Raw genomic sequence first — 144,179 nt, 5'->3', positions numbered from 1 at the left:
GATCATTACTGTTACATGTATGTGCAAATACGTAACCATATAAACAGTTAGTATAAAGGGGAAATTGGGACAATAAGATGGGGGCTGTAATTGGGAAGCAGAAGGGAAATTAATACAGAAGCGGAAGGGAGGAGGGACAAGTAACAGCAGGAATGTTTGCTAAAGCCTCAAAGAATCACATTGTTTTATCTTTATCCAACATTATACACAATGCATAAAAGTGTGTGTGTGTGTGTGTGTGTGTGTATGAGAGAGAGAGAGAGAGAGAGAGAGAGAGAGAGAGAGAGAGAGAGAGAGAGAGAGGAGGGGAGGGAGGGAGGAAGGGAGGGAGGGAAGGGAGGAACATTGATGTATATCCATGAACTTTTGTCATTTGGTCTGACAAGAACCCCCAGAGGGGGCATGAGAAACCCACATTCAAGTCACGGCTAGGGTAGTCCAAATGACTCCTCAAGCAATATAGGCTATTGCTCTTGCCTTGGTCATTTCTACTATAGAAGACTTCACATACCTTGGACACAGGACTCAGGCTATCCTAGCTAGATTGTACTTTTAAATATTTATATACATATGTTGTTATTAATAGAGAATTTCACTGGTTGTCTGCTACTGGGGATGAACTGGACTGGACCACCATTACGACTTGTTCTTCTGAAGGGCAATTAACCACTCACAGGAGATCAGCAGCCAGCAGCCAGAACATGAAGCAATGACACCAGGGTGACTGCTTTATCTTATGCTGTTGGGGACAGCAGAGAAGTCACTGGTTAGACTTGGTAGAGCAATCTCTAATGGAAATTCCTGACTTTGCACGCTAGACTGAATAGCTTAAACTCAGAAAGGCAGAGTGAGGTAAGGCTACCGTGACAAGTGGGGTTGAGACTCAGAACCAGAGTGTTTTTGTGATTGAAAACTGAATTTTAGATGTAAGAACAGTACTTTTCCTGTCAATCTGTTTTGGGAAAGCATTATCTTTGGAAAGGGAATATAGACAGTGTTGGCTTCTTAGATATAGAGAAAAGAACAAATTCCTTTTGCTTAGAAAATTAGTTTAAAACATAGAAGTCATCCTTTACCTATCACAGAAGGGTGTTGCTATTTAGTTATATAGCACGTGCATATATTCAGGGAATGCTGTGCAGTCAGCCTGGGCCTTTGTGAATGCTGCGTAAGCACTCTTCAACAGAGATGTAGCCTCAGGCCTTTGTTTTTGGAGATACAGTCTTGGGATAAAGCCCATGCCACTCCTGAACTCAAGATCCTTCTGTGTCAGCCTCATCAGTGCTAGGATTACAGACATGTGACACCGTGCCTAGAAGATGCTATTTTTTTAATCTGAAATGTTTTTTGTTTGTCAGATATAAGGATGATTTTGTGATATAAGTTATAACACTGAGGTTATGGTTTATTGCCCCCCTAGAACACCCAATACACTTTGTATCTAATCAAGGAATCATATTACTCCATTAAGTGCCATTTAAGTTTTCAACTCAAATCCATCTTTAAATTATCAGTGTGTGTTAGTTCTCTAAGTCTGGTGTAATAGCATATCTCATAGCGGGTGGTTTAAACAATGGAAATGTATTCACACAGTTAGTTCAGGAACGTTCAGGTCAATACCAAAGTCTTGGCAAGGGTTTTTTTCTCCTGAAGCTGATCATGCCCTTGACGTGTGGATGGCTGCTGTCTTGCTACATCTTGACTTGATCTTGCTTCTGTGTGCATACTCCTGGCCTCTCTGTGGGTTCTAATTTCTTCTTATAGGGACCCAAGTCATACTGGGCTATGGCACACCATAAGGACCTTGTCTTATCTTAATCATGTTCTAAAGATGGCTAAGGGAGGAGGCACTGGGTTATGACTTCAATATGTGACTTTTGAGAGAATGCCAACGAACACAGCACACTCCTGCCTCCTAAAGTTCTACAAACAACTTAGTAATTATCTCTTGGAAACTATTTCAGTTGATGAACAATCCTATATTTTTCTACCTTTCAATAATTGAATTTTTGTTCTCCTATTTATTAAATATGAGTTTTTTTACAGACGGTTCAGCTCTCCATTTCTTTACACAAAGATTATATATATGTTATTTTTCCACTTTAGACAAGAAGATTCCAAGGTACCCATGCAAATAAATTTCTTGTAGAACTCTTATACCAGTTTGTCAATCATTTGGACTCCCTCTTAACCTCATACCCCAATATAGTTGCTCAAAGCCTCTCAGAGGAGACAATATTAGCTCCATAAAATCTACATGGAGCCACTTAACGAAGGAATCCATGGCCCCACAATTTAAATCAAAATCTTGTTATTCCAAATCCTATTTCTCTTTCTACAAAACTATTAACAAAGGCTTGGACATCACCCCCAAGTGATCAGCTGCCACCTGTCTGCAATGCTGGCAGAGATTGCCTGTCTCCCAGCCTCCTCTGTGTGCTGGCTTTGATCAAGACAAAGCAGGCTCTGAGTAAAGTGTTATCCTGTCAGTGAAACTCAACACTGGAAAAAAATCAAGCCCAAAGACATAGGAGTCACAGAAAACCCTATTTGAATCCCACCTTTGCCACGTGAATACGTTTCTTAAATTCCCCAAGCCTCTGAGGCTGGATTGCCTGGTTTAATATAACACTTTCCAGATGTACACATTTTCCTCCAAACCCCATTTTTTCTTAACAATAAATAGTGTGTGTGTGTGTGTGTGTGTGTGTGTGTGTGTGTGTGTGTAATGTTTCCATTATTTGCTTATTGTTGATAGGCCTTCACAATGGTTCTATTTTCTTGTCATTGTGGATCATACAGAAATAAACACATATGTGCAAGTATTTCCATGGATACAAAGTCCTTTCAGTAGTATAGCTAGGATTATGGTAGTTCTGTTTTCAATTTTTAATTAATTAATCAATTAGTTTTAAATTTTTATTTATTTTTATTTTTGTTAATGTATGAGTGCTCTATCTGCATGTACACCACCTGCAGGTCAGAAGAGGGCATCAGATTGTATTAGAGATGGTCATGAGCCACCGTGTGGTTGCTGGGAATTGAACTCAGGACCTCTTAAAGAGCAGACAGGGCTCACAACTGCTGAGCCATCTCTCCAGCCTCTAGTTAACTTTTAAAAAACTTATTATAGTTTTTTCAAATTACATCCTGATTGTTATCTCCTTGCTTCTATCTTCCTGTTCCCACCGTCTCTCCCTCTTTACCCTATTCCTCTCCCCTAGAGCTCTGACAGAAGGGGACCTCCTCCCCCACCATCTGACCACAACTTATCAGGTCTCATCCAGATAGCTTGCTTCCCCTTCCTTTGTGTTCTCACCCGGCCTCCCCGCCAAGGGGATGTGATCAAATCAGGGGTGCCAGAGTTCATGTCAGAGGCGGTCCTCCACTCTCCCCACAACCATGGAGAGTGAGCTGTCCATTGGCTAGATCTGAACAGGGGGTCTAGGTTTACTGCATGCGTTGTCTTTGGTTGGTGCAACAGTTTGTGCAGGCTTCCTGGGTCCAAATCCACTAGCTTTGACGGTCTCTTTGTGGGGCTCCTGAACCCTCTGGATGCTTCCATCTCCCCGTTCTTCCATACCACTCTCAGCACTCTACTAGGAGTCCAGCAGCAAGTTGCAGCATCTGTCCAGATTCCCTGTTGGGTCGAATCTCTCAGAGGATGTCTATGTTGGGCTAATATCCATTTATAAGTGAGTATATACCATGTGTGTCTTTCTGGGTCTGGGTTACCTCATCAGGATGATAATTTCTAGTTCCATCCATTTGCCAAAAAATTTCAACTTTCCTTGTTTTTAATACCTTAGTATTCCATTGTGTAAATGTACCACTGTTTCTTCACCCATTCTTTTGGAAGGGACATCTAGGTTGTTTCCAGATTCTGGCTATCATGAATAAAGCTGCTATGAACATAATTGAGTAAATGTCCTTGTTGTATGGTGGAGCATCTTTTGGATATATGCCCCAGGAGTGATATTGCTGGGTCTTGAGGTAGAACTATTCCCAATTTTCTGATTTCCAAAGTGGTTGTACAAGTTTGCACTCCCGCCAGCAATGGAGGAGTGTTCCCCTTTCTCCACATCCTTGCCAGCATGTGCTGTCACTTGAGTTTTTGATCTTAGTCATTACGGTAGGTGTAGTATGGAATCTAGGAATCATTTTGATTTAAATTTCCCTGATAACTAAGGACATTGAACATTTCTTTAGGTGTTTCTTGGCCATTCAGTGTTCCTCTGTTTAGCTCTGTGCCCCATTTTTAGTTGGATTATTTGGTTTGGTGGTATTTAATTTCCTGAGTTCTTTAAATATTTTGGATAATTGCCCTTTGTCAGATGTAGGGTTGGTAAAGATCTTCTCCTAGTCTGTAGGCTCTTGTTTTGTTCTGTTGACAGTGTCTTCTGCTTTACAGAAGTTTGTCAGTTTCATGAGGTCCCTGAAACAATTCTTTACAGACTTTTAAAGATCAATTCTCAACTTTATATAGAAAAAAACCTGAGAATAGCTAAAAATAGTCCTGTACAATGAAAGATCTTCCTGAGGAATCTCCATCCCTGACCTCAAGCTGTACTATAGAGCAACAGTAATAAAAACAGTACTGGCAGAGAAATAGGATGCTTGGTCAATGGGATAAAACTGAAGAACCTGAAATAAACCCACACACCTATGGACATGATTTTTGACAAAGAAGCCAAATCCATGCAATGGGAAAAAAAAAAAAGATAGCATCTTCAACAAATGGTGCTGGTCTAACTGGATGTCTACATGTAGAAAAATGAAAATAGGTCCATATTTGTTACCCTGCATAAAACTAAAGTCCAAGTGGATTAAAGACCTCAACATAAAACAGGACACACTAAATCTGTTAGAAGAAAAAGTGGGGAAGATCCTTGAATTCAGAGACAACTTCCTGAATTAATTAGTTTTTAATGAGTGCTCTATCTGCATGTACATCAGCATGCCGGGAGAGGGAGTCATATCCTGTTATAGATGGTTGTGAGCCACCGTGTGGTTGCTGGGAATTGATCTCAGGACTTCTCAAAGAGCTGACAGCAGTGCGGTCTCCTTTCAGCCTAATTTTTAATTGTTTGATAAATCTCCAGACTAATTTCCATAATAGTTGTTCCTGTTCACACTCTGACTAGCAGTGAATAAGGGCTTCTTTTTTTCCTACATTCTCACAAGCATTTGTTGTCAATTCTCTTGACGATAGCCATTATGGCTAGAGCAAAATAGAATCTCAAAATGATTTTCATTTGCATTTCCCTGATGGCTGAGGATGCTGAATACTTGTGAAAATACTTATTAGCTATTTATGTTTTTTCTTTTGAGAATTTTGTCTTTACTGCATTAGCCTATTTGTTGATTGGTAATTTAGATTTTTGGTGTTTATTTTTCTTTAAATGTAGACCCTAGTTTATAATGATTGTCTGTATATAGCTTTGAGTGTAGATATAGATAAAAAAGTTAGAAAAGAGAAAGGAATGATATTATGAGAAAGTGAAGGGGACAATAGGTCATATGTGACAAAAATACCAAAATCATTTTACATGTATGTTTTAAAATTCTTTTCCTAAAATGTAACACACTTTCTCTTAAGTGGCTTTTTATAAAAAACTGATTAATTAATTATAATATTTGGAAAATGTTAGATAATGCATTGTGGATAGTTCAACATATTAGGTAAATCACCTTCAACTTATCTTCTTTTTCACGAATACAAGCATATGTCATGCTTCCATAGTTCAAGAGGTCACCACTATTTGCAGCTAGATGAATTTTGGAAACAGCACACGCGTGGCACCACACTGGGCTGCAGGGCAGCGGGGTTCTGGAAATAAGACATAGATGTGCTTCCTCAAACACGAGTTAGAATCTCGGCGGGATTTGTGCTATCTGGAGTGCGTTGAAAATGATAGAGGATTATACCTCTTTATTCCAAGCCAATAACTACAACAAACAAATAATGAGAGACACTCATTTCAAAAGATTGCTTTTAAATTCTGTAATTAACGCCCTTGCTCTCCATACTGCTGAGAAATAGAATGAGCGCTGTCAGCCATTTCCCCCATAATTAGTTATTACATTTTGCACAGAGCTACAATTGAAGGCTTTACCAAGGTATGCTCTTCCCCCATCCAAGAAAGTAACTGGACAAACATTTCAACCAGAAGGCTAAGCAAATTCAAAGGCCCACACAGGTCACAAATGTACTGTGGTGGTATAAAGAGAAACAAAGTCATGTGGACTGAATGCAGGGAGCAAGGGCCAGTACGAGATGAAGCTGAGAACGTACCAAGGCATAATGACATACAGGTGTGAAGCTCCGCACTGAAACACATTGTGTAGTGTGCTAACCTGAAAAGACTAACTAAAACTCATTTTTAAAGGCACACCGAGGCATCTTACTCCATTTTATGCTCCTGTAACAGAATACTTCAGACGGGATAGTGTATAGTAAGCAGAAACGCATTGTTCATAGTTGAGAGGTTAGAAAGTCCTAGATCAAGGGAGCAGCATTTGGAAAGGCTTTTTTGGGGTTTCACCCATGACAGTGTGAGAAGAGAAGGTAAAAGTAAATGAGGGGAGAAAGAGAGGCCAAATTCATCAATTTGTAACAACCAACTTCTACAGGGATGGAGGGCAGAATCGGCGAGTCAGGGCACACTCCTCATCACCCCATCAGGTCTTAAAGGACCATCTTAATACCATTATGATGGTGGTGGGATTTCAACTTGGGTCTGGAAAAGCCAAATGTTTAAACAATAACCCAGTAACTGACATTGCACGCCTCCTTGAAGATGAAGTAAATTGTCTTAAACATGACGGGAATGTCCGTGACTGATATTGGACAAAGGTCTGGCATTGTTTGTGTTGTAAGAATTCCAGATATATGGAGAATGGATTATAGGTTTGCAAGACAGAACATAGCTGTGAAAGTGACAGGAGAGCTGCTGGCAACCGGAACAAGAGTAATAGTTTGTTGGCTTGATGGAGGAATTAACACTCATTGGTTGTTGGACCAATAAGAACATATCCACACCTAATGAAAGAAGGAAACCTGAGAGGCAGAAAATTGAAAGTGTCCTAAAGGCTAGAGTCATGAAATCTGAAATGGATTGAGATAGACACTACTCTGGACCCACTAAGGCAGAAGCCACAAAAATGTACACAATTCCAGGAGTCTGTGAAGGAGACAAACCTAGAACCATTAAAAAAAAAAAACAAGAAAAATGGAAATTGCTTATTCTAATAAGTAGGTGGTAAATCAGAAGAATAAAATGCACAAGGGGACAAAAGGAATGGGGAGATCACCTTAAATACGTTTAGACCAGTCAACAGAGTGGTAACTTTCATTTAAAAACAAACCTCGTCTCTCCAGCAGGTGAAGACCACAGCAGTATAAGCCAGGAATGTCACGGTGACCTTGGAAATACGATGTTATTTGTTGTCTTGACTTTCTTTACCATAGCATCATATTACATGTCAGCTGACATCAAGATTGTCATCTGTGCCCATTCTCTTCCATGAAACATTAATTCTTTCATGTTTAGATTAGTGTTTCATTCATTTTAGATGCTCCAAATTTTCTAGCCACTTAACCACTCTTATATGAGCAAGCAAGAGATATTTGGTGACTTAATGGACACAATCTATAAATCATTCACTCATCTTTAAATTCTTAATGTATCTCTTTTCTCTCATTAAAGTACAAGAAGACTATGTGTTTCCTGTTTCCCTATGGACCTATAGCTCTAGTCACTCTCTAAAGACCGTTGAGTGTTGTTGCAGACTTAGGCTACATTTAGCCTGGTTTGAATGGCCAAAACTGTTTGTTAAAGAGAATACTATAAGGGAACATACAGTTATAAGGTTCATAGATGGTGGGCAGATCTGTTCTCCTAAAGCACTTATGAGAAAATAAGTAAAATATCAACCTTACCCAGGAAACCAAAATTACTGTCACACCAGGAATCAAAAAAATAACTGGATATCCTAAACTCATATATTAAAATTATGAGCGTACAGAGTTGCTGTAGAAATCTGAGTTTAGCCCATTTGCATTTATGACTACCAGTGAGACAAAGGAGTGCAGGGAGTGCTCAGAAGTCTGCCTGTCACTACTCAGGAGTGCTAAGTGACAAATAGAAAACTAAAGTGATAACACATGATAATTATCAACCCCATGAAGTTCAGAAACATGTATACTGAATGGAGGTGGCTACCCAAATATTGTCTGAAAACTCAAGCCAGTTAAAAGCCTTGAACCTCCAAAGAAGCTGTTTGTTCCCTCAGTATCCACACACCTCTGTCAAAGGGCCATGCCTCCCTTGAGAATTTTTCCATGATCAATCAGGGAAGAACCCACCTCTTCCTCTTGGTAGACATAGCCTCAGTTGAAGAAGTTGCTGTGTGGTTATTGTTTTTCCTCCTAGACTCAGCGATGACCAGGGGCTCATGTGAAAATCAGCCCAACAGTAAACTTGGTTTTCTAGTCACAAATCCGACACAAGATAGTTAGTTAGGCAGCATCTGCCTACCATGCTATAACTCATGTTTCGGTCAGCAGGAGTTTGGTTTAAAGTTCCCCACTTCTGCACACCAGGAAGTTTCTCCCCACATAAAACAAAACTGTCAGAAAGTTTATCCTAATAATTAGTTTGAATTTATTGCTCTAAAGCACTTCACCTTTCCCCTTCAGAGGCCCTGCACGCTTTCGAGGCTTCGTGTGTTCTTGCCCTCATCCTTCTTGAGCCATGGACAGACTTGAATTTCTCATGAGTCACATCGTTCCTGCTTCTGCACATGTTCTCCATCGCCTCCTGCATTTCTGCTGCATCGAAGACTCCCCAGCATCGCTCTTAGAACCCTGATACAGCACCTCATTAACGTCCCCCATCTCCCCCTAAAGCTCACGTACTTTATCAGATGTTGACAGAATTTCCATCTAATGTAATTTATGGATGGTTTCTATGACCCAGATTTCCTGGTTGATAACTGCGTGGAATGGAAATCTGTTGTACTATTTTGCTCTTAAAATTAAATTTGAGATTTACCCATTTACTTTCCTTTACAACTCGGCCACATTCAACTCTCAGTGATATTTATGGCTTTTTCTTGACCAATGTAATTTGGTGCACTTTGGTTTGTTCTCTCTGTCTCTCTGACTCTCTCTGTCTCTGTCTGTCTGTCTGTCTGTCTGTCTGTCTGTCTGTCTGTCTCTCTCTCTCTCTCTCTCCCCTCTCCCTCTCTCCCTCCCTCCTTCTCTCCCTCTCTTTCCTAGGGTGAGGGTGAGGCACACATGGTGGGGTATGCATGCGTACATATGTGAACACATGTAAGAAGGTCCAAGGTTGCTTTTGAAAGTGTTGCGTTACTCTCCACTTTATTTACTGAATCTGGGTCTCTCACAGAACCCAGTTCTGAGTAGCATAGATAGCTAGCTTTCCCAAGGAGCTGCTGGTTCTGCTTCCTGAGTATAGGATTTGCAGGAGATGGCCATGCCTGTGGGGTATTGAAGATCCAAATTCCAATCTTCTTACTACCGTGGCAAGTGCTTTTTCCACTGAGCCATCTCCCCAGGCTCGACGTTCATTCTATGACCTAATTTCAGGTTGTGTCGACAGACAAAGCCAAGTCGTATATCATCCTCAAACAAGACAAAGATACACTGGATGGGACAGATGGGACAGAACTGATCAATATCTTGGGATTCTACCACCGACTTTTCCCACCCAGAGCTCAGTTTTTACTGCTTGTGGCTCATTCAGATGATTGGCAGCATGCCCCACTGGGGCATTATCTCTTCCTTTTGCTTTGCTTGGCAGAAGCTCTCACATTGTGCGACACCACATGAGTACTAATTTAAAAATTACAGTCAGAGATGACACAGGGGGATTGAATTCTGTAGCAATGACTACAGCCATGAGCTTAGATCTCAGTTTGTTTCTCTTGGAACGTAACATGTTCTAAATCTTCTGACCAAAAACTTAAAAACAAAGAAAAAAATGTTCTCTGTTGACTTCTGTGCCTACCCACAGATAAATCTTTAAAGTGTACATTGAATAATGGTAACCAAGCCAACAGTGCAGTGCAATGTAAACACTTCAAAGAAAATAAAATTCAAGTATGGCCAGCTTGTTATTTGACACTGTGAGAACCTAGGCTGTGCCAAATACGGGCTCTCACTAAACCTCACCACATACCTGACATCAGAATAAGTCACTCAGAAAGAGTGTAGCCAACACCATGACTTTCTCTAAACATTTTCCCCAAGTGTCCTTTAGTGGAAGTTTGAATTTCACTTCTTCAGGCTAAAATGAAATTCCTTAAATCTTTCCTTGCATGACTTGTTTTGAAACAGAATAAGCTTTCTCCTTGATTGACCAAAATAATTATGCCTGTGTGCAGTTTCCAAGATTTAAATTGGGAATAAATCTTAGCAGGATAAAAAAAAAATCTGGCACTGTGCTTTGCTGGGTATAAAGAAATGGGGGCAGGGTATTCCCCCTTTGAAAGTTTTAAAGAGAACGCAGTGTTTTTACACGCTAACTGCAGTACAACCTTCTGAACATGTCTTATTACCACTCATTCCAGATCCCCAAAAATGTGGGCAACACCTGAGCATGCCTGGGCTCCAGCCATTGGGGACATCTCATTGCTCTTGGCCTCATAAAGTCTTTTCTATTCTCTAAGTTTCCATGTTTTCATCTAAGTTTTTAAGTTACACTTTTTAAAATGATAACTTTTCAATGTATTTAAAATTTACCTTAAAAAGATTTACCTTTATTATTTTTAATGTGTATGTATGTATGTTTGTATGTATGTGTAGTTCTGTACACATGAATTCAGGTGCCCTCAGAGGCCAGAGGAGACAGATCCTCTGGAACTGTAGTGGTAATAGGCCATTGTAACCTGCCAAACGTAGGTGCTGGGAAGCAAACCCGGGTCCTGTGCAAGAGCAGCATGCACTCTTAGCTGCTGAGCCTTCTCTCCAGTTTTATTTGGTCTTCGGCCATAAGGCAAGAATCTAAATGTTTTTCCTGAAACAGTCACATTTAACCATCATTCTACTTCTGTTGAAAGATGCTTTGCTTTATATACGTCAAAAGGTAAAAACAAAAACAAAACAAAACGAAAAAACAAAAACAAAAAACAACCAATCAACCAAACAAACAAACCAACAAACAAACAAGCAGTAGTGAGATCATCAGAAACCCATGTGGCCTGCTAATAGTGTCACTCATTGCCTTCACTAATAAGACCAAACCACCGTATTGGTATAAAGCTGGTTGAATGAAAAGTTGCCAATAATTGTTATATGTCAAGAAAATGTCATTAAAGACAGGAAAGTCCCACTCACCACTACACTCCATTAAATATATATACCTATCACCCCATACCTGTAACTCTCTACCCCTAGGCCTCCCACCCTTTGTTTTCCACACCTTGAAAGGCCTCCGCACTCCCCTGCAGTGTCTGCGAGAGTTGGTGGCTACTAAGATTCCCCTAGATGGGTATGTACTTGATGCCATTTTAACTTCCTAGACACGTAACAGAAACAGATGGCTCTAACGTGGACAAACTGTGGTTCCAACCCTGGCCTGATTACCCAGTTCCTGGTTGCTTTGGATAAAGAATATCACTGTTCTGGATGTCTCTTTCCGTGTCTGCCAACGGAAGACCTCTGAGACACGGAGGCACTGATGTAAACACCCCGCTCTATTTCAGAAACCCATGATTATTTGTGTTGTGAGGTTTTGTTGAAATACACAGGCAGCAGATCCCAGAGACAGGCTGGCAAGAGAGCTAAAGGCTGACAGAGAGGCATTTCTTAGACACTTGGCCTTGGAAATGGAGCTAGTTTGGGCTTGTTCGTCTCTGAAGAGAAGAGACATGTGCTTTGCTTGTTTATTGCCAAAGACTGAGGTATAGGAATACATCTGCGGACACTAGGGTCACCAAGGGCATGGAGCATAGATACACTTAGGCTTTCACAAAGCCGTTACCCCACATCTTCATCCTAGAGAGGCTCATCTACAGCTCTCATGGATCATGATGGCCTGTGCTGCTCTGGATGAAAACTAAGCAAGGAAACCAAATTAGGCTGCTCTGTAGAACTTGAATCTTAAGCTTATCAACAAAAGGCAGAAGCTTCTGAGCACTGTCCACCCGGAAGCCAGGGTTCTGGGAAGCTACTCACCATTCCCTCCTCGGATGTCCAGAGCTGGCCTGGTTTCTGCTCCCCTAAGCCTACTGTTCCAGCTTTCCCCTGATTCGTGGACTGCACCGCGTTCTCTCCGTGAGGGCCTATTCTCATCCGCTGCTATCATTTTCCACTTGTGATCAGAAGAAGGTAAACAAATGGGACCCTTCCCTTATTGAGGCAGCCAATGCTCCAGACACCAAGTACCTCGAGCTAAGCTTCAAAGCGATGTAAGCACAACAGGAAACCAGATGCTGGTTTTTGGATTTGTTTGTTTGTTTGTTTGTTTGTTTTGTTTTTTTTAAAGGACTAGCTTCCTTCCATATCTGGCACATGCCACTTTTTGTCACCTGAGATATGTATCTTTCAGGATAATGCCTTAGTGTCAAGGTTTAGGGGGAGAGAAACAGTGACATCAGCAGCACATGGGGAGCAAATGGTATTGATTAAAGGATTCTCTCTGAGACAACCTTTCTGTCGGCACACAGGGCATCCTATTTGTTATCTCTGTGTGATTTCCATACGCTTTATGTTTGACTTGTAGTCATACAGAGTTTTCTTCTAGCTTAAGACATGTTTCTGAAGCCTGAGAGCAAAAGCCACAGAGCCAAGTAAGGAAAAGTTACGGTCACTTTCGTACCTGTCCATCAAAACCCATGGCTAAGGAGGCCACAGGTCCTTGGGGGAGGATGTATTAATGTTTTCCTAAGTGGTCATGTTGTCAGAGGGCCTTCCCTTAACACCGTGTTCTCGCCAACTGAGTTAACAATTGCTTCTTTTACACTGTCTTCTCAATACTCACATTTGTATTCTCGGGTTTGTGCTGCTCCTAAACTTGGTAAAAAAAAAAAAAGCTTCATATTGAAGTGTGCGGTGGTTAACGCAGAGGCATGTAAGTATTCAAAGTACTGGAAATCAGAAATTGTGAGGAGGCTGTGGATGGGAGAGAACAGAAATGGGGGTGAGGGTTGTGTCTCAGGGATGGGAGAGGCTCTCTGGGGTCTATGAGGGTGACCATAAGTGAGACTTCTGGCAGCAGGGGATATGGAACCAGAAGTTGCCACCTCCTATAGCTAGGTGAGACTTCTAGTGGAAGGAAAAGGCATCAACCCACCTACAAAACCTTCAACCTAAAATGTGTCCTACCTACAAAAAGTGTAGGGATAAAGTTAGAGCAGAGATTGAGGGAATGACAAACCAATGACTGGCCACCCACCCCATGGGAGAGAGCCAACCCCTGACACTATTAATGGTACTCTGCTATGACTGCATAGCTGAGAGGCTTCATCCAGAAGCTGATAGAAACAGATGCAGCAACCCTCAGCCAAACAATAGTCCTAACTCAGGGAGCCTTGTGGAAAAGTGTGAGGAAGGATTGAGGGAGCCAGAAGGGTCAAGGATACCAGAAGAAGACCTACAGAGTAAACTAACCAACAACCAAAGAGCATGCGTGGGCTGGACTTAGGGCCCCTGCGCATATGTAGCCGATGTGCAGCTTGGTCTTCATGTGGGTCCCCTAACAATTGCAGTGGGTGCTGTCTTTGACTCTGTTGCCTGCCTCTGGGTCCCTTTCCCATAGCTGCGTGCCTTGTCTGAACTCAGTGGGAAAGGACGCGCTTAGTCCTGCTGTGGCTTGATGTACCAGGGCGGGTTGGTACCCATGGGGGGGGGGTCTCCCCTTTTCTGAGGGAAGGGAAAGGGAGAATAGAGGAAAGGGGATGTGAGGGTGGGGCTGGGAGGACATGAAGGAGGGGGCTTTAACCTGTCTGTAAATATATTAAATTAATTAGTAAAAAAACCAAATTAAATTTAAAAAGAAGAACACGAAGTTGAGAAGAAATGCTGGGGCGGAGCCTGAGTGGATCCTGAAAGGGACAGTGGGGAGGGTGATGGGTCCAACGAACACATTGTATACATGCTGAAATGTTCAAAGAACACACAATATTCTTTTAAAATGAGACCACTGCCTCTCAGAGCAAGTTCTGTCCATTCTACCAACCCAGTTCCTTCTCTTCATGAGTTGCTCCCTATGCTTGAAAGGAACCTCGCCCGTCCTGTTCTGCCCACTGCAGTTGCTTGCGCAGGGCACCCTTCAACTCCCCTCTGTCTCCATCTCTGGTAGCTGCTTTAAGCTGCTGTTTCTCCTATTGTTTAAAGCAAGGCCACAACTCCGAAGTGGCTGGTGTCCTCCAGCTAGTGGTGTGTCTGGAATCGGTTCCTGTGACTCTCCTGAGATAGAGCTCTAGTTTCGCTTTCTCCAGGAGAATTACAATTGTTCCTGCTGCAATGTGTTAAACAATTTCTCTCTTCCCCAGTCATTTTCTGTGCTCCGTATATCGTGCATCAAAATACCATGGTAGCGTGAGCATTCTATTTTGTTGTATCAACAGTCCATCCCTACGCCGCACTTTCTAGCTCTGAAGTAGTTTTACAGCCTTCATGGCTTGAGCACAAACCTTTTCTTCCACTCTGGCTCTTCAGAAATGAATTGCATGCTCTTTTATCTTTGCTGTCTAGTGGTCTACATACATTTTAGAGTCAACTTTGAAAAGATGTCAAAATTAATCTTTTGGCGTTGATAATATCAACCTATTTCATCTATACATAAAATTCATATGGGTAAAATGTAAATCTATATATTGCATTATGTACATATAAAGAGCTGCATTTACTAAAAATAATTACTACAAAATTTAGTATCTGAGTTATTTCATTAGGAGCATTCTAGTGGTTTAAATTCTGCCACCATTCATGACTCACTACTTAGGATGGTGTTTTAGATATCAAATCATTTTTTAATTTTATTTAATGAATACACTCAGATTACATCTCAATTGTTATCCCCTCACTTGTATCTTCCCGTCCCCCCTCCCTCTCTCTTTGACCCTATTCCCCTCCCCTAGGCCTGTGGCAGAAGGGGACCTCCTCCCCCACCATATGATCACAGCCTATCAGGCCTCATCCTGGTAGCCTGCTTACCCTTCCTCTGAGTGCCACCAGGCCTCCCACCGAGGGGGAAGTGGTCAAATAGGGGGCATCAGAGTTCTTGTCAGAGTCAGTCCCTACTCTACACAGCATTTTATAAACATGTTCTCTCCTCTACCAAACATTATATCATGAGAAAATTTAACTGTTCACATATACAAAAATAGAAAGAGTAATAAAGTGCGTCGTAGGTACTGAAGCTGTAGATGGGACAGCTGCCCATCCGCCTCAAGGCAGGTTGCAGAAATCATAACCACAACTGAAAATAAAACTCCCCTGTGTTTTACCTGTTTTTAACAACATATAACCACAGAATTGTCCTTGCTGAAGAGAAAATTTAATCTAAATCCTTTGGGTATGATCAGCCTACATTTAAATATCTCCCAATTGTCTACCAACTATCTCTTTGCTTTTTATTTTCTTGAACAAACCTCCAATTAAAGTGTCCCTACTGTGCTGGTTGTTAAATCTTTTTAGTCTCTCATAATTGAGAACAGTTTCCATATCTTTTTTTTCTTTTTAATAACACTGACATCTTAGGATGACCAGGCCAAACTCATAGAGTTCCTGCAACCTGAATTCACTCGACTGATTGCTTCCATGTGGTTGGCCTTCTCCTTGTTGCTTTTATCTTCTATCCCTATAAGCCGGGAGTTTGGTATAAAGAAATAATTAGCTTCAGGTCAAAGATGTGAATATGGAGGCTTTATTGAGGATGCAATGCATTTTGGGCTGTGTCACATTGTGAGGCACAAAAAGTCAGACTGTCTTGTTTTAGATGATGCAGTTTACGCACTTATTGAGATAGTAAGAATCAGATATTTCCACTGTAATGTTTTCTTTTTAAAAAGTCAGATAGTTAGAAAGTAAACTGTGGCTTCATATGAATATAAGGATTTTAATTATTATTTCACATAAATATTTGTAGATTTTGGTAACATGGCAAACTCAATAAATTTTATCACAGAGAAAACAGTAGTGATTTTATTGAGTTATAATTGCTGTGTTTATTAGTGTGTGAAGAAAATGCTATTTATTCAATGCGAAAGAAAATATGATCCCTCTTCTCAAATGGGTACATATCCACCCTTTACACTTGTTTACCTGTTTCACAACACATTCTTATACAGCAATCACTTCTAACGGTATTTGGCCCATGAAACCCCTGCATTCTGACACACCCCTCTTACACTTTGAATACTTACTTCCTGCCATTGAAAAGAGTGGTCCAAGGTAACAAATCATTTTTCCAAACCAGGATCCTCAGCCGACCACTTTTAAAAATTATTCTGGTTGTGCTAGTGAGGAATTCTAGCCGAAATAAATCCTGGGTACCAAGTCCTTTGCTGTTACTATGGAGGCTTTCCTGAAGTCAGCAGACGTGAGCCCAACTAGGAAATACAGCCTAAAATAGGACGGATGAGATTTAGGTTTTTTGCCAAAGTCAACTAACAGGGACCAGATTTACCATCTTGCTGGAAACAATCAAAAACACATTGAAGAATCTATACGGAACAATTTTCAAGGCTTTGGACGTAAGACAACAAGGGATAGTGTTTCTCACAACGCGGGAAACTAACAGGCTGTGGATGCTCAAAGTTTGTTCTCTTAAGGGAGTTTCCAGACCCCGATTCAGAAGCAGAATCCCAGGCAGCATCCAGGCCGTTCCTGCAAATACAGAGATGAAACTTCAGAGAAACACAGCAGGCAGAGTGCTCAGGTCAATTGACTAAGCTGTACAGGGGTGGAAACTGCACCTCGGCCCTCAGATCTGGAGCCATATATGCGCCACAGGTACTCAATGCTAGGAAAGATCTATTCAAAGAGCTAACAGCCCATGATACATATAAAGGGCTAAAAATAATGCCTAGTCTCACCAAGCAGAATAGAAAATATCCTAATTTGGGGTCACTGAATAAGGTACACAGAAAAGACTTGTCTCGCTCAGTCCTAGGAAATGGTGCTTCTCCAACCCCATCTAATTCATATGAAAAACAACACTCCATAGATGTAAACTATTTCCTATAATTCAACCGTATTTCAGAATAAACTCCAAGACTGTTTACAGGAAGTAAAATGTCTAGCACTCAACCATCTGGAATATAATAATTTTTAAAACTACATGTACACAAAGAATGAAGAATACATAACTTTAAAGAAGGGACATCTCTACCAACTGAAAAGACACATTAAAATTACTAAAAAAGGACAAGAAAACAGTTTTTATACTAACTGTTAACCAAAAGTACAATAAAGACATTAATAAAACTTCTAGAAGTGGAAACTAGTTTCATATGAAAATACACTGGGTATGATAAGACACAATAAAGATGAAACACAATAGGAGAAAAATAACAGTAACCTTAAAAGTATAACAATAAAAATCCCAAAACAAACTACAAGGGAAATAATTACAAAATTCAAGGCCACCAGTGCATTGTGGGGAAAACATTAAGGGACCTATGTATATATAATTGAAATATTATTTAAATGTGTCATAAAATACATTTAAAGGAACAGTTGCTAATAAGTTTTTCTTAAGATTTATTTATTTATTATCATGTATATAGTGTTCTGCCTGTACATACACCTGCATGCCAGAAGAGGGCATCAGATCACATTATACATGGTTGTGAGCCACCATGTGGTGCATGGGAATTGAACTCAGGACCTCTGGAGGAGCAGTCAGAGCCAGTAACCTCTGAGCCATCTCTCCAGCCCTGCTAACAAGTTTTTGAATTTGAGAAAGACTGAGGACCCACAGACTGTAGAACATCATAATTATACAGATGTACATGTGAATCCATTTGTTCAAAACTGGTGATGCAGTGAATGGCATTAAGGCATTCAAAGATAGAAGGAATGTTATAAATGAGTATCAGGTAAGCATGGCCAGAGCTCTCAGGAGCAGTGTGTGTGTGTGTGTGTGTGTGTGTGTGTGTGTGTGTGTGTGTGTGTGCATGCTCAGTGTGTATGTGTGTGTTGCACAGTTCAACAACAGTACCATGAGAAAACGCTGTCACACTAGAATGTTGCATGTAGTAAAATCATTGGCTCCCAAGATCCAAGGACATCTCTTTATAGCAAGAAAGAAATCCTTAGCCACGCAAAAGCTGGAGAAACTACACTACAGAAAAAGGTTGAAGGTCCTCCTTCAGACAGAAAGAAAATGACACAAAATGGAAGCATATATCCCCCCAAAAGAAGGAATGAAGTGTTTTATAAAGTAGTGGCAGTGTAGACAAACCTGGAATTGTTTCTTCTTTCTAATTCTCCTGAGATAATTTTAATAAAAATTATTATTATTATTATTATTGTTGTTGTTGTTGTTGTTGTTGTTATTATTATTATTAAGATAATAATGGATTTCAGGGCTTATGCCATCTGTGGAAGTAAAATGTGTTACAATGTCAAGAAGAGAAACAGATATAAAGAAAAATACTATGATATTGTCTTTACAGTATCTATGCAGTGATAAGGACATTTCCAAGTTGGCTATAACCACATGTGTTCTACACACCACAAAGCTGCTCCTAGGACCAAAAGTAAAACTGAAGCAAATAAAACAACAAAACACATATCCCTGAAAACACCAGAAGACAGTAAACAGGGACAAAGGGGACAATGAACAGAGTAGACACATAGAGATGCTTCAGCAGAAACTGGGAGGCTGACATCCTTTCTCTGAATTGATCATGCAGCCTTGTTCTCCAAATAGCTCCCTTCTTCCCAAAGCCTGTTCTGCACACAATCTAACTCCTTTCCCTTTCCGTCTGACATCCAGCCCTCTACCCCACAGTTCTTCCAGTGATATCACCCCCCTAGGATTTCTCACTGAAGAGGCCATTCAGATAGCCTTAATGATGTTGGCTATGATCTACTCTCGCAAGGGCCTCACTGTATTATCTTCTTTTCTGCTCAGTTTCTTTAAGCTTCCTCATTGATTTAGGACCTATATTCATCAATTGAACTATATATCACCAGTATTTCCTTCTTATGTTTAAGTCCTAGGCTATGAGTGATGGAAATTCCCTCCAGTTCCATCGCTCAGCAGAATGTGTGCACAGGTTCAGTTTTAGGTGACTATCCTTGCCTACAGGATTCTTCCTGTCTTCCTTGCTCTTTCCCATTCTTCACAACTGTGAAGAAAGACGTGGTGGCTCCCTACCCCACAGCAGCTGTTTTACCAAGGGCAGCGTCGTATCCTTGTTGCACATTTTGGTGATCACGGACTTACCTCTTCTCTCCTTTGGCGTTAATGTGAATTTGAACATCTGTGCTATCCCTGCTCTTAAAAACCTTATTTCCCTAGATGCCTTAACAAAGCACTTGCCTCCGTCCCTCCCATCTGCTTCTTGGGCTCTTTTCTTCCTTCTGATTCAGCATACTGTCAAATGTTGACTTCTTTCTATAAACACTTTCCCTACATAATTTCTCTTTTCTAAAAGTCCCTGCCTTTCATAATTTCACTTTTCATTCATTATACTAATTATTTTCAAAATGTTTTTTCTAAACTTCTTGGTCAAACCCCAAAGCAGACACCCAACTGCCTATGGGACATTTTTCATTTTTTATTCTAAAGATGTTTCAAAGCCATTATCTCCAAAACTAAATCCATTACTGCCCTTAATAATCCTATTCATCCTCTTAAGCTTGTGTGATAATGATTGGTTACCAACCATTATGTTAGCCAATCCTTAAATCTAGTGACCATACCAGCTTCTTCTCAGTGTCCTTACTCTTTTCCTACCATGACATCTGTTGACAGCCTGTTTATTATAATTAGCGTTATCGTTTCCTTAGACCAAGTCTTGTCATCTCTCATATTATTTCACAGGATTTTATCTTCCCAAGCACAATTTCCTATAGCCAACCAAGAATGCAGACAGCAGAGTAAATATTCTGAACCATAACTTAATTATTTCTCTCAATTCAATAAAATGACTCAGAATTGCTTTAGGACAATGTCTAAATTTTTAAACATGGCTTACAAAGTCAAAGCCCATAATTTATCTTCTCTCTACAAACTCAGGCTTGTCTTCCTACTACTCTTCTACCTTAAAGTCCACATTTGTCCTACTGAATTTTGTACAGTGTTGATAACCAACCCCAGATCTCTATTCATACCATCCTTCTTTTCATATAATTAATCCTGATTATCTTGGCTCTTCCTTCTTCACTGAGACCATCCATGGTCCCTTCCTGTTTCAGGATGGAGACAGGGCTTCTCTCTTTGGTTCCATGATACTTGACACACTTACCTCTCATAGAAAGTATAAGTCTATGAAGATGTACTGATATGGTAACTGTAATTTTTGTTTACATGTCTGTATTCTCTGTTATAGGAGACATTCAAGAGAGATGCGGTCACTGACTTATCATGAGCATAAACCTGACATATAACAGAAACTTACTGAGCAGCTATTGGCCTAAGTCCACAAGTATCAACGCAAACAAGTCGCTTATATTGCATACTTTCTGTGGGTACTTAAACTTGTCTATTAATAATTCTTTTTTTATGAATCAAATATTCCAAGATTGCATGATTCCAAGGCTTGTAAGATAAAATTAATAAAACCCCAAAGTTGTCTTTATTATCTTAGGATTTTTAAAGATCCCTTAAAGTAATAAATATGCATTATTTACAAATGAAGGTGGAACTGGTTGTTCTCCTGTGGAGTGGATAATAATCAGTTATTATTATTGTCACTCACTCTGTGCCCAGCAGTGTGGTGAGAACTCTCTGTGTGCTGTTACTGCTGCTGAGATTGCTAGTATCCCATTTCGTGATAAAGTTCAATCTCTTCCTCAGAGCTACATAACCAGGAAGCAGCACTGAGCTTTAGCGCTAACAGCCTAGTAGCAGAATTCTCTTAACTACTGTGGTTGGCTACCCTTTAGTTGTCTTAACACGAACGCCTTTGTCTGTAAATGTTTCTGCCACCCTCCCTTGAGCTGATTTCATTTCTTATTGTATTTACACGCGAGTATGAAATCAAGACCATTTATATTCTACAAAACCAACTCAGAGTTAACTTTATCCGTTGACACAAATCCCAAATGCGCATGTGCCTAGATTTGAGCAAGAATAACGTACAGAATTGAACTGCTTCCCAAATCTCAGGACTGACTAGCTGGTTTTTAGAGTCCAGTGCAAAGTGGAAATGCAAGACCCCTTGTCTCAAAAAATAAAAAAATAAAGTGGAGATCAGTGTAAAAAAAGACATCTGAGGTTATTCTCTGGTCTCCACATACATGAGTACATACATGCATATGTAATATATACCAAAACATATATATATGTATACAAGCACACATGCACACACACACACACACACACACAAAGTATTTGGGTGTTTTAGCCATTATGATGTCTACCGTTCTGTGCCATAGCAATAATTGATTCTATTTACCAAGGAATAAACAGATGGAGGACTGTTATGTGACCTTCATAAAACCACTTAGCCAGGAAATTGAGGAGCTACTAGTTAAGCCCAGAGCCACCTGCTGCCAAACACCATGGTTTTTCCATTGTGCCACATCGCCCCTTTTATAGAAATGGAAAAACCACAATCAGTCACGGACCAATAAGTAGAACTGTAAGACATTTAATTTTGGCTTTAAAGAATTTAAAGCTTGGTCTTGCTTCTTCTGTACCTTCCCTGTGTATCTCTGTTTCTCCAAACCTGGGCAAAAGACAATTCATGATTTTTTTAAGGAATGGAGCATAATCTGTGCCTGGGTCCCCACTGGGGATGCTGTCATGGTCATTCTCAAATATCAGGGCAGATGCAGTCTATTAGGCATTACAACACCAGCTGTTGTTTTATATCATTAGACTTGTAACCAACTGGGAAAAATCTACTTCTGCCAAGAGGCGAGTCTCCAGGCTTTGCAACAAATATCAGTTCCAATTTGGTTGAAGTGATGCAGGATCATTTTTCCTCTCTCTCTCTCTCTCTTTCGTGGCTTCAGAAGTGATTCTCTGTATGTTGGTTGGAGCCCAATCTGAACTATGTCACATTTTCCACTTAGACTTAAGAAGATGATCACTTACATGGACCCCCTAAAACAGAGCTGGGCACATATTTTCCACTAAGACTGAAGACGCTGGGCATTGTCCAGCTTCTTCTCTGCCCTCGTCCTCCCTGGATCTGAGCATAAAACTTGCCTGGGACTGTGAGCTGAGATTCGTATGTGATTTGCAGAACCAATCCTCTTGCCTTGGAAAGGGAGAAGAAACGGTACAATTTGCAGCTCTCCCTGGTGAGCAGTTACAGTGTTCAGTCAAAGTTATTACCACGCCAGAAATTCACAAGTGTCTCTCCTTGGCAACTTGATCTTGAGTCTGACAGCCATCTGATGATTTCATAGCATTTTAGAATCATGAAGTGGTGGCCTTGGATGGGACTTGGGATTGTGTCATCTCAGTGCCTGGTTCACATAGATGTTCAGGGATGTTCCAGGTGGCAGAAGTCATTAAGTTGGCAAACAAGCTGGTCCTGGGTCTGGGTTACTGATCGTAATCTATTTCTCTTTCCATGACTCCATTCCTGTCTTCTAATATGGTTCATGCAAACCCCATTTGTCCTTGCTCTGCACACAGATTCATTTCAACATGGAAGCTCTTTGAATAGGAAAACATAAATGAATACAATTTTAACTGGCATATGTTTTCCTTAAAGATACTCAATAAAACACCCAGCATGATGCTGTCTGCATAGGGAGCCTTAAGGTTGTTCTTGCATCCATAAATTAACAAAAGTTTATCGACCACTGATAAAACATAATTGATTTTATAAGGATAAGACTCATTGTTTATTTCTATTGGAATATAATCCTGAGCCTGAAGGAGATTAAAATCTGGAGGCATAGATATACAAAAATTATTATTATTATTATTATTATTATTATTATTATTATTATTATTATTATTATTATTGGTTTTTCAAGACAAAATTTCTCTGTGTAACAGCCCTGGCTATCCTGGACTTGCTTTGTAGACCAGGCTGGCCTCGAACTCACAGAGACCAGCCTGCTTCTGCCTCCTTGAGTGCTGGGATTAAAGGCATGTGCCACCATGCCCAGCTCAAAAAATAATTTTAATAATTGTTCAATTTACATTTGTATGCAGATGTAATTGTTGTTAATCTGAATTTTCAGCTTGACCTGGTCCAGAATAATCTAGGAGACAAACCTCTTGGCAACTCTGTGTCAGAGTTTCTAGAACGGACTGAGGTGGGGAGTCTTACCCAAGTGTGAACAGCTTTGTCCTAGAGGCTGAGACCTCAAACCGTATAAAGATGAGGCAAGCTGGGAACAACATCTATCCTTTTATTTCTGCTTCTTTAACATGGATGCAATGTGGCCAGTTACCACTCATTCCTGCCTCCGATTCCATCACACACTGTGTTCTCAGACTGTGAGCCACGAAGATGCTTCCTCCCTGAAGTTACTTTTCACCAGTATTTTATCACATGAATGAGAAAAATAATAAATAAATATACACACCGTAAAACCAACCCGGGGATGGAAACAACATTTGGCAGAAGGCTTTATAAACGCGTTGCATGTACCATTAAGCAGTGTTACTGATAGGCTGGTTTTCACATCCGTTCCGTTGTGAGGGACAGCATCCCAGGCAGAGGCAGGAAGTGGAGCCCACAAGAATGAAATCCCTGAGGATGGGTTGCACAGCAGTCAAGCGGAATAAAGAGGTAGGAGGGCACAACAGTGTGTCAGATCTTAGAGGCTACTAAGCAGTAGAATGTCACCATGTACGCCATTGAAATATCTGGCACGATTGAACCTGTATGATCTAAAATGAAGCAAAAATTGTACTGGGGACTCAAGAGAACAATAACCATTAAATAAGTGTAAAGTTATTTCTCGGCAGGAGGGTTGGCTCAGCCATTAAAGCACTTGCTGCTCTTCCAGAGAACCTGGGTTTGGTTCCCAGAATTCTCATGTTGGCTCACTATTACTCAGTCCCAAGGGATCCAGTGCCCTCATCTGACCTATGCAGGCACCAGGTACACACGTGATACACACATACGTACATACAAACACACATACATACTACACATAATAAATACATCGTGAAGACAAAAGGCCCGAACACTTAAAATAATAAAATAGATTTTTTAAAATTCTAATTTATTTTTTAATCCCTAGTGTCATTTAAAAGAGAAATGTCCCCCATATGTTCACAAATTTCCGCACTTGGAGTCTGTTGTGGTGCTGTTTGGCGAGCTGGGGGAACCTTTAGGAGGTACAGCTTGCTGGAGAAGTACATTGCTCAGGATGAGTTTTGAGAATTTATAACTTCACTCTGTTTCCTGCTTGCTCTCTCTGTTTCCTATGTGTTGAGGAAACTGTGATCAACCTGCTTCCTGCTCCTGCCATCATTTCCTGCCTCATTGGTCAATATGGCTTCCCTTCTGAACTGTAAGACAAAATAAACTATCTTCCTGTGTTAGTCAGCAACACCGTTCTTCCATTTGCCAGGACTCAAAATGTTTGAGTTCTTTTTTTTTTTTTTTTTGGTTTTTCGAGACAGGGTTTCTCTGTGTAGCATTGCTGTCCTGGACTCACTTTGTAGACCAGGCTGGCCTCAAACTCACAGCAATTCACCTGCCTCTGCCTCCCGAGTGCTGAGATTAAAGGCATATGCCACCACACCCGGCTCATGCCTCTTTCTTTGTCTTTTATGTCAGAGAGAGAGAGAGACACAGAGAGAGAGGAGACAGGAGAGACAAGAGACGAGAGAGGAAAGAGTAGAGAGAGGAGAGGAGAGGAGAGGAGAGGAGAGGAGAGGAGAAAGGAAGGAAGGAAGGAAGGAAGAAGTGAAAAAGAAGGAGGGATGCTTATGAAGAGGAAGCAAAGAAGAAATACTAAGAAGCAGGGAAAAGAAAACAATGGAATTCTTACATGAAGGCAGAGAGTGATCAATGGATACAGAAAAAGGTAGTGGGAAAAGGATGAATTATGATAAAGTGTAATGACACATCTGTATGAAAATGTAATAAAATCCTCAACTTTGTATCTTATCTTACAAATTAAAAAGTAATTTCAAATGGGAAAGACAACTAACTCTGCCCTGCTCCTGGTAGAGTGCTTTAGGGGTTATCAGCTGTCCTCCAGCACACTCACTGTGTTCCAGATACTTGGCCTCCTTTCCTTGCTGCCCCTTGAACTAGGTGTCTCAGTGCCATCAGAGGTCTGTCCCCTAACTGGGCACTCCAAATCCATTTCACTAAGTCTCTTGACTGATTGCAATCTTGTCTATTTTTTTTTTTTTTGGTGATAATTAAAAATTGTCCAACCATGGTTTTTGACTCTTCTTATTCTGTTTTCTGTCTTTGAGAGTCATTATTAACTTCTACTCTACTCTAAACTTCCCTTGGTTAGGTACACTATCTTACTGTCTGTCCATTTGCTCAGCAGTTTATCTGGGTATTGTGCCCACACAGCACAGACTTAACAGACATTTTGACTGAATAATGGTAGTTTATTGAAGGCAAAATTCTCATAGAAAAAAATGGATATTTTGATATAAACAAATATAGCCATTTTAATAAGAATCGTGTCTATGCTGACCCCTGTTCCTAGATGAAGAAAAAGTTTAAGAGACTTGTTTAAAGTTCGTATTTAGTAGACATGGGAGCCAAGACTCACAGGTGGCAAAACAACGAATAAACAAGGCTAGAAAAATTCTAATCTGAAAGAATATAGACGAGAGTGAAAGAAATTAGAGTAAGAGACGAAACACCTTGCATTTGAAGAAAACCACAAAGCTGGCTGAATGTTAAATGAACTGTCCTTATTTAACCGATGAGAATATTGAAAATTAGGAGTCAAGTCCATGTGATCACAGAGGCTCTTACTGAGCAATATAATACTGGGTTCAGTCCTCAGAAATGAACACATTCACACCTGTGTGTGTGTGTGTGTGTGTGTGTGTGTGTGTGTGTGTGTGTGTGTGTGTGAATGGAAGGAACCAGGTCATACTATTGTAAACTAAAGCTCACTTTATTATATCCGTATCTCCCTCATCTCTCTACAGAAAATGGAGAGACTCCACAAATAAAATTGATTGTTGTGTTTGATTTAATGTAAGTGTGAAGAGTGTGACTATTCAAAATAATAAGCTATAATCAACAGAGATTTTTCAAATTTACATGAGAAAAAAAACCTAACTTTTGAAAGTATGGTTAAATGTTGATGCTTTGACACATCTTCTTTAATTGGAAGACTGCTTTTAATGTGTGCTGTTGATAGAAAAATAGGCAAGTCAGAAATTGATTGGGTAGAAACATTCTTTTTAAAATATCTGGAAATTATGTTGCCTCTTTAATTTTTATGTATTTTCACAGGCAGTGATTCACAGCTTTAATCTAGCAGACAAATATTTATTTATGTGCTTAGGAGTATCATATATGCCACATATACACATATTTATGAATGCGTTTGGTCCTTTTCCCTGGGCCTGCCAGAGACAGGTACTCACATCCAGATTGCGAATCTAGTTTAGCCATATGCATCCAGAGGCATCAGAAATAGGTGGCCCTCCAAGCCTGAGAGAGAAACTGTCCACAGTCCCAGATCCTCCTCTGTTTTCCATGATGAACTCACCTGTAGCACGTGGGATTCCATCTGACTGTGTGACAGCCATGACGGCTACAAAATGAAGTAGAGACCCGTTTGTAAAGCACAGACATATAAACTGTACTCCCCAAACCTTGGCCTGGAGCTGTCCTTGGGATTAATTTATAAAGGGGCAATTAAGAAATTTGAGTGCCTTCACCTAAAGTTCAATACAGTAAATCAGAAAATGCTTTCTTAAAGAGTTTAAAAATTAAAACATTGCTGCATCAGGACAAGTTGCACTTGTGTTACAGTTACAAGGAAGGTCCCCTGATCCCAAACTGAGAAGTCTAGACTCTCTGCCTTCCTGAAACAGAGCATCTAGCATTCATATCAGGCAACATGGCTAAAATTAGGTCTCGCTTGGAATTGTAGCAGTGTAGTGATGCTTAGCTTTTTCTAAACTTTTTGTCTCCCTGCTCATGGCTTCCACAGTGTCTCTCAATCATGTATGAAAATCTCCAGTTATACTGATAAATCTCCTCTGCACACACACAGCCAGCACTGTATGTCTTGAGTTTTTCCTCCATGTAACTTCTTTGTATGATAGTCCCCACCTCACCACCCACATAGGTGTCGAAGCAATGGGGACAGTTCATTTAGCTGCAGTCACTGCTGTCCATGGTCCACGGTACTGTGTTCCAAAATTCTGTTGTCCTCGGGATTCCAGCACTGTGTTCTAAGCATGCACAACCCATCTTGTTTGTTTGTTTGTTTGTTTGTTTGTTTACAAGCCTAACAGGTGGTACCCAAAGTCTCCTTACGTGGAAAGGTTATTTTGCTCAGTAAAAATACTCTAATTAACAGTCTAAGGTTGGAAGTAAGAATTTGCAGGTGTGAATGTGACCAGGGCAATCACATGGATAAGTTCTTATGCGTGAGATTGCTTTGCTTGGAGAAGGAGGGAAAGAAAGGGTGGCATGGATAAGGTAGCCAGCAGGTGGAACAGGCTCAGTTTATGTGGCCCAAGGGACCAATGGAAGCTTCCCAAACATGAAAATATATTAGAATGGAAAAAGCCGAAGATGTGATTAGACGTTTTCAATTCTGTGGTGCAATGCTTTCTTCTATCTCTTGCTCATTAGCTACAAATAAACTTACCTACTAAAGTTATTCATAAACACTGTGAGAATATAAGCCTAGGGAGGGAAGAAGCTGAATGTAATATTTGGGACAATGTGCCATAAAACAGAGGTAATTGAGTAATAGTCTAATTCTCTGTTCTTCCCCCACCAACATATTCACAGACATTGTGGAGACAGCTTTTGCATTCCTTTGGTCCACACAATGGGTAAAGGAGTTTAAATGGTTAAACTATCATAGGGACAAGCTTCATTGCTTGTGTAGTTCCCACCCCATTGGGAACACCTCTGACCCTGGGTCTCCCTAAATCTTATGAAAACTCATCTGCCTACTTTGTTTCTGCCTAGTTTACCGCCCCCCCCCCAAACTCGAAGTAACCTTGTCAGGGTTACCAGGACCGGAAAAAAAAGTAAGGAAGATAATAAAGTCAAAGGATGGACAAAGGGTTCTCAGCAGAAGTGTATTAAAGAGAGCAAATTCTCCTAGAACAAGAATTTCCAGTCTCAACATGATTGACATCTGGGGTCAGGGTCCTCGTACTCCTGGGCCAGCTGTGCATTATGTTTGCAGTATCCTTGACCTCTAGACACCAAATGCCAGCAATTGGCCCCTAATTGTGACAACCAAAATACATTGCCAAATATTTCTTGAAGGGCAAAATCGTCCTCAGCTCAGAGTGTCTGAGACAAGAGGGGAAAAAGATGAACTATCACTAAAAGGTAATTGGGGGAAGACAAAAGAAATATTGACACACAATTGCCTTTGTTGTCATTTTAGACTTTATTTGGGGAAAATGGGAACAAGATGTGTTAAAATGTACTCCTGATCACCCTTGCTGGGCTGTCACTTCTCAGAATCTTTTCTTTCTGCTGCACCATGTGTATTTTTCCTGGGTATTTGCTCGGGATCATGGCTCTCATCTCCCTTTTATATACTGTTTTACGATCTCGCTGTATCAACTCCATTCGGTAATAATCAAAGCTGACTTTGTCTATCCCAACGCAGCCACTCCATTTTACTTTTCCCAACAAATCTCCATAGTGATTTTTGCAGCATTCATCTGTCTACTTTTAGTCTATTTAAAATTCTTCAGGCATAGCTTCTTATAGATCGTCTTGCCTTTGAAGGCAACTCAGAGCCAAAGATTGCCTTGAGCTGCAGTCCCCCTGTTTTAGGATTCCCACGTGCTAGAACTGCAGGCTGTGGTGCCAGGCTGTGCCGCTGGTTTTAACTTACCTTGCAGAGGCCTTCCCTCAACAAAAGATAATAGGATCTTCTGCGTTGGAATGTGATTCTAATGTACCGTGTATCCCAGATAACATGAATAAAAATAATAATTATTAATGTGAGTAAAGCATTTCACTGCTTTCAGAGAATTTTCATATGGTCTCCCTGTATTGTTTCTATATTATCTGTATTATCAGTGTACCTGGCTAGCATCTTACACTTTACCTTCATAATCATCAGACCTTGTGGAATTTAAAAATATTGCTACAATTTAATTCTTTTAAACACTGGAAGGACCATGTTCTAGGTTCTCAGTCAGAGCCATTGAATAATGGGTCTGTGATACCAAATGCATGACTTCAAAGCACTTTAGAAACAGACTTTATAATAAGAATTATAAAACTCTGTTTCATAGACAAGGAATGAAAGAGTAAATAAGCCTAAGAATTTTGGAAGTAAAACAGGGGACGACCAAAGAGTAAGATGATGAAGTGACAGGTCGAGGAAATCATTTTCATATCACAATGCTAGGAGCATAGTGATTGAGCTATACAGTAATGCACTAGAAGAGAACTGAGAGGCAGGCACGTAGTTAATAATTCCAGAAGCACAGGAATTGAACTGTGCAGCAACACAGTATGGGAGAGAGGTAGGCTAGAACAATTGTGCAGCCCAATGCAAGGAGTATATCCCTGAAGAGTTACAGGAAATGAATTAAGACAAAGGACAAAGTAAAGTATTAAAAGAGAAAGCATTTTAATACTTACTTAAAAAAAGTGTTAGTGTAGATCTAGCAAAATAGCAATATGTAGAAGATTCTTTTCTAAGGTCCATGACCTCCCCCGTCTCAGAGGGTGTCAGAATACTACTCCAATGAATATATTAAAAAAAAAAAACACCGTAGCTTTAAAGTGAAAACTACAAACAGACATTTGCTGTATCTATATAACACTAAATAGAAGGCAAGCACCGGCTCTTCCACATACAGGAGGCGCTCTTCAACCGGAAGCTTCTTTTTCTTGCAGTGACTCCTCAAAGTGATTGTGCTTACTCTATTTTTTAGGTTAGGAAAGTAAGTCTCAAAATTCTGGAAACTGTTTCTAATATGCAGAAAATATTCTCTTACTGACATCGCCTGTATTGGTGTTTCATACAATGCCTTGGAAAAAGGAGCTACAGGAAGAAGTCTCTCCTTAGATGTTTCAGGCTCCATGCAATTCTTTCCAGATCCACCATGTGGTATTGTTGTGCAATTAAAAATAGCTGCTTCCCTTAGCGATCTGCCCTCACCCAGTACTAATCTCAAGAGAATCTTTTCTGACCTGTATTGTGTTGATACCATAGTCATTGCTCACCTATCCTTGGCTTAATTGGGTCCTTTTCTGCATCTCAAATTTCTCCAGAAGCTGAGAGAAATGGCTATCCAAATACATTTGCTTAAACGAGCCAGTAGGGTACCTTTTCCTGTGATTCATGGAAGAAGGACAGTTTTGTATTTGTTGGCTGGCTACCTTCTATCGTGGGAAAGCAAAGTTGAGTCATGGGTACCCTTCAGGAGGGACACAATGTCCTGCACAAGCGCGTTTCTTTGACGCTCCCCGGTTCTTTATCATGACAGCCACATGAAAGCACATTAAAAAATTAGGTATCAATGTTGTAACTCCCTAAGAAAGATCTGTGGCAAGGGAGGCCAATGCAAGAGAAGTAGCACACAGTGTGGAAATTTGCATCCAAGTTCTGGAATCTTCTCTCAAATTTCTGGAAAGTTTCAGCCCTCAGATATTTATTTCATCTATGCTTTAAAAGTTTACCTTTGTCATCATCCAAAGGGATTATTAAGCTTTTATTGATTTTTCACTGCTTTACTCTTACATCTGGACACTCTGTATGACAATCCACAGATACCAGCTAAGATTGAGGCAACCATTCAAATCAAATATAAATACATCCATAAGACAAATTGTAACACTTCTAAACATTTTTGTGCTTAGGCATTTGCTGCATTATCTGATTTATGTTCCCAGTTCTGAAAGACACGTGTAATAGGGCAAGGCAGTGCAGAGGTTCTTCCATCTTGTATTTTTACTGAGGCCATTTCAGGTTTAATTAGAATTTGGTCTTGATGGGGAATCCCATGGGAAATTAATCAACTGTAGTCTAGAAACCCAAGATCAAGAGGTTCCCAGCTAACTTAGCTTCTGTTGTACTGTTTGATTATGTGAGGCCTCCTCCCCACCTCTCTCCTATTTCCAAGCTGCCCAGTGAGATGCCAGGACTGGTTTCTTCCTGTACACCCAGGATTCAAATACTTAAGTGTAGTCCCAGATGGCTTGGATAAAGACTTTCGATTGGCTATAAAATGGAAGCCCAAAGTAGCCACCTCCTGTAGCCAAGTGGGACTTCTAGTGGAGGGAAGGGGACACAAATCCACCTACAAAACCTTTGACCCAAAATTTGCCCTGCTTACAAGAAGTGTAGGGATAAAGACAGAGCAGAGATTGAGGGAATGTCAAACCAATGACTGGCTCAACCTGAGAGCCACTCCATGGAAGACAGCCAATGATATTCTTCTATGCTTGCAGACAGGAGGAGCCTAGAATAACTATTTTCTGACAGGCTTCATCCAGCTGCTGATGGAAACAGATGCAGACACTTAGCCAGATAATAGGCCTAACTCAGGGAGTCTTGCGGAAGAGCGAGAGGAAGAATTGAGGGAGCAGGAAGGACCCAGGACACTACAAGACTTACAGAGCAAACTAATCTGGGCCTAGGGGCCTCACAGAGACTGAACAAACAACCAAAGCACATGCACATTCTGGACCTAGACACCCTATACATATGTAGCAGCTGTGCAGCTTGGTCAACATATGGATCCCCTAACAGTGGCAGTATGGGCTGTCACTGACTGTTGCCTGCCTCTGGATCCCTTTCCCCTAGCTGGGCTACCTTGTCAGGCCTCAGTGTGAGAGGATTCCTTAAGTCCTGCTGCGACTTGAGATGCCAGAGTGGGTTGGTACCCTTTGGGGGCATCCCCTTCTCTGAGAAGTAGGAGGGGGAAACTGAGGGGAGGGGGCATGAGAGTGGAACTAGAAGGGCGGGAGAGAGGGGCTGAGATCAGGTTCTAAAGTATAAAGAAAAATAAAATAAAATAAGAAAAAATTAAAAAATGTATTTTAATGGTTATCTCTGGTGGGCTTCCCCTAACAAGTATTGCTAGTTATAAATCAACCCAAGCCTTGGAGAGGTAAAATGGTTTTCCTCATTTTTGCAAGGTGCCCTCAGTTTCTACTGTCTCTCAGTTAAGCAAGCTGAGTATCAAAATACCACAACTAAATACATGCCCAGTAAATGCAGTTTGGGATGAATGACAATGGCATGGCAGAGTCATGCCATTGTCACTAAGGAAAGGAATGACTTCCACAGATTGGATGGAATTTCCATGATCAGCATGTGGCACTTGCTTTGAACTCTCCTTAGGTAGCCTTCTTATAAAACAGCCTAGCATGCAGCCAGAACATTGATTCCATGGCTTAAAATAAAAGCCCCTCTCATCAGCTAATGTTTGTCATGGTGTCTTTCATTTGAAAATGTGCTTCGCACATGTGAACGCCTAATGAACGCTAGTTGATAATGACAATGAGGACTGACGAACCAAAATCGCCTTTGGCATTGAAGTTGTCAGCTTACTCATGAATAGCACAGGATGAAGAATGCTGGGTCCCATTAGCAGCTTTCTGAGCACTCAGGTCTATAAAAGTCACTTTTGAACCCACTGTGATGGTGGGGGCGGGGGGTGGGGTCTGAAGGCTGATAGTACAAGGCCATGTACACACACTGCCAATCATCCCAATGCAAACTGAAAAATTCAGTCAATCATGGGGATTTATCCGCATGACACCAAACATCTGGATAACTGAGTGTTTCCAGTTCTCACTAGGATGGTGTTGTGTAGGTTCATACATCTTCTTTTTAAAATGAGCAACATGGCATGGTACACTTCTACATAGCATGCTGAAAAAGGGAACACAAGAGCCCATTTCATTGATTTCTTCTCTGGGTGACATTTGTAAAAGGAAGTGCACGTGACTAGTTATTCTTTTCACACAAGAGACCAAACATATATAAAGAACTCAAGCAGCCTAGTGGGAAAAGTAAAGCAGGTTATGATAAGAGCCCAAACAAGAGGGCAAAGGAATTCAATGCAAAGATGGACTCTGAGAGTTTACAAAGCTTCAAAGATAAGGTGGCATTTAACCAACACGCCATATTTAAATGGAGGAAGAGTAGATGTTCTCAGTGGAAAGGGAAGCCAGAGGCTGTGGTTTATGTAAAGACAAAGAGATGCTCCAAGACACTCCAAAAGTAAAAGGAGAAATTGGGAGGGAACAACACAAGTGCATTGGCAGTGAGTGCCTGTTTGGAGTTTGTTACCTGATTTTATAGCATATCAATATTTAAATAGGGTAAGTAGGCTCCCATTGGTGCTCTTGGTGGGGTTCTGTAAATGTTGGAGGGGCACTGGTCAGAATGGAGTGAGAGATTGGAATGCGACTCTGTAGGGTCTCACATGGCTTGGCAGATACAGTCCCGAAATAGACACACGACCTCTCTGACAGCTCAAGTACTTCCTTTTTCCACTTTCCCAGCTGTTCTGGCCTTAGAGAGACCTTCCTTTTCAAAATTACTGTCCTACTTAGAGCCCACTGTATGAAATTGGACTCATGTGTGGACTAGATCTAATTACTTAAGAATAATGACTATAGCCCTCAATCTAATAAGCTCTAATGTTAGCTAACAAAATATCTACTTTTGTTTTTGTTTGTTTGTTTTATCTTCTGTATTTGTCTTAGGTAGTGTTTGGGTAAAATTTTTCCTAACAGATTTTTAATGATTCATTGTAAAGGAGCTCTTGGGGGAAGAGAGAGAGAGAGAGAGAGAGAGAGAGAGAGAGAGAGAGAGAGAGAGAGAGAGAGAGAGAGAGAGAATTCTTCAGTGTCACCACTGAACCATACTTGTTGCCAGCCTTTCATATTCCTGTAGCCCCTCAGGATTGGCTATACAATTTGAAAAACATGATGAAAAGTGAAAATGTGGAACCACTTGTTCAAAACTTATTTAAAATTTCAAGAAAGTAACAGCTGAGCATTAAAGCAAGCCTGGGGCCCTCTGAGCTTGGGGCCATGTGTGGCTGCACAGGTCTGCTTGCCTTCACACATCCAAGGCAAGATGCCTTTCCTCCAGGCTGAGTTAGTGAACTCAATGCAAAGAGCCTTTTTACAATTTCCAAAAGTGTGGGCCAGCAGTAAATGGCATGATGCTAGGTGGCACGCAGATGGACGTTTGTTTGGTGTCATAGTTATGTACCAATGTGTTATGATATATGTAATAGTTATGTAAATGTGCCTTAGGGAAATATAATTTGCACATCAATCAATAATTTCATGTTTATTATTGTTTTGGGCAAGGCTAAGTTACAAAATAGGCCAAATTAAAAAAAAATATTAAGTAAATAAGAGCCCAGGTGGTAGGCAGATGTTGCACAGAGTACAAAATGGTACTTAAATGACTGAAGTTTGGAAACACTGGAAATATGGGATGGTTAGAGTGTCCTGATGACACTGAGTATTTGGTAGCATTCTAGGGCACACTTGACCTCTCATTTTCTGCTCTAGCTGATCCCCTCTTCATGTTTTGCCACTTAATAAGTAGGACTTTGATTTGAACAAAAAAGGCCTCCAGATCTGGAGCCCAGTTTAAAACAGACCTGGAAACTCTCTCAGGTCTAAAACGGCATGCTTTCTTCCATGCACACTCTCCTGACCCTGTTCAGTAGACTAGAGAGACTCGTTAGCCTACAGAGGGCTGGGCGCTTGTAACTAAGCACAAGCCACTCCCAAGAGATCTTAGTGGACTGCTAACATTCGTTATGCTCTTTATTGTTGTAGGTAGCTAACAGTGCTTGTTTGATAAATAGTACTTACCATTTACCCCAATTACTGTTCTTCTCAAAATTACATATGGACACGCAAACTTTAGTAAATATTATTTATGATTCTTCTCTGGATCAGTGTGGCTTATTTATTGACTCTATCAAGTGGTGTAAATGGCATAGAGTTAACCTTAATTTGATCTTACTAGCAATGCTGTTAATTGTTAATAATTCCACTTTGTAAGAGTCTCAGGAGCCCAGGTAGCTTCGTCAAGATCACACAGGAGGCCTATCTCTAACTCCTCTGATTTCTAAGTTCAAAATGTTTTCCCCCTTTTTACTTGTGCACTGACCGTCCAGGTCCTGGTGTTACTTTCTAGAATGGTGTTTCTCCCTGAATTCACACAGGACTAACTAGTGCTGCTTCAAATGGAAAGGTGTGATCTTAGGGATTCAGAGAACAAGACATCATAACTCTTGGGAACTCTCATCTCTTGAGTTACTCTGAAGGTACTTATGACCTTCTGCATACTCTTGGTTCATTATTATAGATGTCTAAATGGTGTAAGTACTATCAAATATTTGCTTAGTAAAGTCATTAAAAATAGTGTAAATAGTAAATGTGGTGTTGTTTAAAAAAAACCTGTCTCATATAGCTAATGTGTAAACACTAGAAAACACCAGAGAACATTATTTTTTAGTATATTGAAAGGGTGATGGTCACGTCATCTAACATGAGTGACAACAGGGCTGATAAATCACATGCTGGTATGAACAATTTAAGGATGATCATTTCTGCTTCCAAACTCCATTATTTCTTGACACACTACTCAAGAACATGACACAATGTGAGATTAAGCTTATTAGTATTTAATTTCTTACAAGACTGACTCATTATGAGCTGCACATGGAGCCACGGACACCCATGGAACAATGGTAGCAGCTACAGGCAGGGCTGTCACCGTGATCCTCACTTTACACCCCCCAGTCCAGGTAGCTAATGTGCCAGTCTCAAACTCTCCCATGTCATCACTTCCTGAGACTCCTCTAACTTGGCAACTTCCCTCTACTAAGTGTAATTCTCTCAGAAGATTTTGCTTGGGGTTCAAAATTAGAAAAAAGAAAAGATCAGAATAACATTTTTTTTTCTATTCTGGAATGAAGAGCCCACAGGGAAACATTATCTAAAATGACAGCACTGTGGGCTCATGGGCATGTGGGTGGAACAGTTAGGTCAAATTCTTTGTGTTCCAAGAAAGAGGAAGGCAAAAATTAAATAAGGTTCTGAAAAGCACTCCCTTCTTTTCCAACTACAGAACACCTTAAAGCTTGTACTAGATAATGAGCATTTTACATGGAATTAAAATTCACCCTGACCCTGGAAAGAATTATTCCTAGGAGTTCATTGCAAGTTGCTTGTTTAGACTTCCTGTGGCTGTCAGGTTATTGCTGAGAGGAGGCCTCATAAACAAGAAGGAAGCTTCCTAATGTGTCCTCGCCGGACCAAATGGACATGTGTTTCCCATTTAAACATTTCATTGCCCCAACTGAAAACAAATCAGCTGTGTCCTTGGGATCTTAAGGGGAGAAGGTTGGGATTTATTCCTGGACAAGCCTGAGGAAAACATTACCCTAATGGATGAAATATGTTTCTTAAAAGTGTTGAACTAGCCTTCCTCAGCTTGAGCCCCTGTGCCTTGAAAAGAGTATAAATTGAGAGGAGTCCATTGGTGTTAGGCTAGCTTTGTCTTTACAGGAGGAAGGACGTTTATGTCTTGCTGTGGTTTATATATGCGTCAAAAGGAGTCACTGTCTCCTGGGGTTACACCCACATACCTTCAGCAGGGTGGCCTAGTGAAGCCAGCCTTTCTTGACTGTATATAGCAACTGAAGCCCACTTCCTGTTCTCTCAGGCCAAACCCCTCAATTCAATTTTATTTCCTTAAGAAAGGTTTCCCTGATTTCCCAATGCTCAACGTGGTCAGCAAGAACATTGGTTCTAGAACGATGGTTTGCCTTTCTACATTGAAAATAATGGTCTCCTTAGGTCTGCGAGCCTACTGTGGAAGAATTTTGGCTTCTTTTTTTAGTGGTTTTTTACCCCGACAGAGCACAGGAAGTAGGAAAATAGATTTATTTTCCTTGGCAAAATCGGGGGATGCTTGGTTTAGCAATCTGAAGGATTTTAAGAGTTCAAGCCGGGCAGCACAACATGAAGCCACTCTCAGGACTATAGGTCAGATTCTGCAGTGTAACTAGCAAAGTCATCCCCACTAATATTCTAACTCTTGGTTCTGTGTGATGGACTCTCCCACAAGCAGGGTGGTGACCTTGCCTTTTCTCTTCTTCTTCTTCTTCTTCTTCTTCTTCTTCTTCTTCTTCTTCTTCTTCTTCTTCTTCTTCTTCTTCTTCTTCTACTTCTTCTTCTTCTTCTTCTTCTTCTTCTACTTCTTCTTCTTCTTCTTCTTCTTCTACTTCTTCTTCTTCTTCTTCTTCTTCTTCTTCTTCTTCTTCTTCTTCTTCTTCTTCTTTTCAAGTTTGACCTTTCCATGAAAAGATTTAGCAATTTAAAGAAATTTGAGAGTTGCCAAGTCCACAGTGTCCCCACAGGGCAACACCTTAAAGATGACAGGAAGCTGGTGACCTGCTCACGCTGGCCTGAGGTCTCCCTGTCTTTGAAGAAATAAAAGACTAGTATAAGGAGGAGGTTGGAAATTTATCCTCCTACAGGTGATTGGCTCAAATTCAAATGAAATGTAGATGTCACCATTTTGTCACTCAGATTTGCGAGATGCCATCCACCTGGAGAGGGCCCAATGTGTAATTCTTACTTTAGCTTTTGCCCTATTTTAGTAGAATCATTTGAGGTCAGTCTGTGGTTTTATCCTCTGGCTTTCATATTTCATAGTATGAGGTCTAATTTTTTAACTTTTTAATCCTTTTGAGCAACTTCAGGCTTCCTCATAATGGTCATCTTGGAAAGCAGCATGAGATCTTATTTGACAAGATAATTCACATTGATGTGAAATATAAACACAGTGTGTCATACTGGGAAATCATTGCTTTTTATAACTTATACCAGCATTATTGGCACCTAATAAGAGATTGTGTTTAGCTTTTAAGAAATACCGAAATGAACATAAAAACAAAATCACCAAGACAAACAGAAGTACGTATCAATGATCATCCTTGCTCTTTTCAGACTCTAGACAATATCCTTTAGGCCTTGAGGTCAATTCTACCTATAGGCTAGTCTCAGAAGACAGATAGATTTTACTTTTAATTTTGATAAGGATTTCCAGTTAAATGGACTAACCAACACATGCCAACAGCTAATCCTTTGATGCTTAAAAATGACTTTCTACTATCAATATTTACAAAAACAACACTTTTTAAAATTTATTCACTTTTCATCCAGACTGTAGGCCCTCCCTTGCTCTTTCCCCTATCTCCTCTTCCTTACTCCTCAGACAAGGGGAGCCCTCCCCACCAACCCACAGCAGCAAACCAAGTTGCATCAGGACTGAGTGCCTCTTCTTAGCCTGTGTGTGGCCTGGTGAGGAAGCCATGCCATGGGTAAGTGACAGAAAATTAGGCAAACGAGTCCATGTCTCTGTAGCCCTGTGTGGCTTTTCTAGGGGAACCACATGAAGGTCAAGCTACCCATCAGCTACATCTGTATGGGAGGCCTAGGTTGAGTCCATGCATGGCCCTTGGTTGGTGCATCAGTCTCCATAAGCCTCCATAGGCCGAGGTTAGTTGGTTCTGTTGGTCTTCTTGTGAAGCTCCTGTCCCCTCTGGGTCCTTCTATTCTTCCCCTTATTCTTCCACAAGACTCCTTGACCTCCTACCAATGTTTGGCTATGGGTCTCCACAGTTGTTTGGATCTACTTCTCTGTGGAGCCTCTCAGGGGACAACTATGCTAGGCTCTGTCTGCAAGTATCGCTGAGTGTCATTAATAGAGTCAGGAGTTGACTCTCTCCCAATGGGTGGGTCTCAGGTTGGGCCAGGCACTGGTTGGACATTCCCTCAATCTCTGCTCTATCTTTATTATCCCTGCACATCTTAGAGGTAGGGAAAATTTTGGGTTGAAGTTTTTTCAGGGGGGTTGATGCTCCCCTACCTCCACTAGGAAGTCATGTTTAGTTAGAGGGTGTCCTCTTCAGTCTCCATGACCACTGATACTAGGAGTTTCTGCTAGAGTCATCCCCATATCCTCTCAGGAGCTTACCCTGTAATAAGTCTAGCTTGTCACACAGAGGCCCCTGACCGTGATTTCTCTTCTCTCTGCAGGTCCTCGTCCTCTGTCACACCCCCTCACCTCTTCTGATCTCTATCCTCATTTCTCTCCACACTCACTCCCCTATCCCATTCTCTTCAACTGCTTCCGCTGTCTACTCTATTTTCCCTTCTGAGTGAGAATTAAGTATCCTCTCTTGGTCCCCTTAATAGTCTTTTTAAACTTTCCTTTAAACAAAAATTAATTTTCTTGCATGGTGATTCACTTAGACACTAGTAATAGAGTTATTTCTTTATGTTAGTAACAATACTTTGTCATAGTGGCTCTTCAAAAACATAACATAGTGCCACACAAGGCTTTGGGCAAATCTGTATGCTTAATCGTCATTGTCAGTATGGCTGGATTTAGAATCACCTAGGCGATAAACATCTGGGTATGGTTGTGAGGGTGTTTCCAGAGATGCTTAACTGAGGAGAGAAGATGCACCTGATTATGGGATGTAGCATTCCTTGAGCTAGGATCTAGAACTAAGTAGCAGGGGTGGGGGCGTAGAGAGGTAGAGAAAAAGAAAAGAGAGGAGTAGAGACTTAGATTCATCTTCACAATTGTGGGTACAAAGTGTGCAAGTCACCTCAGCCCCCCATACACCATGCCTTTCCCACCACGATGGGATATACCTTCAGACTATGAGCCCAAATAAACCCTTCCTCAGACTCTGGGAAGTTTCTGTTTTAGAAAGAAACTCCAAAGAAGAAGAACAAAACCATCTGCTTTGCCTTCTAATGTCACCAGTGCCACACTTTGCACCAAAAGTGAGCCTGTGCATACAAGCATGACAGTCATGCCCATCTGCACAACCATGTCCTTTAGTGACCTTCCCAGCTGTCAATCACTGGGATCAAAAGGAGAAGCCTATGCAGTCCCTGAAAGTGGGCTTGGGAGGATTTGGGGGCCAGGGAATTTCAAACTTGATATGCCTATAGCTTCCCTGTGAGCAGCTTCAGGTAGCTCTGCAGAAGCTTTGTTTGTTCACATCTCCCTATGAATAGGGTCATGCAGCCACATCTCATTAAATTTCGGTTCTACATATGAGAGATGTGAGATATATATTCCATATTGGGTCATCTGAGGAGAATTTTGAGTGCTTGTGAGAACACGCCAAGAAAACAAGATAAGGGCCTTATGACCTCAATTTCTTCAAAACACAGAATTGTTCTTAGGATGTTTTTTTTTTCCCTGTTTTCAGATGTAACAGATAGGAGTTAGTTTACTTCAGATTACTTATGATTTCTTGCTGTTGTCGTTTAATTAAATGTTTACATTATTCTTTATATGCCTCTATGGGCATTTTTACATTATCCTTTATGTGCCTCTATGGAAAAAACATGAGTTTGCTACATGAAGCTTGTCCTTGTGGCTGTCAGCAGCTTGAACTCATGAGAACTTCACTCAGGTGACCATTCTTAACCCTCAGGGTATAAGCTGTCTGGGGCTCTGGATGAATCTGACTATTGCAGAACTGTGGTCTGCTCCGTTCTCACAGGTCCCACCGCCTCTAGAGTGGTGACACATAAGAGAAAACACGCAAGACTATTTTGTTCAAAATGGTCTCCAGCTCCACCTAGTTTCCTACAAATGACATAATTTCATCCTTCATTGTAGATGAGAACTCCACTATGTACATATTACATCTTTCAAACTCATCCATCTATTGGTGAGCATCCAGGATAATTCCATGTCCTGGTTACTACAAATTATACGTTTACTGTAGTTGATATGGAAGTTTTCTTTTTAGGTTTTTGAGGAGACTCCATATTGATTTCCACCCTCCCCACCAAGGCTTCTCGTCAGCAGTTGTTGCTTGTTTTCTTGTCACTGACAGGAGATGGTGCCTCCATGTAGTTTTCATGTGTTTTCCTGATGGTCAAGGATTAAACCATGCCTTGTCTTAACTCTCAGATAATAAACAGGTTTTGATTTCCCTCAAACAGATTCCTAGAATTAGACCTCCGTAGACCTCTTCTGGACTGTAGCAGTTCTTTAAAGCACAATACTTATCCCTGTGTTGAAACTACTTCCAAAAGCCATTCATCAAAATGAATTATTTACTGCAGGCCAAGTTCCTCATCTTGAAAACCTTGTTCATATTTGTACACCCAATTGTCATTTTAAACATCTGGCTACCCCCCCCCCCGACCTTTACAGTGAGTCCCACTTTCAGTCCTTGCTCACTGGGAGCTTCCATTCGGAGTTGCTAGTTTATCAGTATAACTAAGACTGCAGTCATCTTTCTCAGTGACTGGACCTCACCTTTTTTTTTTTTTTAATTTTTATGAGTTTTTAATCAATGACTTGCTGAGTCATCAGGATTCAGTCACCGTTGTCTTCAACTCTTTTCTTGCTAGGGAACCTTAGTGACTCTCTCCTTGGAAGACTCTCCTTCTTTATAATCTGTTTTTAAATCTTCATATGTCACCTCTATGTTCCTCATATATCTTTTCCCTTTTGCAAGAAGTGTCCTGACAAAATGGCAAGTCCCGCACTCTGCCTATTTCAAACCCTTTTATGGATCTCTATGGCCTGAAGAAAAGGGTTTTTTTGTTTTTGTTTTTTGTTTGTTTGTTTTTCAAGACAGAGTTTTTCCATCTTAGGCTTGGCTTTACTGGACTTGCTTTGTAGACCAGGCTGGCCTCAAATCCACAGTGATCCACCTGCCTCTGTCTCTGGGATTCAAGGCGTGTGCCACCATGCCTGGCTGAAGAAAGGTTTTTATCTTTCATCTGAAAACTGAAGGTCAATATCAAATGCCAGTCTTTTTTCTACTTAGTTTTAAGATAAACTCTCCATTCTACCCATGAAAACCCATCTTCCCGTGAATCCAAATTCCTTATGTCTGTTACCTCATTTCTTCTTCTCTCCCATAGCGGCCTCTTCTTCCTCTCTCCCTGACATTGTTTCTTCAAACCAAAATCCTCTTGTCCCACTCTAGCTCAGTGTTTTCTTTCTTCCTCTCCTTGAGTTATTCTATCTGCTCTATTTGTTTAATAACTATTAATTGATTTTCTTGAATTGTTGCATAAACTTGTAGACGTTTCCTTTTTAACCAGATATTAATTGGCACAAAAACAACTTATTTCTCATAATGTGGTCTTTCTTTTCTCTTTATTGTTACACACCCACGGCATGCACAATGGTTGCTTAAAATGCTTCATTTTGGTATTATTAAAATAAAAGGTTGTGCCTTACATACAGAATGCTTGTCATGTCATTTCTAGTACTGTGGATGCTAAAGGCATTGGTAAAATTGCCAAATTTTTATCAGAAATTCTGCCCTGATCTTTGCATTATATTGTATTTCACAGATATTCCTTCTTCCTCCCACTATTTTTGCTTTTTGAATGGTAATAGATTTTCTTTTTATAAGATATAACATTGCCAGGGACCAAACGGCCTGAGGCCGACCCTCACCCATTCAGCATTTGCAGCAAACATCCTGCTGGGCCACTCATTAGGCATGCAAGGCATCCGGCTTAGTCCTGAGAAGAGAGCGATCCTGAGATAACCACAGAGACATCCTGCTTTGTCTCACCTGGAAGACCCCTCCCCTTGCAAATGTTCCCGGGGCTCAACCCCAGAAGATTTTGTACTTTTCCACTACTCTCCTTGCGTACCCCCGCCCTCCCTAAAGCAGGTTTTAAAAAGCCTGCCATTACCTTCAATAAACGGCTCTTGACAAGCAACTGTTCGCTTGAGCTCTGCGTCTCTCTCGCCCATATCTTTAAATACAGGTTGCGACCCCCCTCGGCCCCCCAATAACTGACCAGCTGGACTGGTTGGTGGACTAGTTACATGGATTAGTTATAACATCACACTCTAATGAAAGTTCTTTTTCTTATAAGCCATTCTTACCTTCATGATTCTTAATGCCATCTTGAATCCAAGCAGTTCTGTGCTTTGGAAGTTCAAAGAAAAAGTAATCACCAGAGTCCAGTGTATTATAACAGAAGACATTGTAGTATCTGTCTTTCATTTTATTGAAAAGAAATCATTTCTATTCTAACACAAACAATGTATATTTTACACCATAAAGCAAGATATAATTTACATATTACATTTCTTATGAGATCTTTATTACCATATGTCAGTCTCTTTTTTTGTAATTAGGTCGTTACTTCTGGTTTAATTTAACCTGCCAAGTACTCTACTAATTGGCCTCTTGTTTGGGAAGGGCTTGTGGACAATGATAGTTCTAATGCCTTCATCTGCATATATTGGTGGAGAGCAATAGGTGTGGGCCTTGAGTCTGGCACTGAGACATTCCTCTGACAATTGACTTACAAGCTGCAAATCTAATCCTCCAAATCACTTGTTAAACTTATGTTCCTTTTTAAAGTGGATCATAAATGACCACGATTGAGTGCTAGTGTTTCTGGTGTATTTCCTGACAAGTGCTCAGCTAAAGATGTTGTGGTATGGGTCCACCAGCAACAGGCATTCCTATGACTAACTTCCATGGGTTATTCCATGAAATTCTGAGAAACTGCTTATATAAAACATCAGACAAGCCCTCCCACTTCCTCCTTTGAGTTTATGAGATCAAGCTTTTTCGATGTCCACAGGAAATGGATGTCAGGATGAAGGTTTCCGATGACTTCAAACAACTTTCTTATACGACTCTCTTCCAAGATTCTTCCCTCCTTAGAAAAACCTTTTCCTTTATAATTTCTGTTCCTTGCCTATAATCAAAATCTTTTAGCTATTCTCTGCAAACTCTAAATTACCAAAGTTTACTAGTCTCTTGGACTTGTACTCACTTACAAATCAAAGACAGGTTTTACAATAAGGATGTTCTGTTCCTTTGAAACTTGATAGTAAACAGCAATCAACGAGACAAATACATGAGTGGAAAGACTCCTTAAAACCAAGTGATGTGTGTTAAGCCAGAACATATAAGCTATTCTGAAAGAAATGTTTTAATAGTAGTTACTGAGAAGGAATCACTTTAGGAGATCAAAGGACACAAGATGGCCTTATTATTATTATTAAACAAAGTACAAAACCACTTGAAATATATTTTCAGATCGGTGGCTGTTAGACTGAAAAAAAATCGCCATTAACTCAACCAGATATGCCAAGCAAAATACAAATGTGTGCTAAAAGTGCATCTTATACCCCAAGTACTTTGCCTGTCGCTCATATTACAAAGTTGACATATTTGGCCAAAATCAATCTGAAGCTTTTTATTCACTGAGAACTATGGTAATGAAAATCAAGCTGTTGATGAGGATATAAGTTAAGAATATCTCTATACTTTGTGCCTTAAATTATTCTTTGGTCAAATGATGTGATTGTTGAGATATCTGAAAATATAAACCTATTTATCATTTCCAAATACGAGGTTATATGTATGTACAGCCAGATACCATTTCCTTGCTAGAAATCGAAGCTTTCAGATACCTCAGATACGTTGTTAGTCCATGAACATTGTATGCTCTTAAAGTCCCTTTCCTCTCACAGCTACAAAGTGCTGGAAAAACAAAGAATGATGGAAAGAAGGAAGGAGAGGAGGAAGGAAGGAAGGAAAGAAGGAAGGAAGGAAGGAAGGACAAGCAAGCAAATGGACATAGCCTCACAACATCCCTGTGAGGTAGGTAAGAACTCTTAAACCTATTTTACAAACAGGTAAACTAGACACAGTATGGTAACATGGTTTGGTCAAGTCCACCAGGAAAATTGCCAAAGCATAGCTGGGAACAAAGAGAAACAAAGAAATACCAGCTATGCCTCCCACCCTAGATACTAAACCTCATTTCAAAACCACTAAAATATACAAGTATAATTGTTCTCTTTTTCTGAAATTTAGAGAAACCTTTAATCACTTCACTTAAATATGTTATTGTCTTTCATACTCTGGTGGAGTGGAGAAAGAGCAATGGCTACGCACCACCCCCCACACAGACTTCTGTATGTTTCCTGTGATAGATCAGATGACACAGACTTTGTACTTGACCTCAAGCTTCAAACTCAAGGTCATTTTTATAGTATCAAGTAATTCTTAATTTTATTAGAGCCCTAATGTGAAAATGAAAGCTGTTCTCAAACAGCAGCCTGGCTAATTGCTCCCCGACCTTAATGAGAATTTTGTATAGAGTATGAAAAACAGCAAGATGCCACATTAATGTATCATTACTGTGTAGGTAAGGACAGTGGTGATGATGTAAAGTTTGCTTTTATATAGTGTTTGGGAAACTGCAAACTCAAGCTTTGAATACTTTATATTTAATATATAAAAATATATATGTGGAGTGTGTATCTGGCCATCCCTTAAGGCACTAAAGAGATATAGGCTATGCCTTTCACAATTCAATATTTGTTTCCTACAAAAAATATTCTCTCCATTTTTAAAGCCAAAATTGTTTCTTCTTCCAAAGAATGCATGACAGCAGCTGTTCAAAAACAACAAATATCTTTAACTTAGGATGGTTTATTGTTTGAATCAGGTGAGGAGTGGTGTTGATGGTGACACTATAATCTAGATTTTAGAGCTTAGAGTTCACCAGGCATGGACAACCACACCGATCAGACAGGTCAGTGACCAGAACATGTGTGCATTTCTTTTTCCTGTAGCCGATAGAAAAACCTTACCATGACCAAAAGACATGAACACAATAATACAGATTCTTCAGAAAGACTTTGGATTTTCAAAATCCCCTAGAGAGACTTGGAAGGAGAGAGAGTAAGGCACTGAGGTCAAACAGGTTACCGAGAAGGGATCTTTCACATATATACATATATAAAAACATATATGTATATGTGTTTCTTTGGCTGCTTCAGATTTTTTTTTTTTATTCTCACACAATTATAGGAATGGGTGGGCTGAGCCTAACTGAAGAAACCTGGAGTATACTTAGCAAAGCATGGACAGAAGGAAAATAAAATAAACACATATAGAAGCAACTGGTGATGGTTTCCGAGAGGAAGAAGAAACAATTGTTAACTAATTTTCACTTTGTTCCTCTCCTGCTTTTCTCCGCCATGGTCCCAATATTTTAGTTCTGGCTTTGTTTGATTTTGCTCTTATTTTTTTTTTCCAGCGGATGAAGAAATGACAGAACAGGATAGGTGTCTTATGGTTTTTGATTTCTTCTTAGGCCTGTTTAATTATTTTTTTTCCTCAGTTGACTGTTGGCACTTGGTTCCTCTGTAAACTATATTCCTTGGCCTTCAGTCTCAGGTTGGCAATGCTGTTGGCCATGTTGATACCCTGTGCAGGGCTATTGTTGGCACATGTGGCAGAATAAGTAGCCATGGCGCTGTAGGGACAAAGGAGAGAGCAGGGAGAATATCAGGCATTAGTTTCACAAAGCTGCAAGTCCGTGCCCTGGGTAATATACTCTCAGGACAGGGGCAGGCAGGACAGTGGGGTGAAGAGAGGACCTCTGAGGTCTTGTATGGCCCCAGGTTTCAATTAGTCTAAGGTCCTTGGAAAAGGGTGGCCATCTTTTTATAGGGCATCATGAAGCAGAGGACATCGAGACAGGGGAGGAAGAGGTATTTGCTGTGTTGGACACAGTGCGTAATGGTTTATTTCTGAGGTACGAGGAGACTGCTCAAGTCCAATAGCAGGAGTTCCGTTAGCTGGCTAGAACAGAGCCTAATCCTTTCCACCTGTACCAGAGAGCCTGCGGAACCAGGGAAGAAGAGCAGCAAGCATGTGACAGTGGATGGAAAGAATTTTGCTACTTCATTCTAGGTAACTGACCTGAATTCCAATGCATTTTAGAGAATCAAAAATACCATAAGAAGTGATGTGTTTGGAGAATCCCTTAAACAACCCAACATACTCCTCTGGCATGATTCCTTGAATGAGAGTAACAAGCATTGTCAGCCCAAGACTTTCCTGTCAATGGGTCTTGAGTTTTATAACTTCTCAAAAGTGTTTGACTAGCACACACCACCATTAGGGTGAGTTACTCTGGAAGTATCTAAAACATCCAAATAAACTTCCCAAGTTACAGTTTTACCATTCTTGACTTCAGATGCAACTGCTTCTCACTGTCTATAGTGTTGAGAGAAACATGGAGCTGGTTTTAATTGTCATAAACTGTCACTAAGACCTAGGCAAGGATTCATCATTAGTGGGTTTCTATTCGTTGCTTCCATGAGTCTCTTTTAAAGGGGTAGAAGACGGTGTGTAGATGTGGATGCAAATCATCTCTTACTCTATGTGAAATGGTTAAAATGAGATCTTCTGAACTAAATAAAATGTCTTTAGCTGTTTCTAAGATTAGTAAAATTCCTTTCAACAGAGAGCTGGGAGGGGACTTAGAAATGGACTGACATATGCTTTGCTGCTGCCTGCATTCCAGTGGAATTTTGTCAGCCACACAGGAGTCTGTGGTTCTGAGATTGGATGACAAGATCAGAAAGAAGGAGAACTTAAAGCTAGAGGGAAGAGATCGTGGCTATTTATCTGGGACAGCACAGAGTCAAGATCAGAGGTAAGACTCACGGTAGCCTAGTTCTGCTCCAATTCTAGCACTTACTGAGGGAAAAAAAATCGAGTTAAAGAAATATACTGTTTCAGATCACTTAGTCCTTCTATGAGACAAAACTTTTAAAAGCTTTCTGGCATGGATATAAGTGACTATGAGAACAAAGTCTACATCACAGTGGAAGAAAAAGACTCAGGTTCACAAAGAACTCAACATTTTTTTTCTAGCTTTAACTCTTCCCAATCATTTCTGGGTAGGTGGTCTTAAGGGTCTCACCCCAGACATGCCTGGCTTCTCCTGTAACACCCTGTGCTTTTGCTTTACTCACTTATTTCACTTTTAGTGACTAACTAGCTTCACAGGTCACCACATCTGCTTTCTTCACCGCTGTGTCTTCAGGTAGACCCGACACCGCATCCAGCACGTGTCTGGTACTCAATAAACCGTTTACTGGATAAACAGCTGTAGGTTAAACTGACCTATGCTCTGTGTCCCTGACATCTATAGGCCTGCTGTAGTGATTTCTAAGAAGAATTAATTTATTCTTGAGAACTAGTCCTTTCTGTCAAATGAGTTATCTTAATGGAAGGAACAAAGACAGAAGGATGTGGTATGGTACACAAGGGCATAATCATTGCATATTCTTTTCACAGTAAAAAAAATACACAAGTACTTAAAAGCTTAATAAAACAAACTGATTTTTTTTTAAAAATCACTGTCCATTCAGGAGACAGAGGAGTCCATAGTTAAGGCAGGCTTCAACTATCAAGGAACAAGACAACCACCCAGTAAGACAGGACAAAAGCCAAATAGATATCAGTCACTATCCAGAGGAATTGCATGCTTCTATCTAACATCCCACCAGCACCCAATGCAAAACCCAAAATCCATAGTTCAGAATTTTCCAGGACATACCAAACACTCAAAATTTAGTAGCTAAGAAAAAGATATAGCCAGATGTGGGGAATGTACCTAAGACATGGATTACTGAAAAAGAAAATTAGCCATTCCCAACCAGGTTCCCAATATCAAGTCCTAAAGATGGCCCACAGCTATTAGCACTTTAAACACATGGAACAGAAGATGGAGTTACAAGGTGTTTATATCATTTGTCAAATATGAGAAGGAAATTACGTGACTTCTGAATATACAAGGCAAAAACTTCACAAGAGAACTCAAAGAAAATAGTGACCAATAGTAAATTATAGATTGTTGTGGAGTAATTTTGTTTTTATATACTTGGCCCAAGTTTCTAAGAGAGCTGTTCCTCATCCTTTGAGAGTCTTAACAGCAAGGTCCTAATTGGTAGAAATCCATTTTTTTTTCTTTGATAACCAAAATTTTCTATTTCCTCACTGGAAGGAGGGACTGGAACTTTGAGGAAAATGTGTTAATTTTCTGAAATTATTGTTACTATTGTCTACTGTAGTGTTGATATCAGTTCTGTCCATAGCACATACTTTTAGCTACACTTATCTCATTGTCTATTCTCTACCTTCTCTGATGTTATGGCCTTACTATTTACTATGGTAACCCATCTCCTAGAAATACAGAGTTTCTGTCTAAGGAAGGTTGACAGGAAGTAAAAAGGATTGATCCACTCTCGCACTCAAAACCAAATGAATGAGAATTAGGATAGTCTCTTGCACAGGAGACTGGATAGTCACCGAGGCATTCCAGTGGCTGCCTACACGTGCTCAGCAGAGAACACTGTCCTTTTGCACTCCGTGGTACGGCTATGATGACAGCAACACTCTAGCAGTGGAAATATTATATGGTGTCCCTCAAGTTATATGGCCACAAATTAAGAAAGCAGTGGGCATTAACGAATGAAGTTTGAACTTCCATGGGGGGGGGGGTTGGTAAATGACACCACTTTCTCTTGATAAATGCAAAAGTCACAAGCTTTCAAAGATTGAGCTAATGTATTACAGCAACAGTCGGTAGCTGATTATGTAGGCTATAAAGCTCGGACACCATCTCCACTCTCTACCTCTTAATAAAATGTCTAAGATAATCCCAGAAATCAAACTTTCAGGGATATTTTATACATTTTCCCTTTGGGTGTTTGACATGGGTCTGTTTTTACAGCTCAGGCTAAGAGCAATGCAGGCAAGCAGTGGGCAGCTTTCTGGAATACCCATGACAAACAAGACTCGTTACCAGTCAGAAAAGCATTAATTGCTGGGTGTCCAAAGAGTTGCTTAGTCATGCCTTAAACACAGCATTGGAAGGTGGAAGGCTCGCTTGCTTAAGTGACAACAGATGCGGGAGAGCTCTGAACGGCTGCCAACCTGACAGACTGTTCCTGACCACCTGTTTTCTATGTCATGGAAACTTTTAAGACTCAGCTTTAGGAAACGAAAGAGCCCTGGAATCTCTTCCCACCAGAGAGGCACCTACAGTGGTAATTAATTGATTTCAATGAATTAATGGGTCTTTCAGCCTGTGTAAAATTACCACTTGTTCCTACACAGAATGAAACTTCCTGGAGTTTAAAAAAAAATTTAAAAAGACAGAGACTCAGCGATGCGTATCAGTTAAGCACAGGGCGACCACCAAGAGCCTGGTCAACAGACATTCAAGTGCTTAGTTTCCCACTGAGTAAGAATCCCTTATTCCTGTAAACAGGGAGCACATTAAGAGCTGAGTCCTGGGACTGAGTTTTAAAAGGTTGGGCTAATGTACCATTTCTATTGCATTTTTAACAAAGCTCTCTGTATCTGTAACCACGAAACGGCATTGCCAAATAAAGCACATGGAGACATTAGGGGTGAGAAAGAAACGCTTGTCTTCCATCTGCTGACTCATCAAGTCTGCCGTGGGACTTCACAGAGCTGACACATTTCGGGAAGCAGGAAGCTTTCCCACAGCCTTATTTGGAAATTCCAAGCAGATGCTCCCCAGCAGAATGCTAGCCCTGCTGCCAGGGTAGCAGAGGAAGCCGAGAATTGCTTCCTCTGGAGACAGGTCACCGGTGACCAATTCAACTGGCTCCGAAAGGTGGTTTTAAGGAAAACTGAGTGAAAATAATTGCCAGTCCCAAGGACTTATAGCAAATACTCCAGAGGTTTGATTCCTAACCCTAGCCCATAGTGTCAGTCCTATAAATCACAAAGCAACGGAGGAGAAAAATAACGCTTGAAGTTTGTCTTTAATGCTATTTTGTTGTTGTTGTTCAGCCTTTTTGAATAAGTGATGACAAGCTGCTTAAAACATTATCCTAAAGATGCCTCAAGCAGCCTGAGAAGCATGTATGTGGCCCTTAGAATGCAGGTTTCCACCCACTCCACATTGTCCTTCAGAGACTCAAGTTTGCAGTTTTCTGGACCCTAAAATACAGGGGTCGGAGACCATCTCTTTGGTTTGTTCTCTTGCCAATGCAAGAACACTGGAGGCATATTTGTCTTATCAAAGAAAATTAAATTTCAGTTTTCCTGGGGAAATTTGCATCTAAACTGGGATCCCATAGGAAGTGTGCGTGTGTAAATCATCATTTCTTACTTGCGGTTAAAATTTGTAAGTTGAATTTATATATATATTTGTTTCCTAAGTGGACATGTGGGACCACATTTCATTGGGTAGGCTTTAATTTCCATTGTACATTCTGTGATCCTTCTACAATGTTTAATTTCTCTTTCTAGAAATATATTTATATTGCCACCAGATCTTTTGTCTCTCTTTCTCTCTTTCTTTCTTTCTTTTTCACTACTGAGTACACCATATTGTTTAGCCCTAGGTCCTAAATTCCCTGTGAGACATACAATAAGGAAAGTATGTCTAGCTCAAAATTTGAATACAAAGCCACACAATAAGTCAACTATGGTATTGGCTTGAGAAGCAACAGAAGCGGGGCAGTAGCATAGTCAGACCCCCTGCTCATACTCTGGGTATCTAAAGCCATGCTTGTCGGAGTCTGTAAATGTGACCACCGTGGGAATCACTTCACAGTGGAACTATGAAGAGATGCCGAATCCCAGCCCTACTCTAGACTTAATAGATCGGTCTCCAGAAGAGCAGTCCAGTGATCCCTGACCATAACAGTGCTGGAGGGAGGCTGCCTTAGACCCTTACACTCCATCCTTACATTTCTGACTTCTAATTTCCCACTTGGTGACCTCCACTGCTTACATTTCTAGGATGTAAACCCTAATTTCTTTAAAAAAAAAAAAAAAAAAAAAACAAAGACAAAAACAAAAACAAAAACCTAATTCCCCCTTAAGCCCTACCCCAAAAAGCACCCCCCCTCCTCCCCATCTGACAAGTTACCTTTTCAGGGTCTTCCGTTAGAATCCGTTATGAAGTCCCTCGTGTAAACAACATCTTGGGAGGGACGAAGATCTATTTTTGAAAGTGTGAAAGGGAGAAATGAGCCAAATGCATTGAGCAGATGTCAGCAGCACCATGACCAAGACGAACGGCGGGGAGGGACACTGTGCAAGAGCAGTCAGCCTCCCTTTGCCTCGCCACTAGTTTCAAGTCCAGCCCTCCCTCTGCACATGGCATGCCTGACCAGAACTAAAGAGCCAAGCCACTCCCTATCTACCTTTCATAGGAACAGCAGTGTCTGGGGAAGGGTATCTTGGCTACTTCATCTCAGAATAGTATAGGATTTAGTTGATCATTGCTACCCAAGATGCATAACACTGCAAGGTTAGTGGGTCTTGATAATTTCAGTGTTTGTGTGCATTTTCACTCTCATAATTCACTTAAAGAAAATAATTCTCACCTAAGAAGTGGCTTTATGTCCCCAAGACAAACTTGCTTCAATTAGCTACATGTAAATAAATAACAACTTCTGCCAGGAAAGTAGTTTGCACCCTGGCAAATGTTTTGCTTCCTCTGACCCTTGGTTGCCTATCTGACGTCATCATCTGATGTGCCCAAGAGAATGAGTGATGTCGTGGTAAGCTTCAAGTAGAGTGAACCAAATGTCCTAGTTTGCCTGAAAAAAATCCTAGTTTCTATCCTTCGTTGTCATGTAACTATTAATCTCCTTCTAAAATCCTTCCCAGTCCACATGATATGTTATATGATCTTTACACTCAATGTCAAAGATATCCAGAAAAAAAGAAAAAAGAAAAATATAGGGGGGCGGGGGGAATCAGTTACTTCCCAGTTTAAGATTGTGACTGTAGGAAAATGACTACTTTTATGACTTTGCTTCCTCTTCTTCTTCCAGAGATGAGATATGGATATTTTCTCTGACAAAAGTGTCTACTCAGTGTCCCTGGGTTTCATGATATAATGACATCAGCCATCGCACTGGATGCCCACACCCCAGGATGGAGACCTCAGCTGCAGACAGGTTTTACTGCTCAAGAAAGAGTGCTTGAACCAAGAAGGAGAGTTTAGATAGGTTTCCAGTCTTATAATTTTTAGTACTTCCAACACAACACAATGGTAAATTTGAATACGGTAGGCTGAACGTGTGGCCCAATGTGTTGGGTAGAAACTGGGCCCAGAAGTACTGTTCTAACTCTGCTTGCTGAAGACTTAAACCTGGAAGTGTTCTGTCTCCTCTTGTTTTGAACCAGGGCAAGGCCAGAGCTGTGACACAGTAGTGCTCTAAAGGTTGACCAAGAGAAGTGCCTTTTAATGAGTATAACGTGTGAGGTAACTAGCTTGACACAGCGGTACCAATAGGAACAACAAAGTCTATAGTTTCCTTCGCTTTTATCGCTTGTTCTTCTTTTTTATTTCCTTAAGAACAATTATGTTTCCTAGCAAGTTTCAAAATATAAAATCATAGTATGTTTTATTCTAAACATAGAAGAAAAAACCCCCAAGTAACAGAATAGCTTTTGCCACTTTCAGAAAGTAACCAAATTATAAACACTTCAGTCAACATTAGGTCAAAGAAATATATCACTGATTAAATTGTTGCCTTAAACTTTTGTTTTTCTACTTATATTGGATATTAATTTATTCTTCATACACAATATGAACAATTTAGGTTCTATATTGCTTCAATTACTTTTTACAAACTGTTTATAAGAGAAATAAATGCATACTACAAAATAAGTAAACAGTCCTAAGTTATACAGTCTTAAGTGAAAAAAAAAAGGACAATACAAAATAATATGTACACTAAGACTATCCCTATATAAAATAGTAAACTCTAGTCATAAAATGAACTATCTAGTTACATCAAAATGGCAACATTTTGAGTGGATTTCCGAAATGTATCTAGAATTTCTATATTTTTTTCAATTAAAATAGAATATTTCCAAGAAAGGCATGCACAAATAGCCATGTTACTAGTTTCGGCTGGATGCCGACATGACACTAGGGCTTGTCTATCTTTGGTTCAGGTAGCCTAACTTGATGCTAGTTCAGGAAGAATTTTGTCTCCATTTCTGTAGTGTGCTGTGTTCCGTTCCATGGGTAGGGACCACATGGCAGCCATCTGGATTGTTGAGAGCTGGGGGTAGAAATCCCAAGGAAGACATAGGAAGAAAAAGGAACAATGCTTCCTGGTTTCAACCAAATTCAAACCAGAGATCTTAGCATACCAGACTCTGAACTCCACCCAAAACCCAAGCTGTTCCCTTAATCTGCAGACTACTAATAGTGGTAGGGAAAACAGGCCTATTATTAAATCTAAACTATTAAAGAATATGTTATTCCACAACAGTCTCCAGAATGTGTTTTTAATAAGTTCTACGGGAAAAGCATCTAAGTTTTAAGGAGGAAACACAGACATGACCGATCTTCCAAAGACAGCCAGGGTGGGGCTAATGGAGACCTAGGACAGGAATTAAGTCTTTCTCATTCTCCTAGACATAGAATCTACCATTGATATCAGAGCTACCTCGGGCTAATTTCACAAGGAATGTGCATAAAACTGCTAAAGGCATTTATGACGTTTCTCTGAAGAACTGGCTTAGACCTGAAAGACCATTTAGGTAAGGCTGTGGGCTTTAATGACACCTACCGACTGTAGGGTGTTTCACAAATGTGGAATTTCATATCTTTATCTGGGCCCAATCTCCTGTAACCAGTTTTAAACCCCTCCTTAGGTCAAGAATTAATATTAAGATAAAATAATAAACATATGTCACTTAAGAGAAAAATGAACATGTGCATAGTTCTGTAGAAATCAGCCAGGCAGAATGTGTACCCTTGACCTGGGTTTCTCCCAGGTTTACAGAAAGGCACCCCAGCCTGGTCATATGATAAGTACAGGAATGCTATGTGTGCTTGCATGAACCTGTGCTTTTTAAACAGTGCACTGAGTGGGGGGTAAAAGTTTCAAACAGAGATTGAAAGGCCTCTATTAGTTTCTGCCTCAAACAGTTCCTTTCTGATATAAAAGTTTAGTGTGTTTTGAAAAGCGTACCACATGGGTGAGAGAGAGAAACATATCACAATGGGAGAGAGAGAGAGAGAGAGAGAGAGAGAGAGAGAGAGAGAGAGAGAGAAGCATTGGGAAATTACAAATCAAATTGAAGGCATTTGGGGATCTTAAGAAAGCCTTACCCACTAACAAAGTACTAGGACCATGAAAGTGATTAAAAGGAACTCCTCTGTCGCTAAGTTTTCCTCTCCTCCCTCCCTCACTCATCTCACTCCTCTGTCCCTCCTGCCCTCCTTTCCTTTTAATTCAAAACCAGATTTATTGTGAAGAATGGCTTTAGTCCTACACTTTGAGCATTACACATCGTTTCCCTACTTGATCATAACACAGCAAATGTGTCTTAAATGGGATAGATTGGTTCCAGAATCGTTCCAAGAGGGGGCACTAGGCACAGTTTACAAAGGATCTGTTCTTTTGTATTCTTTCCCAGTTTTGCAAACTTGGCAAGAATTCCTGAGTCCAAGAGGAGATTGCTGATGGCTGCCCCTCTCTCTTCTGCCCCAAACCCTGCTCCTGGGGCAACTAGCAATCTCCTGTAAAAATGTGGGGATGCCAGCAAGTTGAGTGTCTCTGAAGAGGTTAACCCAGTAAGGAGTGTCAGCCAGCTGCAAAGGCAGCCATGAGAGTGATGGATGGCTGAGAAGCATACGGAAACGGAGCAAGGGAGAGTGGGCCAGTCATTCACCTGTACGGAGAGGCTGTCCCCCAGGAGAGATAATCGGTGGGTCTGGGAGCAGGGCGAGGTACGATGGGCTGCTCCACAGCAGTCACATCTCCTGAGTAGGATTTGAGGAGGGAAGCATTTTTATTGGCCAGCATGGCTCGCTCATTCCTGCGGAACTTGGCTCTTCGGTTCTGAAACCACACCTGGAATAATATTGGGAGGTCGGGAGGGGGGAAAGACGCCAAGAGGGAGAGAAAGAACAACAACAACAAAAAAAATAGGTTATATGAATGAAATTTTGGTTGACTTTACTATATAATGCCACCCCAAGAAAGATAAAAGATGGGTCTAGAACCCTTCCTAAACCTGCAGTATGAGTCTGAGGCCAGCCTGGTCTACAGAGTGAATCCAGGACAGCCAAGGCTACACAGAGAAACTCTGTCTTGATTAAAAAAAAAACTTCCCCCAGGGCAGTGTGATTCAAAATCAAGCCTCCGTGTCTGTGGGACACTTCAGGGTGGAGCTTAGTGTGTATAAGGTACAGCACAAAGGGACCACAGAATGCTTCTTCTAGTAATTAAGAATCCAGAGATGGGAGCTATGAATAATCCACAATAAAACTAAATGTAGGGTATAAACCTTGTTACAATTATATTCAATAAAATTAGAATTTCATTGGCAATAGATATAATGGTTTTTCTAAGAGCATTTTAAAGATTCTTTAAAGTGTGACTTTTTTTTATCTGTTTCCATTGTGTTCATTAATTAAAAAAAAACACTTTATCTCCCCCACACCTTCTGTCAAGGATTAAGAAGAAAGTCATTCATAGAAAAGATGCAGGGAAAACCATCAGAGGAGTGATGATGCACTAGAGGAGAAAGAACCACCAAAGAGTGTCCCCATTAGTTGGCAACCCCTATGGGAGTCCAGTGAAATGGGGACTCCACAGAACAAACGGACGGAGGACAGATCTCCAGGGGTATCTCTCTCCCATCAAGGATGTATCTGCACATTGGCTCCTGGTTATAAGTTTCTAGCACTTCTAACATATTGAAGCAGACAGTGAAACCTACTTATGTTCTATAAATAAACTTTCAGCAGAAAGGCACAGGCACCAACCCTGAGAGTTCAACTGGAGGACATTTATTTGTACATCTGAGATGAACACATCACTTATTTAAACTGACCCAGACTAGTTTTTAATTATTTATACTTAGCATGATAATTCCGCATATTGGGTTTTACTATTTCTACTTTAAAATTGAGGATATATATATATATATCCTATCCTATCCTATCCTATCCTATAGTGTGATTGATCATCGAACTGTTATTTAATGTGTCTTTTTCTCTGTCTCATGGTTGATCAGAGGTGACTGCCATGATTACAAATAGTTGGTTCACAGTGTACAGCTAATAAGGGCACAATCCCTCCTATTCCCTGGGCAGCATGGGTCATTCTTTCCTCTACTTTATTAATAAAGTTTCCTTTACTGTGGGGAGTCATCTTATGATGGCACCATTATCCGATGATTTGCATACCTTTCCTCTCTGTTTCAGAGAGAAAGATGTCCAGTATCTTATTTATTGCCAACAAATCAAATCAGGTCAAAAGTCCATAGGTGATCAATAAGCATTTGAGCAAAAGGGGAGAAATGAAAAATTCAAATGTGAATAAAACTTATCTCCATACAAGAGAACTTTAGCACCCAGTGAGGGGAGTTGCCCACAGATTACTTAATACAATACATGTCATTATGACAAAATATGATTGTGGAGTCCCAGAGTTAGGTGATTGGTTTGGTGTGAGAAAGGCCAGGAGCATAAGGAGAAATAGTAAAGTCACAGAGGAACAATTCTGTGTCACTCAACCAGGAAAAGGCTCACAGCAACAGAAGTCATTGGTTTGTAGTGTAGTGTGAGGGGAAGATAAACAAGGACATTTAATGACACACAGGTGATACAGAGATGACATTTTCCTGTCTCTCCCATCATGTATGTGTATGTGTCCATGTGTGTATGCATGCATGAAACTCAATTATTGAAACTGGACAAGATTAATCTCTCAACTCAAAAGTTACCCTTCTACATTTTTTAAACCAGTTTCAACAATGTACTATCTATGTTTCTGTTTTAAATTTTGGAGTATTAAAATTGGTACTGTAAGATACTACAGATAATAGTTTATTTAATTTTTTTTACATTTCCCTTCCTCCAACTATTCTGAGATCCTCCTTACCTACCCAACTTTATGTTCTCTCTCTCTCTCTCTCTCTCTCTCTCTCTCTCTCTCTCTCTCTCTCTCTCTCTTCTCTCTCTCTCTCTCAAAACTTAAAAGCAAAAAAACAAAGATCAAAATAAATAACAAAGAAAAGAAAATATAAAAAAGAGCAAAGTCTAAATATATGTCTTTCTTTCCTTTCTTCTTTTTTCTTTCCTGTGTGTGGGTTACTCATTTAACGCTGTCATTTCACTGCAGGCTGAGCTTGGGGAAACAGGAGAAGTAGAGGGTTAGGAAAGCGAGGGAATTTATAGCAGTGTGTGAAAAGCAGCCGGGGGCAGCGTGCACTGAGGTTAACTTCAGTCCTGTGAAGATGGTGGCATGGAAAGAACAGGAACAAATGTTGTCACCATGGAGCTAGGCTGTGTCGCTATGGAGCACTCATCTGAGCCCTGACTGCCAACACAACGGTGTGTCCTCAGCATTCTGTCTTGATTTCTTTGGGGCCACAGAAGGAGCTTAGATGTCTTTTCTTGCACTGCAATGTTTTTTCTTGTCTCTTGGGGAGAACTTTTAGGAGAAGCCTCTGCCTCCCAAGCTGGGATACCTTTCTACACTTCTCTTCTGACTGAAGGTACCACGACTACCTTACCCTCCCTCAACTTGTTTATCTTCACAGAGACATTGGAGACCATAAGAAGTTATCTACTTTAAGTATGCTCTTAACTCAATTTCTCAGTAGTCATCTCCAGTTGTCTCTCAGCAGTCATAATTATGAGTACTTAGAACAAGGCTTATATGTTGCCCCAAGCTGGAGAGGAAAGCTCAGGTGAGGGAGAGTTAATAGCTATGGCCACTCTAGGATTCAAATTGAGAGCTGGCGTGCAGGTGCAAGCCCTCCAGTGGATGGTGTGTAGAACACCAATGTATACACTTTGCAACAATGGAAAGGAGATAGCCCCTTCCTATAGCACAGTCTACCCTTCCTAATGGCACTTTGTTTGGCTTTTTAAAAATACCATTCAACCAAAAGAAAGATATGAATCCTGTTGTCCTACTCCATATTTGCAACCCATATCAGTATCAGCTCCTGCCCCAACCCTACAAGACTGTAGTCATAAACAATCTTCAGAGATGTGTCACTATGCAGGGGACACTGGGTGCCTGCCACCCAAAGCATGTTACCTGCACTCTGGCCTCAGTAAGGTTCACCCGACGTGCAAGATCTTCTCTCACAAAAGCATCTGGGTAATGTGTCCGCTCAAAGACACGCTCCAGGGCCTGCAGCTGGCTGCTGTTGAAGGTTGTCCTGTTTCTCCGCTGCTTTCTCTTCTTCTTCTCCTCTGAGTTCAACTGATCATCTGGAATGAAATTGGCGATAAGGGATGAAGGTCACTCCAGAGGTACCGAGTGGCCTATATTTACTATTGTCTATAATGAGAGATTGCTTCTTTTGCTCACATCCTTAGTAAAGTACTAGAGTCACATGCCATTTTTCTTATACAAATTCTTGCAAAGGCTAAGAATCCTCAGTGCTGGGGCTAAGAACCCCTTATATGCCGCAGGTCCATCCTGGGTTTGCTCCGAATTATCCCAAAGCCATCTTGGTTTGGTTCGCCAATCATTCAGAGAGCAAAATGCCCCCATCATAGAATAAGAAGGGCCTGTCCTAGAACCCCTATCCAACCCCAGGGTAGGAATGATTGATTGTGGAAACCAAGTGGTTGACCAGATATGCTAATATCGTCATCAAACCATCACCCCATGTGCACACATTCTTTTATGGCACATGCTGTCCAGAGAGGCTCAGTCCAAAGTAAATTACAAGGAGTAAAGTTGAGGACTTAGGGGAAGTTGGATATTTGCTCCATCCTCAACAAAAGGGAACTCTCAGCTCTTCGTTTCCAGCACATCTCAACAAACCTACTAGCAAGAATCAAGTTGTCTTACGGACACCCACCTCAGCTGTAATAGTATTGTTACCACAAACTAACAAATTAGAGCCGATTTTAGATTTACGTTTGGGTTCAAAGTGTGGGTTAAACTGGAGGCTCCCACAGGGCAGACCTCTAGGCACCTAATGGCTGAGACTACTTTCTTTGCACTCTGATCCTCCTTTCCCCTCAGGCTCCTTGGTAGTTAAAGACCCAGAATTTAAAACAAAACAAAACAAAAAACAAAAGCCACCGGCTAATTTTCCCCCACAAGAAGGATGAAATTTCTCTTGTATTCAAAAAAGTTTTTCTGTAGGATGTACAAGATCTGACTCAATTTCTCTCAGAAGTGGCTGACCACCATTTCCTGATGGATACATGAGCCCCATCAATCCTCTTTGGTTTGGATACTCTCAGCTCCGTGATGGAGCCTCTGTCACACTCGGCTGAGACTCCCAGATTAGCCTCATTTGGATGATGGAACCATTCCAATCCTAATTTCTAAGATCTCCCCAGGCCTAGAACAATGAAGCTAACATGGCTGGTACTGTTTCCCTATTAGAAAAAGTAGCTGACAATTACATCACCACAGTGATTCAAATGGGTAGGACCTAAAATCTTTTCACATGTACAATTTCCTCCCTTTCAATTGTTTGGAAGCATTTGTATTATTTTTATTGTCCCCCAGCCCCTAGATCTCTTGTTCGAAGTTCCATATGCCTAGCTCTTCTGGTATCTCTTGGTCTTCAGGGACTTTGAGAGAAACCTTATCATGAATTTCATGTTTCCATTAAATGTGAATGTGCAAAGAGTCGTTAGCTTCTATACTTTTTTCTAAACTTGACACCAATCACACCACAAGTTAATATTTTTTGTCATATAAAGAAAACCCCAGATTAAATAAATACTCTGAGTTTTCTTCACTCAGAACTCTTTCTCCTGCATAACCATGAGTTCCTAATGCTTTGTTCTGCTTTGTAATCCTGTTTCTTCTTGTACTGCCAAGCTCTGATCAAGATCAAGACTATTTTACGTCTTGTTCTTAGTGCTACAACCTGCCACATAATCACTCGGTAGTTCTTTGAAATCTCCCACTGTTCACTGAAATCCCACCGACTGTCCACTATAAAACCACCAAGTCCCCTGACGTGGGAGTCAGGGAAATGGAGGATTACAGTTTATGACAGGGAATAAATAGCTACAGTGATCTCAAGTGATTCCAGCAAAAGTTTCCCAGTGACTGTTCTTGTTGTTTTTAACAAATGAAAACATCAGTTCAGATCATGTTGAAGGTGAGAAAAGACATGCAAATAGCAAGGGTCCCGAGAGTCTGGCTCTGGCAAATGTCCTTCAAAACCCCAGGCAAATGGAAAGAGACAACGATTAGGGAGCAGAGACAGCTGGAGCCTCAGGCCTTCAGCTCATCTGTCTCTGCTCACTGCTCACAGCCTGAGTTCTCCCTACCATTGAAGAACAGGACAGGGTACAGTGCCTTCCACAGCAGGAGGATAAATAAACACTACTGAAGTTGACAAATTCAGGGCACTTGAAAAACGTGTGATAAATACCTTTATCAGAATTGGGGCTCCGGTTGAACACAAGGGGAAAAAACAACAGCGAGTGTTTATCACAGCAGGAGTGTCACCTTTCTGTTAGGACAGCTACAGTGAAGGCTAATGTCAAAATATGTGCTCCAAGGGCATTAATATCCAACTGGCTGATGGGATGGGCATCATTCTTTGGCATCCTGAAGGGATGAGGATTTACCAAGCTCAGAATATCCCTGAGCTGTGAATACATTTTTAATGTTTAAAAAAAAATCACATGTAAATATAAGGTAGTTATGGATTCTATAGGTTTGATGTTTGAATACACTGCAAGTATGTAGTTATTGCTACTTTCTTAATGAGATGACTAAACTGGCTTTATGGACAGGTGTTGTCTCACTTTGGAATCATGAATCATAAAATCTTGGCACCAAATAAAATGCAAGAAATGAACTAACCCGTCCCTCTCATCTAGCAGATGGGATAGGGACCTAGAAGAGCAAAGTGATGGGGGCCAGGACACCTCATTCTAGTCCATTCATAAGGGCAAAGGGCAGTATACATGCTGTGCAAGAGGAACACAAGAACGCATCCGCGAGGAAAACGGACCTCCCTGTGAAAATTACTCATGGGAAATGTTTTATCATGCTAGCTGTTATAAAAAAATATTATAAAGCAGGTCTGTGGACAAGAATCAGTGTGTCACGTGCCATTATTCCTGCCAGAATGGCCATATGTTCATCTTTAGTCGCTGTTGAGGCCAAGCGTTCTGCGCTTTCCTTTTCAGTTGCTCCCTTACATGCCTGTGGTTATTTTCACACACAACAGAACACCTCCATCTTCCCTCTTTCCCCCAGAAACACATGGGCATACTGCTCTCTCATTTTAAGGGACACATTAAGACTGATGTGCCTTAGGAAGCACATCTCACACTTTACACCCCGTGTTAAACTGGGCCAAGAGTTTCAGTCCATGTTGATCTATCCCTTTTAAAACCTCCATACATATGTTATTATTTTATCAAATATTATGTAAAAATTACGGTCCCGTTCTTTCCACATGGATATTTTCTTGTGTTTGCGTGTCCAGCCATTACTATAAAAGAGCTATAGGCAGCATAGATGAGGGGACAATAAAAGTTGGAAGAGTCAGATCTACGCCATCGTGTAGAAACAGGACTGGGAGAATTGGAACCCCGAGGCCTGAAGCGCTCAGTGATTCCTGAATTTCGGTTATGTTTTAATAGTGCAAAGCAGCTAATTAGGTCAGTGCCATCTTTGTTTCTGGATAATTTTAAACACAAAAGGACAAAAAATAAACCTTTTTTAGGGTGAGTCTTCTTCAGATCTAGACACAGGAAAAGCCTTGGGGTCTTGTTCCTTTGTAAATGCTGGAGCTCAGGCCTCCATCTTCATCTTTTATGTGAAAAGCATCTTCAAAGTGAATGAGCAGCTTAAATAATCAGGACCACATACAGGACAGAAATGCTAAGAAGAGTAGCATTTCCATTGGGTCGGAATGTTAGTAATATAGGTGAAAGGTTTGAAAGCAACACCTTCAAGCTTCAGGACCGGGCAGCTATGCTAACCCCTCCGTGCACTGAGACCTTGCATCCCTCCATGCACTCTCTGACCTTCTGTCATGCTGCATCTAGAAGGAAGGACACTCTGAGGTCCAAGATCAAGGGTCATCCCACTGTAATTTAAAGGTACAGTAAAAAAATATATTTTAGGAAGAAAAATCGCAGTAAAAATGTGTTCCCTATGCCTGAGTCACATCAATTTGGGAAGAAATCTGATGCAAGAAGATAAAATGCCAACTTCAGTAGCAGAAACCAACCACCACATCAAAGCTTGTCATCTGTCTCTGGCTTGAAATCGTGGCAGGGAAGCGGGTCTTGAGTGCAGACCGCTGATCACTTTATGGGCATTGAAGAATGTTTTCAAAGCAATTTATATTGCACAACAGCTACTTACTTTAATGGGATTTGTGTGGTTCAGGCCCTATAACCTTTAGAAAATTGAAAGGAAGTATAATTGCAAAAGCCACTAAAAACTGTTCTGCTTAGATTGCCAGGCCTATGAAAAGTGGTGAAACACAACTGCGGTGTTCATCTGCACTTCTTTGGGCACGCTTAGCTTTAACTGAAATTGGGGCAGCATCCTTCTAATTCGTGCCCTGATAAGTGGTTCAGGTACCACTTAAGTGGAGACACTGTTGGCAGTGTAAACGGAGCAGCTTGGCTATTCTAATGACCAAAGCCAGGGTCGGCAGCGTGTCTATTCTTTCCCAGCAGCATGGTCCTGGCATGGCCCTCTACCACTGAATCTCACCCACTCTGCAGAAAGACTAGGTCTCTGACAAATACACAAGCACTCAGCCATTGTAGGTAAAGGATCGCCTTTAGATAGGCATCAGTCTTAGCCTTATGAAATAATATGTAAATACCTAACGAGTGATTGTTCTTTAGAGGAAAAAGTATGTCCTAAAAACACAAAAGGGAAAGGGCTGGTGTTGGCGAGATGGTTCCACGATTAGTAGCACAGGGCTACAGTTCCCAGTACCCACATCAAGTGACTCATAACTACCCCTAACTTAAGATCCAGGGAATCTGATGCCCTCTTCTGGCCTCCTCATGTCTATCTGTGGACTCACAAGCACAGACACACATACACCATGCTCTCTCTCTCTCTCTCTCTCTCTCTCTCTCTCTCTCTCTCTCTCTCTCTCTCTCTCTAAGTCTTTTAAGAAATATATTTTGAGTGGTACTTTAAAGACAAGCAGCCTGTACAATCTCCAAGCTTAGCTGTCTCATGACAGTGAATCTTCTTTGAAACAGAAAGCACTAGAAGCTATGAAGTACCTTTAACGTGAATGGTATTGCTTTAAATCTCTCACCTTCTCTATTTTCTTTCAGCTCTGTAAGGCAAATGTATTTTCTTATTGCTACAACGGTTAGTACAGCCCATACCACTTTCATGTGCTTTAACTCTCAAGCTCTGTCTCTTTATGACCAGAACTGCTGAGAGAATCCAGTACAGACAAACCTTCCTATGCAGTCTTATGCCATAGCTCTAGCCTTCTTCTGGGACTGCGTAGAATATGCATAAGGCTCTAGGCTTGTTTCCTAGTGCCACCAAATGACAACAACAACAACAATATACTCTAGATACTGAGTTCTTGGGTAGAGCACCTTCTCTTTGATAAGAGATGTCTTTAGATATGTGCATGACCCTCAGTTTCTCTATGGGAATTATTGAAAAAGAAGAAAGAATAACAAACAAAATAGGAAATAAGAATCCTTGATCAGACCCACCTAACTGTAATGAGGGGGGGGGGCAGGTAATAGTGGAACCGCGCAAGTAAGTGTAGCAGCTTAGAAACCACCGATAACTGTGTTTCCCTAAAGCCCTTCGCTTTATTATCTGTGGCCATGATGACAATGTTTTCTTAGCTTATTTTCAAAACAACAGACTAGATAAAAAAAGCCTTACTTCTCAAGGCTGCCTGAGGCCTTCAGGAATGTATCCTCAGCAGTCAGTGGGGCACAGAGAAGGCATTTGTACATGGCTGCATGGCTACTGTCTCTGGCAAGATTTCTCCTTGGAAATGGTCTGATCAGAGCTGCTGTGCTGTTTGTTCTCTTTGCCCTCTGCTCCCTGTCTCTAATGAGCCAGCCTATCACAAAAGAGCTACAGGGGAAGGCAGTAGTCACTCCAGATGTGGTACAGATTTACCAAGTGGGATGAGTGTATAGAAAGGCTGGGAGCGAAAAAGACTCATAAAGCTTGAAAAAACCAGTAGGGACTAAGCCTGAGGAAATATAGAGTTTGTCCCAGACCCTCTTCTGCTCTTAGTTAACCCCTGGCTTTCCACTGATCCAACTTTTCTTCCTAAAATTCACTTTTGAAAGAAATATCCAAATATCAAGCCAATACCAGCACTCAAAAAGGTAAGGAATGCATAACTTTTGTAAGCAATCTCACCAGAAGTTAGTGTTTTTAAAAACACAGGAAAAAGAAGAAGGCCAAAGGCTAAACACACAGGCTGTGAAAATTCAATTATTCCCAGCTCATTTGATTTTCATTAACTAATTTGGTTACCACATGTCTAAAACCTAAAAGTCACAGTACTCAGTATTTACTCAGTGACTTTTCTTTCTTCCTCTTTTTTTTTTTTAATGTCTGAGCATTTGAGGAAATTCTAAAAAGACTTTAAAAAAAAGAAAGAAAGAAAGAAAGAAACCATAAAGGAAGGCAAAATTCTGGGAAAAGAGTAAATTCTGAATCAGATTTTAAAAGCTTTCTAAACTTTCAGTATTCCCTGAGGTGACTGTTCCCTACACAGAGAGCTCTGGTTGAGGTGTGTTTCTGCTTCTTATTGGTGACCCTCTTCCTTTGTAAAGATTGTTTCCACCTGGAGAAAGGCTTCACTTCACCTCATAGGAGCTGGCAATATCATCTGGGCTATCATTTTTAAAAGATGATTCTTCTATTATTTTAAAATGTTACTTTAAAAGTGGATTAAAATAAAACAAAACAAGCTTAAGAAAAAGCACTCAGGGGAGCAGACTGAAATGAGTGAGCTGTCCAGAGTTAATGAAGGAACTCAGCTCTTGGGCGGACAGGACTAATAAACTGAGAGGTTCTTCTCCTTGGATTAAAAAAAATAGTAATAATTGGATGGTATTTGAACTCTTAGGATAGAGCATGGCTTATATTGCCTTGCGTGCTTTTATTTTAGGTTGAGATGCTTCTAGAAGAGAAGCCATACGGACAGAGAGCTGGCTGTCCATCACAACAAAGCACAGAGGGAAGGACTCTTGGTGTCTGCCAGTAAACAAAGGAGTCTGAAGGGGAGATTAAGTCCCTCTGGGTGGTTACCCTTGTCTTGGATACTAAAATAATGATAGGCAGGAGGATGCTAATGTGCCCAACATAGGAAATCTGACATTTAAAAATAATGTTTAAGTAAAGGAAATTAAAATTTCTCCTAAAGGACAAGAAAAGTAAAGGTATACATAGTGGCTCACAGCTTGGAATTTTTTTCTTGTCAGGGTGGGAAATGGATACTACACCTTAACGTCTCTGAGTTTTACTATTTTCATATGTAAGATATGTTGCTATCAGATAGTTCAGGTTGCCATGATATAGTATCCTACCGGGGGTGGGGGGGGAAAGGAGTTACAAAGCAGAAATTTATCTCTTACAGCCTGGAAACTGGAGAGGAGCTGTAGAGCCTGAGCATGGGCCTATTCAGTTCCTTAAAAATAACAGTGTGGGGAGGGAGGCAGGACTGTGTTTTCTTGAGGTAACAAGGATCATATTCTATCCTATCGTGAGGATGACACCCTAATGACCTCATCTGAATCTAATCACCTCCCCAAGACCTGACCTTCAAACATGTCACAGGGAATGTTACAACTACAGCACCTGAACTGGGGTCAGGATGGGGTCGGGTGAGGACAAGTGTTTATTGCAGGAGACCTGCTTTGACACAAAGAGTTCACGCACTGCCTTTTAGAGGAGTCCAGGTATAACAGCTGGTCATTCACCATTGCCTCAAAGAATATTGGGTCTTAGCAGTTACCATTAGTAAGTCTGGAAACTGAGTGTGGGTTGGAAAACAGGAGGGTTGGATTCTAATTCAAGGAGTTCCTGGCCAAGCCTGCAATGTCAACCTTCAGGGCCCCCAACCTCTCACTGTGGGGTCATGGGATTGTTTTTATATTTCCAGTACCTAGCCAGATAGAGAGATTTCAATAATTGGTTGTTTTACATGAAAACTAAATTATGCTTCTCTGATGGTAGTGTATATATATATTCATTTGTCTTTTTTTTTTTCAAGAAAATCATTGGTTGGATTATAAATTGTATGGGGGCTGCACTGTTATTAGCATGCATGGGGAAATCCTGGGTGATTGACAAACACCTTAATGCCGGAAGAATCCCACAGGGACAAATTTCCTCATTGAAAGTGATGTGAATGCTATTTTAGAGGAAATAATTCATGTGCAATTATTATCTAGACAAGGAAGAAATGTAACAGTCAGTTGCCCTGTCCCTTAGCTTAACTAAAAGGAACTAGTAATAACTGTATACCACCTTCATTTCTTCCACCATTTTTTACTTCCTTCCCATGAGTTAGAGAGCATCCACCTTGCTGCAAGCATTGTTTTTACCAAACACGGAAGACCACTTCTAAAATTAGTGACACAAAGTGTAGTCAAAGCCAACCTATCATGAACTTCACATCCTTTCACTATCAGCCCAAATGTCTACCAATCTCCTGTTGCCAACCAGGGAAGCAGGCTCTCAGGGCGCAAGAGGTACAGTGTAGAGTGTGATCTCAGGGGAGGTCACGCCGATCGGTAGAGCAAAATTGAAAGTAGATCAACAGATAAATAACAGCAGAGAAAGTGTACTCAGGTGACTTATTGGCCACTAGAGCCAGCAGCAGGCAAGGGTGGAAGGCTGAGACATCACATGAGTGCTGGGGTAGGGACAATCTGTGTGAGCTTCCTTCTCTGGTCTTAGAAGCTCAGCATTCTTCCTCAGCTTCAGTGTTGCTTTCACTGTACTTTCTCTACTCCAGTAGCAGCACCAATGGTGACCAATGTCCTCAGGTTTTTTTTTTAATTTTAATTTTTTACATTAATGAATTAATTTATTTGTTCACTTTACATCCTGATTGTAGCCCTATCCCTCCTCTCCTCCAGTCCCCTAGCCCCCCTCCCATACTCCTCAGAAAAGAAGGTTCCCCCACCCCGCCACCAACTCACACAAGCAAATCAAGTCCAGTACTGAGCACATCTTCTTCTCCTGTAGCCTGGTGAGACAGCCTCACCTGGGAGAAGTGATCAAAAAACAGGTAACAGAGTCCATGTCAGAGACAGCCCCGTCTCTTCTTTCTAGGGGACCCACATGAAGGTCATGCTACCCATTGGCTACTAAAGCAAACTAACCTGGGTCTAGGGGGGCTTTGTTGGTCTTCTTAAGGAGCTCCTGTCCCCTTGGGGTCCTTCTCCCCAACTCTACTCTTCCACAAGACTCCCTACACTTCACCTCCCCATGTTTGGTTGTGAGTCTAAGTATTTGTATTGATCACTACTGGTTGGAACCTCTCAGAAGACAGCTATGTTCTGCTGCCATCTGCAAGCATAGCAGAGTATCTTTCATAGTGTCAGGAGCTGGCTCTCTCCCATGAAGTGGGTCTCAGGTTGGGCCAGGCATTGGTTGGACTTTCCCTCAATCTCTGTTCTATCTTTATCCCTGTATACCATGTATGTAGGGTAAATTTTGGGCCAAAGTTTTGGTGGGTGGGTTGGTGACCAATGTCTTTGTTTTCATACTTTGATCCCTTGGCCTTACGCCTATCCATATACTCACACCAGTGGTTCCTTCTCCTCTCGGAAACCTCAGCTTCCTGCCAGCTCTTAGCAAGGACCTTCTCTACCAAGCAATAGACCCTCTTTATTGTTTACCTCCGTCCCAGGATTTTAGCCCACTTCATAACCATTATGAATGAACCCTTATAGCAAGCATTTTGTCTGACTTACTAAGTGTGATGTTGTGGCATCCAGCAATAGTACCTAGCGTAATTTAGGAACTTTCCTTGGGATAACTAAAGAAATGCATTAAATGGTTAGTGAGAACACCTTACAATGACCTAGCCAGCTACTGAACCAATTACAGAGCATGTCAGCTCTTTCAGGCACCTTCCTATTAAAAAGAAATCTTGACAAACAAATTTTCAAGTGACCAAGGTTCACTTGAGTTCAGGATGAGTATTTATTCGGCTCTTTCATGTACCGCCCCCCCCCCCACAGTAGCTTTGCATCAGAAGGTGTCTGGTAGATCAATAATTAGTTGAAAAATAGAACCTCAAAGGCAGATGAAATTTTATACCATGGTCCCTTTAGCCTTTAATAAATGATAGACTCTGATAATGGGGGCAAGTACAGAATTATTGACCAGTTTGGTCTTTGAAGAAGGCAAAGTCATCTCCAGGCACTGTGTTTGCTGTTCTCTTTCCCTGGCAAGGAAAGCTTGTACAAAAGCCTAGCTAATTCACTCTCTAACATACAGGAACATGACTGTCTGTCAACCATGCCTAACCTTAATTATATGATGATCTCCTCCTGAGAGATTTATTTGTGACTGTCTCAACTAGTAAAAAAAAAATTGATGCACTAAGGTCATATGAGAAAAAGAAAGTTAAATTTGGACAAAACTCCCCCAAACTCTATGTGAGATAATCTTATTCCCCTGAGTCATGTGCCCTGGTTTTAAGCATCCTAAAGGAGCCCTTGTTAGTTTGATGATCCTGTCTGCCTGGAGTGGAGACTGTGAGTGGCCTGTGTGTCACTGTGACTCACTTCATGACCACACATCCACACCCAAGTATCTGGAAGCTGGTGGAAGGAAGTCATGCAGGAAGAAGCCAGGGCAGAGGATGGCTATAATAGGAGGCTTTATTGATGGAAAAGAAAATGAAAGCTAGCAGAGGATGTCACCATTTCAGCGGCCACAGGGGCATTCCTTCAGCATCGGTTTCCGGTGTGCCTCCCTCCTGTGGCACACAGTTTCCTTTCCGTATCCTGGGACCTTTTTTCAGCTTCAGTATCTCATTAAAACTTTCTTATTTTTCAATTACTTTTAAGGAAGGATTCTTTTTTTAAATTTTGAGACAAGCTTTCTCTGTGTGGCCTTGGCTGTCCTGGAACTTACTATGTAGACTGGGCTGTGCTTGTACTCAAAGATTTGCCTGCCTCTGCCTCCCAGGTACTGCAGTTTAAAGTATGCGCCACCACCACCCAGCTAAGGAGAATTCTTTGAAAGATTTTTTAAAATTATGTGTTATGTGTATGAGTGAGTATGTGCACGTGAGTGCAGGTCCCTGCAGAGCACAGGAGTGTTAGAAGATTCCATCCTTGAAGCCAGAATTAGAATCAGGGGTGAGTTCTCCAATGTGGGTACTTGACATTGAACTTGGGTTCCTTGCAAAAGCCATATAAGATCTTAACCAGAGCCCCCATTAGGTAACCCCAGCCCAAACGGTCAGCATTAAACCTGTAGACATAAGAGCAACATGAAATGGACACAGCAGTGTGTGTGTGTGTGTGTGTGTGTGTGTGTGTGTGTGTGTGTATGTGTGTGTGTGTTCAGAAAAATCCACAGCTGAACTAGTAACTACAGCGCTATAAATATAATAACTCAAAACAGATCCAATTTTCTGTGGTAGAAAGGGCCAGACTCTTGCACTGTGAAAGATTTACTTATTTGGGCTGTCTGCATAGCCCACTAAAGCTGCTGAGACCTATCATCATTACCTGGTAGGGTATAACTATATCTGGTAACTCACTTTGACATATTAGTTGCTGGTGGGAGTTCCCAGATAACGGCTCATATGTCACTGCCAGCTGGACTTAGCTTCAAAACAGAAGAACATTTAAATAGATATTTCAGACATTTGAAATTTAAATAAAGCAAGGCAGAGTACGCAGGGTTCCAAGTGAAGCCAACTGGCATCTTGCACGGGTTGGCATGACCAAGTACCACATCAATGGCATCTTAAATCATTTGTACAACTCAAGCATGGAAAAAAAAAAACTGAAGGTAATGGAGACATTAAAGTCAAATCACACACACACACACACACACACACACACACACACACACACACACACCCTTGTTCCATTAAAGTCTTAGTGTTTATACATTGACAGAGACTATCCCAGACCCACTAGAATCCAAATGATATACGCACCTTTGGAGCCATTTGCGGAGTATATTTTAAAGTCCTGAGCTAAGCCACTATGTAAGTTTTATGGGTCCCTCTAGAAAAAGGGGGTTTTTTTTTTGGTCAGAACTGGAAAAATAATGGCATAAAGCATCCAGTCACAGCAGAATAGAGGCCTGTTAGATTCCAAACCGATGCCTCTTCCAAGAGAAGATGGAGAAAAACAATTTATTCTCCAATTTCTTACTTAACATTATGCTTGTTTGTGGAGCATGACACACACACAGACCTGTTGAGGAAAACCTGTTTTTCATCTAGTTTGTTCTGATAGGGTTTTTTTTCCCCAAGATCATCACACGTGGGGGCGAAGAGCACGGTGGGTAGCATGCATGTCACTGGCTTTTTTGAAGGCTCTCCTGCTATTCAAGGTTCCTCAGAGAAAATAATACAACTCAGGAGGCAAGTCTGCAGAGAGCCCCAGACCATCACTGCTGTGACCCGTAGCCAATAAATCAGCTACTTCTTAGGCAGCCAGCTACACCTATGGACACAATGACTGTTTGGAGTGTGTTTCTCATGGTCGTCAGCCAAAAGCTAACCACAGCCTCAAGATTTTGGAATCTCAGAAAAACACAACGGGACCTACACCCTCCACTCTATTATTAACGTGGCTGGAACAGAGTCCCATCAGCGAAGCATAATGGAACTGTGTTCTCAACTTCTGAGCTTTTGTCAAGTCAGGTTTCCATAGGTCTTTTCTTCCAACGATCGTAAAACGTGTGTTATTCCGTTTATATTCCAAATGTTTCTGCTATAACAAAAGAGCACTTAATAGAATTTCAACCTCCCAAAAAGAACTAAGCTAATATATTTTGATGCAATTAACAGAGTCACATTTATCTAATTAACTGCAGGGAACAGTAACACCTAGAAATATTTTGGAAAAATTAGCCAATGAGTAGGTTTATTATTTCTACCTTTTAATTAAAATTTATCTGGACTGATGGTTCAGTGATTAAGAGGATTGGCTATTCTAGGTGACCCTAGGTGCCAGTTCCTAGCACACACATGGTGACTCACAACTGCCTGTAACTTCAGTCCCAGGGACTCTGAGGCCCACTTGTGGCCTTTGTGCTCACAGACATACATGCAGGGAAAACACCTATACAGACAACAACAATACATATTTTTCTTTTTCTTATTCCCAACCTCTAGGCCACATTAATTATATTTTTCTCCTTTCAGTTGCTATTTGATTCAAACCGTTTATCACATTGTAGCAGATTGCATACTAGTTGGAAGACTGAACCCTTAGGCTAGACTGTATCTATCACTTACTTCAGCCAATGCAGCCTTTTTAAGCCCAGGTCCATTAACTGACAAATGAAGAAAACAAAACCCTAAACATTTCCAAGGGTAATTTTGTGAGGTTCCCGGGAGCATCCTGGCTGAGGGCATGTAGCTGATACCTAGTGAGCAGTTTTGCTGCAGAACCCAAGCTCTGAAATGTTTTGTTCTGCCTGACAGTCAAGAACTCAGTGATCTTGAAAGAACCCAAAGGCTATAAAATTTCATTCCTAAGAGCTAACAAGAAATGGAAGAGGTTGGGTGTGGCAGTATATTCCTCTAATGCCAGCACTTGGGAGGCAGAAACAAGAGGACTGCAGATTCAAGCGCACTCTGGGCTGCGCAGTGAAACCTGGTCTCCAAACAACAGAAAAAGGAAAAGAAGAGAAGGAAAGAGAGGGACAGAGGGAGAGAAGGAGGGAGGGAAGGAGGGAGGGAGGAAGGGAGGGAGGGAGGAAGGGAGGGAGGGAGGGAGGGAGGGAGGGAAGGAAATAAGAAATTCTTTCAGTAGACAGGAATTTTGCTGAGTATATTGGATGTCATTTTAACCCAGAAACTGAAATAGACATTGAGCCATCTTCTTCCTCTGATCTGGGTGTGACCATACGATTTTTATAAAACTTATATTTCTCTAAGAAATATGTTTGCATATTTTGTTTGCCTTTGAGGACTGAAGTTCTGGCCCGTATTTCCATTCCTCTCCTAGTTCGCATTGCAAACCTTTATTGAAGCCATGGGAGCATAAATGTGAGAATGGAAACAAGCTAACTGCGCAGGCCTGGTACCTACCCCTCACACGCAGCATCATAAAATATACTCTCCCAGCGCCATGTATGGGAGAGACAGATTGGACTGTCTTCATCTCAATTATAAAGGAAAAAATAGAATGTTTGTGTTTACAGAGGGATTAGATGTTAAACAGTGGAAAACACAGAAAACAAATGAGAGTGCGACATCTTTTGTCAACATAGCATAAATAGTAGCCTTGATCTGAGAACCAGTTAGCCCCATGCCTATGAAACTAGACTGGGTAGGTCCACATTTAGTCCTTTTGTAAAAAGAAAATTACATTTATTTAGCAGAAGTGTATGTCTGCTTCCTCCTAAAACTTCCATTACATAGTACCAAACCCATATGGAAAGGTGTGATAAATCTACTTCTTACGTTGGCTCCTAAAAATTCTTCTACTCCTTAGAAGTTTTAGCAAGAAAATTCTATAATCGCTGAAGCCATAATGCTTGAGAAATACAAGGAGAACATCTGCCTTGAATAGAGATGAAACAAACAGATGCCCACAGATTAAACTGAGTTCACCTCCAAGCTTTGTGCAAGCTTGCAACTGGTGGAATTCAAACTAAGCAGCAGCAACAGCAACAACAAATCACAACTCAGATTTCTATTTTGTGTTTTCTTTCTGATTGTTATAACTTACACTTCATGAACAACAATTGGTGGGTAATTATGAAAGATGAGTTCCCTCCAACAAGGAGTTCATAGTTTAGTAAAGAGAAAAAAAACTTATGTCGTCAAGTAACTTCAACAATGAGTTTAATTATAAATAATGCTACAAAGTTAACGAAGAGGGACCAACCACATCTTGATAGATGAGACACAATGTTAGAAAAGAGGAACTAACTGAATTGTATTTTCAATGAAAAAGAAAGTACATATTTTGACTAATTTGGGGGGAAACTATTTGTAATGAGTAGAGCAGATTGATAAAAAGCAGAGTGGCTCATTGCTAAAAATGTATTTTTACCTCATTTATATCCTAAGAGGGTGACACTGTCCTAATTTTAGGTCCAGAGAAGTAAGTTTGTCAAAAGTGCTGTGCCAGTCAGAGACAAGATGGTGGTTTTCCAGTCCACCAGGCACTGAGAATTTGAGAACTTCAAAAAAGGAAGAAAGATGAAGCTGAGATGGAGATGGTAGAGGTGGGTGGCAGTGGCTTTTCCAGAACTCTCCGGCTTTTAGACTCCAGTTTAGCGCAGGGAAGTCAGTAAGTGGTTCTGGTGGGAGATAGTCACCCAAGCCCCTTTACCTTCCATATGAGATCACGGTGCCTGTGTGGAGTTCAGGTTTGTCTGGGCATGAGACAAATGCCTCTGTTGTAAGACCAGACAGAGGTTTAGCACTCGCAACGTGCTTTGCCCTGCTGCTTTAATGCTTAGCATGCATATGCCTCTCTGAGCCCCAAATATCTACCTGGGCCCTGTCCATCATCCTGTCATCTCCCTTATCCTCTTCTGCGCTGTTCCATTTTTAAATCTCCAAAGTCATGTTGTATCCCAACCTATGAATTGTGTCTGTATCTATGGCACACACACAAAAAGCCAAGTATGAACTCAAGACTCAAAGGGCTTGTAATTTTATTTTTAATACAAAGGAAACCTGAAAGATTTTTTCAAATGGTCCAGATATATCTAAAGGGCCATGTTCACCTCTATAAGCAACAAATGATCATACAAGCCATCAATGGCTCTAGCCCAGCTGGATATGCCTTGGCCTCTAATATTTCACCTGAGACCTAGTGACCTTCCTGGGCTCCTGGAGTGCCTCATTGTAAGAAATCTGATTCATAAAAAAAAATAATTTCCAAAATCATAAAAGCAGATATGGCAATTCACTTCCTTTTTATTGAAAAAAAAAAGACTACAGGATGTTTTGAAGCTGCTAACATCGATGACATTCAAATATCATTACAGACATGTGTGCAAAAGCCCTTGAAATCCTTTTATTTGTGTTGTGAGACACGCTGGCATTTCTCAGTGTATGGGGGAGTAGTAATAACAATTTAATTTGAAACAAGCCATCTCCCTTTGAGCCAAAAGGAGCCTGCCTCTGCCATTTATTTGCTGGTCACCATTCCTTGTCACCTCATATTCAGTCTAGTGGTGGGCAGGTGGGCAGATGGGCAGACCTTTGGAGAAATCTATTCCTCATTTTATACCTGACAGTCGTCTACCATTCTGTGAGCTGCCTATGGAGTGTCTTCTTGGCCCTGCGTGTGGAGGGGCTTTGTGCAGATCGGAGCCTCTGAAGTGAATGAGAAAGGCAGAGAAGCACAGGCCAACACTCAGAGAACCCTCATTTCAAGGAAAGAAAGTGTTTGCGTCTGAAAGGGTTTTGTTAAAGGTTAAAAATATAAGTGGGAAGAAACTTTATTAATATTTTTAAAGAAACAAAACTGTCCTTTCCTTTCATATGAAAAGTCTTTTCTGTGCTGAAGTTGGCAGCCAGTCAGCCTGGCATTTATCTCCTGTGTAGAAAGTGCTCTGTCAGGCGGTCTGTGACTAACAATAAGTTGAAAAACACACCACAGACGTCCACTGTATTTTATTTGGCAGAGAGGAATTATTTCTCAGCACAAAGTATTTGCAACTGGCATTGGTTAAACAAGAAATTACAACCTTTAAAAGCCCTATTTATCATTAGCTGCAAAAGTGCAGACTTCACTGTCAATCACCCTGACAAAGGATTACGGACCATCAACACCGCACAAGGAATCACACACTCTTGGCAGCCTGGCCTTCGCTGAAGGGAGGACTGGCAAGGGAGAAGAAGCTCTGGCCCTTCCATCTCACTCTCCTCTACAGCTGCGAGAGACCCTCCCATTTCATCTCTTCCTTTACCTTGGCTAGCTGACACTGTGGGACCAGGAAAGAGGTGAACACTGTGTAAGGCCGAATCCAGTGCCCAGCCACTTTCATCTGGTTCTGTTTCTGCTCCAAATGTATTCCAATGATGTAAATAAAAAGTACAAGATTGATTTGTGGAAGTTAATGAAATAATAGGGGGCTATGCCTCTCAACTGCTCCAAGAGGCTAAACAGAAAAAATGGTTGATTTGAATAAACAGAAGGTCTTTACTGTGACTGATTCTAATTGACCTCTTGACCCCTGAGGGGTGCCTATTGATAATTAATGGAGGGTCACATTAACACCTACCTTACAATGAGTTAATGTCTCCAGAACAGAAAAATAAAGAAATAGTTTGTTTTCTAGTCTTTCACATTTTTAAACAATATCTGTTTTATTTTGGGGGGTGGGAGGGCATTTCCTTAACTGGTTATATAATGGTAATAGATTTTTCTCAGGAAACACAGGGAGATTGGTAATACACAGGCAGGCAGACAGACAGACAGACAGACAGACAGACAGACAGACAAACAGACAGACATCCCTATTTAGCTTCAGCTTTCCCAAGTGGCTCATGACCAGAGTTTCTGACACATTGTTACAGGCCCATTAGTTAAGTGACCTTGAAGTACCTCTCCCAGCAATGAAATTTCCAGCTTAACTATAGTGTTCTGTAACTGTTTCACTTATTTTAACCATATTTATCTAAGTATACCGACATTAATAATGCCCAAAGATGAAGTGAAGGAACATAATGTCTGTAAACCACTTCTACACAGTCTGGCGCATGGTGTTCAAGGGATGTTAAGGACATGACAATCCAGATGATAGAGACAGAGGTAAAGGCAAGCCTAACATGCAGGGGAGTACATGGTGCTGAAAGTTACCTTCATGGACACTTTTAATACTATAAAGGGACACTTTATAAATGTAACTTGGAAGATTATATATAATATAGATTAATAGTATATATTATAATATCATATTAATATTAAATATCATATATAATCTTCTAGATTACATGCATATATATTCTTAACTATATAAACCATATCTTGTAAGGAAACAAATCAATGTATTAAAAGTGTTCACCTTTGAGTGATACAACAGATATTTTCTTTTCTTCTCTCCTCTAGTTTTCTCTAATTTTCCATGGTGAGCTTGTCTCACACAATTATCAAAAGAAAATAGAAACCATTCATATTTACAAGAAAAATCACCCAGACTAACATATTAGCTTTGTATGAGGGTTTTCAGGCAGCTTTAACACATGCTAATAGGCTCCGACTCAATTACAACTCTTCAAGGAAGCTGGTTTTGATTGCAGCAAAGTGACTGAGGCTTAAGGAGGCGAAGTGGCTAGCCCAGGAAAAAGCAGCTCTCCTCCACAGCCAGCGCTAAGGCACAGTTGTTCTGTACGGGAGGGTGGGGGCAGGGGGGCACTATGTCATTCGCTCTGCCCTTTCTGTATCTCCCAACTGCCTGCGTGGCTACTCTTGAATCAACTGGCTACTTTGCGTTCCTATCTTTTCCAGTTAATGTATGTTTAAGAAGCGGGTTCATTCATGTGTATGGCCCCTAACCTCTCGCTTTGGTGTTTGCACTACTGTGCTCATAACAACTATCACAGGGATATCCTGTGTGAATGACCTTCTCCAAAAATCACGCGAGTTTGGATAGCTTTATTTAGCTCTATTAAGTTCAAAGAATGTGCCAGGCAGATTCGCAGTCCAAAAATAATCTCCCTTTATTGGCACTCTAAATTACCTCATGGAGCAGAGAGCTGAGCTAAATTAAAGCTTTCATACAGCAAGGCCCAGGGATTTTTACTGAGTGGTAAACGTTTTCTCTCTGTGTGAGAACTTTACTGTTTCCTTCCTCTGAGAGAGACTGTGCTTAGAGGCAAAGTAGCTCAAAGCAGATCTGTGAGAACTCATTTTATTTGACAAAGACTCTTAGTGTAAGCCCCTGGTGTGGAATATTTAAAATTTTATAGGTTTTTCCTAGCTTTTAGTCTAATTTGCATATAAATGAAGGGACACCAACCTCCAGCACAAATGGCTGAATAAGTTCATCACGTTTTCTTAGCCAGAAAGCTGTGTTCCTAAGAGCCATTGAATGAGGATTTCTACTTATAAATGACTTTAAAGAGCTTGACACGTCTTAACCACATCCCTTCTGGGTCTCCGGCTGCCCTTAGTGTTATCTTTTCATAACTGCTGGAATACTGCGATATATTCCCCCTCTGAGATCTACACGCTAGGGACCAGCCAATATAAAACAGAAAGTGAAAGGTCTGTAGCTACCTTTACCCCTCTAATTCAGAATGTCTATGTTGGTCTCAGCTAACAGTGGGGTTACCACTGCTCTCACAGTTTCTGGGTGACGACCACTGGGATTTTGAACAGCCAAAACTGACATGCCTGATTCGACTTACTATTATATTACCCTGGGCCTTCTGGGTGTCACTGTCTGTGAAATAAATGACCTAGGCAGGTGTGAGGCCTATGCGTGTCCTCTGTGCTCCTGTTTCTCTACTGGGTTTTGGACACATCCATTGCTATACACGAAAGAAACTAAAATACCATAGTGCTCTTGTAGTTTAGAGAAAAGTCCGCTTATGTTTTTTCCCCCTCCACACTAATCAGCTGGATTCTAGGTGCTAGATTATCTATCTTCTAGATTCTAGAATATCCAGGAAAAGACACCCAGTGTTTCTGAGAGCACATACTAGGACTGCAACAAAGATTCCAGCAAAGTTTCCAACAGAGCAGAGCAAAGGGTTTGCTCAGGAAAGGGGTGAGAGGAAAAGGGTCGAAGCATGTCAGGGAGGAAAGCAAAGTTATGTCTTTCACACAAGCGATTACGTGTAAGAAAACGTGCTGCTGACAGGTTTCTTGCTGATTGGAAAAATGTAGAAAATGTAAGCAACTGGGTGTTATGTCCAAGTGTAATAGACCCCAGTGCTAGTGGCGTGAATGCAATTAGTTCTAATTCTACAGCAGAAACCACTTTCTTCTTACTATTGCTGAGAATCTCATGAAGCCCTCAACATAAAAAGAATAAACAGCTCGGGCTGGAGAGATGGCTCAGAAGTTAAGAGCACTGGCTGTTCTTCCGAAGGTCCCGAGTTCAATTCCCAGCACCCACATGGTGGCTCACAACCACCTGTAATGAGATCTGGTGCCCTCTTGTGGTGGGCAGGCACATGTGTGGGCAGAATACTGTATAAATAATAAATAAATCTTAAAAAAAAAAAAAAAAAGAATAAACAGCTCAACCCAGAACACCTACACCTTCTACCACGTCTAAATGAGCTTCACTGTAGTTTTGGTAGAAGGGGAAGAAAAAAAAATCTATAATCACATTGCACATTTAGGTATGTAAGGTTGAGTATATGGCATTTAATAGGATCCAAAATACTGAATGGCTATAACACAACCACGCTGTGGTAAAGCCATTGATGGAATATAATGAGCAGTGAACAGGGACCCAAACTCCAGCCCCTGTTCTGCAAGCTAGCAAGAGGACTGCGTGCAACTCACTTTCCTCTGCTCAGTTTGCATGCATGTGGTTTGGAGGGATGCCCTCTCTGCCTACTTTTCCCTCGAATGGTCCAGTGGCTATAGAGGCTGCATTTGGTCATATTAACATGCAATATCTCACTTCTCATGCCTCCAAAAGACATCCGGCGAGCCTCTCCCACCACTCCCAGGGAGTGAGGTCGACCTCCACAAGTTCAGCAATTGCAAATCAAGTCAGAGGACCTTGGCATTCTCGTTCACAACAAATTTCATGGAGAAGCTAGATGACAAATTAGAAGACTTGATGCTTCTAGCCTGCTCCTAATTCCCAAGTCTGCTCCTATTTCAACAATAACAACAAAAAACCTAAGATGCTAGCACACTTTTGATTTTTATCTGTAGGACCCTTTCAAGCACAGCTGTTACTCGTTAGATGCCGGTGGCTGAAAGCATTTGGTTGCTACAAGAGAAAAGAAAAAGAAAATCGGTACAGTTTTATTTATAATATACTCTCACTGTAAAATGGTAGACATTCTGAATCAATAAAGAAAGATGTGCTTGGTGCTAGCAGAAGAAGTATGCCTCCTAAAACCAGCAGTAAAGGCTATGGGCACATTTCCCAGGTTTAAGTGCTGTCTCACTTTGGTCTTATTTTCCTCATATGTATGGTTGTGTTTCTCAGGCCCGTGACCAGCTTTTGAAAAAGAAAACACAGCTATTCCAGGAGAAGAGAGTCCAGGACAACCAAGGTTCCATAGAGAAACTCTGTCTTGAAAAACCAAAAGAGAGAGAGAGAGAGAGAGAGAGAGAGAGAGAGAGAGAGAGAGAGAGAGGGAGAGAGAGAGAACAGCTATGTAAGACAATGCCTTTCCTGGCTGGGCATATGAATTATATGTGTGCATGCCTAGACTTCTCATATAATTTTGTCACAGGAACTTGCCTTCTCTGAAGGAAACAAGTACTCTGTAAGCAGGCGAGTTCTGTGAAAATCTTTAAGCAAGGTTGGATTATGACTGCCAGGAGTGTGAGAGAAGGAATTCCAGCTTCCAGACGAGGTTTTGGTTGGTTGCTTACACGTTCTCTTTTGGTCTTGACGTTAACAGTTCTGTAAGTCACAAGTGTTTCCTAATTTCATTTTAAGAACTGATCCTGCCTTTCTGGCGGTGGCAGGTACTACAGCAAATGCAAGTGAGAAAATGAAAACTTATGGTGTTGAAATCTGGATCTCCTTGCACCTGGGGTCTGGGCCCACTTGCACCTGGAAAGCAGAGTATGTGGTAATAAAGTCCCTCTGGGCAGCAGTTTTTGTCCAGGAACTACAAAGGCCTCCAAAAATTAAAATGCTATTTGCTTCTTGGAACTCTGTTGGTGGAAAATAGTTTCCTCACTTCCTGTAGGCAGGAAGCATGAAAAATAGGACTCAGATAGGTATCAATAAGATGAAAATATTGTCCCCAACATAAAACCCACCTAAGCATCACGGTCTGCAGATGCTTTGTGTCTAACTACGTCTTCCCGTTCCCCCAGGATCAGATTTCTCAGAGAATATATTTCCTTTATCTTTTATCCCATCTTGTAAACCTAGGTTGATTCGAAGCCTAACTAAAACTTTCCTCTTTTTGATTAAATTTCTGAAGAAACCATAAGAAACAAATTGCCATCGTAAATGGGTCACCCACTGCCCATAATACTCTCCGTCCTAGGAAATCTGTTATTGCCAAATACTTTCGTTTAAGACGCTGGCTGAGCAGGTTTTACTTAACACACATATTTTTGACATTTTTTTTTCATGATGGTAAGAGTTGAATTTAGTGGCAGTCAGATTACAGGAAGAGAGGGATCCCAGCGTACCAAGAAAGCAAAGCATTGTCCTTCTTCTCTTCACCCCTCCGTAAGCACGGCTTTACTGCCACATCAAATAGCATGCCTTCCCAAGGCCTGCTTTTGCGATTGGTATGTGCACAAATTGCATCATAGTGGAATTCGGTCACCCTGACCCTACGTGCACCATATTCCAGCACTCATCCTCTGACCCCGTCTCCCTAATCACATTTGCATGCTGTCTCCATTTTTTATAGTAGATTTAGGAGCTTTTTTTTTTTTACAGCACATTCTATTTTATAAGTCATTTATCAATGCTTTTTCATCTCTTCTTGCTTTCATTCCTTCAAGGTGGGGCCCCGTGATTAGTAATAATAATAAAGCCACATTATGTAGCTTTTCTGGAGTTCTGTCCCCCTGAGAACTCTACAAATATTAACAGCACACACAGAGGTCTCCTGGAATGGCTTAGGTCACAGACAGAGTAGGGGAAAATGCTATGACTAGCCTAAATGGGATAAATTGAAGGTTGTGTTGGAACTGGATCAAGACGCTAGTGTTAACATGCCTGACTATTTAGGAAAAGTTCCAGGGTCACTTAATGATGAAAAGCAATAAGCCTGTCAAAATTTGCCTGGAATATATATAGGATTAGGCCAGCTCCTAAAATTTCCCAAGGTACCTCTGGGTCAAGGACTTTCTGCAGAAGGTAAGCATTCTTGATGTTATAAAAATTCCAAAAGTCTTAGTTGCAGAAAAATGTAGTAGTAGTGTGGGGGTTGGGTAGAAGGAGAAAGAGAGAGAGAGAGAGAGAGAGAGAGAGAGAGAGAGAGAGAGAGAGAGAGAGAGAATGGGGTTCTTTCTCTTGTTTCTACGAATGTTATTCAGTGAACCTGTATTAACTCCCAATATTTGCCATAGATGATCACTTCTAGGGAAAAAATAAGATCCTGTAGGTAGGATCAATCCAATTGTTAAATAGTAAGGGAGCTCCAGTGTTCTGAAACAAAATACAGCTTCAACTGGTCTCCAAGTATGCCTGGTGATTTAATAATAACGTAAGGTGATCCTTTCCAAGGGAAAGTTAGCTACATTCTAAAATAAAACACAAGCATGAATCAAGGACAATTATCCCTGCTTATTAAGAAAGGGAGAGAAGGAGAGAGGGGAAGAATAGAAGACATTTTTCTCAATCATGTCAAAATCCCTATAAGGGCAATTCTATGAAAGCAAGTTCTTTCCCGTTGTTTATGCTTCCCTGTCAGTGGTCCCAAAAAGTCAATACTTTATATTTAACTCCTAGATTCTTAATAAATACTTTTCATCCAATTCATGTTTGCTTGCTGGCACCTAACACATCGCCTGTATTTCATGCATTCATTCAAGGCTAATGAATACTTTGTGAGCAACAGTTTCCAGTTATGTGAATGGCTCTGGGAGAGCAGTGGTGAGTGAAATACAAACCTTACTTGAAGGCTTTGCTCTCCTCTCCCCACTGTCCCTCAGCTCAAATTGTAAATAGTATACACACCTGAACTTTACCAAGAAGTTTGTCCCTGGAATCAAACCCCTGCTAATAGACTACTGACAAACAAATCATCATTTCCCTGATCTGATCCCTGGCAATGCCTGAATCAAGCTCACTTCTGTTTCTTCTTTAACCTCTTACTTTATGAAATATCGGTCTCTCTGAATAGCTTCCCGTTTTCATTGTATTCCCACCGTCACACTTGCAACATTGCTCTGGCACATAGTCTAGATCTCCATATTTAATCTAGCTGACCCAATAAAAATATTTGAATATTAAAGCCCGATTTATATCACAGTTGGAACTGCTACACAGACTCATATATGAAGATAAATAAGGAAATTAAGTTTCATCAAATCTGTGTTTGCTCAAGTTTTCACATGCAACACCCACACTGCTGCTGGACATGGTGATGTAAGCCGGCGTTTGAGAGGATGAGGAGGGAGTTTTGGGGTCAGCCTGGGCTACATTGTAAATATAATGCTAGCTTGAGCTACTATAAAGTAAGACTCTATTTCAAACAAAACAAAACAAACAAACCAAAAAGCAAGTATGCAAGCAATCAAGAAGTTACTATACCGCTAATGTTAACTCCTAATTGTCCTTAAAGATGACCTTAAACTCCTTAACTCCTGCCTCCATCTCCAAAGCACAGGGATTACAGGCAAGTGCTACCATGATTTTTCAATATGATAAATATTCACACCTTGTACCGTGTGCTAAAAGTGTTTCTGAACACCCATGTATTTTCTGATATAAACATATGGCCACAAATGAGATTTATATATAAATCTGCTTCAGAAACCAACCTTGTTTCCATTCACTCCGTCTTTATATAATAATATGAACACTGTAGTCCCTGAGCTACCTTCCCCAACATACTCCAGATCTCAAAGCCTTGTTTATCAAGCAAACTGTATCTGTAATTTGTATTACATAACCTCAGGCCATGTTGCCTGTGCTAGCCATTATGAGATTCACTTGCTTATTCATTTCTTGACCATATTCTAAGAACTATGCAAAGTTCCTCAGAGAGCCTCCCCATGTCGATCCAATTTTAAAATAATAGAAAAAAATAAGGATACCCATCATTGCATTAATGAAATTAGCCAGTACATAGAGAACGATAGTAACCAAAGACAATCTTCATTGGTGATTTCCAGTGTACACGTCTTAGAACAATGACAACTTTCAAGTCTCACAATAAAATCGGAAAAATAGGTACAAATAGCATTTTTCATAAGTTAAATAAATATGCTCATTTTATTTTGAAAAGAAATTCACTATTATTTTAGAGCTATGCAGTAATTTGTTCTATGAAATAGCAAATTGTAGATTTATTTAAATAGCCCCACTAATCTATATAAGCAATTCCTACTTTCAAAAAAAATCTCAAATTTTACTGGTACATAGGTTTCTAAATTCTGGGTAAACTTTAGCATAAATGTAAAATTAATTTTCAAGGAAAATTAGAGGTTGCAAAGCACTGAAAACATCTGACTTTAAGCTGTCTTTAGAAGCAAGTATGAAAGCCATCTAATTGCTTTTTTCAAAGGGATTGGTAAAATAAAAGTACTTTTTAAGGAAAGGAGTTGATCAGAGAATCTAATTTTCAGCCCAGTGTAGTCCAGTTCCAGAAACAAGTATTAACACTACACAAATCACACTTTCCTAAGTCATATTCTAATCTGAGTGTTCAGTGTCTCCCTAAGTTCCTCTTCTACTTTACTTTGTAAGTTCAAAGTCCATAGAAGGTCTAGAGGTCTAGGATTTACTTTACTTTCAAAGGTCTCTAGGTTAATGATGATGAAGATGACGATGATGATGATGATGATAGTAATAATTGTTGGCACATAGAACAATGAATTCAAAGGTCACACCAGTGATTGGGGGTAGTGCCTATAGGCCTGAACTTCCGTGTACAGGAGGGCAGCAAGTTCTCATCAAGCTGTTCTTGAGGCTTAACTTTACGCAAAATCTATTTTCCAGAGTCTCTCCCTTTTTCCTTTCTTTATGCCTTTTTCTCTCATCACAAAGCTTTTTGGATTGAGTAGAATATTTGGTCACTTGCTCTTTGACCTCAGAGTCTTCTGAGACTATATACTCATTTTGAGAACGAGTCCCTCTAGTTACCTAAAGTGTCCTCACACTAAATTGTTTCCAGATGTTTACAAATATCTCGAGGAAATATCCACACAGTTTTTATGGATGAGTGATAAAGAACTCCACAGTGTCTGTTCCGTTGTAAAATGAGCTCCAAGCACTTATGATAAAATAACTTTGACTTGACAAGGACTCTCTACAGGACAGGAATTGTACTCACAACATTCAATGCATTAGCTCATGCAGTGTTCATGAAAACACCATAAAGTGGAGGTGGGAGTAAATAGTGTAGTCTTCCTTCTGGGGGAAAGGAAAGGAGACTCAGAGAGTCCCTCAAAACAAATGAAACATAAAAAGGATGTTGTTCCCTGCCCACATGCTACGTCTGTGTGTAGCAACTTCTCAGAAAAGAACTCTCAACTGTTGGTTTAAGACAAAAAAGATGAGAGAGTATTTACAAAAGTCCTGGGGCATCCCTAGTTATCCAAAGAGAGTCGAGAAGAAGGCTTGTATAACAAAAGTCCAAAGTTTTAACTAGTAACATCAAAAGACCTGTTCATAAAATACACATTCAAAGGCCTTAATAGAATGTTTGAAAAAAACAGTTGAGGCCCTGAAATGTTCATGTTAAATATTTATATTGTCTTTTTACTTATAACATTCTGACTTATTAAGAAAAAAAGGAAATGAAATGATCAAGATGATCTCTTATTTTAATAAGCTCTGTGCTTTTTAAGCTCTGTGCTTTTTATTTAACATTTTAACACTGAAAAAGGCAATTATTAGCAAAAAAAAAAACCTCAAATGATTTGCATTTGAGATGAGGTATGTCCAATTGATATTTCATTGTTCTACCTAAGCAAAGAAGCAAAACACAATGATTTCTGAGGAACTCAACAAATTCTGGCTCCATTACTCAAAATAAGCAATAGCCCAAACATTCTGTATTTGTGCTTGAAAAACTTTCTAGTTTCCTCACTTTAGTTTGCTGTATTTTCCTGGGATGTTTACACTTAGGATTAGTCTTGCCTTGGCAATTTTGTGTAGGCTGATAATGAGATAAAGAAACTATTTAATGAGCACCCAAGAAAGACGCGTCTACTGTAGATTAGCCAACGAATTCATGAGGTAGGAAATCCATATGCAGGCAATTAGGAGGCGACTCTGTTTGTTCTGGAATGTCTCTCAAGGAATCCACTGTACAGACGACTGCAGCTTGCTGTCGTCTAACCATGTTAAATGTCATCCATTTCTGCCACCTCTTCCCCTGACCTCATCAAATAGCTCCAGCCACCCTACAAGGCTAGAATTCCAGTGTCAGAAATGGCTAACCCTAGCAAGCCACCTTTCTTAGCCCACTCCCCAAGGCACTGCAGGACTCTCAGACTTTTGACCTTGCTGAAACCACAGGAGAAATATTTTTCCTCATGGTTCATTCTTCCTTCCTGTTCACTCTACCCTACAAGCCACAATGGCGCCTTCTAAAGAAAAGATGAGTTATAAAACAAAGCTGCCTGCTTTTGCTTTCTTAGGTTCTTGATCTCCAAGGCCAAAAGATTTTTCCAAGCTGCCATTCTCTAAATTATACACTCACTAACTTATACTTAAAAACAAACAGACAGACAGACAGACAAAAAAAAAAAACCCAGAACATAAAAATTAAGTTATGAATTTTTGTGTTTTTTAACTAAACATATGTCAATATTTATTGTTTACAATCTTTTAAAAAAGAGTTTTGTTTTTAAAATTGTGAGTATGTATGTATGTGAATGTGAGTGTACATATTCCTGGAAGCCAGAAGGATGAGATCCACCTGAAGCTACAGATGGTTGCAGGCTGCCCCTTGTAGGTGCTGGGAATGGAACTTGACTCCTCCGCAAGAATAGTCTGCACTCTAAACGTTTCAGCCGTATCCCCAGCCTTACTGAAAATAATTTCTAAGTGAGTTTAACATGGGCAAGAGAGCCATAGGTAAAGGTCCTACATTTGTAGTTTGGCAGAACAGCATAAAGTCAACTATTGCCAAGGAGACCCACAAGACACCACTCAGTCCTGGGAGAGTTCGTGTGGAATTCAACAGATACCTCATCAGTTGTTTGATGTTTATATTATTCTTAATGCACAACATTTGGACTTGTAAAAAGAAAAAAATTGTACTATACTCAAGCCCCAGTCAAGTGACGCCTCTTCTCCAAGAAGTCTTTCTTCCGTGTCTCTGATAAATACCGAAGAGTTACCATCTCAGGTATAAGGGTTTATTATTTATACAGAAATTTCCATCAGACCTCAAACCATACATAGTCCTCTTCACTTAAACAAACTCAAGCATTATCATATTTTTTTTGTTTTCTTAATATGAAGTAGAGGCCAGGTCTGGCATACTTGGGCAGAAATAAAAGGGGAATTGGAATCTAAATTTTCTACTCCAAATTCCAAACTCTTTAGTCTCTATCTATCAAAATTAATACTTTTCAAACTACCAAGAGTAACTGAAGGTACTTTCATTCCTAACTCATACCCCCTCAGTTCATCTTACAGTCAGCTTTCTGGCCCTAGCCAGCTGCTGGTCCAGCCTGTAGTCACCCTTTGACAGTATACCCCAATCTCAGGCTGCAGGCTAGACCCATGTTACAGCACCTCATGTCCTTCTCTGTCAGGAGATGAACAGGGTGGTCCAGCCACAGTAGGTGTAAACTAGCTTATCCTGACCCAATTTCCCCCTTTATTTTTCATTAATGAAGACATCTGTGAAGGCTCAGAGTCTGAAAATATGAACCTCAAATAAACAAGACCTGATGAAAAAGCTGATCCCTCAGCCTTAGGCAAAATATAGATTAAATTTCCTGTGCTGAGCAGTGACTACATTTTAAAGCATGTTAAAAGATTCAGTATGCCAAGACAGAAGAGGCACCAAGACATTCTTACTTCTCTGTTGAAATGCTCTAAGAAGTAGACTGCGTAAGGAATCTGGGGTAGAAAATATTCTGTGAAAGCTACACAGTTTCTTCTGAGGGTTCCAAATTGGTGGCATCATACAGATTTGAAACCAACATGGTTGGGAATTATATCAAGCTCGCAGAAAGTACTACAGAAAAATCTGAGCACACTTTCTGTGAGACAGCCTGTCCTGGAAAACGAGGCTACAGAGGCATGTGGAATGAAACAAGACATGAAGAAAATGAAGGAAGTGTGGAAGCTTTGAGCTGTGTCTATCTCAGTGGTTCTCAACCTTCCAGATGCCGTGGCCCTTTAACACAGTACCTTATGTTGTAGTGACCCCAACCGTAATGTTATTTTGCAGAAAATTCAGAACTATAATTTCTTCTACTGTTGTAAATCATAATGTAAACATATCATATGCAGGACATCTGATATGTGACCCCCAGAGAGGTGGTGACTTACACGCTGAGAACTGCTGGTCTAGCTGAAATCTTGAGATACCATTGAGTGATAGGGAAAAGAAAAGCAAGTTAGAGTATCAGCAATCCCAGGATAGGACATATTAAAGCCAGGTTTCCTAAAGATATTCTACTCTTGGACAAGAGGACATGTCAGAGATTTCTTCAGTGTTGTCCCAAATGCTTCATGTGGTGCTCAACACAGTTAATATTTGCCAATGGGACGACTGCTGGTAGACAAACTTTCCTGGCTTCAGCCTATCCAAGGTGTGATTTCAGTTTCGTTGTTGGGAGAAAATATATGATGGATCTAGGACTTTTGGTTCTGCTACCTCAGACCCCTTAAAGGGAGGGGCTCACAACCAGGAAATAAGTAACTTCTTGGGAAGGTTCAGTTACAAAAGTCTTCACATATCTGAATTAAAATATTTAGCAATGTTATCTGCTAGTGTTTTTGATAAATGCCAAAGAAGTTTGCTTTTGCAGAATTTAAAGCAAGCTCTAATCATTCAAGTACTGGACTCCAGACAGAAACTGTGCCCATTTCACACGGTCACCTTCTCCTCTCTCAACTGCTCACAGGGAAGCGGTGAAGGGAACGTCCAGGTACAGAAATGGGAAGAAGGTGGGTGTGAGGGAAGGATCCTGCACAGCCCTGCTGATGATGCCCCCTTTATTTCTCCTTCGTCTACTAATCTGACCAGCTCTTTCTGCTCCTATGCCACTGCAGTATGCACATTCTGGCTGCCCAGCGTGACTTTTCAAGACACTACGCCTCACAGCTGCTTCGAGTTGCCATCACCCTCTCCTTCACCTTTACAGTAATGTCCTAACTGGTTTGTGTTCCTTCTCTAACGTCCATTTCTCATAGAAAAGTCACATTGTTGTTCTTTTAAAGAATCAGAATCACATTATAAAATTCTACAGCTTGCCCAATGGCTTCCTGTTGCCGCCATACTTAGAAAACAGACCTAATGCCTTTAGCCTACAAGTCCTTGACATCTTGCTGCCATATTCTTCTCACCTTGTCCTCTCTAAAGTTCCCATCATGCACGGTCACCTGGCCACACTGACCCTCCTCCTGTGCTCTGGATGCGCACAGAGCATGTATACCTGTTCCTTCCCTTTTCTCATAGTTACCTTTTCTTTTCATCCACTTGTTTGCTCAAAGAAGTCTGTTTCTTTTCTTTTCTTTTCTCTTTCTAGAGAACCCACCTATAGTCATCATTACTAAATTATTTATCTAGTTATTTGTTCATTTACTTGTTAACTGCTTTTCTTCCCTGGAAAATTTCAAGTTTATGAAAAAGAAAGGCAGTTTTTCTGTTGGCTGTTGTAGCTCTAACACCTGGGATAAGGAATGAAACGGCTGGTACTGAGGGCGTATTTGCCAACAGTGTGGAGCCATGAGTAAGGGGAAGAAATCCTGGAATGGGAGTCTACAACTATTACCAAGTTGATTCCAGACCTCCTATTTTGTTGTGTCTGTAAGTCTTATAAGCCTGGGATTCATTTGGTTTACTGGGTATTTATCTAAATGATGATCATTTGATGTATTATTTGTAAGTTAGTTACTCTTCTGTGTGTTTATTTTCCTCCTAAAGACCTCTAAAAGAATCAGTAGGAAGGGCTGGAGAGATGCACTTCCAGAAGTCCTGAGTTCAATTGCCAGCAACCACGTGATGGCTCACGGCCAGTCATCTATAATGTGATCTGATGCCCTCTTCTGGCGTGTGGGTGTATATGCAGGAAGAGCACTGTATACATAATAGTAAATAAACAAATCTTACAAAAGAAGAAGAAGGAGAAGAAGAAAGACCAGGGCACTAAAATCTACTGCATGCTTCAAGAGACCATACACTGTTGTGTAAAGGATGCTATGAGGGTGCACAGGAGATGCAGAAGACAGACTGTTGAGTAAGACAATCCAGAGATTAAGCTCCCTACATTCTAAGCTTGGCTTAGTATGGGTCCTACACCAAAGAAGAAGAGACATTTACCCATTTCTTTTTCACCATAGAGCCCCAAAATCACTTCCTTCTAAGGCACAGCACTCTGGCTGCCCCCACCAACACTACAGATCAACTACACCATACATTTACTAATAATTTTAGGTTTCCTTGGAAACTAATCACTTCTCAGAACATCACATTTGGACAAATGAATTAGCAAATCTAAACAGCCAAGTTAGAGGTCAAATAAAATCCTGTCCGAGACGTTCAAAGTATCATAGCTTCCTCAAAAGTTATAACCAGAAAGTTTTAATGTCATTTTTCCTTCACAGTGTTCAATAATTCAATGTTACACCTGAAACAAATAAAGAGCTTTGTTACATCCATCTGTGATGGGTAAGTTATGGGCATCTTGTTTAGCCTCCAGTAGATTTATCAAGACAATGTTTCTGTCACTGCTCTTTTATACACCTAGACCCCAAAGGGGCTTAATGGCATACTCAGAGTCTATTGTTTCTGTCACTGTTGTTTCATAGAGGTAGAGCCCAAAGGGGCTTGATGACATATTCATAGTCATGCTGTTGGCAAGATTGTTGGTCAAAGTCAAGTCTCTCTGGTTCACCTTGGCTTCTTCTTTAGAACTCAATGTATTCATTTAAGTTACTGAGGCCTGTAATTAACCTCAGCTTTTCTATTTACCAGACATAAAAGTCTCTATAATAATTAGGGGTTTTCTTGGCAAAGGCATTAGTGTTCAAAGGATTCTTTGAAATTTTAAATGTGTAATCCCAGTGTATAACTTGCTATCACAGTGTTCAGCTTAGTATTCTACTGAATAAATACCACAAAAAAAATTAGGCCCAGCTCAACTACTACTTTTTCAGCTACTAAAAATTAAGGTAGAGAATAGTGGAAGATAATGGGGATTAATGTACCTGAGGGATCAAGACTAGATTTGATTTTGGCAGATAACTAGCTTCAGGGCTTCAAGCAAGAGGCTTAGCATCCATTGAATATGAGTCATATACATACATACATACATACATACATACATACATACATACATACATACACACACACACACGTATAACAATAATCTCTACCATTTAACATTGTTATGAACACTTAAGACACTCAACCAATATAAACCACCTAGCACACTGTCTACTCCATGATGTGTGCTCAATAGATATCAGTTTCTTTCCTTTAGTACTTTTATCCCAATGAGAACTCCAAAGGTGCTAGTTAAGTAGAATTATTTCTGAGCTTCAGGGACAAACACAAAGAAATATGAAGGAAAGTCCAGAGTTTCCTTGTTTACCCAGAAGCACTTTTTGCTCCCATTGGTATCAATTATACCCTGTTGGATTAACATGAATAGACTCTTGTATCTTAGTTGTGTTATAGGAGACAGTATTACATTATTTGTCTATGGAAACACGCTTGCTACTCAGAAAACTGCCCTGAAGCCAGGATCTGGCTTGAGTAACTATCCGCCTCAAATAAGAAGACTCACTAAAAAGCTCAGTCAGCCAAGCTAACTTCAGGACCGTCATAAGCCAGGCCAGTATTTGTAAGACTTGAGACATGGGATGTCATGACATGCAGTGAGTGGCTTCTGATGTACCTAGTTACGTAACCAGGAGATGTGCAGAAGCATAACCACATAGCTCCCCTGGGTAGGTAGGCAGCCAGTGTACTCACAAATGATTAAATGTGAAATAAGCAGGAGTGAGATGTGAATTATGAATTTGTAATTTCACCAAGGGGGTTCTGGTGATGTCATAGACCACCAGAGCAAAGGCTGTGTCACCACAGGATCCCAGATGGGCTTAGAGGCCTATAACTCTGTAGTAAACTCTGCTACAGACCTGAGTCCAGGAGGCCTCTGCCCCTGCTTTTGGCTCATCTCATTCTTTAAGGGTCCACTTTTGATGTTTTTTTTTTCCTTTGAGCTTACTGAAATCAAACTCACTCTGTTTTTCTAAAAGTCATTCTTTCTAATTAGGCCAATATTGTACCAGTTAAGATAGGCCAACAAGTGCACCATTTGGAGACCAATCTGCTCTGACATATCTTTTATTAGAAATCACGCCTTGGTATTAATAGAAGATCCATTTGGGACAAGATCCTTGGAACATACTTAAAGGGGGACACTGAAGATCTAGCCCTACTATATGCCAAGTCCAAGTATGTCACGAATGCAACAAACTTAGCTGCCATTAAACAAGCTACAGTTGGGGAAGTTACGGTGACATCTCATATACAGCCTTCTTATAAATCCGAAGGGCAGTAATGTAAAACTTGGTTTGCCGAACCAAATCAAAATTTCAAAGTGTTGCAAGATCTCTCCTTTAACAATTACCCAAAGGTGAAGAAATACTTTATTTTTTGAAAAGAAAGAAGAAGAGGATGGGTGCCTGCTTCCCAAAGGCAGCACGCTGTCATCTGAGAGTTATGTAGACTTAAAACTAAACTGCAAATGCAACCGTGTGTGTGTCGGGTCACCACTTTTCCAAAGCTTCTTTATAACTAAGTCCTGAGACAACAGTGTACACTCGGACAGCTGTCTGTTCCTCTATAGTGTATTTCTTTCCTTTTTAGAACAGTGCTATGTGCCTAGACATGCTGAGTACATAATTTTTTTCACTTACTCAATAGCAACCCTTACAGGAAAAGCATCATTACAGGTGCTCTGAGGCATAAAACATCTGCCTCCTTTCAAACTGCATGCACCTCGCTAATGGCACGAGATTGACACTTTGGAGCAAAATAGCCACCCATTGTCACAAGGAAGAATGTTCTTCTGTTACTTGATACCAACTTCCATGGATCAAACTGGTCTAAGTGGTTTCAAATTTGGTGCCATATAAAAACTCACTTGTGACATTTAAAATGTGTGCTGTTGGAAAGCCTCATTCCCTGGATATGATGGAGCCCTAAGTGTGTCTCTTGGATCATTCTGATCCCAAGGACCCTAGTTTGTCCAGGAAGGAGCGTAACCGTGTTAAGAGAAATAGTCAGATGAGCGTGCATTTCTTTTTATTTCCTTTTCTTCAGAATAGTAGAAATTAGCAGCATTGGAATAATATAAACACCACATAGATTATGAAAACAAGGGTCAAAAGAAGGTTTTTATAGATAAGAAAGTATCCCAGGACTTTCTTAAGAGAATGGTAACCCTGAATTAGCTGTGTACCCTAGCACATACCGCAAAGGTCATAAAATGAAGACTATTTAAAAAGCACACAAATGAGTCTCAGCAAAGAAGACTGCCATTTATTCTCAGCGTGTCGGGCTAATCTTTGCCTCAGTCACTGAAGACTGTTTGGGGCATAATCAGGCTCCACTCTTGAAAAGAAGAAATGGCAAGCTGCTTCCTTGGACCACACCAGGGAAGGCACACCAGCCTTGCAATAAACTGTTCTCCGAATGCCTCGCCCATAGAGACTGGTTTGCTCCACATGTGTCGCAGCTGTGAGCCATACAGATTCACTGCCTGAAAATGCCAGGGAGATCTGGTTGTTAATGGCTTGGTTAAAAACAAAGCAGAGAGAGAGGGAGAGAGAGAGAGAGAGAGAGAGAGAGAGAGAGAGAGAGAGAGAGAGAGAGAGAGAGAGAGAGAGAGAGAGTGTCTTAGGTACTTCGTAATATAGAACTGCAGTCTTTGCATACTCTAGGTTTATTAGATGCCAATGAGGAACGTGAGAGAACAGGTCACATATCAGGTGGTGGGTAGAATGTTTATATTACACAAATCATTGGGAAGCTGAGATTGGATAAGGGAAGAGAAAATGTATGTGTAGTCATGGTAAACGTGGTGTTACGTCTGAACAAAAGCTTAGCAAGCTCCACAGAAATCTCGACAGAGTAGTCAGAGCTACACTGGAAATGCGACAACACAGGGAGAATGCATCACGATGTGTCCCTAGGAACTTACTAAGTCAGGTCTTAGCCTAACAGTCTTGATACCTGGTGCCCTGGCTGCGTGTCCTATCATCTATGTGCCATCCCGAAGCCCATGAGGGTGACCAAAGCCGATGGGGATAGAGAGTGCCAGTGTTCCCCTGAAGCACTCACTGCAGGGTCAGCAGGGCCTGAAAGAGAGGATCCTATCCAGAAAGTTCTAAGGCAGACACACGCCTAGCACTCATGGTGGCATTTGTGGTGGAGCCTTACGAGCGTCACAAAAAAAAAGTCACGAGGCATCAGCTTCTAACTGTGGATTAAAAACGGATGTCGCCTGAGTCACCCTCTGAATGACATCCTGGAAGGGTTTGACTTCCAGAGTATGGGAATATTCTAATTTCAGGAGTACTAAATGGGCTCCAGCATTAACTGGAAAACCACACTGAATATAGAACCAGGCTGGGGATAAATGATACTTGTCAGAGATGTTTGGGCTAAGTGCGGAAGAAGAAAAAGGCAAGCGTGTATTTGTGCCTACAACAGGAAGTGTACTGGAGTGCTAAGCACTTTGCAGTCATTATCTCATTATGAAAGCCACTGGTTCTCAACCTTCCTAATGCTGTGGCGCTTTAATACAGCTCCTCATGATGTGGTGACCACCCCTCAACCATAAAATTGTTTTCGTTGCTACTTCATAACTGTAATTTCGCTACTGTTGTGAATTGTTAATATAAGTATCTATGTTTTCCGATGGGCTTAGGCGACCCCGGTGAAATCATCATTCACTGCTTATGATAGGCAGTGAACCTTGGTCATCCATATTAATGTGGTGCTATTATAGGCATAGACACTAGACACTGAGACCTAGAGGTTGTTTCAAAATCAAGTCATAAGTGCATAGTGGGATCATGATTGAACAGAGAATTCTTTGAATCCACAGTAAATACATAGAAATTTCTAATGCCTCTAAGACCCAGACGAAGCATCTCTCACTTTGTGTGTGTGTGTGTGTGTGTGTGTGTGTGTGTGTGTGTGTTATAGGGCTTGTTCTCATGCATATTAATAAGCACATGCTCTCATATTGACCTATATTGCCAGTTACAAAGATCCCTCACATTCCGAGAACTTGGCATAACTTTAATAAATTATATTTTTATATTTTTGATCTTTTCTTGATAAATTAATTTTGAAAGATTCCATCTCTTACAATCCCTTAATGCATGTATTTTCAGCCCTTTATTTTACTTTATTTTTGTTTGTTTGTTTTATTCAAAGTAGGGTCTCACTATGTCTGTCTGTCTGTCCTGGAACTCACTAGGTAGACAACGCTGACCTTGAACTCACCGAGATCTGCTTGCCTCTGCCTCCTGAGTGTTGGGATTAAAGATGTGCACCACTGTGCCCAGTTTATTTTTCTTTTATTTTTATAAGCACAGTTCCTCCTTGGCTTACTGCATTCCCATAAAGGACACTGATGTAGCAAAGAAAGTGATTACTTTTAAAATATTTGTACAGCTTGGGCACATATTGGGAAGTAGCTTGCTTGAGTCCTCATTCTTAATTGACATCGGTTCCCAAGCGAGTAATGCACCTAAAACAATTTGGTTGACATCAAAGGTCCTGGTGGGGTACAATGAAAAAAGAAAAAAGAACTAAAATGGGATCATAAGAGTGAGTAATGCACCAAGATTTTATATATTTAAAAAAAAAAACTCCTATCTGTAAGCTGAAAAAATTACCCTGGCTCCATCTGCTTCTCAGAATTGGCCTTACAGAATGAAGCAGCAAGTGTGTGTCCTTTGATACTTGTGAAATAGTTTTACATTTTGTATGTATTAATACCTTATGACAGAGTTAAGTCGAGCAAGTAATTAAAGACCTGAGTAAAATAAAGTCCCGCAGCATAAGTTACGGCAGGTGAAATAACGCCACTGCCAGGCCTAACCAACCCAACCTAGGATCCATGTCCTCTCTCAAAGTAGTGCTGTTCTTTCAAAAAGCAAACAGACAAACCTCAAACACAGCAGAAAATCAATATTTGTACCATCTCAAGAAAACAGAATAACAAAGGCAAAGGGAAAGATGGAGATAAACATTTAAATAAAGCTCCTAAAAATGATCACACTTGGGGAAAAGTGCTCCTTCCCTGGGGCGGTTGAGAACAGATTGTAACAGACCAGTGTGCAGAGATATTATTTTCTGTTTCTCTTGTCAGAAGGGATTCAGTCTTTGAAATATGTCTAGCTAAATGGCAGAATTCGGTTCCATGATTAATGAACTAAATTACGTTTTATTTCTTAAATGTGTTGGGGCTTCATCCTGCGGCCTTCCCCCGGTCTTGAGGATTAGAGCCGCTGGGAGGCACATCTGGTTACAGGCAGGCCTCTCTCTGGGTGTTCTTTCTTCCCTCCTTCAGAAGAAGGCAACGTGGGGAACTTCCAGAAACTTTTTTATTTGGTAAGTGTGGGTTTTTTTTTAATTCTCAAAAATGATGCTTACTGTATTCCTTCTAATGTGAAAGGGAAAGAGTAAATTAAGATATATAAATACTTCTAATTCATAAACTAAATTTTTTTACTCAGCATGGCATTCTTATTAATATTTCCCTTCAAAAAAATTCTTTGTCACAGGGCAAAGAATTTAATAATATTCTCCCTTGGAATGGTTTTTTAAAAGGCTTCATAATAACAATTCCATATCTTCCTTATAATAAATCACTTTAAACAAAATTTTGTGGTTGGATAAAATTCATTATCCATGATTTTTTTTAATGCTTTTTTTGTTTGTCAAAATGCTTTACTGGTTACTGAATCTGCCACTGTGACTATTATTCTAGGAAGCAGAAATAAATGTAAGGACCTTTCAACATTTAATAAAAAGGAAATGCAAGATCCAAGGACCTACAATAAAGACCCCATGTCTGTCTCCACTTTATGCTCACTTGGTGGACATTCTCCTTAGCAAATCAGGTCAAACTTAGCCCTGTGGAAAACCTCTCTCTGAGCATGGTTTGGGGCATCATTTAGATTCGAGGCAGATTTTTCACCTTCAGGAAATGTGCGCTTTTGTCTAGGGAAGATTCCTAACTAGAAGAGTCAGAAAAGAAAAAGAAGCCATTCTGAAAGACTTTGGGCCGGAGATGCCTCCACTAGAGGCTGAGGAAGCTGAGAATGGACTATGATGGCCAAGGCTTGCATAATCCTCCAGAGACCTTTGTGTGCTGTTTGCATGTTTATTTGTTTAATTTCACTGATGAGAACAATTGGGACAAATGTTTATGTGTTTTCTTGTTTAAAAGAAACAGGATACTTGAAAATGGGCTTATAAACTCTTTTGCTGATTAAAGAACAATCACACATCAAACATGTTAATGCCATACAATCAAAAATCATATTAACAAAATTAAAAGGAAAACACTTCAGTGTCAAAATATTAATTGTATTTACCTCAGGGTAGTGAAATTATGGCAACCTTCCTTTTTCATTTAAAACTTTAGTGTACATGAATATAGTTTTCTAGAATGCACTTGTGCACTACTTTGTTTTTATTTTATAAACAACAACAACAACAACAATAAAATCCCTACAGCGAGAAAGCCAGGTCAGTAGAACGCCTCCACACAGACATGTCTATACACGATCTAAGGAAATGTGCCCTACCCCAGTCTTTAGTCTTACGAAAATCCCCAAGGTAGATCCACAATCCAAAAACACTTAGAAAATAAATAAACGTTTTGTGTGGAAGCACTGAGTGTTTCTAGAACACACACTGAGGGAAAGCTTTTACAGGAAGATTTGCGGGGACTGCAGTTAAACAGGGGTATCACAGAGAAGTCTCACGGGACCAGAACCTTGGCAGGTAGCATGTTTAGAACCAGCTCCTTCCACATAAAAAGCTGAAATGCAGAAATGAGGCTGGCACGTAGGAATACACTTGCCCAGCAGGCATAGGAGGGCACTGCAGCAAGCCGGTTTCTCTCTCTCGGGCAGGGCTTAGGCTTGTGAACAGGGAAAGTTGCTGGAGAAGAATGGAAATAAAATCTATAGGGAATGATTTTAAGGAAAAAAAAGACCAAGGTAAGCCATTCATCCTCGATGCTGAAAAGGTTGAAAAGCCGTGGCACATTCTAAGGAAAAGGGGGGAGAAACTGTGGCGAGGCTCCTTGTTGGGTTTGCCTTTAAGGATTTATTCCACACTGTTCATCTCACCACCTGCACGTGGGGAAAGACAAGCATGCAAGTGGGGAGAGCTGGCAGGAAAGAAAGAGGAGGTGCAGGTGGACACATTAGGGACTTTAAAGGGGAGGGATTTAGGTGAATGTTAAACGTAGACTCGCAGAGAACTAGAGATGGAGCCCGGCAAAGGCATAGCGGAAGGCGTACGGGATGGGTGTGAAGGGCTTCAGTTCTGCCACGTGTTGCCACCAAGGAAAACAGGAACACACCTATCTGAGGATCAAAGGAAGGGGGTCCCACACTTTGTTATTTCTGAGGCCGAAGCGCTTTTGCGACCTTGGAACAAGAATATCAAGTAGGTGGGCTGCACGCATAGATTGGTGACGTTAATATAGCTGTCTAGCTAGGAACAGGAAGTGATGATATGCACATGGCGGCTGCTGGCAGGGCTGGCCTAGGCAAAGAGCCGGAAGTGGGTAGGAGGGATGAGTGAGTGCCTAGTCACTTCAGCAGATAAGAAAGGCCTGGGATTGCACGTGCTTACTAAGCACCAGTGAGCACAGACAACCAGACGACAGCCAGTTGTGTCATTGCTGCCGTGAGCTGCGTGCGGTAGTACTTGTGGAGGAAAAGCTGACAGAGAGTGCACAGAAAGTTGGAATGCACATAATTATTTTACTGCCACACCCGGCTCTGGGTTAATTGTGATGTGTGAAAATGACGAGGGACAAAGATTTAGAATCCGTTCTGTAAACGAATCAGTTACCCCGAAAAGGAACAATCTCCCAAACCATAATAACCAACAAGTTTCTCACTGGGAGAGGCTGGGTGCCTATGATTCTAACATACAAGAGCCGGAGGCAGGAGAATCACTGTAAGTTCAAAGCTAGTCTCACCTGTATAATGAGCTCCCAGATACTCAGGGCTGCATAGTGAGACCCTGTCTCAAGAAGCCCCCCAAAATCAAAAGTGAAATAATAGAATTAGCAGAGAGGAAAAATACAGGTAGCTATCTGGCAGAGTATATATACTCAAGCTCAACACCCACTCCCATCTCTTTCCGAAGATTCTGGAACATAATATTTAAGGGATGCTTTAAGTTCTAGCGTGGAGATTGTTGAGGCAGACACAAAGCAGGCAGAGTAAAAAGGGCAGAGTGATGCAGCCGGAGTCTCTCATCGCCCACCAGGCCTGAGCCAACCCCACTGGCATTGGACTAACATAAAAAGATTGCATGAAAACATGAGAGAAAGTGGTTCTCTGCATGTCCCTACTGCTGGCCACACTTTGCCCATAGTGTCAAGCTGATTGAGCTTAGCACATCCTGGCACCGGTTTTGGTTGAGTTGGGCCCTGTGGCCTTGAAGCTGTATTTCTAAGTCTCCTTTGAAAAGATCTGGCCTCCTTGTGCGTCCTCAGAACATAACTGAAAGAGCACCCATCTGTTTTCATGCTTGTGTATAACTATACCTCCTTCCAGCGCTGCGCGGGCCTGTAAAATCTAACGGCAGGAGGAAATAGCTGCAGGAGCCAAATGCTCTCACGCGCTGACGCTCTCGCCTCCCGCTTCTACTTCTACTGAACACCTCAGGTCAGATTATCTGGAAAAGTCTGTCTTCGCCCGCCGCCATCAACCCTAAGACTCCAATAGCCTCGTTCAGCCGCCGTGCCGCTCCGAGGATTGCCTCGTCTTGTTCCAGCTACCAGTCGGTAAGACAAGAACTAAAAAAAAAACTAGGAAATTTACAAAGGGGGCTAAGACTTTACCCTCAAGTCCTCAAAGCTTGGCCAGAAAGGGTCAGACTTAGGGACTGGAAGTAGTTTCACGTGTTCAAATTTCAGTGTCGTGCATGTATTAAGGCAGTTATTGCCTTCCTTTGGGGAAGAGGGTTATCCTCACTCCTGGGTGCCAGACTTCCTGTCCTATTTGAAGATTCCAGGTACTCCAAGGGCGTATATTGCAATTTGAAACATCTTGTTAATACCAGCCAAGTCCACACACACACACACACACACACACACACACACACACACACACACACAATTACACTCACCTCCACTTGCTCCCTCCGTAGAACCCAGGCACCAGTTCTAGCAGCCTATAACTGAAGAACCAGTCTTTCTAACAGTGTCTTCGCCTATAGACATTCCCTTCCTATGTTCGGCCATTCATGGAGAAGATGGTTACAGGTTGTGTCTCCTGGCCTAGAGCTGTTTTTGTTGTTGCTGTTGTTGTTTTGTTTGTTTGGCTTGCTTTGGTTTGGTTTTGGCAGAGTGCTTCACAGCCTGAGCTGTGGAGAACTGCACCCCCTATTGGAAAGAAAAGGCAAGGAGGAACCAGTCAGGCAAGGCTGGTGGTCCCACCCTGCAAAGGGCAGGGAGTTTTGGACTATCAGGAAAGGGGTGGAGGTGGAGTAGGTGGGCTTGCATCACTGGGCAGAGACAAAAACAGCTAAAAACTGCTTTATTTTAAATTTAAATTTAAATTGTTCAAGCAATTCCTCTGTACCTAGCACACACACACACACACACACACACACACACACACACACACACACACACACACACACACCAGAACACTACTACTTCTCACGTTGAAGTTGAGCCTAAGGGAACCCAATGATCATAAAAAGGAGTCCAGAGTTCTCAGGAATCAAGCCTTCCCCACTCTGCAGTGCTGCAAAGGGCTTTAGAAATCAGGACCCAAGAATGTATGTGGTCACAACTCTACCCCTTGCCCTGCATTTGAGGACCCCAGAGATGACAGAATTATAAAATTTGGACCGTCTTCAAACTCCTGTAAAAGGTTACTGTGGGTGTTATTTGTTGGCAAGAAGCTTGTTCCATTGATAAAAAGCCCCTGGTGAGAGATTACCTCTGGAGATGATTTCACTCCTCTAAACTGCCATGGCTGTCACTCTCCAGAACCAGCTTCTCAGTTTGTTTGTTTGTTTGTTTGTTTTTGTTTAATTAAGTGATGTCAAGCTAATGAAATATGTAATTTTTAAAATCCATATCCCATAAAGGTCTGCACAAACACTTCTTTGAGACTTCAATCTATTAATGACAAGAATCTGCTACTATTCAATCGCCAGTGGAGACATCATTCCGTGAAAATAAATTGCCAACTTGGAAACATCCATGACTATCCTGCTGTCCTTCCCCTGACACCTTCACCTGGATTTGCTTAACCAGAAGCTGCATTTAGGAAAGAAAGAAAGAAAGAGAGAGAGAGAGAGAGAGAGAGAGAGAGAGAGAGAGAGAGAGAGAGAAAGAAAAGGAAGCCATAGGGAGTTGTTGACATGTTCACTTCTGTTTCAGAATATTGATTTTTCATTAGAGTGCTGTTAGCCTGCATACCAAGGTTTTTCCCCCCTCCCCGCCCCAAGAACCCAAATTTTCATGCATCAATACCATTACCAAAGACACACAGGTCTTCCTTTTCTTGATAAATGGCAGGAAATCCGTGGAAGGTGTACTTCAGAACATCAGAGTAGATCAGGGAAATGGGCAAGGGATGGCCAGTCATAATAATACTCTAAAGGTAACTCTGATTGTTGGGACACAAAACGGCCATAGAGAGTTGGGCACTTAACAACAACAAAAATAATAATTTTTTAAAAATAAATGTTTCTCTATCCAAGACTTGGATAGAGTCTGCTGAGATCCATATCATACTTTTTTTTTTCTTGGTTTTCGAGACAGAGTTTCTCTGTGTAGCCTTTGCTGTCCTGGGTGCACTCTGTAGACCAGGCTGGCCTTGAACTCACAGCGATCCACCTGCCTCTGCTTCCTGAGTGCTGGGATTAAAGGCGCGAGCCACCATCCCCCCCCACCCACCACCCCCGCCATATCATACGTTTGATTCTGGAGGTGGGTCGGAGAAGGGGAGAATACTGTCTAGCAGGGAATCTCTTCTTGCCAACCTCCAACACAATGCAAAAACCTATCTCCTTTTCTATAACTACCCCTTCCAGTTTCAAAGTGGTTCCTCATGTGGCTCTTCTACAGGGTTAATAAAAACGAACATTCCACAGCATGCAAAGAGGATGGAGTCTTAGACTGGAGGCTCCCTGGGGTCACAGTGCAAGACCCAGCGGCACAAAAGTTTGCAGCAACCGGGTGCCAGCAGCCCCAGTGTTTTCTCCACCTCAGGGTTAGGGGTCTGCCTTGGTGAAGGATCCCTCACTATGGTAGTGAACCCGGATAAACACCGCATAGGAAGAGAATTGTAAATTCTTTAAAATAAGACATCCAATTGGTCTAGGGACCCTCCTAGTTGAAAATCTACAGCCGCCAGTTTGTACTTAGGGCTCCTCGGTGCTACTGGCCCGGAGCGGTGGTCAAAATTCTTCCTTTAATCTTGACCAGAATTAATACAAAAACTCGGTTCCGAAGTCCGTGTAATAGAAAAGCACCCCCGCAGATTTTGGAATAGACAGTTTTCGTAGAGGGCGGAAGAGGTGGCATTTGTTGGTTTAGGGATGATTTATTCACTCCTGCTGTAAAATCTAAAATGATTGCCCTGGAAAGACAAAGCAACTACTGAGGTTGCTATGATGCTCTGGGGGCCTGCCTTGCTGCCCAGCGCTCTGAGCGCCTCTTAAGCAAGGTCATAGCTGGCCCCTGAACAGTCTAAGACTAGGACGTACTGGTAATTGGGAAGGGTCTCCCGGAAAAAGAGGACAATGGTGCCTAAAATTGGTTATCTGGAGACTCCAGGAGTCTGGTCAGCCTAGGTCCTTGGCTCCTAGGGTCTCAATTCCCTGACACTTACAACCCCAAATTGCCCTTAGTCCCCAAACTTCTAAGTTGCTGGATCGTCTTTCTCTTTGAAAATTTTAAGAGAACTCCACCATGCTCTCTGCCCCTGTTTGTAAAATAAGCAATTCGCCCGCCAGCCTTTGCATTAGGCTGCTGTGGGGGACCCCCTTGCTCCTGGATTTCTTCCGCTGCTCCTATAAAGGGAGAATTCTCCAGCCACCCTTAAAAAGAGGCGTTTTATTATCTCCATTTTGAATTAAGATCATTGGGGCCTGGATTCAAATTCAGAGTACCAGCAGAGTACCAGCACGGCGCGGGGCACACACCCCAGGGCAGGGTGGTGCCCCGAAAAGAGGCGTCTGGCGCCACAGCTATTGCGAAATGAGGCGCTGCAGGGAGAGGGGGAATTGATATTATTTTGATGCAGATTCCAACTGGGGAGCGCCCTAGAGATGTTCCCGCTCTCCTGGGCGTTCCTCTGGCTTAGAGGAATTGGGGAGCTGGGCCAGCGGGAATGGGGCTGGTGGATGTGGAGGGCAGTCATCCTTTGCCCACGTTTACACCTCTCCCTTTGTGACAAATCGATTTCCCGCACCGCTGTTGCTGTTCCACTTTTCCATCCACCGCGGACCCGGATCCAGCTGTGCCCGGGTGCACACTTAGCGCCGGCTGGTGAATGTGTGCGTGCGCGCTCGCGCGCGTGTCTAATTGACTTTCCGTCTACCTTTTTATGAGTACATGTGTTTCCAACAAAAGGTCTTATTAGGACAATCTGGTTTCACTAATTTAGAGGTTGGGAACGTGGAAGGCAGGCGTGGTTTTTTTTTTTTTAAGAGTTTGCAGAAGTTGAAATTAAGAAGTTGACAGCGGGATGAACTGTTCCCTCAAGAGTAGGTCTGCCTGTTTTTATGACTTCTTCTTCCCCCCCTGCTCATCCCTGCTCTGCCATCACCTCCGTTCATGTGTCACGGGTTCTTCCTCTACTTTAGCTGTAGATTTTTAACAGTGTTAAAGGAACCAAAACATTTGAGGAAAAAAAATATATACCAGGGTGGGAGAATCAATAAATAATCAAAAAGCACACCTTCCACGGAAAAGAAAATGGATTGGGTATCATCTCCCAACCCGGGCAGGGGTGAGAGGAAAGGATTGCTGACTTATGATGGGAGAGGCTAGGAAGGACTCTTTTTTTATTTTTATTTTTTTTACAATAACTGACCAGGTTAAAATGCAGTTTTTTTACAAAATTAAGCATCTCTTGTTGAGGTCGTCTCTAGACCCTACCTGCATGCTAATTTCCTCCAGATGGATAGAGAGGCCAGGTTTGCATACACCTGGGAAACTAAAGCATCCATGCATTGTTTTCCACCACTTTGAAGGATATTCCCCCCCCCCCTTAGCACCTGACTTGCTGTGAACTTCTCCATCTCCTGTGACCCCTACTGTGACCCCTAAATCCCTTACAGCCAGATCTCAGCTGCAGCCCTCCTCTATCCCAGACTCCCCTCTTCCTTGTCTGTATTTTGAGCTCTACTGTCTACCCTCAGCTGGAGAGTGGTGTGTCACCGCACAGGCCTTGGTTCCCAAGTAGCTCTCAACTTCTTCTGCACTCTACCTGCCGCCCAAGAGCAAGGATGGGCATCCACAGAGCTGCTGTACAAGGGTCCTTCCATTATTTATCATTCTCTAAGGAGAAGGGGGACACTGAAGGGGACACTGAAGGGGAAAAAACTGTGTCTAAAAAACAAAAGTGTCTTAGTACAGCCCTGCAGGCCATCCCCAGGAAAGGCAAAGTCAGCCCCGGGTGCCTGGGTGTTGGTTCCCTGAATTCTTTCTGGGTCCTAAGTGCTGGTCACTTATATCCCTTACCTTACCCTGCGCTTGTGTTGGCTGGCAACCATCCTGTTTGCAGTTCATTTCCCCAGGCCAGCCTTAGGGGGCTTGGTTTCCTCTTTAGGGCCTCTCTCCTTTGCCCTCTCTACTCATTCTAAGTATGAGATGGGGCTGAGTTCAATGCCAGCAGAGTCATAGATTCATTGCTCTTTTTCTGTGGGCAAAAGATCCCCCAACTCTGGTGAAAACCTTAAGCTTGCCCAGGAGACTCATCTGCATGGTATGACATTGGTAGCCCTAGGCCTGGGTCTCACAAAAACCATTCCCAATTTCAGCCATGTTCAGTACACCCGCGCTCCAGATTAGCTCCCCCAATGGCTTCCTTAGCCTAGCTTTCCTCTATACCCACTGTAAGACCACGACATTTCCCAAGCTCCCTTCTCCTATGGCTTCCTTAAAGAAGAAAACCAAAATAAAACAAACAAAAACTATACTTTGTGTCCCCTGCTAGCCCCACAGTTTCGGATGCTGACTGTCACTCTAACTTGCTGAGGCCAGTCTCCGAGCTGCATTTCTGACGCTCCAGCCTTCTTTCGTAGCCAAGAGCACTATGACCCCCTCTCCCTGCTTACCTTGGTCTTCAACACAGTAGTTTCTGTAAGGCTCGGTTTTTATTGGAGTTTGTGTGTGTGTGTGTGTGTGTGTGTGTGTGTGTGTGTATCCAACACTGAGTTCTTCAAACAGTGATAACTTTGAGAATCAATAATAAGCCATTTGCAAACTGTCCTGACAGTCACAAAGCAGCGGCAGCTGGTTTTCCAGGTGCTATCTTCCTAGCTTTTGTTTTACATCTTCCCTAGTGAAAGGTTTTTAAGTCATTGTAGCATTTTGTAATCCATTGAATTGAAGCTTCAGCTACTTTAGCCCTAGGATGCTGGCATGTACACTAGGATCAACCCCCCCCCCAACCTTGCACAAAATGACTACAATTCTAAACCTAGCCCTTACCCAGGCCTTGGGTACAGTGATTCTTCCTGGGTCTGGTTTGGACTAGTTTCTGTAATTCAAATGGCTAGTTCAAATCTCTTCCTTCAGCTCCTGTGGCACTCAGTGGAGGCCCAGTCCGGAGTTGATTGTCCCCCAGATTTACCGTCATCTGAACTAATCCAGTCCGAGCTGGCTGCAGTATCTATAGCTGCAGAACTAGGAGGCAACAGTACCCTGACAAGACAGGGCTTTCTTATGGCCTGGCACAGGGCACAGGGAGCCTGGCTCCAGCCAACTGTGCCCAGGAGCCATCTCCAGCTGTTTTCTGGTGCCAGTTTGCTTTGAATGTCTTTAAAATTTTGTTATTTGGAGGTCTAAGATGGACAGTGTCTTGAGAGAATCATAGAGTGCCTGAGGGCACTCCGAGCTCCAAATTTCACAAAAGAGCCATCAGTGTATAATGACAAGGAAAGAGGTCGTTTTAGGGCTTTCTGTTAGGTCCAGACTCTTGCTGTCTCCAGGAGGGAAGGGAGTCCACTTGGGATGAACCAGGTGACAAGTGTGATACATCCTCAGAGACCTTCAGAAAGTCTTTTTGTAAAGCCAAGTAATAAGCCCAATATGAACATTCCATAAGGAAGAGATGGACGGTGACTGAGGGCGGGTAAGGCAGCTTGAACATAGACTGTTTTGGAGGTCTAAAGGCCATGCTGTGCAAGGACTTGGGCCTGCAACCCTCGATTACCGATTCCCCAGTACAAGCGCGGTGCGAGATCAAGCTGGACAATCTCCGATTTTCCTTCTAAAGAGGTTTTCCCTAACAGATGGGCTTTTAGCTGTCTCAAACCAGTCTGCAGGTAGCCGTGACAGGTGGGAGCAGAGAGCAAGCCTGTGCGACTAGAGCTGGGGTGTTCTCTTGGTACCCTAGGCCTTTTCCAGGCCTGCATTACAAGCATGGGGGTGCGACCTGAACCTCATCTTCTAGGTTCCCCCAAGCACAGTGCTTTCGCCTCAGCATCTAGGAGAGGAGCTCCCAAGCTCAGCAGGCGTCTTTGCCTGCTGTTTCCTCTAACTCGAGTTGAGTTGTCTGTGTTATTTATGCGCTGGCCAGATCTCTCCTACCTCCTCGTGGATGCCCTGCCTGTGAGATTTCTGGTTGCCCTCTCTAGCCCAAAATCTAAAGGAAGCCTTGGCGGCGGCTGCAGAGTCCCTGCCTAGAATCGCCTGGCCTCCCAATGTCCCTGGGCCTCCAGGGCCTCTCTCCAGCATCAGTCTGCTTGGCTTACACCCTTGGACGAGCCCTCTTTTTCTCAACAGTCTTTCTGCGATCCAGCCACGTTTCCCAGGACTCTTAACTTTCTCCTCTTCACCTATCCAAGAAACCTAAACCTAGAACCCGTTCCCGCCGCCCTTCCCGGGCTTCCACCCGCTGTCCCCGGCACACATTCCCAAGAGCACGCGCCCCTCACTCACTGTCCTGCTGAGGGGTGTCGCTGCCGCTGGTCAGTCCCGGTGACTCCAGGAGGCTCCGGCCTGCCTCGCCCACACTTTCGTCCGCCTGTGCCGCCACCATGTCCCCGGCCTCCTCCAGGTCTAGCAGGTGACTGACGGAGAAGTTCTTTTTCGCCTGCAGGGTGTCGAGGTTGCCCGGGCTGTCCAAGCGGCCGCCCAGCGCCGGTTGCCGCTCCAGAACGTGCCCGTAGCTGGAGGTCATGGTCTCCCCTCCAATCCCACCCACCCCCCTCTTCCCGCTCGAATCAACACCAAACGCTGTGGGCGTGAGGGGGGAGAGGAGCCGAGTGGGGAAGAAAGAGGGGGGAGTGGAGAGAGAGAGAGAGAGAGAGAGAGAGAGAGAGAGAGAGAGAGAGAGAGAGAGAGAGAGAGAGAGAGAGAGAGAGAGCGCTCAGGAGAACAGAGGGCGGGGACCCCCTTCTGAAGAGCAGAACTTTCCGGCACCAGTAACTTTTCCCCGCAGCCTTGGTTGCTTAGCGGAAGCCAAGTCCGGCGCGGTCCAGAGAGATAATCCACACCGAAAAGTTAAAATTAAAAAAAAAAAAAGTATGCTTAAATCGGGAAGAAAAAAAAATCCCTTCCAACTCTCAAAAAGCGTCCACACGCAGACACTAAAAATAATAATAAGGGGGAGAGAGGAAAGGGGAGGCCAGCAGGCCGGGGAGTTAGGCAAACAGAAGACAGAAGGGGTGGAGAAAAGAATCAAAGTGGGCTAGGGGGAAAAAAAGGTTTTAAAAAAAAGTTATTCCCCGGCAAGAGTTCAAGCACCAACAGAAGAAGGCTTGTTCCAGCTTTCAAATGTCTTCACGAAAGCGCGTTCCCCCTCTCTGCACTCCTGTGGATTCTCGGGAGTGACTAGAATTTCAGGAGAATGATGTCTTGCAGATGTATTAGAAAGCAGGATTCTCACTTTACTTTTCGTGAGGAGGGGGAAAAAAAATAAGAAATAAAGAAGCGGGGCTTCAAGAGTCTGCCGGAGGGTGGCGGGTCCCCTTCCCCTTCCTTCTCTCTCTCTCTCCCCCTCTCCGTGCCGAGAGCCTTTCCCCTTCTCAGTTGGATCAAGAAGCTCTCTGGCACTTCAAAAGGCACAGACTGGCATGGAGAGAAGGCTTTGTAGGGAATACAAGAAAATTGGAGACCCCTGGGAGGGCAGATCTCCACTTAATAGGAGCCTGTAATTACGTGGCAAAGCCTTTGTGCGGCGCCTGACGTTTTACAGACCCCCTTTCTCCTTCACATTCTCCTTCCCCCTCTTCCCTCGGACCGAAAAAACAGTCTGATTAAGAAAACCCCTTTGCCAACATCAGAGGCAGAGAGAAAGGGAGAGGGAGGGAGCAAGAGAGAAGGAGGGAGGGAGGGAAGGAGGGAGGGAGGAGGGAGAGAAGAGGGAGGGAAGCAAAGGAGAGAGCCCCTTTGGATTTTAAAAATAAAGGTCTAATTATCATGCTCTTGCTGTAGTACCACAGAGGAAAAAAGAGCCCGAAACCCACAATCACTTTAAAACGGGCTGGTTATTTTGTTTCGGCAGTAACTCCTCCGAATTTGTTTGAGATCTGGTTAGAAAATCTCATTTGCGTGTTTTGATAACAGCTGAGGGCAAACAAGTTAGGAAAAAGAAGAATGCAGATCTATAACAATAAAAATCTGATGCTGCCCCGCCCCCGGCAACTTTTCCTGCAGTTTTGTTTTGGCGGAGAGCTCAGGGAGAGTCTGAGACAGAAAGGCAAAAGAGCAAGCCTATTAAAGCTCCTTTGGCTCTGTAGAGACAGCCTATTAAATAATGTAATAAAATAACAAGAGCGATAATAACGGGAGGCTCTCTACGATCTAAAGGAAGCTTGGGGAGATCCAGAAGTCTTTATCTTCGACTGGATTCGAGACTTTCGCTGCCACCAGAAATCCCCACGCTTCAGACAGTAGAAAATTTACATATTTATTAATGCGGAGGGGAGGAGGAGTCCGTCCTAATCGGTCCCCTATCCTTGCCAATGCTCTGATTTCTTACGTGTAGCCAAGGTCGCTTTTCCAGTCAAAGGTAGTAAGCACAGAGGCTGACCAAATTCGGAGCAGACAGGAGCACCCTGGCTGAAGGAGTTGGGGAGCCAGAGGAGCTGGGGGAGCTGGGGGAGCTGGGGGTAGGCTCGGTGCTAATCTGAGTCTAGGCCGGTGAGGTCCAGGCGGACACAGAGACTGAGGGAGCCAGGGGTCGAAGTCTCTGGACTCGTCTTGACAGAGGACAGAGGGGTGCTGGGCGGTGTTTTCATGACCTGTTGGAATCTGGTAACAGCTTTAATAGTCTCATTAGGAATGAGTTACTATATGACCAGTAAGTAAAATAGTAAGTGCTTATTTGTGGCGTTTTATGTTCTTTAAGCACACTTACATACGTTTCCCCTCACTCTCTTGATTGCTAGATTTTCCCTCCTCCTGTAGCTATGGGGTTGAATTGAAAAGGAGGAAGGGTCCCAGTGTGTGCAAATGGTTTCTGGGCTCCAAACGGCCATAGTTAGCCCAGAACTTCCAGCCCTGATCTGGGAAAAGAACATTTGATGCCATCAAAGGGATGTAGATTGAAACCAGATGTGCGCGCCTCGGTTCTTTCCATGCATTTAATTAAGGAGCCGGGATGGAGGAGACTTTTTCATCATTAGTCCATCCACTCGTTGCCCCCCTCCCCTTCTTCCTCCCCCTCGCCTCCCTCCAGCCACTCGTTCTGTGCCCCCTACTCGCAACCCCCAACCCAGCGCTGGTGTGCGCTGGTCGCTCAGGCTCTGAGCTCCAAGGTTTGTCTGCTGGCGCCTAAGCTTGGAGAGCTGGTTCTTGCGTCGGGGGAGGGGGAGAGGGGACAGACGGATTTGCGCGTGGGTGGGCCGGACAGAGTGGGACAGAGTGGGAGCGTGGGTGTCCAGAGGTGCTTTCTGAGATGACAATGGTGAGAGAGCATAAGGCTCCTGAAGTGGAAGCAACTTAAAGGACAGATTCAAGTGGCGTATTTCCACCAATGTCTCCTGAGCTCTCTCTATCCCGTTAGGGGAAAGGTGCCACCCTTTCTCTCTTTCCTAAAGGCAGCTTAGGTCCCCACAGCATCAGTCTCTCCCAGAACTGAGGACTCACCCTCTCCAACTTCACTTACATATTTGGAATTCTTTTTCTTTCAGACTCCAGAATTGTCGTTTGTAACCAAATACTGAGTAAAAGGGACATATAGCCTCTGAGAAGGAGCCTTGTTTCTGTGTGCAGCCAGTATGGATGGTGACTTGGGAATATTCACAAGGAAGAGAGATCATGGACCATCCCCAGAGATGTGGTCAGACACCTTCCTTTGTTTTTGGCCTTTTCTCCAGGCAGAAGGAAGATTTTTAAAACTGCCTCCTTTTCCCAATGTTTGTATCAACCACTTGCAACAGTATCAACTAGGATGCCAATGGTTTCTGCAGGAACTTTCCATATATTTCTAAACACGTGTGAGCCAAATTTGTTTAATAGTAATGAATTAGAGCACTTAGCATATAGCAAATTCAAATGTGTGATATTTTCCTAATATCAAATGCAAACCAGCTACGCCACTTACAAACCTCACCTCCTTTGCTGCCACCTTGGCTCTAGACACCAGTGACAAGGGGAGACATCCCAGAAGGGTGTCTTTTGAAATCCATAAGCATTCTATAGTGTACCATGGTCCTCTAAGCTGGGACTCAGGAGCAGAGTTCCACAGAAACCTGCATTCTTTGTGCCTGGGGAAGGCAAGGCAGGCAGCTGGGCCACATCCTAACCAAGTTTGGAATTCTTAGAGGCTATGCTAGCTCAAAAGGCTCCTGGGACCTTTTACTCTTCCTAGAACATCTCCTAGGCCTCAACTGCATGCCCTTTAGTTTGGCTAGGGAGCTTAGAGGAAGGGTTGGGTGCACTGGGAGAACCCCCTCTAAAGCAAGCCCTCTAGGAAACCTGCACCCAATGGACCTGGTTCCCACTCTACCCTAGGCTTGTACTGGGGAATCGGGAATCGAGGGTTGCAGGCCCAAGTCCTCGCACAGCATGGCCTTTAGACCTCCAGAACAGTCTATGTTCAAGCTGCCTTACCCGCCCTCAGTCACTGTCGATCTCTTCCTTATGGAATGTTCATATCGGGCTTATTACTTGGCTTTACAAAAAGACTTTCTGAAGGTCTATATGTCCTGGTCTCTGAGTCTTTTCTCTCCTTCTCCCCTCCCCCCTCAACCCAGCAGTTACAATAGGATTGGTGTTTACATATGGCATTTGTGATTTGTTAAGATTCTGGATTACAATTAAAAAATGTAGAATAGCCTTAGGAGGAAATTCAAGACAAGGCAAAGAGCATTTACATCAGAGCTAACAAAAGGTGTGCTTGGGCAGGAGAAGGTGTGCCCAGATCCCATTGTCACTGCTTTACCAAGCACACTCAGCTCAGGGCTGGGGAGGTTTTGCCTCCTGTCTCCTCTGTGTTTGGGCTCTAGGATGGCTTGTTGGCTGCAGGGGTGGAGCAAGGAGAAAAATGTTGAACCAAGTTCTCTGGGCTCAGGTTGCAATTACCAGTAGAGCCAAGAACTTTCAGAATTCCAGAACAGCATGACCATCTGGCAGAAATATGCCAGGAGAGGAGGAGACTGAGGGAAGCCGGGGCTACAGGCTGCTGGACTGGCCTGAGTACTTAAGAGATCCTAGAGGAGAGTGGCCTGGCTTTGCCTCTGTCATTCTTTAATCCCTATTTTGTCTTCCCATATGACATCCTTATAAGAAAGTTGGACAGTGTGTAGGCTGCCTTTTGTCTTTTGCTTTGACTTCTACCCATCAATCATTATCTATGAAAGCCTGTATCCTTGGATGATGATGATGTAGCACACAGAGAGCTCTCTTCACAGCAATCCATCCAGCATCCGACAGCCTCTTTCTACCATTCTTTCTGGTCTAGCCCCTTTAAAAGAATTCCTGTTAGGATCCAGAGGGTCCTAGAAACATACAAGAAGAACATTATGATGGGCGGATCTGGGCTCAGGGGTCCTGCTCAAACTATGGCACAAGCCAAGGACAATACATGCAGTAAACTTCGAACCCCTACCCAGATCTAGCCAATGGACAGGACATTCTCCACATTTGAGTGGAGAGTGGGGACTGACTTTCACATGAATTCTGGTGCCCCATATTTGACCACGTCCCCTGGATGGGGAGGCCTGGTGGCACTCAGAGGAAGGATAGCAGGCTATCAAAAAGAGACTTGATGCCCTATGAGCATATACAGGGGGAGGTAATCCCCCTCTGTCACAGTCATAGGGGAGGGGAATAAGGGGAAAATGGGAGGGAGGAAAGAATGGGAGGATACAAGGGATGGGATAACAATTGAGATATAATATGAATAAATTAATAAAATATATTTTAAAAATAAATAAATAAAAGAATTCCTGTTTTCAGAGTCTCCCTTCCCCACCCTGGTGGGAGCAAAGCTGGAGCTAGGAAAGAGAGTTGCCAAGACACTGGAGCAAGGTAAGAAGGACTTTTGGTTAATAGCCATGTAACCTTGGGTGGTCCTGCTTATAGGCTTGGTAGTGATTATTGCCCAGGATTTCCCTGGCACTAGAAGCTGGCAAAGCATCACCTCATCTGGCTAACAGGATGTCCCCCCATCCCAAGCAGCCCCCACCCCACCCCCACTCCCCAAGCTAGAAGCCAGGAGTTGTACTCTCTGACATTTTAATTTGCTGACATGATAATCATACATGACAAATCACAGGTTTCACGAGACATAAAGAACCCAGTATTACCCTTGTGCAAACAACATGCTGGAGGTGGAACTGCTTTCCTGATGGTGACTGACAGTCTAGTACATAGTCATTAATAGAGAAAAAAGGTGGGAAAGAGAGTGCTAGCTGGATTCTGCAGGGTGCCTGTATCTTACGATTTCTGACCTTATTGTGTACTTTCATTTCTGTTTCCTGTAACCCAAAGTGGCCTATTAGGAAAATTCCTTCTGCCCCTGAGGGGATGTTTCTGACTTAGCCCCCACACCTACCCAACTCTTGAAAGGTTTTGAAACATTGCAGTAATGAAAGGAATTAAAAGACGAAGAACACAGTTCCTAGCAGTGAGTTGATAATGGTCCATTCTATTACAGTATGTGAGGCCAGTATCAGGGACTGAGTGTAGCATTACTCTACCTGTTTGCTTCTCAAGACATCAACTAGCTATTTATACCATGGAGACACCCGTGCTTAGGCAATACAAGTGAGCCCTTCTCAGGCCTTTCTCTACTAGAAGCCTTTGCTGCAAATGACAGGGCGAAGAAGTGCCCTTGGGAACTCCTGCTGCTCCTCTGAGTCTCTGACTGCTTCCCTTGGTCTTCATGGAGAATCTTGCTCCTTCTTAAAGGCTGGTGTTTTCCTGAGCGATGCCCATTGTCTTTGCTTCCCTTCATAGTAGATGTGTTGGTCTCTGATTTCATACCCACTCATAGGTTCACTGCTACTTGTTTGCCCAAACTATCCTTGGCATCCTCGCCCTCCTACCTCTTCAGTGTTTCTTCTGTTGAGCAATATCACAAGATTTACCAAGGAATCTAAAAATCTGTTGTCCTTTTTAATTTATTACTCTCTCATACAATACAAATCTACTGCAGTGTCCCCCCTTCCACTCCTCCTGGTCCCCTCCCCCTCCCCTCTCCCCCACACCCACTCCTCCTGGTCCCCTCCCCCTCCCCTCTTCCCCACACCCACTCCTCCTGCTACTTTGTTTCCTTTTTGAAGATCAGGCCTCCCAGAGATAACAATTAAACATGGCATAAAGCAGTTACAGTAAGACCAGGTGAGGTACCCCAGGCTGGCCTCACACCAGGAAGCCTTTCTGTCTCAGCCTCCCACAAGGAGGGCTTTGGTTACAAGGGTGTGGCACCAGGACCAAGCTCAAGAGTCAGTAAAATAAGGCTAATCACGGCTCCTATTGCACATTTCTTTTTTTTTTTAAACGATTTATTTATATATTTATTATGTATACAATGTTCTGTCTACATGTGTGACTGCCTGCCAGAAGAGGGCACTGGATCTCATTATAGATGCCTGTGCGCCACCATGTGGTTCCTGGGAATTGAACCTAGGACCTTTGGAAGAGCAGACATTACTCTTAACCTCTGAGCCATCTCTCTAGCTCTGCACATTTCTATAAAAGTTAAATGACCATGCGTTTAACCCATCTAGTTTATCTAGACCTTGAGAATAAAAAGACCTCAGAGTCTCCCTTATTATGATGCACACTTATTGAGGAAAGTGAAATTTAATACGTCTAAAACTTGTTTGTTTTTGTTAGAGACAGGGTTTCTCTATCTAACAGCCCCAGGCTGTTCTGGAATTCACTCTACAGACCAGGCTGGCCTCAAACTCAAAAATCCTCCTGCCTCTGCCTGCCGAGTGCTGGGATTAAAGGTATGCTACGCTGCCAGGCTAACATTTCCAAAATTCAAAACAGCACCTCCTCCCTATAGGAATCTTCTTTCCCCAATAGAAAATGAGCTATTTCAGCTTCTTCCCTCTCAGACAAGACCCCCTAACTCCTCCAGGTAATCAATTTGCCAGCTTTAGGCCTGCATAAATGATGGCTTCATGGTTAAGAGTCCGTGCTGCTCTTCTGAAGGACCTGGGTTCCTTCCCCAGCACCACATGATGGTTCACAACTGTCTGTAACTCCATTTCAAGGATCTGATGCTGTCTTCTGGCTTCCACAAGCACAAAATAAATAAAGTAAAATTGAAAGCCTCCATAAACATACATATGGTGCACAGATACATGTAGGATATATATATATATATATATATATATATATATATATATATATATATATATATATTGCACAATATATATTGCACAAAATACACATAAAATAAAGTAAAATTTAAAACTTTTTAAAAGAGACTACCAGTTTTATGTAGCAATCCATGATCTTGACACAAAATAATCACAATTATTCTGGTGGAATTGAAATGGAGGAAGATTAAGTAATAACAGAGTAGGTGAGTAAGAGGAGCTAATGAAAGTGTGTAGGTGTGATATATGGGGTGTGTTTATATTGTGTAAACATGATATAGTCTCTAGTCAAGATTCATGGCCAAATACCCTCAGGAAAATATGTATGCAGATGCATCCTTGGAGGAACCGAAAACTTTATCCTCAGGTCATTTCAGATGGAGCACATATGACTCTGGAGGATTTAAGGAAGAAAACAAAGAGGAAGTAACTTACCATAATCATATCCAACAGTTATTAGCTCCCTTTCTCTGTCTCTTCCCTCATATCCAAATGGCCCAGGCTACAAGTTCTTTGGGGTTACACCAAGTAATAAGTGGCCCAATTCTTGCCAGCTCTGTAATTTTTTTTAATACTTTAGAGATGGCAAAACACATTTACCTACAATGTTAACATTGAGAGACGTAGGCCAGTGAAAGCAAATAGATAGAGCTACCGAGAAAGCCATTACTGACCCTGCAATCCCTTGTAGGAAGAGAGGTAATTCTTGGTGGGGAGGGGAAGGCTGTCTCCTGGAAATTCAAGGATCTGCAAGATTACTGGATTCTTGGTCTTTCATAAGATATGTGTATAGAGGTGCAAACTGGCTTGGAGCCTCTGCAAGATCCCTGACTTTTGGGCCACAAAACTGGTTATGTGCCAGGCCCAAATGGCATGGACTTCTATTGGAGAAATGCAAAACGCCTTGTCCCTGGGTGAATCTGGCTCATCCAAAACTGGTTAGTCTCTTCAGCTGACGTAACATTGGTTTACAGTGTTTCCATGGGCATGTTTTATAACCTTCCAGGTATTCTTGCCATCAGAAATCTGAAGCCAACCCCAGGCCAGTTCTCTACCTGTTTTCTGCCCCCTGAATGTCCCCATAGAGTTCTAATTACTTCAGCCCTTCCTCTCCTCCTTTTCCCTGAGTTCTCCACTTCGCCCTGTAATACTGGGTGGTTGAGATTTCTTCTCTGCTTTCATATGCTAGGTTAAGTATATATTTTTACCCTTACCTCTTTATGTTTTTCTCCTGCTAAACACACTTGGGTCTGTCTTACTTCAAGCTCTGCCACAGATTAAATAGTGACAACAAAAATTTGGAGATGTCCCTCCCCCTTGCCTAGCTCCACCAGATGCTGTGGGCAATGTATATGTAACTCGGGCATAAAAGTCACCACTGCATGTGAGGCTGGTTGAGTTGCCATCAGTATCAGTTATCTTCTCCTAACATTCCTGCCTTGCTTTTTACACCACAAATAAGCAGGAAGCTTTAAAGAGTAGAATCAAGGAGCCTGACTTTTAAAAAATCTGAATAATGTATTATTTTAATATCTAGGGCTACTGGGAAAACCATTACTTTTTCAACACCCCGTGTCTGAGCATTGTTGCACTGGGGACCAAGCTTTCAACATAAGGACGTGTATGACATTCTGAACCCTAACTGTGACACCAGGCATGATAGTGGATGCCTGCCATCTAAAAACACAAAAGACTGGAGCCAGAAGATTCTGAGTTTTAGGCCACCCTGGGCTATATAGGCATTTTTCTTTTTGGTCTCAAATAACAAAACAAGCAAACAAAAAAACAAGCAAAAGTCTCAAACCCAAACATCAGATTTCGTGATGTCTCTAATATTCATTATTATTTGTGTGTCTTGGTCTCCATTAAATTATTATCTAAAGCCTTAGATGTTAAAATTTATGTCTGTTTTGTAGTAGATTGTATAGGGGAAGCTAACCATTAATTTTTATAACCACTTCTAGACATCCTGCTCTGGCCCATGTAGAGCCTAAGATGGAGGAGAGAAAGGAGTTTCAGATGTCTTCAGTTCTGCCCTTTTAAAGCATCCTTAAAGAAATTACTCAGTCCCCTCTCAACCTTCCACTCTGAGCTTTGGCATCTCAAGCTACTTCTGCAATAGCAGGACAACAGGTGGAGCGCCTAAAATAGCGCCAGAAAAACAGTAGATAGTCAATAAAGGTTAGTTCAGTCTCCACATTTGGCTATGATGTAGTTGTTTGGACTAGACCAGCAATGCTCCCTCCAAGAGCAAATAAAATACCCGAAATATTTGTGTCCTTGTCATCTCCTCAGATACCAAGAGGAAGCCAAGACTTGAGCAATAGTATTCCAGAAAAAGACACTCTGAGGTTAAGTAAACTCTCTTCCTTCCCTTTATATCCTTTGTTTGTCTCTAACACTTCAGGGTGTAAAAAAAGACTGAAAAAGGAGCAAGGAACGAAAAACACAGTACCAATGTACACAATTATATGGCTCTGGAGAATGGCAAGTCAGTTTGTGAGCATAATTTCAAAGAGAACAGGAACTAAGACAAGCAAGAAAAACTCTCACATCAATTTCCCCTAAAAAATATTTCCCAATAAGAAAGCTCAGGTAAGAGGCTTCAGACCGTTATGTAAAAAATTAGAGTGATGATTTTGGAAACTTGGTAGTTCCAAGAAGATCAAGATTGACATTTATGATTTGCTGAGGAAGAAAATCCATGAAACACACTCTGGTACATCTGTTAGGAGTTCTAGAAAGCTGAGCTTTAGCTAAGTCTCAAAATTATTGAAAATATTGAAACAAGTCAATTAAATCGTCAAGCTAAATAGAGTTCCAATGAGATTAACCTATTTGTCAATAAAACAGGTAGCTTGAAGGTCTCTGAATACTTACAAATTAAGTATTAAATTTCGCAGACTGTTCATCAAGAGAAAAATAAAATGCAAATTACAAACAATTTAGGTCGTATAGCCTATATACCCAACTTACAGATGGTATGTGAGGCATAATTAATATATATTTTTAAAAGAACAAAAGCCTGTGAGTCATAAAGTTTTATCAGAGGAGACACATTTCTTCAGTTTAATGACTAACAGAGTACAAGAGCAAAACAACAAAGGTAAAAGTTGAAATTTTAATAAAGTAAGACTGAGAGTGAGGGTGCACACCTTTAATCCCAGGACTTTGGGAGGCAGAAACTGGCAGATCTCTGTGAGTTTGAGGACAACCTGTTCTACAAAGTGAGCTTCAGGACAGGCAGAGCTATGTAGAAAGACCCTGTCTCAAAAACCAAAACAGCGAAGTGGAAAAGGCATATGAAAATTCTCAAAGATAAACACAGATGCTTTGAGCAGACTAAGAAAAAAAAAACCAAACAAACAAACTCACAGCAAGGCTAAGAAAGAATTGAAAAGAAGGAGAAACTGCTGATATTGGGAACAGTGATCCAAATCCCTTACAGAAACATTTAAAGAAAGTAGTGATGTTGGGAGTCACAGCCATGGCTCACCTGTGCCAGGCAAGCACTGCACCACTGCACTGCATCCCTACCCTGCCTGAATGCAGCATTATAAATATGTTATTACAATAAAATTGAAAAGTCAGAGGGCATAGAGAGTCCCATAGATAAACATAATTCACCAAAATTGACTTAAGATAACAAGACTCATTTTTTCACCTTTTAAAGAAAGACTTTTAGGCTCAGCTGTCATTACAAATGAATTCTTCCAATAATTTAGAAAACAAAACAACGGCAACATTATAAAACTTTGTGAAAAATAAAGAGGAAATACTTCTTAACATTATATGAGAACAGTGTGATCCTAGCACCACCACCAAAAGACAAGAAGAAAAGTAATCACAAAAGAAAAATGAGTGGCTAGTCTTTATAAGTAGACTTTAAATTTTAGAAAGGTCAAGCAAGTGAGATACGAAAAGCCAAACACTTCACAATCAGGTTGAGTTTATTGCAGGAACGCAATATTTAATGTTATAAAATCATCCAATGTGAGTTTAATTTAACAAAAATTTAATATAATGAAACAGTAACATGTTATGTTTATCACAAGTGATAAAGACAAAGCATTTGGTGAAATTCACTAACTATAATTTAATTCTATTATATTCATAGTTGATTTATACTTTTTAAAATTCCTGGAGTTGGGGAGATGGTCAGTGGGTAAAGCACTTGCTGAGAGCGTGCGGCCTCAGGTTGCGATCTCTACCAGCCATGTGAGAAGCTGGGCATGGCAGTGCGTGCCTGAGGCTTGACGGTAGCCAGTGTAGCTGAGATGGTGAGATTCAGGTTCAGTGAGAGGCCTACATCAAAATTAATAATAATAATAATAATAATAATAATAATAATAATAATAATAATAATAATAATAATATTTGTGGTGAACAATGAATAATAGAGGAAGACACCCAAAACCAATAAACTGCTAGCCTATGTGTGTGTACGTGTGTGTGTGTGTGTGTGTGTGTGTGTGTGTGTGTGTGCATTTTTCTTTTTGGTTTTTGACACAGGGTTCCTCTGTGTAGCATTGGCTGTCCCAGAAGTTGCTCTATAGACCAGGCTGGCCCTGAACTTAAAGAGATCTGCCTGCCCGTGTCTCCCAAGGGCTGGGATTAAAGGCGTGCATCAACACTGCCCAGCACACAGACACATGCTTAACAAGCTTGGAATAGGAAGCAATTTCTTTATTCTGATAAACCGGAGTTAGGAAAAGCCTATTGGCACATAAGCACTTGCTAGTAAAATGTCAGCGTATTTTCTCTTAGAGTTTTGAATGAGGAACCTACAACTAATACTTACATATAACCTTGTCTGAAGGCAGAGGATGTGCAATGAGATGGAAAATGTACTGGGCAGGAAAATAGCTCTCTTTGTATGAAAACAGAGCAGAGTAACGTACCTATTCTGAAGAAACATTAAGATACCATAGCACACTCTTCAAAAATGGCTAGCCACACTGGTACTCTCGGGGATCCAGAATAATAACAACTCTACTCTCGTGCCCTAGAGCACTCACACCCCGCTGGTAATCCAGTACACTCATGCGCTGATGTGGGAACATACACAGACACAACTTTGGAAAACTGCTATTGTCTACAAGCTCCAAATATATGCTATGTCCCGAATACTCTATTCCTAAGCAACTACACAACAGAAATGCAGTATTTAAAAACAACATTATATGCCTGTAATCTAAGCAGTGGGAAGTATGAGGCAGGAAGATTGTGAGTTCAAGACTAGCCTGGGCTACATGCAAAATGAGACCCTATCTTAAAACAAAAACAAACAGACAAGCAAACAAAACTCTCCCAAAGCAGCACAATTTAGAACAAAGCCAAACTACTCCAAATACTCAAAATAAGTATTATAGATTAAAAATGTGTATGCTAATTAAATTGAATACTAGCAATAATATGGATAGTTTTTCAAAGATGTTTGAAAACAGCTGACAGCAAAAGCATCGGGTTTACATACCATTTATTTAGGATGAAAGAGCTGCTTCTTTGCATATCACTTTTCCCAAACCAAAAATATCTCATCTCATATCTCATAGAAATGACAATGAAAAAGGAAATCAAAGGCCTAGTTTTGCTACCAAGATGTCCTTTCTCTACCCTAGAAGGTTTCTACACGAGTGAGCTAGAGCATGAACAAGCTGTTTCTAACACCCTGCTAATTGGTCTAATGAGTAGCAAATGCCTTTTGTAAGTCACAGCCTAACCCTGACTAGGATTTCAGCTGTTCTTTTCTGTGTCCACTAAAATAATGTATTGTGCTGCATCTGGGATGAGAATGCTAACTGGAAAAAAAAAAACCCTCCATAAGACTGGCCTGTAGAAAAACCCATGGAAATATTGTCTTGATTAATGATTGATTTAGGAAGGCATGGCTCACAGTGGTCCTAGGTTAGATCAGAAAGCAGGCTGGGAAACTTCAATAAGCAAGCAATAAGCACTATTCCTCCATGGCTTTTTTTCCCCCCTCAGTTCCTGCCTCTAGGCTCCTGCCTTGAGTTCCTGTCCTGATTTCTTCCCTCACTGATGGATTGTGACCTGAGAGTTGTAAGCCTTCAGTTCCTGTCCTGACTTCCCTCAGTGATGGAATATTACCTGAGAATTGTATGGTGAAATAAACCCTTTCCTCCCCAAGCTGCTATTGGTCACGTAGTTTTATCACAGCAGTAGAAACCCTACCAAGATCATAACATTGTACACAGTTGTCTAAGATACGTGAGCTCATAATAATTGTCTATCAGCTGTGCAGTTTTTCACACTGCTCCCAATTTTATACCCGGAGGACTGCATTCTGTCGCCTTTAGATGAGTGTGAACAGCGTGATTAAAATCTGTCCCTCATTGATGACTGGTCCCATGGCCTGAAACACTAGTTGGGGTGTTGTGCTGGAGTGAAAGCTCTTACAATGCAGAGATGTACTAGTTCCGGGCCATGAAACTGGATGGACGGATAAGGTTTGAATAAATTTACCCTTGAGGGCAGCTGTTTCCCTTCTTAAGCTCATGCCCCTTGAGCCCCACTGCTGTAGAAAACAACAACAACAACAACAACAACAACACACAACGGAAAACAAAAGCAAAACAGAAATATCAAGAACAAAAGTGCATTGATGCCTATGTTTATGTCACCAAAGGACCCATAACTCAAAATAACTTTAGCTTAAGAACCTGTCCAGTCTGGTTCCTTCTCCTGTGTCAGTGTGAAGGAGGAGAGGTCATCCAGCATTCAAGGGTTGCTGGGAAGTTTTGAGTACAACATAGGTTAAAGGGGTTGCGAAATGCACACTCAGCTGAAGTCAGAGGACACCCGACCATGCCCAGCCTCCATCTTTTCCTTACCCACTATTTAAAAGCCATGGTTCCCCCAGCTCTCAGGATGTCACACAGGGATGCGCAGCGTTTGCAGACATGAACCTCAGCATCCAGGAAGGCTTGTTCCCACCCAGAGGGGAGGCCTGTTTTCATCACTGCCTCTGCACTGGTCTGGTGGACTGAGTTCTTTGGGAGATAATAGCTACAGTTGAGATATAAATCTGCTCTTCTGCAAGTTGAAGAAGAATTTGAGCTACTGCTCCCTGCTGCAGCACGGGAACTCAAACAAACAAACAAACAAACAAACAAAAAACCTTGAACCCATTACTCGAGCATCAGAACAAAGAGGGCTTTATGGAAGGTCAAATAAAAAGTATAACGACCGGGGTGGGCAGCACCGGAAGTGAGGATTCCAAAATCTTTTATTGCCCATGTTGTCTTAAATGAGATTTGAGATTGAAGCTCAGAAGGAATCAGCTCGCACAACAATGACGGCCTGATTTCTCTGTACGTGCTGATGCTGGGTAGTCACAGGTTCCCTGTCAACAAGAGACCTGTCCCCTGTGTACTTCTCATGTCCGTTTATCTAAAACCGTAACCGCCAAAATGTGTGGTTTGAAAACAACGCCTCGTACCAGTCTGCATTCAGCATGTACGGCCACCATCCCAAGGACTTAAAGAAATCTAATGTGCCCACAGAACACTCACTGCTGCTAAGAGAGAAAAACAAACTGGTGTTTGTAAAATGTTGCAGGGTTGATACTTGGATATTACACTTCGCAAACCTTTAAAAAAAATAGCATTTCTACTGTTTCTTTAATTAACTATTCTCCTAGCTTTTCAGTCTGCAGGACCAAAAGAAAAGTTTAATTTGGTGTTTCACAGTACCTGACATTCCTAGACATTCAAATCCTTCGACGGTAACTTAACTTCGTGTCTGTGTCTCCTGGCATTTCTTCCTTGCTTGCTTCCTTCTGGCTTCCTCTGGGATGGCATTTTAGCATTTCAGACTGTCATGAAGGGTGTCTCAGTTCTCACAGGGGCTGGAAGAAGAAATATATGACTCAAGCATGAAGGTTCTGTGCTGGCTTTTGAGTCTTTTGTCACAAGATGTTTAGGGGTTGGGGCTCAATTTCTGGGCTCCTCTTGGACAATCTCGTTGGAAGGTGTGTTTCTATTCTCTTTTAACTTTTAGGCTCATTGGTGAACCTTATCCATCCCTGCTTGGTCTCAGCCAACTGGGTTCTGCATGCCAGCACCCAGACCTTTGCTCAAGTCTCCCGTCTCGTCTCACGAACATTCCACGCGCCATCTAACAGCTTGGCTCAGCTGTCTCCCACACCCCTCACCCGACTCCGCCAATGGGGAATGCAAACTTCAGGACCTTTCCTATAGACTGGAGGAAAAGAACACGGGCTAACTCAGGACTCCGACAAGCCAACTCTTTCTACCGCTTCATTCTGATCCAGGATAGAGCTACATGAGGCCACCGCTCTCCAAAGATGTGGGGGGAATATGGGTTTTTGGAAAGATGGTGGAATCGGCAAGGACGCCATGCAAGGAGAAGGTCTAAGGCTGGGAGGCTAATCCTTTGCTCCTCCTCTCTTTTTCTTCACTCTAGTTGGCTGACAGGGTAGTTTCACCCTTGTTTGTACAGACAGGATTTATATTGTATGAAGTTTCTGTACCATTGGAAATCTGATATGGAAGTAATATATCCTAATTCTTAGTAATTTATAGGAGGTAAAAAAAATATATAGAAAAGTGCTTACTCTTTCCCAGTGCTTTCCCTTTAAGAACCTTATCATAAAATTGATTCAAAAGTCAATTTCTTATTTAATCAATTGTTGAATTATCAGCTTTTCTATTTCTCCTTTCCACCTCTATGCAGAGGTCTATTTCTGAATAACTGGAGTTACATATATGTAAGTTTTTTGTACTCTAAGATTTACTATATTATGAACTATTTACTGTATTTTGTACTTAAAATAGCATGTATAGATTTATATTTTATATGCTCATGTCTTTATGTTTCTGGGCATGTTGTGTGTATGCAGGTGTGTGTGTATGTGGAGTCCAGAGGACAGCCTCGGCTCTCTCCCTCAGGAATGCCATTCACTTCCTTTGAGGCATGGTCTATTATTAGCTCAGTGCTCACCAACTAGGCTAGTCCCAGGAATTCTCTAGTCTTCAGTCTCTGACACCCCAGGATGCCACTGTGTCCAATATTTTTATGTGAGTTCTGGTGCTCAGTCTCAGGTTCTCACGTTTGCAGGACAAGCACTTTGCAGACTGAGCCATTCTCCCTACCTCTATTACATCTTAAAGTAGATTATCTCACTGTAAACTTATAAGCTACAATGGAAACACCAAAAAGAAGCACATGACACTGCATAGACTTCCAGAAATAGTTAATTAAATAGCTAAAATTGTTTTCCTTTTGATAATCGATGTAAGAGACACAAACAAGTTCCTCCCTGCTAGGATTTCTTAGAGTTTCCAATGATAGAATACAGGTTTTTAAATGCAAATTTCTGAGATGTGAACTCTGTTTTAAGAAGTCATCAAGATTTAAGCCAGGCGTAGTGACACAGTTACCCAGGAGCTGAGGGAGAAGGATCACAAACCCAAGGACTGTCTGGGCTACAGAGTGAATTATAGGCCAGACTGGGCAATTGAGGAAGCCTCTGACTCAAAATTAAAACTTACAGAGAGCTAGGTATATAGCTTAGTGATAGAATATTTATCTAACATTCATAAGGCTGAGTTCATTCACTAGCAACATGCAGGCGCTCTCTCTCTCTCTCTCTCTCTCTCTCTCTCTCTCTCTCTCTCTCTCTCACACACACACACACACACACACACACACACACACACACACACAAACACACACACACGCATGGAAGAAAAATAAAGTAGTAAACTACAATAAAATTGATCAACTGATGAAGAACCTTTAGACATTACAGGAAAAAATAAAGAACAACCCAGTTTCTCTATCATCCTAAAATCAATAGAAATCAAATAATGTTACTATATTTGGGAGAAGAAAAAGAAAAAAATAGGCTAGAACAAAGGCTCATACACTGATGTTCCAGGTAATGAATCCAGGTGACTTATTATTGATACATAAACCTTACTTACTTATTATTCTGCTTTTTTCTTTTTTAGTTTAAAAAATAATTATTATTATTATTAATTCACATTACATCCTGATTGTAATCCTCTCACTCTTATCTTCCTGATCCCACCCTCCTTCCCTTTTTCATTCTATTCCCCTCCCCTAACCTCTGACAAGTGGGATCCTCCTCCCCAACAGGCTGACCACAGCCTATGAGGTCTCAGCCAGATAGCCTGCCTCCCTTTCCTCTGTGCGCCCACAGAGCCTGTCCCCTAAGGGGCAGTGATCAAATTGTGGGCATCAGAAGAGCTCTAGTCAGAAGCAGTACCCACTCCCCCTCCTCCCAGGCGGAGAATGAGCTGTCCACTGGCTACCTCTGATCATGAGTTCTAGATCCTCTGCTTGCAATGTCCTTGGATGGTGCATTGGTTTGTGCAGGCCCCCCTGGGTCCAGATTCACTAGCCTTGATAGTCTCCTTATGGAGCTCCTGACAACTCATCCCCACTTCTGCATCCTCTGATTCCCCTGCTCTTCCATACAACTTGCAGCTATTCACCCAGGGTCTGGCTGGGAGTCTAAGCATCTGTCCTGATCCCGCTCTCGGTAGAGTCTCTCTGAGGACATCTATGTTGGGCTAATATTGACTTATAAATGAATATGTACCATGCATGTCTTTCTTGGTCTGGGTTACCTCACTCAGGTTGGTCATTTCTAGTTCCATCTATTTGCCTGCAAATGTCAAGATTTCCTTGTTTTTGATAACTGAATAGTATTCTATTGTGTAAATGTACCACAGTTTCTTCATTCAGTCTTTGGTTGAAGGAAATCTAGGTTGTTTCCAGATTCTGGCTATTATGAATAAAGCTTCTATGAACATAGCTGAGCAAATGTCCTGGTTGTGTGGTGGAGCATCCTTCAGGTTTATGCCCAGGAGTGGAATAGCTGGGTCTTGAGGAAGCACTATTCCCAGTTTCCTGAGAAAGCACCAGATTGATTTCCAAAGTGCTTATACAAGTTTGCACTCCCACCAGCAATGGAGGAGGGTTCCCCTTTCTCCACATCCCCACCAGCATGAGCTGTCACTGGAGTTTTTGATCTTAGCTATTCTGATAGGTGTAGGATAGAATCTCAGAGTCATTTTGATTTGCATTTCGCTGATGACTAAGGGCTTTGAGTATTTCCTTAAGTATTTCTCAGCCATTCCTCTGTTGAGAATTCTCTGTTTAGCACTGTACCCCATTTTTAAATTGGGTTATTTGGTTTGGTGGTGTTTAATTTCTTGAGTTCTTTATATATTTTGGATATTAGTCCTCTGTTGGCTGTGGGGTTGGTGAAGATCCTTACTCAGTTTGTAGGCTGTCGTTTTGCTCTATTGACAGTGTCCTTTGCCTTACAGAAGCTTCTCAGGTTCATGAGGTCCCATTGATTAATTGTTGACCTTAGAACCCAGGCTGTTGGCTATTCTGCTCTTTTTCATAGGAGCTCCAAGTCAGCTCAATTAGTCTACATGCTTCTGAAAGAAAAGTAATTCACAAAATCGAACAGCGAAATGCTGTTGCACTAATAAAGGTTACAACCCTAAGTTTTCTTTGATGCCATATGGTAACATCTGAGTATAGAAAAGACAGTTGAGATTGTCAAAACTTTTAGAGTACATACAGAGAACATGCTCTGTCATCTTGTTTTGAGCTGGCTGCCTCTGTATTTAGGCAAGTGTGAGGAGCCTTATCAGTGAATGGGCTAATACTCCCTTAACAAAAGGTAGACAGTTCACACACTGTCAAAAGTATTCTATTTACTTCTTTTATTGGATGATTACAGTTGATCCTTCACATATCCTAAATTGTTTGTATATGCTGTATTTTTAAAATTTTTATTGTATTTTGAATTATTTCTTTAGATCTATTACCTGATCATTTTTAATCCACCTTGTCAATTATTTTATTTCAATGGAGATCAATATTGATTTTTTAATACTCTGCCTATTTTCCTTAATGATTTTAATGCACATTTTATTTATAATACTTTGAATGTATTTATTTAATATCTTTAAGACTGACTTATCATTACTTAAGGTAAAAGTTTTAATATTTGCATATTTTCATCATTTTCTCTTAAGACAGTTTGCTTCATTGTGACATTTGTAATTTTTGATGATTACCTGTGAAAATAATCATGAAAACTTTTAAATTAAAGGCTAAAAATTTAGAGAAAAACAATGTAGAAAATAGAGTGTGGATTTAAATACTTCTAAGAGTTTTGTGTTAATTTCTTTGGGAGGAAGATAGTGAAATGCTTAATCTTTAACTTTTTAAATTAAGTTAAATTAAGTTCATATATTACAAATGTGAGTTTAACCACTTAAAAGTATAAATTGAATACACAGTCTAAAAGCCACTGAAAGAAAATAAAGCATTAAGAAAAACCAATAAAATCAATATGGGAATAAAACCATAGAAAGATGCATAGTAAATATAAAACATGAAACTAAATATGCCAACACTCACAGTGCTTACTACACACAGATTATGATCATTATTAAACGTCAAAGTTGGACAGAAAATATTTGAAATAAATATCCAGCATTGTAAAATGAACAAAAGATACACTTAAAGCAAAACAATGCCAATAGACAGAAAATTAAGAGGGTGGACTATTAACAACTGAAGGGATAAAAAAAAGTCACTATTGGATGCAGCTCAGTTGATAGAATGCTTTCCTTGTATGCAAAAAGCTCTGAGTTCGGTTTCCAGGAGCATATACTAAGCCTGTTGGCACATACCTATAAATCCCAGGACTAGAGAGCCAGAGGAAGGAGAATAAAGGTTCAAAGTCATCTTCAGCTACAAAGTGAGTTCAAGGCCAGCCTGTTACACATGAGATTCTGTCTGGAAAAACAAACAAATAAACAGACAAACAAACCAGCTTTCGTCATATGATAGAATACACTATGTAGCTAAGAATCTAGGAGCCAATAATCCCTCCCTACTATATTTCTACACACCTGCTCTAGTTTATACACAGCTCCATCGACCAACATATCTTTTGACAATAGCACCAAACATGAAAGATACAGAGGAATGCATCAGCGTGCTAGCATTTGCAGGGTGTTTCAAATACCTGTATAGCGTTACTAAATGTTGTTCATGGGCATAGACTTCAGAACAATTTAAACTACAAAAAAAAAAAAGAAAACAACAACAAAAAACGGACAGATTCATAGAGAATTCATTGTAATGACCAACTTGTTTTATTCTTCCAAAAAAGAATAAAAGAGTAAAGAACACATAACAAATTTAGCATTTAGTAAAGTAATAATAACAATAGGTACATTTAAATAGCACTGTGTACCAAATACACATACACACACATACATACACACACACATACACACACACATACATACATACATACACACATACACACATACATACATGCATACACACATACACACACACATACATACATACATACACACACATACATACACACATACACACATACATACATACATACACACATACATACATACACACATATATACATACATACATACACACATACATACATACACACATATATACATACATACATACACACACATACATACATACATGCATGCATGCATCATATATATATATGATAGATGACAGACAGACAGCTAGACAGATAATAGCTAGACTGAGAGATGACAGATAGTTAGACCAAAAGATATTTTCCCGCCTAGAAATGCAACCCAAACTGAATTTACCACAAATCCATAGTCTTAATGCTTTCACCAGGGGACATGGATGAACAGCAATATATTTTTTCCAAGTAACTAGAAGACTTTAAACTGAAAGGAGCTAAAATACAAAAGAACTAGAGATCTACAAAAGCAGGATTTGATCATTTATAAGAGAGAATAAACAAACTCAATTTAGTTTCATTAAAGAACAATATATAAAACACTAATCTGCTTTTTTTAAAAAAAATGCTTCAAAGGTTTACTTCCTCTAGTTTCTGTGTATGGCTACCTTTCCTGGCTACATGTCTGTGTACTGCCTGTGTGCCTGGTATCTGGGGAGGGCAGAATAGGGCACTGGATCCCCTGGAGCCATGTGGGAGCTGGGAACTAAAGCGCCGTCCTTTGCAAGAGCAGCAGTGCCCTTAAGCAGGGTACCATCCTTCTCTGCAGCCTTACCCTGTATTATGTAATCCTATTAGTAGCTGTAAGTATAAGATGGACCAATCGAGAGAAAGACTGACCTCACTGGCATCTCTAACCTAGTGTATGTCAACTGTGTGACCAACTGAACCGGCTTAAACTGTGTGAGGCATTTTGATTGTATTTCATTAAAGTGAAGAAAGGCACGGGTTGTCTCCACCCCTTTCCTCTGAATTAAAGAGTCCTCACAGGACTCAATCTTGGGAAATTGGCCAGTTGTGGTGGAAATCTAAGGAACACTGCCTTCTTTCTCCATAGTAAGGGTGTTACTTCCTCACCTCCATACTCTACAGTTAGGAGAGGACAGCCTCCAGCATGCAGGTAAGCAGGGACAGCCCTCCCAAAGCATGTGCACAGCTGAGCAGGGGCAACTCTCCCTGCAGGTCACAGGCTGCAGATGCCCAGAGTGCACCATGTTCACAGGCTGCAGGTGCCCAGAGTGCACCGTGTTCACAGGCTGCAGGTGCCCAGAGTGCATTGTGTTCCCAGGCTGCAGGTGCCCAGAGTGCATTGTGTTCCCAGGCTGCAGGTGCCCAGAGTGCATTGTGTTCCCAGGCTGCAGGTGCTCAGAGTGCACCGTGTTCACAGGCTGCAGGTGCCCAGAGTGCATTGTGTTCCCAGGCTGCAGGTGCCCAGAGTGCATTGTGTTCCCAGGCTGCAGGTGCCCAGAGTGCATTGTGTTCCCAGGCTGCAGGTGCTCAGAGTGCACCGTGTTCACAGGCTGCAGGTGCCCAGAGTGCACCGTGTTCCCAGTTTGCAGGTGCCCAGAGTGCACCGTGTTCCCAGTTTGCAGGTGCCCAGAGTGCACCGTGTTCCCAGGCTGCAGGTGCCCAGAGTGCACCGTGTTTCCAGGCTGCAGGTGCCCAGAGTGCATTGTGTTCCCAGGCTGTAGGTGCCCAGAGTGCACTGTGTTCACAGGCTGCAGGTGCCCAGAGTGCACCGTGTTCCCAGGATGCAGGTGCCCAGAGTGCATTGTGTTCCCAGGCTGTAGGTGCCCAGAGTGCACTGTGTTCACAGGCTGCAGGTGCCCAGAGTGCACCGTGTTTCCAGGCTGCAGGTGCCCAGAGTGCATTGTGTTCCCAGGCTGTAGGTGCCCAGAGTGCACTGTGTTCACAGGCTGCAGGTGCCCAGAGTGCACCGTGTTCCCAGGATGCAGGTGCCCAGAGTGCACTGTGTTCCCAGGATGCAGGTGCCCAGAGTGCATTGTGTTCCCAGGCTGCAGGTGCCCAGAGTGCACTGTGTTCACAGGCTGCAGGTGCCCAGAGTGCACTGTGTTCACAGGCTGTAGGTGCCCAGAGTGCACTGTGTTCACAGGCTGCAGGTGCCCAGAGTGCACTGTGTTCCCAGGCTGCAGGTGCCCAGAGTGCACCGTGTTCACAGGCTGTAGGTGCCCAGAGTGCACTGTGTTCACAGGCTGTAGGTGTCCAGAGTGCACTGTGTTCCCAGGCTGCAGGTGCCCAGAGTGCACAGTGTTCACAGGCTGCAGGTGCCCAGAGTGCACTGTGTTCACAGGCTGCAGGTGCACAGGCTTCTCTAATTATCTTTGCCTCCTTGTTGAGAGTCAGGAGATGCCTGCTGTTTGCCACTGCTCAGCTCTTAGGGGATGTTTGTTCCACAGTCAGCTGTCTAAGGAGCAGAAAGCAAGTGCTATCGCAGTTGGGAATGTGCTTGTTTTCTTTGAGGCTGAGAGAAGCCCCTGCCTCAAAAAGAGTCAAAATCAGGTTTTTTTCCCTTCACTTACATTTGTACATAAAGGCAGACTGTTTTCTTTTATGTGCAAACTAAAGCTCTGCATTTTCATATGAGCAGTTCATATTTAATCACTTGTATTTTTTTAAAAAAAAAACTGTATTATCTGATCTGGAAGCTCTGGGAATTCAAACTCAGGTCCTCATGCCTGCCAAGCAAACACTCTTCCCATTTAAATGTATCCTTCAAATTAAGGCAATTCGTATCCAGCAGATCTGCTGTGCAAGAGATTTTAAGAGAAATTCATCAAAAAGAAGAAAAATGAGAGGCCAGAAATTTGGGTCCTACGCAAAGTAAGAAAGGGTCAGAGAAGGAATAGATGAATGTAAAATATGTCACTGATTACATGGACTATTCAAAAGATGAGCTTGAACTTGTATGTTATAAATCACTAAATATTCACAATCATGAAAAGTAATGATAAAAGTGTCTGTTCTTTTTACAGCTTAAAGCTTCTGTTTTTATGTGTATGTATATGATGTATAAGAGCAGGATGTATATACATAATAGGTGATGTATATGGTGTCTGTGTGTCTGTGTAGATGTATATGCATGTCTATAGCTACCTATGAGTGCATAGGCTGGTAGAGGCCAGAAGAGAACATCAGCTTAGTTGCACTCTATCTGATCTTTTTTCCCTTCCCAGTCATTCTTCCTTCTCTTATATCTTTTGAGGGTATGACACAGTGAACTGCACTACAGTTGATTGAAAGGCATGAGAGAATTTATTTACAGGAGCATGGGCACCTTACCAGTGGCTACACCACTGCAGAACATGCCCATCCTTCCCTCAGCAATCACAGATGGCCTGTAAATCCCCAGGAAGGCGTGACACCTTGTGAGTTCTTCCCCTCTCGCTGCATTCACCTGTCCATGGAGACAGTTTTAACTGAAATTTAAAGCTATCTTTCAGACCTGATTGATTCCCTAACACTTATTTCATACCGACGCTTTCTCTAGAACTTTGTGTTCTACAGACCAGAAGCGGATCTTGAAATATGCCTTGACCTTGATTCACCTTTATAGCCCTCTTTCTGGAGAGGTTAGCTTTCACAGAAAAGGAAGGGCATGGTAACCCCCAAACTCTGATTGGCAAGCCACCTTTGGAAAGAAAGGAAATTCAGTTCACCAAATGAAGATTGTGCATCTAGTTTCGAAATAAATGTGAATTAGAGGTAGGCATCAGCATACAGGATGGAACAATTCACTTACATGAAGGATGCTGGGCTGTATATAATTTTTCTACTTACATGTAATAATATTAATGTATATACCAAAACTGAAATAAAATCTTAAATTAAAAAAAATGCCCCAAGCATTGGCTCATTTGTGCTGGTGCTCCATTCATTTTAAAATTAAGGGTCTTTTCTGAGGGTTCCGCTGTTGACAAACAACAGGTCCTGTGATTTATAATAAGGCATCAGGTTACACAGTGTATTAAGGCTAACAAATTTCACGTTGGTCAATTTGATAGAGTGTTCTCCTGGGATGAACTGTTAAACTCTGAAGTCTTAGGAACACACCTGCTGAAACCGTCTGGAGATTTTTTTCTTCTATCCCTCTTGAGCTGTGTGGGTAGCTGGAAAAAGTAGGAGAAGTTCCCCCTTGGTCTTTGGATACTCCAAATATCGGAGTGGAGTGGAATGTGCAGTAAATGCCCCCAATTACCAACGTGGTAATACTCATAAAGGTGTGATTCAGCCAGTCTTTGAGTCACCATGCCTCTTGTCCAGGTGTCTTTTGACGTTTAGCAGAGTTGTCACTGCTTTGCTGTGTCTGGAGCGTCAGAAGAAGCATCCTAGGGTGACTTGTACAGCTGAAGGACAGACTCATTTATAGGGTCTGTCAATTAACCTGGCATAAAGGGAAGGCCGGAATGGGGGTGGGGGGAGCTGACTGCCAGAACTACATGTGACTATGTGACCCGCAGGCAGCCATGGGACCTTCCCCATATGATTTGACTTTCCTTAGATCATGTTGGGCTACGAGTAGCTGAGATTTTAAATCTGATTGCCTAGCGCAGCACAGATTAAGTGCTCTCAGGAAATAAAGTGGATGCTGCATTGTCTGGCCTCAACAACAACTCAGTGTCATAGGATCCATGTCCTGGGTGGGGCTTCTCAAGCTCTGCTGATAATCATGACAAAAGGTAATTTGGGGAGGAAAAGGTTTATTTCACTTTACAGCTAGTAAGTCCAACACTTAAGGAAGACAGGGCAGGGATTTGGTAGGAACCTGGAGGCGGAAACTGGAGCAAACCTGCTTACTGGCTTGCTATACCTACGGTATTATACTATCCAGGACCACCTGCCCAGGGTAGCACCACCCACAGTGGATTGGGCGATCCCATATCAACTGACATCCTTGCCCATAGGCCAGTCCAGTGGGACCTTTTCTCAATCGAGGTTACCACTTTGCAAATGACTGGCTAGTATTAAGTTGAAATAAAACTAGCCAGCACATTACCCAGACCAAGGAATGGAACAGAGATCTGACCTGCTTATGAGAGGACCAGCAAAGCGTTTGCAGTCACTGGAATGATAAAAGTGGCACAACAAACCGTTCACTGAGGTTGGCTAGCTGCCTGTGCCACTAAAAGGAGTACGGAAATGCCAGAGTCAGGTTTCCAAAGATCACAGGTTTTGCAAAGAGCGTTATCTGGACCCACTCATTGACTGAAAACATAACAGCGAGGCTTTTCAATGACATTTAAACTCTGGCAGGATGATAAAGAATACAGATAAATGATGGAGAAGCGACAGAGAGCGTGCATGAAGCAATAAAGACAGAGATAGACGCACAAAGAAAGCAGCCCCAGACCCACGAGACGTTGCACTTGATTGGAACTGCCATAGCAGAACAAAAGGTACCACTCCCCCCAGAAGTGTGAGAACCCAAGAAGCAAGTTATATGTCGTCTACAAGCAATATGAAGAAAAAACAGAAAAGGTGAGCAGACTTACTTGCTGGGCAACAGTTTTAGGAGTCACAGCATATCAAAACTGTAATATCCAAGCTCAAATATTATATAAATAGTTGGAATTGAAGGCCCCTCCAAAAGGGGAAGATAGAGCCAAGTGTCACAAGCAATGTATAGCTGGAAGTAAGCAAGAATGGAGTTGAGGGATGGGAGAAATGATTCGGCTAAAAGCACTGTTTTCCCGAGGTGCCTGGTTTGGTTCTCAGCAGCCACATGACTTTCACAGCTGCCTGTAACTCCAGTTCCAAGGGGGTTCTGATGCCCTGTTCTGGCCTCTGCAGGCCCCAGGTGCTCATGTGGTGCACAGACACACCTGAAGGCAAAATAGCCATACATATAAAAATTAAAAAGAATGGAGTTAAGGGAAAAAAGCAAAGTGAGAGTGTTATATTGTGTGGCACATTGTATATAGGGTATATTGTGGGCAGGACTAACAACTATGGTGTATACATGAAGATAATTATAGTAGAGAAAAGCTATTTCTAAGCCACGCAATGTGCTCAGTATCTCAACACTTTACAAACTAATGTGATGCACTTAACCCAAAGGGAAAGTAAAAAACAAAGACATGAACAGGACAATCAAAGAAAAAAAAGAAATAAATCTCATTGTAATCAAGGAAATGCAAAATAAGGTAGAACAAAAACTAAAAATAATTACTTCTCTATTAGTATAAACAAGCTACAATTAGATGGCTTTCCTTCCCTACTCAGATTCAAGTAAGTAGTCATTGTGATGATTAAATTCCATATGCATACACCAACCAAGTTGGGTAAATGGTGACGATGACGTGAGAGAATACCATTGAAGCAAAGTTTAAAATGATGCAGGCAGTACTACATAGTGGTTGATGACAAGCCATCATGCAGGGAAATGGGAAAGCACCAAATCTTTACTCCTTTCTGGTTACTGCCGTGCAAAGAAAGAAAGGACGAGACCGAGAGGACAGGGGTGCAGCACGACCGTCTGCTCTGACTCCATTTTACAGAGAATTACAGCCAGAGGGCCACATGCCAAGCCTGAGAACCACAGTTAGTGACAGCACATTACCTTGTAAACACTACAACATTTCACAGCCGATTCTGTTTTAAATATTAGAACCATAAACAATAGGGAATAATGAGATTTAAGTCCTCTCTTTAGAATATCCAGGGAAAACTTCTTGTTCGGATGTAGTCAAAGGACAAGTGTTTATCCCGACCATGTCAACACTCATTTTCCTACTTAAGCATTTTAATGCTAATTACAGAGGATTTTTGCTTTTCCACTTTAAATGTATCAAAGTTTGTACACAAAATGCAGGGTTTGGGGGCTTGTTTTTTTTTTTAATAACCTATAACAGGAGATCCTTAAAAAATATGCTTGTACCTGGGTATAGTGGCACAAGCCTTTATTCCCAGCACTTCAGGAGTGGAGGCAGGTGGATCTGTGTGAGTTCATGGCCAGCCGGTCCACATAGTAAGTTCCCAGACAGCCAGAGGCACATAATGTGACCCTGTCTTGAAAATACAAAGGAAAACTTATATTTATAGCTCCTCCCTTCTTTCCTCTTAGTTTCAACTTGCTCTCTTCTATGTTGTGTTGACATATTATTGTTATTGTTGTTGTTATTTGATAGAGAAAAATAGTTTGGGTAAGATAAGAGAAAATTACTCAGTTGTTGCACAGAATGCAGAAATGCGGAACTTCGTAGTGTGTCACTTCTAAAAATATGTACTATCCTAGACTATAGGTTCATCACAAAGTCAACACAAGGATCCTGGAACAAAGCTATCTGGAGAGTCTGAGGGAGAAGTTGCCGTCTTTTCCTGGGTCACCACAACACCTTGGCAAAAAAAAGTAGGCTGTTGGCTAAGAATAGGTTGTGTGGCCATTTAAATACTGCACCAACTCTCACAGTGTGAAAGAGCAATCCATATTTCCCTGTCGTAGAACTTATGCTTCTTCTGAGGCTAGTGATAACTAGGACGTATCTTCCAAGAAGGTTTTTGTCCAAGGTATTACTACTAAAGTTTGTTTTCCTCTTGGCAACAGCATAGACCAAGAAGTGTGCCTCTGCATAAGCTCCGTGCTTTGGCTCGGCACTCTGAGCCCTGTTTCTGCCATGCACACTGGAATCTACAACTGGCAATGGTTTCCAAATAGTATATATATATATATATATATACATGTTCCCTTTCTGTCTTGGACATTGCATTGCCACATGACCTTTGCCAAGTCACTCCCTTCTGCTCCACTATAACATAAGGTTGTAATTACAGTGATTTCCCCCTCAGAAATGCGATGAGAAGCTATTCATAACAAGGACTGTCAAAATTGCAAACATCATGAGAAGCAGATATTAAACGTATAAAAAAAGTTCTATATTGAATATTCATTTCCTCTTTGGCTCTATGAATTCTTAAAGTTTATATGTAAAGACAGGGGTAGAGAGCAAGCCTGATCAGGCCCTTCTGTTAATGCTATTCATGAATTAAACATGTATTTGGCCCCAAACATGACCTTGATTTTCAGATAAATAAATTTCTGCACAGGGGACATTATCTTTTCACTGTGTTCTCACTAGGCACATGCCTTTCTTCTTTCTCAAGAGAACCGAGGTCATTTGCTTGATTCTAAATTAGCAATGCACTCTTGCTCAGTGCCAGACACATGCCATGTCCTAGTAGCTGTCTGGACTTGGATCCGGGATCATATTCCCTTCAGCCCCCGTTCTATGGTCCGAGCACTTGAGTGCAGGAGGGCAAAATGCTTGAAGAGGTGAGTTCAGGCCAGGCTGGCATCCACTCTGTAGGATTCAGGGAGCGAGTCATACTTCAAAGTGGTACAAGGGAGTGATTGACAGTTCACTAGGATCACTCATGGTAGGTGGAAGGACAACAGGAGAGAAATAAATTGGTGCTTTTTTTTTCAAGTCTGTTTCTCTTCCATCTGTAGACTCTTTAAACTGCCTTCATATTTGGATGTGGACATTGAAGTATTGCTGACCAATACCAGAGTTACAGGAATACCCTGCTGTGCTTTTGATCTTCCCATATGACTGAATTTCCTGAATCATCACGTTACTCTCCGTGTGTGCACACATGCACACGTGAATCTCCTGGCACATCTCCCAGAAGCACCAGTTCTAGGACAAAGGGTCCATTGGTGCTTTCAGAATGTAATATTGATCACTTTGGCTTTCCTTGGCTCAGAGCCAGACACTTCGTCTTTCAGTGCACAAGATGGCTGCCAAGTCCCTTAGTTTGTCTTATTGTGACAGCCTTCGACACTGCTTCCTGACAAGTGGGGGTAATTTTTTTTTTTAGGAATCTTGTTTAAAAAATGGAACTCTGTGTTTTTACCAACTATGGGCAGGAATTTGGTGCTTTAACCCTTACAAGCTGTGGTGCATTCTCTAGTCGTTTACACCGTGTTTGTCATTGTTCAGGGACCAGGGAAGCCAATGATGGCGAATAACTCATAGAGTTGTCTCCCTTCCTTTTGTATAATATCTGTCTTAATTTATACTTCAAACTGTATGCTAACCCAAAGGATAAATATGTAAGAATAAGACTCTCCAAAGCATATTTTTCATGCATTGTATTATCAAAATAAAAGTATCTAGTTCAGAAGTGACCCTGATACCAAAACTCGATCTTTAAAATAATAAAAGATAAACAGTGTACACTAGCATAGGGCAAAGATACCATGGCTATCTTCAGGAAGACATCAAGAACAGGGCTGTGAGCTGCAGGCCCAGTACAAGGGTCTAGACTCCAAGGGGAGGGAGTTCCTTAAAACCGCCTTTCCTCCAAATACCATGTCTGGGGCTGGACCTGAGCAGAATGCAAAATAGAAGAGTCTTTTATTTCCTGCTGGGGCTCCTTTCTGTTTGTGAGCATCATCACTTGCTGCACACCAAAGACACAACTGCCTTTCTTCTCAGAAGAAAGAATATTTGAGTAGTCTCAAACCCTTGAATGTGCAGTTATCTCATGTGTAATTTTCTCTTCTTGGTGATGCTTTTTACACAAGGGCTCAGGCACATGCACATAAAGTGACTCAGGGTCCCTGTCATCTCTAAAAGAAGGAATGATGCAGGACAGGATTTTCAGTACTGCCATGATGGGCTCTCCAGTAGTGAGGCCTTGTCCCTTGCTACCTAAAGTGTGATTTAAGAGATGAGTCAACTTCTTCCACCATCTTCAATTTTATTTGGCTTCTGAGAGATGCCCAGAGCAGATCTTTCATGCAGGACTAAAAGAAACTTAATCCGAATTCCAAGCATTCCAGATGGAACAGAAGGGGCACATGCATCAGAATCAGAGCGTCCTGGATGAGCCTCCTCCTTCTGTCATTACCAGTTGGGATGGCCTCGGAGAAGGTATTGAACCTCTCCAAGCCTCATTGCTAATTTACAGAGTTAAAAAAAATCAGGTAGGGAAGACGGGAACATGATTTAAAATATACTGAATGAGAAATGTCTCAAACAAACAAGAAAAAAAAAAGAAAATATTGCTTCTGTCTTGGGAGGCGGAGATGCTGGGCATTAAAGTCTGAGCACAGCATGTGACAGCTGACTATATGAATGTAAGTTCCTTCCTCTTACATGTGAGTAGTCCAAGGCAGACCCCCAGAGTGCCTTTTGTATGGACAACTTATGCAATATAAAAACTCAGCTGTGATACTTTTTAAAAGTCCTGTTCCACAGTCATGATATCCCTAGTGTCAATTTTAAACTTGTGATGACAGACAGCTGTGAGCTCTCTGGGCACCAGATCCATTGGGAGCAGAGTGCTGTGACAGTTCTCAAAAAAATTGCCATGTTTGGCATTCTACAGGCGTGATTGCTAGAGCCTTGAGCTTTCAGACATAAAGAATTGGCTGAATCTTGCTCACTCAGAGTGACATACTTCAGATCCTTTCTCTAAAAGCACATAGATTATAAATAATTGCGTGGTGTTGCTGTATTCTCATATGGCTGTCCTTCAGAAGAGGCCCCGGTAATACTCATGGTAGTTAATAATAATCTGTCTCGGAAGCCATCTTTCAAACTAAACATTTAAGTTAATAAAAACTTAATTATGGAGTAAAATAGTTTGAGTTCAATAATAGGTCCATGACTAAATAGAATAACAAGTTATTGTTATTTTCTGAATAATAACAATAGCGGCCTTGAAACTCCAGACATTAATATTTTGACCCAGGAAATTATTCTCTCTCCTACTCTTCAGGAAACCCAGAATTTGCCACAATTGTTGCACAGTGCGCCCTGGCACTGTCTGCTTAATCCCACACATCTTGATGTCATCTTGGAAAACTAGGAGCAGGTTGTAATTAAGAGCCCTGCTCAGCGGTAGGGTGAAGAATCCATCCGAGTCCAATTAACCACTACGTAAGTTTGCAATTCAAAACCTGATTTTGCCTCTTGTCTCTCTGACTTTGAAATCATATTTTAGTTCTTGTTGTAGGCAATTATTTCCTCAGTATTGTACTATTCGGACTGTATTTGTAAAGAACAGGACAATGAATTCGTTGTTTTCCCTTCTCTGTAAGACTCTCTTAGAGAAGCATTGAAAACAAGGAGGGAATGAGAAATCATTGTTTTTAATTCATCCCTGGACTTTAGTGGACAATGCTTTGCATTTATGAAATATTCACATTTACGTGGTTGGGACAAAACTTTCTGCTTTCGCATGAAATGAGATCCACAGTCTTGCTACTCATTTGCCGTAGAAAAGTTGTGCAGCTGGGATTTTGAAAATGTTCGGGTCTCCGAGAAAGCAAGCAAATGCACATTTTACTTACCTCCACTGAAATCAGTTCCAACAGTCTGTATTTTTGAAGACACTGTGCCTTGTCCTTCATACTTTCCTTAATACTGAAAATAGATTTTTCCTCTGATAATATATTCCAATTATATTTTCCCTCCCTCTACTCCTCCCAGGTCCTCCCCACCTCCTCCCATCCTGATTCACTCATTTTCAATTGCTACATCATCAGCTTCCTTTACTCAAAGTACCATATATATTCACCAACGCCAACGGACTCATTAGTCTCTGGCAGTCTCACCAAAGTTTGTGTTTCTTCATTTCATAAATTATGTGCCAAATGTCCTGTATATGCTGAATGGAATCATTGGAACTTTGCATGTCACAAAACTAAGTGGAGGACATGCTTGCACCTTCATGGAGTTCATCCAAAGAGAGCGATGACGGTCACCTACCATGTCCAAGTTGGAGATGGTCATTCTTCATCCAAAGTACCACCTGCTCTATAAATTCTAAACCCAGCACCCTTACAGTTACCTTCTTCCCTCACACATGTTGATTTGCTCCATTCGGTGCTGTCAAGCATAATTTGGAAAATCATCAGTATTCTGAAGTGGAAATGAATTTCTTGTAAGTGTAGATTTAAGGTTTGGTTTTTTTTTCCCCTGATGGAGAAAAATGGCCCCATTTGGATGGTGTGCTCTGATTCTTTACAACCCTTGCCACGCTTCTACTGTATTCTTCCAGTTATAATTTCTTCAAAATACTGGGAAATTTTCAGAAAAAAAAACATTGTTAAACATAGCTTATCTTTTCTCCTTTCAATTTAGCTCTCTTACGTTTTAGCTAAGCTCACTGGGGCACACTTATGTGTGATGTATTACCTAAGCTCACTGGTACACACTCATGTCAGGCTTTTTAAAAGTAATTTTTACCTTTATTGTATGTGCATTTGTGTTTTGCCTGCAAGTATGTCTATGTGAGTGTCAGATCTTGGAGACATTGACAGTTCTGAGCTGCCATGTGGGTGCTAGGACTTGAACCCTGGTCCTCTGGAAGAGCAGTCAGTGCCCTCAACCACTGAGCCATCTCTTCAGCCCCCTCAGGTGAGGTTTTATCTAAGCTCATTCGTGCACCCTCATGTGTGAAGTTTTGCAAATCTCACTCACTGGTACACACTCATGTGATGTTTTACAAAAGCCACTGGTACACACTCATGTGTAAGGTTTTACAAAGCTCACTGGTACACACTCGTGAGGTTTTACCTTAGCTCATTGGTGCACCCTCATGTGTGAGGTTTTACCTAAGCTCACTGGTACACGCTCTGGTGAGGTATTACTAAACCTCACTGGTGCACACTCATGTGTGAAGTTTACCTGAAATTCATGCCTGTACATTCATGTGAGTGACATACAACTGCATGGCACCCAGAGAGGCGGTGTGGAGCTGTGCTCTGTGTGGTCTGGGAGAGCAGAGCAGAAGGTCTTTAAGGTGCAGACAGAAAAAAAAAGGCTCCCTGAAGGACCGTCCCCTGTTCTAAACAGCATGGATTCTGGGAAGAAAATCAGTATTAGTACCACTGTAGTAGACACCTTCTTTTTAGGTCTTCAAGGCCAAAGGAAGAACAAAGCAGGCTGGGCTCCCACTAGCCCTGTGGCCAGGGAAAGGCCTGGGCTTCAGAGAATGGAAAATTTTCACCTGCTTCCTCAGAAGTAAAGGCTGTTTCCATCGCTTCACTTCCCCCATTGCAAGCATCTCTACTCACTGTAGTTACTCCAACACCTACATTACTAAGTCATGATAAAGAATATGCTCATAAGAATGAAGCATGGAACACTTTATAATGCTGCTGGAAACAGATGAAAATCTATAAGAGATAGGAAATTCAGTCCATAAGTATTTATGATGTCTAAAATCATAATTTCCAAAGTGAACATTTCAGTAAATGATTAGCTGGATTACATGACTACCACTGAGCTGCAAGCCATGGGTCTAGAATATTAAGTACAGGCAAATATGTCCAATTACAGCACAACATCCCACACACGGAAATCACATATAAGGCATGATTCAACATACACACACTCTCACACATTCACACACACATACACTCATACATGCGCGTGCGCGTGCGCGTACACGCACACGCACACACACACACATGCACAAATGCATACCACATGCAACTTAAAGATAAAGTAGGCGTCATTTAAATGAGTGATGGACCTTCCAGAACAAGGTGCAGAGGATGATGAAGAGATGAAAAGAAAATTATAGGTTCTTGTGCAGCTTAAATAAAGATCCAACATCAAAGTTAAAAGGGTTGATGAAGAGAACCTGTCTCCATACACACATTTTTAAAGAAAATGTTACAGTTAAATTCTTTCCAAAAAATCTTTTTGGCAAAGTAGTACAAAATCTATAGTTATCAGGAGTGTAAGGAAAGCCATCAGACACATTAAAAACCAATTCTCAGAACAGATTCATCTAACCATACAAAATAGAATGTTGTGGTTGTCATTTTACTGTTCTAGGCTATGGCGGGGGTGGGGTGGGAAGGGAGTGAGGCTTTTGTCTGAAAGGCTTGCTCTCCAGCTGGTGATGATGCTGAGAGGTGAACTGATCCTGAGGACACTGAACTCGTCACATGACAAATTCCTAGCAGAATGGGCGAATAGAAGAGGGGTCCTTGTTGTCACATTGTAGACCAGTGGTGGCCTGCCTTAGGAAAATGTATCTCGTCCCCAACTCCTTTTCCTTCTGCCTCCACCCACCATAGGCTTCTGTTTTCCTCATTCTGCTGATTATTTTCCTTTTCCTTTCCTTTTCTTTCTTTCTTTCTTTCTTTTTTTCTTTCTTTCTTTCTTTCTTTCTTTCGTGGCTTCTAGTTTGACAGCATCCCATTTGTTTGGCTTGGGCTCTGTTGGCTGTCACTGTCTGGTGTGGTCCAGAGTGACGATGGGGCAGTTGTGATGCAACAGATGTGCTGTGCTTGTGTACTCGACTCTCACCTGCGGTGAGTGTTTCAGAGTCTGTCTCATTCCCACCTGACTCAGCGATCGTCTTCAGTCTTTCTAGTGATGTGAGAGTGTTTATTCTTTTCTATTTCTCTTCCACAGGAGAGGAGGGGGGGGTCACACAAGGAACTTGTAGTCAGCCCTCTTGCTGGAAGTCACTTTCTTTTGCTATTGGTCATTTGTATCTTTTATTAGTTTGTTTACGGAGGTTTTTATTGGTTCTATCGATCTAGGTGAATCAGCCTTTGTTTTCATCAGTCCATTTTCCCTTTCATAGATGACTGCTCCAATTTTTGTTGATGTCTTTCTTCTGCTATTTTAGATTTCTTTGGTTCTCCCTGATGTGGCATCTTAAGGTAGGGTGGATTGTTGTGTTAAGAACTCTCTCTCCACTTGGGAGGCAGAGGCAGGTGTATCCCTGTGAGTTCGAGGTCAACCTGGTTTGCAAAGTAAGTCCAGTACAGCCAAGGCTACACAGAGAAACCCTGACACAAAAAACAAACAAACAAACTCTTTCTCCTGCTTTGATATAGGACTGTAAACTTGTACATTCTTTCCTTGGGCACTGCTTTAGCCACACTGAATGTATATTATATGTTGGCTGTTTTAGCCTCCAGAATGATTGCAGGGATTACAGCACGTGCCTCCACACCTTGCTAAAAATTAATAGTCTTAAAAACTGAGAAAAATTTTTCAATTTTTATGGAAAATATAAAATTGACTCATAGCTATTTAAGTGTTCAGTGGTACTAATGATATTCATATTGTTGTATAACTGTCTCTACTATCTTTCTCCATGATACTTTTATGTTGTTGTTGTTGCTGTGGTTGAGGCAGCCTCTAGTCCAAGCTGATCTCAAAGTCCCTAAGTAGCTAAGGTTGGCCTTTAAATTTTTGGTCCCCCTGCTTCTGCCTCCCAGGTGCCAAAAGTTCTGGGATTATAGGTGCATG

General features: G+C 41.6%; 1 protein-coding gene and 1 long non-coding RNA gene across 3 annotated transcripts; one reads left to right on the top strand and one right to left on the bottom strand.

The window, feature by feature from the left end:
* Nucleotides 1–43,302: 43,302 nt before the first annotated feature.
* On the bottom strand, nt 43,303–109,380 carry PRRX1 (paired related homeobox 1). Of its 2 annotated transcripts, XM_084788984.1 has the most exons (5): nt 107,731–109,375; nt 59,243–59,418; nt 55,857–56,038; nt 52,081–52,152; nt 46,490–46,629 (listed from the first exon to the last, which is right to left on the bottom strand). In XM_084788984.1, the coding sequence occupies exons 1-4, from the start codon at nt 107,969–107,971 to the stop codon at nt 52,098–52,100; spliced, it is 654 nt and encodes a 217-aa protein (XP_084645110.1). In that variant the 5' UTR covers nt 107,972–109,375; the 3' UTR covers nt 46,490–46,629; nt 52,081–52,097. The 2 variants fall into 2 exon arrangements, with proteins under 2 accessions (XP_084645109.1, XP_084645110.1); XM_084788983.1 differs by lacking the exon at nt 52,081–52,152 and having other exon boundaries at nt 43,303–46,629; nt 107,731–109,380.
* A 271-nt stretch (nt 109,381–109,651) lies between these two features.
* Nucleotides 109,652–121,919, top strand: LOC311595133. The gene is made up of 4 exons (XR_014778320.1): nt 109,652–109,904; nt 110,935–111,076; nt 113,197–113,268; nt 121,563–121,919. It is a non-coding gene; the product is annotated as an uncharacterized lncRNA (long non-coding RNA).
* Nucleotides 121,920–144,179: the final 22,260 nt, after the last annotated feature.

This window comes from Acomys minous (genome assembly GCF_964271855.1).
Source record: "Acomys minous genome assembly, chromosome: 1".
Lineage (NCBI taxonomy): Eukaryota > Metazoa > Chordata > Mammalia > Rodentia > Muridae > Acomys > Acomys minous.
Note: the sequence above shows the minus strand (reverse complement) of the source record. Positions and strands in the feature narration are given on the sequence as shown.

Excerpts from the sequence above, each read along its gene's own strand:
- PRRX1 (XM_084788983.1), bottom strand. The coding sequence starts at position 107,971 with ATGACCTCCAGCTACGGGCACGTTCTGGAGCGGCAACCGGCGCTGGGC. Across the intron at positions 59,419-107,730 it reads CGACACCCCTCAGCAGGACA|ATGATCAGTTGAACTCAGAG; the intron begins GTGAGTGAGGGG and ends ATTTCATTCCAG. Across the intron at positions 46,630-55,856 it reads GGGACAGCCTCTCCGTACAG|CGCCATGGCTACTTATTCTG; the intron begins GTGAATGACTGG and ends TTGTCCCTACAG.